This window comes from Pteronotus mesoamericanus, unplaced genomic scaffold (genome assembly GCF_021234165.1).
Source record: "Pteronotus mesoamericanus isolate MK-2021 breed Mesoamerican mustached bat unplaced genomic scaffold, CSHL_Meso_final scaffold_651, whole genome shotgun sequence".
Lineage (NCBI taxonomy): Eukaryota > Metazoa > Chordata > Mammalia > Chiroptera > Mormoopidae > Pteronotus > Pteronotus mesoamericanus.
In genome coordinates this window covers 40,085,406-40,229,584 of record NW_026555325.1, presented here as the reverse complement: position 1 = coordinate 40,229,584, position 144,179 = coordinate 40,085,406, and the positions used below count along the sequence as shown (strand labels likewise).

Genomic DNA, 144,179 nt, shown 5'->3' with positions numbered 1-144,179 from the left:
ACGTAAAATACTTCACACATTTATTCTTAGAATTTACTGAGACAGCAATGCCTAGTATTTAGCAAGGTCTTATGTTCTTGGTGTCCAGCCTACACACAGCCCAGGATGGCTATGAATGTGGCCCAACACAAAATCGTAAATTTACTTAGACATTTTTTTTGCCCATCAGTTTTCATTAGTGTTTGTGTATTTAAGGGGCGGCCCAAGACAACTCTTCTTCCTGTGTGGCCCAGAGACACCGAAAGGCTAGACAGCCCTGGAACTGTTCTATCTATGCTCAGCCTCACAATGCTGAATATGTCTGCTGTGGCTTATCAGGAACGTCTCTCACTTCATAAGGCAATAGAGGCTTTTACCCCTAAATTATTTCCTCCTTTCTCTGCTCCCTGGCAATTTTGACCACATGTCTGTAGTACAAACATATCTAGGAATCTTAAAATGCAAGAAAAATAAAAGATTTCTAAACAACATCAAAATGGGTTAGTAGACTGACTTTGAATTTCAGAATGACTTGTTTTTGACTTTCATGCCTATTCATTAAATCAATGAAAGTCTGTACATTGTTTCTACATTCATATGGTCTGACATTGCATAATCGTAAATACATGCAAAGTTAATGAGAAAAAAGGGTTTGTGAACTCAAATAATTGTAATAGTTTTATTTCAGGAAAAGAAAGGTTCCGTTCTCAAAAAAAAATCATAAAATAAAAAATGTTTTAGTTTAAAAAACACTAAAATAAAAAAAGATATACATTTTTGACTTTGAAAAGACCAAGTGTATAAGAAAGTAAATAGATGTATTGCAAAGGCGTTCTTTCCCTGGTTTGCTACTAGCCCCATTTAGCAGGGAATGATAATGCGAGCATATATCCCTAGGTATTTCTACTCAGAACTGCCCTGTGTGCACTGGATTAGGAGCATTTCTGCTCCTCTATTCCTGTTGGCCTGGGAGGGCACAATTAGCATAGAATATTAGGTAGGGCAGAGAGCAAGTAGGTCGCCAGTCAGATTGACTGTTGAAACAGTGGGTGTTGCCACTTCCAGCCATTTCTGACAGTACAGTTAGAGATTAAATCATGGCATTAGTTGAGCACTATTTGGCTGTGGAAACCTAGTAGGTCATCAGATGCCCCTACCCTCCAGACAAGTGGCAGGTGGAGCCGCACTAGCCCCTGCTAATGCCATGAGCTGGAGGCTCTGGACAGGAGATGAGAGTTTACGGGGGTCTTTTTGTTTGTTTTTTGTTTTTTAATTCATCGGGCCATGTGCTGCCAGGCTCTCATGGAAATAGAAAAAATTACAAATAATAAAAAGAACCAACTGGTTTAGGAGTCAGCTGTTTTCTGTCACCACTGCCATCTATGTGAGAGGCCAGTTAATGGAAGAGGAGTCTTGGACTCCCAGTGACATCAACCTAAAGGGATGGGTATTTCAAAATCCAAGCTTCATTCAAACCATGTCAAACCTCTGCCCTAGGGTAACTCAGCGCCAGTGTCTATTTGGCTAAAAAGCAGGGAGCCTGGCCTTCCAGCTGGCCTAGAGACTGGGCAAGCTTCTCGAATGATTCCTGCAGCTGAGGCCCATTGTCCACGGATGTGAGAACAGAGAAAAGGTTAAGTTTCGTTTAGGCTGGGTTAAATTGGGGCTCATGGGTTTATCAGATTCAGGCACAGAATAAGCAGCTTTAGAAATAGAAGAGATTAGTCCATGTAACTTTGTTTCAAAATTTCAAGAAAATAAGCACTTGTAGGCTGTTTGGAAATCCCTAAGGTTTTAATATCAAAGACTGCAAGAAAATCTCATGAAGCAGATTCTAAACTCTTCTCCTGAAATACTTGCATTTAAATTTTAAATGTTGCTAAACTTTTTGTATAATGCTGGTATTTCTATAGCCAATTATTACCAAGTTTCCAGTCTGTACAAATGGAGAATTTCACACCCCTGATAGCATTCACACATTTATTTCCCATTTTAAGGCAGTCAACTCCTAACTGAAAAATGAAGTAGACTAACTCAGAATTCATATTTATATGTGTATATTTAAAATGATTTCATTTTAGAAATGTTATGCTCACGACCATTTGCACCTCTATCAGATCACTTTACGGCCATAATTTGCACCTTTTTAAAAACAATTCAAGACCAGTTGTGCTCAATTAATATGCAATGTGTTATAGTTCAAGAGTTGTTGAAATAAAAGCATCATGGAAATATGTGTATCTGTATGTGTGATACGAGGAGAAGTTTGTGATGAGTCTCTTGTTCAACTCTTGCCACACAAGAAGGCTATGCTGGAGAGTGCTTTGCCCACAGTGGCCAAGTCACAACAAATGTCTTGCAAACAAGCAAACACAAATTATTTCCCTTCCTGTTTTCCCTACCATGTCACCAAAATCTGTGTTCCTTAGTGTGTCACTGGGTTTGCTTCTACCTCCTGGCCACCTTGGAATCTAAAGTGTGATTATGAGCCCTGGCTGGTGTGGCTCAGTAGACTGAGTGCCGGCCTGCAAACCAAAGGGTCAGTCACCCAGTTCGATTCCCAGTGTAGAGCACGTGCCTGGATTGCAGGCCAGGTCCCCAGTAGGGGGTACATGAGATGCAACCGCACAGTGATGTTTCTCTCTCTTTCTCCCTCCCTTCCTTTCCCTAAAAATAAATAGATAAAATCTTTTTTTAAAAAAAGTGTGATTTGGAAATGCACATGGGTTTAACTCTACTGCCAGGAATGGTTCCCAGATCTGGAGGGTTAGGGGGTGCGGGGGGTGTGGAAGAGCAGGGGCAAATCATAATAGAAGGCTGCAAAGGTTTGTCTCCAGCAAACTGTCATAAATATACTCTACCAAAATTTGACAGCTTTTTAATGATGAAAATTTTTTAGTTCATAGATAAAATTAACATTGTTAGAAAAACTATTTCATATTGTGTATAAAAAAAGACAATGAAAGATAATGCCCTCTGTAATTGTTCAAAAGAGAATGACTGTAGAGTCCTAGAATAGGAATAACAGACTTTGCTATCACTGTTATTCATAATTCTGTATTCCAAATCAAATTAAATTTCTTTCATAATTTGAAAGGGCTTACTTCACAGCGTAATGTCTCACAAAGGTCTATCTTTCCAATAAATGCAAAGCTGGAAAATATAGCAGCCAGATTGATCTCAGTTTGTGTGTGTTGAAGCAAGGAGTAATTCAGCCAGTTCACTCAGGATAAATGACAAGATTTTCCAATGTTTTCAGGCTACTGGAAATTACATTACTGAGGTGTAGAGGAACAGGTGATGTTCTAATATCTTGCTAGGAAATTTCAAGATATACCATTTTGCCATGTATACTACGCTCCTGTGTGTAATGAACACCCACATTTTTGTGCATAATACATGGGATTATTATACACACTATTACACCCAAGGTATGTAATCATTATACCCATGTACAATGTGCATCCTTATTTTTCCCCCCAAAATTTGAGCAAAACAGTATGTATTATACATGGCAAAATATGGTAATACTTTTTACAATAAATTCTGAAACTTATAATTCACATTTAATGGTGCTAGAAATTCTTCTCACATGAAAATGCATACCTCTAAGAGACAAATTTATTTACACAACGCAAAAATGTACCTAGACATCTACATACTCAAGTAGGACAGCTAATGATACATTTTAGGAACTAAATGGCTGAATAAATTTAGTTGTTAAACCAACAACTACATAAACAACTTACTGAGCGAAAAGCTCACTCTTGATTAGCTACATTAATAATACCAAAAATAAATAAAATACAGATGGCTCTCACATATAGGAAGCACAATATTTAGTCATATCTCTAGTGATTCTTCAAATTCAAAGTGAAGTTACTATTTTTTAAAATCCTCACCCAAGGATATATTTATTGATTTCACAGAGAAGAAGAGAGAAAGAGAGAGAAACATTGATGTGAGAAACACCAATTGGTTGCCCCCCTGCACCCGTATGTGCCCTAACCAGGATCGAACCTGCAACCTAGGTATGTGCCCTGACCTGGGATCAAACTCTCAAATCCCTGGTGCATAGAACAATGCTCCAACCAACTTAGCAACCCAGCCAGAGGTAAGTGAAGTTATTTTAAAGAATAAAGAAACTGTATTCTGGAGACAGAAATGAATTCATTCATTCACTCAAAAAATATTTACTGGACTTCCTCATTATATGCCAGGGACTCAGTTTTCTAGGCACTGGGTATCTATCTGTAGTCAAGAGAGTCTCTCGCCTCATGGTGAAGCAAACCCTAAATAGGAAAATCAACAAATGAACAAGATAATTAGAGGCTGTGGCAAGAGCTATAAAGAAAATGAATATGTAATATAATCAAGAATAACTGGCTGAGAAAAACCATTTCAGGTAGCTGAAGATGATTCTTTTCCTGGTGTGAAAAGTATGATATCATTTACTTATGACATACTCAAAGACAGGAGAAATCAGAGAGCCAAACCTCTTAAGAGCTAAAAAGGACCTTAGAGATTAGTCAATGTTACTTCCTCATTTTATACAATAAAATCAAAGTTCAGGTGGGTAAAGTGGCGTATTCAGTGTCCCATAGCATTAGCTGAACAATCAGCTGTCACTGTTAAAAATAAAGGAAAAAGCTTTGTTGGTATATATTATTTTACTATTTATTGCATGTTGGTGAGATAAACATCTAAATATTGAAACTGAATCTGATACAATCAAAGGAAACTATATAAATAGTGATCTTCATTTAATTAGGTTATTTCATATCTCTTATATGGCACATGAATCTGAATATTTGACATCAAGTTTCCACTTTGCTTCCTTCATAATAACGATTTTTCTCTCCAGAATGATCTAAGAAGTCTGTACTCTTTGGGTACTAGGTACACAAACAGAAAACATTAGCAACAAAATTCTCTCCTGTCCTTTGTAAGAAGGATCATCATAATATTAAAATCTATTGGATTAGATCAGATCTAAAGCTTCAATAATAATAGATGAAAGCATCAAACACCTATAAAAGCATTTTATCTTTATTTCTGTAATTTGATCCTTAATCAAATAAGAATGGCATAAGTAGAATAGATATTATTATAATTCTTTTAGAAGTGATAGACTTAGATTCAGATGGGATAAGCGACGTGTCCAAGGTCATACAGCCAGCAATTATCAAAGAGAACGAAACCTGGCCTCTCATCCCAGCCTCCCTATGTTTCCACCGGAACACCTGTCCCTCACAAACATGCGTTACAGACACACTGTGTACTTATCACAGTGCCAAGATCCAGGGCAGAATGAGGCACGAGCTTTGCCCTTTAGCACCCCGTAGTGTAAACTGACACACAAACACACGTACTGTCACAGAGGTACATTAGCTTGCTTGAAGACCTCCATAGCCAGGTCTTTCTACATAGTATCTTACTCACAAACATTGCCCTCTTAAAGCGTCCCATTACTAAGCTCTCCGCTGTGAAGGTATTAATAGTTCCCAGTGCTGGAGCACTATCTGGCAGGCTTGTCTTCTTGCTTTCCAAAGGCCATATTAAAGAATACAGCAAAAGAAGTGCATGTGAGTAATTATAACAGACTAATTTGCTTCCATCATTAACCTAAGTGCAGTATATTTAAACTATAATGGACAGAGGCAGCATGAGCTAGGGAATGCCCCAGGTATCAAAATAGTTTCATTAACTAAGAAATTTGTCCCACCAGGCTAAAGAAATCCACTATAGAAAATGAATTATTCCATCATCTTGTGGCCAATATTGCTATTATGGGAGTCCAGCTCAGCACAACATCCCCAACTGCAGATGAGCTGGCCGTTGGGGTTGCCAATTGCTTGCTCAGAGACTCGCGTGTAAAGCTCTGAAATGGCCCATTACATCAGGTGGTTCGGAGGCATTTCATGATCCTGACTTCTAGAACAAGCATAGATAATTAATAAGGTGACAGAGCCCATTATTTTTACACTCAAGTGCATCACATTAAATTAACAGACAGAGGCCACATGATGTGTGACATTTTTTTCCACTGATGATCACTTCTGTGGTGCCACTTCTGCTACCACATTTTTCTCTTTCATGAGCTGAACTCCAATACCCAGTTGCTGTACAGCTATTCTGTCAGCACCCAGAGCTCTTGTTTTGTTTTGATTTTCCTTAACTGGGAAAGCTATTTTGAGTCATTCTCACTGGTAGGACTCTGACATGGTGGGAAAGAAGTTTGAGATAAAATATTAGCATAAAGAGATACAAATATGGAGCTGACACTAGTTGACCCAAAGGATATCCAATGTAGATAGGAAAAAAAATATGACCTTAGACTGTTAGAAAAATAATCTTTGATTCTACCCTCAAATTTTTAAAGATGGTCTTTGTTGATCCTAATGAATTATCTTGTAAAATGCAGCTATTGTTTGAGGAATTAAAGAAAATATTTTTACCTACTCTGTACTTTCCAATGATATTTTATAAATTCCCATTTTCATACATAAAAATCAAACTTAGAATTTATGTTGTTAGTAATGACAGAAATAGTGCACTTGTGTATTGAGTGTGGCCTTTATTATAGAAATAATTATTGAGAAGTAATTGCTAAAATTAAATAATTCATAAGCATTAGCTCTGACTTCAGAACAATGAAACCTATTTGGGACAAACACTAGAACATATTGTGTATATTCAAATGTTTGCTGCCATCAGTGTCTCGTTGCAAGGAATTATTAAGCCTTTGCTGCTGTTGTCTTTCAGAACTAAAGAGAGAACCTTCAGTAAACATGTGTAAAACTGTGCTTACTTCATAGTCATGCAGTCTTTCTTCCTTTCTTTCCTTTCTCCCGTCCATTCTTTCTTCCATCTTCCTTTTGACCTAAGAGTTTACCAGAAACTGATCACCTGACTAGTCATATATGGCTCCAGATGCCTTCATAAATATCAAATCTAGTCTTAAATATTGCTGTTTTTCACCAGTGAAATATTTATCCACCACATAACTCACACTTGTAGAACAACATCTTTACCTATGGAACTCAAAGTCATAAGAAGTATTACCCTTCAAATACTGTGAATTAATTAGTGCTCAATACAGCTACTAATTCATTTGATGAGGGGACATTTTTATGGCTATGTAGAATAAATTTACCCTAAAACAGATCTGTCTAAATTATATTAATATAATTTCATTTTAAAAATATCATTCCAAATTGTTAGAACAATTAATTTTCTCAGTCTACTACAAATATTTCATCTGTGGACCTGACCTCCAGCTAGAAAACTCTTCTTCCAAAACCCTACATAGCCACACTTCCTTCTCTAGCTTCCTGTACTTATTGGATAAGAAAATAAAATCCTGAATTTATCAATCAAGTTGTTTTGAGACACTCTGTTCAGAGAATATAATACCTTTGCATCCCTTGTTGATGTATATGAAACATCAGCATTGGACACTTTCAGACGGCCTGTCCCAAACTTTGTCCAGGACACTGCTCTAGGCTCTGTGTCTCATGGATGAAGCCTGTCATTAATTGGAGAGCTGCAAGCTTCTCCCTGTCAGCTCAGGTTTGTACATAGATAAGTCACGTGTGTAAAGCATGCTGAATGCCACACTAACAGATGACCACAAAACCTGAGTTATTGATGCCATTTTTAAAGCATCTCAGAAACAAAATCATTTGCTGAGGCATCCCTAGGGGCCTAATAACAAATGTAAATATTTACGATTGTAATAAGGTTGATTGGGTTACATAAAATTGACTTCCAGATTCTTTCAAAGCTGAGAATGGAAATGCCCCTGTGTTGGAGACGAACTTCACAAGCGAAGAGAAGCCACTTGACATAGTGTGATTCAAAGAGGTGTATTTGAAAAGGTCACCAGTCCCTCAATATTGCCGTGATTGGCCTCTGCTATAATGATACCTGCATTTCCTTGTGTGTTAAAGGCTGCAAAAGCTGAGAGGAGTGGTCACAGGAAGGATGATGGAAATAGATAAAGGCACCACAGATAAGATTTATTTTCTCACAATCCTGTGTAGGATCTCACTTGATTTTCAAGATATAACTCTATGTAGCTAAAAATGTAAATAGCCTTTTTCTCCTAAATTACGTTCTCCTTTAATTTTGTAGCACGACTACTGATCCTGATTACCCCTTTTCTCCCATATCTGAGGTCTAATACTTTAAATGTTTTAGAAAAATCGGTGTATATATAAAATGATATATGTTGATTTGTAGCTACTTGTTGACTTTCCCTATACTTTTGTGATTCAAAAATATCAGTCTTAAAATTTCATTTAAAAATCACCATTGAGAATACGAATGGTCACCTCCGCCTGGTCTGTATAAAAAGCTCCATTCCCAGCCTCTGCGTCACCATTGGCAACCCATCCCTACTTCTGGAGTCTAGAATCTAAGCCATTCTCCTTCCTTTCAGCTTTGAATCTCATATTATCCTACTTTTTCAATCAATATTCCTCCCTTTGGATCATCAACCAGTTCCCAGGTCATGTCCCACTATTTCTTGAACAGTCATTCCCAGCCAGCTTCCAAAAGTTCACATCTTAAATCATATTTCAGATTATATCTAATCCTCTCTGCTATAAACTAGATATTTGTGTCTCCCTCCCCTGCAGATCATATATTAAAACCTATGTGATGATATTAGAAAGTGGGGCCTTTGGGATGTGATCATGAGAGTTGAGCCCTCATTAATAAGATTAGTTTGCTTATAAAAGAGACCCCAGAGAGTTCCATTTCCCCTTCTACCATGTGATGTTATAGCAACAAGGCAGAGGGTCTATGAACCAGGAAGCAAGCCCACCACAGAAACCAAATCTGCTGGCACCTGATTCTTGGACTTTCCAGCCTCCAGAACTACGTGAAATAAACAGTTGTTTATAAGCCAAGCAGGCTACGAAGTTCTGTTGTAGCAGCCCAGACTAAGACAAGTGCTCTACCCCGCCTAAATTTGCCCTTTTCTTTTTTTAATATGTTTCAAAATTTTTTTAATTTATTGATCCTAGAGAAAGAGGAAGGGAGAGAGAAAAACATCAATTTGTTGCTCCTAGAGAAAGGAAGGGAGAGAGAAAAACATCAATTTGTTGTCCCACTCACCCACAAACTCATCGGCTGACTCTTCTATATGCCCTGGCCAGAAATTGAACCCACAACCCTGGCGTATTGGGATGACACCCCAACCAACCGAGCTACTCGGCCAGAGCACCTTACTCCTTCTTTAATAAAACTTGGTGACTTCTGATTATTTCAGCTCCTCTACAAAGCTTTTCATAATCCTTCCAGGTTGGTGCTTTTCAAACTTTTATTTCAAGCCCCTTGGGCATCTAGTTAAAATGCAGATTCAAATTCAATAGATCTGGATGGGGCTTGAGGTGCTGCATTTCTACCAAGCTCCTAGGTGCTGATGTTGCTGGCCTTTGGGTATACTCTGAGTAACAAGATTCTAGCCTCTAAATTCATATTGGGCAGGGCAAGCACCATGCATGATTTATTCATTTTTATCCCCAGTGAATCACACAGTACTTGACACACCAAAAGACTCAATAAATATGTGTTGAGTAAATGACTGACTGAATAAATGTATAGTTATTCTGGCACTTAGAGTAGTGTTAAATGCACTTTTTCTTTGACTGAAATTTAGTAGAAGACAGGTATCACATTGTACTTCTATTCTTTAAAGGGCTGTATATGTCCTTGTGTCCACAGAAAATAGGCCCTCAATATAAATATTGATTAAGTAATCAATGATAAAAGGATTGAATAAATAACTGGCAAAGGAGGGGCATCAATTGCAGCCTGCACATGAGTTACCTAGAGTGCAAAGGGCATCCGACAAGCTGGCCAGAGCAATAAATAGAAAGCTTCCTGTCCAGCAAAAGGCAGAGCAAAGGGGCACAAATATTAAAAATGAGCCACCAGGAGAAAAAAAAAAAGGCCTTTGTAGACACAGACACACTCTAATGAAAAAAGTGCTTCAGTTAGTTAAAATGCCAAGCCAGTGGTTGATATGCTTGGGAATAAAACCAAGCATTATTACAGTGGTAGGCAGATGGTGCATTTTTTTTTCTTAATTCAAAGCTTCATTTTTGTAAATAACAAAAGAAAATTGAACAACTGGCACATACCAAGCTATGCAGCCTGCATGAAAGGTTTTCAGAAGTGAATTTTCTCAACAATTTTTGCCTTTGGAGTATTTAAATGCATATTGATTTGTAGTATTATTCAATATTTCATACTGTGTTATCGTCTCAATCAGGTGGTGCAGCCACCCGGGGGGAAGGGCCTGATCTTTGCATATAGGAGACACACAGTGATACTTGTTGAATAAACACAGTATTTAGGAGAGCTTGTATGGCACGCCACTCTAGTTTCAGATATATATTTGTTATAAAGGAGAGAAGAGCAAGGAAGGGTCAGGGAGTGGAATTTGAGGCATGAACTTCAGTAGATTCCCAGGCTAAAGAGGGACTTCATATATATTGGGTATGGATTTCTTTCTTTTTCTTTAATTACATCTCCAGAAGATGAACTAGCTTAGAATTCTGCCAATGACTAATTCTTAAATAATATCATGTCATATAAATAGATGAGAACTAAGGTGCCCTAAAGCCCTCAGAATCGCTTCACCAAACATTGACTCTAACACCAGATTACAAGTAAGCCCGATGCAAATACTTTATCAGTGAGGGGCATGCATTATTATTTTCTGATTATATTATATTTGCCAGAAAAGTAGTTAAGATGTTGATTCTTAAAAACATAGGGCATTTCTATGTGTGTATACATATATGTTATGTATATAACATATATAAAGGTGTAGATAACTATATGGTTCAAAATATACCTATTAGGTATATTTTGCTTAGGATTCATGTTTTACTCTGTTAACTATCTATTCTATAATTACTTAAACATTTATGCTTTGATTCAGCTTAAATGGATTCTGCAAATACATAGAAGCTTCTCACACAGAGTATTTAAAATGGAATTGAATTAGCAATCTGTAACTTAAAATTATACATAACATTTAGCTTCATTTAAAATTAGAGAGCCAGAAGAAGCAGATTTCCATGGCATTTTCATTATGCAGAGAGGTAAACAACAAATAAATAAGCCGTACATGAATATGAAATTAACAGCATGATAATTGCTTCACTCCTAGAGTGTGTACGATATTAAATCCTCAAATAAACACTTACTTAACCTCATTCTCACATATGCATATTGCTTTTATCAAAAGCAGTGTACCTGGAACACTCAGACAGCTTCCACAATGAGATACAAAGTCCACAGAATCCACTGTCATCCCCTGGAAACTCCAGAGTGATTTCTTTGCAATCTCTAGTATTGGAGATGTGTTTGGGAGCCAGTGGACATTTAGAAGTCAATAAAAAATGCATTTCACATATCACCATTCTTGTGCCTATGATGGCATACCTCGCTCTGCTAGTTCTTTACAAAGCCTCATCCAGTTCATAAGCAAGGCCATTCCAGGGAAGTGCTACCACCTGCTGAGCCCAAGGCGGGCTCTCCCTCTCTAGACAGACACCTGCTGGCTCGCTGTACGACATTCACGCAGGAAACTGTTAAATCTTATTTCTGCTAAATTTTTCCTTCTCTGTAGTAAGCAGAAAGTCTTTTCTGTAGTTTTCTCGTGGCTCTCTGTAACGGCTGATGTCTATCTTGTGCTCTGGGCCCAGGTTGCCCTACATTTAACCCCAAGTAATGGTTTCTCCATCTTACTCAGACCCTGAAACTGACTCATTTATAACAAGGCTTCCGGCACTACAGAGTTTTCCAGTAAGCTAGGGTTAAAGGGTCAGTGATAATGTTCTCTCTACTCTTGCGAGTATGAAACTGGTAGAGTTCAAAGTTATTTGTTGTAACCTAATAAAAACGTCTTATTGTTTTCCACAAGTGTACTCAAAGGTGAGGTTCAGATGTATGACTTGTGTATACCTGACACTCTCTTTCCACCACTTCCGTGGAAGCCAGTGATTAAAAAATAAAATAAAATAAAATAATAAAATAAAATAAGACTATTATTACTGAGGTCCAAAGGAAAGAAAATCGTATCATCCCAAATAAGCATCTTCTAAAATTATTAAATTCTATTGTTCCAGTGATGAAATTAGTATGTGTTTGTTGATCTAAACTTAAATTTGACACAATGGGTAAATTCAAGCCTGAGGCTTTTATCAGAGCCTCTGTCAGTGAGGGCTTTAAGCTAATTGCATTTGATGCAGCAAATCAACAAAACCACTGCTGGTTATGACCTCTGCCAAGAGCACTAGTGAGCTAGACAAATGGAGCTTAAGATGCTATTAGTTGTTCTGTTGCAAAGTTCCAGATACAGCCCGACAGGAGGCTGTCGCATGGCCTGGGCAGGCATCCTCCAGATGGCATTCTGCACTGGCTTGTGGCAAAGCTCACAGGGATACTGGCACATTTTCTCTGTCAAAATGAAAGTTTTCCAATTACAAGGAGATAATGTGAGGAGATGCAAACTTAATCTCTTGAACAAAAGGTTGCAAGCTGTGTAATAGCCATTTCAGGGGAGAGATTTCACTATCATTCAATTGATTTAAACATTGCAGATCACAAAATGGGCTATCTTTCCTAATAAAACCAAGGGATCGGCTGGAGTTGATTCTATTTCCTGGAACAGTGTTACAAAAATTTCATCATCTAAGGGAGGCTTCTTTTAAGCGAGTGTTTCTTCCATTCAATTGAACTCCATCATTTTGTTTTTCCTAATGTGTAAATAGGTACAAAGAAGCCTTTTTTCCTTTTAGTTAAATGCCCAGCGAATTCCATGAAGGCTTCAGGTGTGATGTTATAACAAACCACTATGGGATACCAGATCATAGAGTTTCGTTACCAAGACTATACATGTTGAATGATAAAAAGGCAATATTAGCATCAAAATTTGTTAGCTAAAACATTTGTTTCTTCATTTTCTGACCTGGTGAGCACTGGTCAAAAATGATATGCAGAACTATCAATAGCTATGAAAATGAGGTGATACACCTCAATGCTTGTCCAAAAATAAATGACCCATCAAAGCAAGTCAGTGGTATTTTGTTGTAAGGTTAGTTCTCTGGCTGTGACAAAGCAGGAGAAGCACTACGTACCCACTTTGCTGAACCCAACAGGGACACTTGCAGGATGAGAGTGTGTGTGTGTGTGGGCTTCGAGCAGAACGTGCCATGGGGTAGCCGTGACCACACTCCTGTACTGCGTATGCTATACAGGATTCCAGCAGAGTAAATGCAAGTGATCATACAATTCTAATGCAAGCAAAGATCTTTCAATAGTTATGCTGGATTCCCCGCGCGTGTGCGCGAGTGTGTGTGTGCGAGTGTGTGTGTACGTGTACGTGTGTGTGTGTGTGAGAGAGAGAGAGAGAGAGAGAGAGAGAGAGAGAGAGATTTAAGGAGAATTAACCAATCCAAAATTTCTAAGCACAGACTTGGAATATTAAAAGGGGCAAGGTAGATTTCCAAAAATTCATTAAGCTAACCCACACAAAAAATGCTTTTACGTCACATTCCAAAATCATTTAAAATACATATTTTACTCACTCAGATGAAGACCAGTAATGCAAGGTGATATAAAACAACAAATTGCAGTCAGTTGTGCAAAACTGTACTCAGCAGATGCCTTTTGTCATTGCCATAGAACGTAGCTAGGAAACTGACATTTCCTTGCTGAAAATTCAGTCAGCTAAATAAAGCAGAATTATGAATTCTAAGTAGTCTCAACTGTAACATTGTAAGATCTGTAAATCAGTCAGAAATATAAGCAAACCCTTCAAATCACTTAGGAAACAGATTCCTATTGAAGAGTTAACATTTTCAAGCAATGAGCATTTTTAAAAAGTCTCAACATCAACATAAAGTGTCTATAACAGCTGTTGTAAAGCTCAACATCAATTTTATGTCGGCTCAACTGCTAAACAGCGATCACAATGACATCTCTTAGGAGGTATTTAAGGGCCCAAGTGTATAGCAATTTAAAAACTGAGCAGGAAATCAAAACTAATTCCTAGTCTGTTTACAAAAATATTTCTCCCTATGTTCTTGTACCACCACCTAGTGGTTACATAGCTCTCAATCGGCCCATTAACAGAAAACAAACAGTAGCTGCTGAAATGAGAAAGGAAGAAAAAAAGGGAAGGAAAGAGGAAGGGAGGAAAAAGGGAAGTAGTAAAGGGACAGAAAACAGAGATGAGAAAATACAAAAACAAAAAAAGAAGTAAAACAAACAAAAACAAGTACACGTGTAATTTCCAGGTCTTAAGGTCTACTTCCTCATAAAAGCTATAGGATATTATCATTTAAAATTAAAACATTATTTAAAACCATTTTTGCTTTGTGCATTTACCAAATACATGAAAATTCTATAGTTGACATAACTGTCTTAAAAAAATAAAAGTTGCTGAGTTTCTAGGGATTTATCCTGTAGAACCTACAGATATACTTACTTATGCATATGAACTGACATACGTACAAGACTATACAATTAATTGTAATAGCTTCACTGTTGATCAGTAGATCTATTTACATAAATTATGACACGTGTAAAAAACAAACTACATATTGGTTTTGCTGTGAAATAGTCTCTATTTGGTTAAGTGGAGGGGAAAGCAAAATGTAGAACAATGTGTTTTGGATACTACTGCTACTTATATAAAACTTTTTCTTTCTCTGGTCTAGACAGAGGCATAGGTAGACTTGCTTTGCCCCATTGCACAACTGCAAGAAGGAACATAACTAACTTGAAAATGAAAAAACACCCAGAACTGTGTGGAAGTCTGACAACCAAGGATTTAAAGAAGCTATATTCATCCAGGTGGGGAGGAGGGGTGGAGATGGGGAGTCCAGGTGGAGAGGCCATGGTGTGGCAGTGGAGAGCAGGGGGTGGCGAGGTGGCAGAAATGGCGGTCCCACATTCACGTGTGGTGAATAAAAAACAGGGGGACTCCTTGTGAGTGACCAATCCCAGCTGTAGGCCAGACCATGCAGTCCAGGGTTCCCACACCATGAAAAAATAAAGCCTCATAACTTCCGGCTGTAAACCCAGTGGGGGCTAGGGCAGTGGAAGAACCTGTCGGTTTCACAGGAGAACCCAGAACGTAGGCACACCCATCCACTCTGGGAACCACGACCAGGGTAGCAGCTGGAGGGGTGCCAGTTGCATACAGGAACTGGGTGAAGTGACTGGAAAACGGGAGAACGCCAGGCAAGCCCCAGAAGTCAGCCAGCAGCGGCATTGTCCCCTCTTTGACTACCCTACACACATGGAGACACAAAGTGTGAAAACAGGCTGCCCTGCCCTGACAAATAACCAAGGCTCTACCCCATACAATCTACCAGGTGCACTAAGCCAGGGAGTCAAAGTGGATCTACTTAATACACCTACACAGGGAGGCTGCCAAAAAGAGGAAACAAAGAAATATGGACCAAATGAAGGAACAGAACAGAACCCCAGAAAAAGAACTAAATGAAACAAAGACAACCAACCTATCAGATGCAGAGTTCAAAACACTGGTGGTGAGAATGCTCAAAGATCTCATTGAATACGGCAAAAGCATAAGGGAAGAAATAAAAGCTATACTAAGAGAAATAAAGAAAATCCACAGGAAAACACCAAGTTTTTGATGTGTGAAGAGTGAAGGAAAGGAAGCTGGGATTCAAATCAACAATTTGGAAATTAAGGAAGAAATAAACATGCATCAAGAATGAAATGAAGAAACAAGAATTCAAAAAAATGAGAGTTTAAGAAGACTCTGGGACATCTCCAAAGGGCCAACATCTGAATCATAGGGATGCCAGAAGGAGAAGAGGAAGTGCAAGAAACTGAAAACTTATTTGAAGAGATAATGAAAGAGAACTTTCCTAATTTGGTGAAGGAAATAGACATACAAGTCCAGGAAGCACAGAGAGTCCCAAGCAAGTTGGACCTAAAGAGGACCACACCAAGACACATCATAATTAAAATGTCAAAGGTTAAAGATAAGGAGAGCATCTTAAAAGCAGCAAGAGAAAGACGGAGAGTTACATACAAATGAGTTCCCATAAGACTGTCAGCTGATTTCTCAAAAGAAACTTTGTAGGCTAGAAGGGACTGGCAAGAATTATACAAAGCAATGAAAAGCAAGGACCTACAGACTAGATTACTCTAGCGAGCTAAGCTATCATTTAGAATCAAAGGACAGTAAAGTGCCTCCCAGATAAGGCAAAGCTAAAGGATTTCATCATCATCAAGCCATTATTATATGAAATGTCAAAGGCTCATATTTAAGAAAAAGGAGATCAAAACTATGAACAAAAAAAATGATGAGAAACTCACAGCTATCATCTACTGAGTCTAAAAAACAAAAACAAACTAAGCAAACAACTAGAACAGGAACAGACTCATAGATTTGGAGATCATTTGGAGGGTTATCAGCTGGGAGGGGGAAGGGTGAGGATGGGAGAAGAAGTATTGAGATTTACAAGCATAATGGGGAAGTACAAAATAGACAGGAGAATGTTAGGAATGGTGTAGGCAGTAGAGAAGCCAAAGAACTTACATGCACAACCCATGGACGTGAATGAAGGAGGGGAATCACGGGAGGGAAGGGGGGTGCCAGGCAGAGGAGGGCAAAGGGGAAAAATTCGCACAACTGTAATAGCATAATCAATAAAATATACATAAAAAATGTTTTCTTTTATATGTACAGAGTCTCTCTGGAAAGATAGATAAGACGCTGGGAAAATTACCTCTGGAGGGGAACTGGGTGAGTTGGAAGCCAAGGTGGGAAGAACACTTTGTAGTTTAAAACACGTACATGTGCTCCCGATTCAAAATTAAATAAACAAAATTTAAATCTAAAAACGAATACATGATTAATAGAAACTTATTAAATGATTATTTTAAATCAATATAATTGGTTAAGATGTAAGATTATTTTTAATCAATAAAACTACATCTGAAATTTTTCACTTGAAGAAATATTTGTCACATTGAAAGTGAATGTAAGCTTAAGGTAACAGACAAAAATCTAAAGTTTAGCTTTTATTCTATAAAAAGAAATATAATAGTCCAAAATGGATGATAACTTATTTATAAAAGGCATAAAATTAAAGTAATAAAATATTAGCACCATTTTCCTCTGATGGTTGGACAAGTTCTGTGGATCGGGGTGGAGGAAAGTCCCTGTTAGAAGGGTCGGTGTGTTTTGGGCCCTTCGTGCTTGGGGCTGAACTCCTTGGACGGTGAGGCGAGTACACTGGAAGCAGCATTAGTTAGTTGCTCACCAGATGCCTAAAGGTAGAAAAGTCAAGAACTATTAGGAGGTGAAAAGAAGCAGAGAAGGTGTATAAATTATTTAATAGAGGAGAAAACAGATCAGGACCATGTGGACTCAGCTGAACCTTCACAAAGAACTGTGCTTTCAGATGTTAGTGATTATCTTCCAGATGAGACTGCACCCATAGCCACAAGGAGAGAAAAAATAAATACAACAGGCAGAAGAATAAGGCCCATTGTGAATTTTTGCATTAAAATACTCATTTGTCAAACACAAAAATTTAACATACACCATCGTTTCTTTATTCCTGACTTAGCCACTCTTTATTTATTATTATTCTGGGAGCCTCACAAAATTAAAATCTCTGAGAAGTCCTAGAGAAGGTCCTGAGTAGTCCAGGGAATCTGCAAAATAGGGCTAGAACAGAGGAGGGGACCTAAAAACCTCAGCATGTCATGGGCCTGCAGAAGGGCATCTGAGAACACCGGGGGAAGGAGGCTGTGCAAGGACGAGGCACAGACGAGGAAGGGATTCTACCACCTGCCACCTTCGTGAAACAGAATGCGCTGGGATGCTTGGCTTTTGTTTTATGACCTGAAAAAAAACTTTCTAACATTGATACATCTCTTTTCTTTTGTTGAGATTCAAGTTATTCACTATAATTCAAAGGTCACCATAATCTCTTCCACTGCGACGGTTAATTTATGTGTCAATTTGACTGGGTCATGGGGCTCCCAGATATTCGGTTCAACAATATTCTGGGTGTTTCTGGATGGGAATCATATGTGAATCTGTAGTCTGGATAAAGTTGGTTGCCCTCCCCAATTCGGTGGGCCTCATTCAATCACTTGAAGGCCTAATAGAATCAAAGGCTGAATTTTGTTCTGTGCTTTTTCTGCATCAATTGATACAATTATGTGATTCCTTCTTTATTTTATCAATATACTGAACTACATTGACTGATTTTCAGATATGAAAGCAGCCTTGCATACCTGGAATGAAACCTACATGGTCATGATAAACTCTCTATAACATTGCTGAATTCTATGTGTTAAGTATTTTTGTGTCTATATTCATGAGCAATACTGGTCTGTAGTTTCCTTTTTTTGTTCTGTCTTTGGTTTGGGTATCAGGTTATTACTAGCTTTATACAAATAAATTGAAAGTGTCCCTTCATCTTCTCTTTTTTGAAAGATTGTGTAGAACCAGTGTGAATTCTTTAAACATTTGGTAGAATTTTCTTGTGAAAATAATTGAGCCTGGAGATGTCTTTCTGGGGAAGTATTTTAATTATGGATTAAATTTTCCTAATAGTCATAGAGGTATTTAAGTTATATATTTTTCACTGGGTGAGATGTGATAGTTTGTGGTTTTTGAAAAATTTGTCCATTTCATCTAATTTGTCAGATTTATGTCTGTGGTATTGTTGACAGTATTTTCTTATTCTTTTGATGTCTGTAAGATGAGCAGTGATATATTATTTTCCATTCCTGATATAGGTAATGTGGATTTTTTTTGTCAGTATTACTAGAGATTTGTAAATGTTGCACTTTTCAGGAAACTAGCTATTTTTATTGTTTTTTTCCTACCGTTTTCTGTTTTCAATGCTATTGATTCTGCTTCTATCTTCATTATTTCTTTTCTTCTGCTTGCTTTAGGTTTATTTTGTTCTTTGCTTTGGGTTTATATTGTTCTTTTTCTACTATCTTGATGTAGAAGCTAAGATTATGGATTTGGTACCATTCCTCTTTTCCAATACATTCTAATGTAAGTATTTAGTGCTATAAAATGTTCAGCATTGTTTTAGCTGTATCCCCGTTCTAGTATTTTGCATTATTTATTTTCACTCAGTTTTATGTATTTTTTCAATTTCTTCTATGACTCCCTCTTTGACCTATTGCTTATTTACAACTGTATAGTTTAGTTTCTGATTATTTGGAAATGTCCCTTTTTCTGTTATTGATTTCTAATTTGACACTATTGTGGTTAGAGAACACATGCTGTGTGATTTTAAGTCTTTAAAATTTGTTCAAGTTTGTTTTATGATACCGGGTTTGGTTTATCTTGGTATATGGTCTGTGGACATTTGAAAAAAATATGCATTATGTTATTGTTGGATATAATGTTGGACAAACATCAATGATGGGGTGGTTGATGGAATTTTTGAGTTACTTTACAAACTTGCCGACCCTCTTTCTAGCTCTAACAATTGGCCAGATAAAAGGGTTGAAGTCTTAAACTGCAATTGTGGCTTTGCCTATTTTTCCTTTCAATCCTATTGGCTTTTGCTTCGCATGTTTCTATCTCTATCATTTGGGGCATACATACTTAGAATTCCTCTATCTTTGGGGTGGAATAACATTGTTATCCTTATACAGGGTCTGACACAAATAATGCCCCTTTTTATTACAAAATCTTTTATTACAAAATCATAAGCATGCAATTCTATAACCTAACAATATCAAATTCAAGCACACCATATGACATTTTAGGTGAAATGTTCAAATTAAAACTATACATTATTACACCCATATTATTACCCTACTAACCACACTCAAGTAGGTGTTACTTCTGCTGGACCCTTTATAATGTCCCTGTATGTATCTAGTAATAGTCTTTGTACTGAATCTATTTATCCAATATTTATATAGCCACTCCTGCTTTCCTTTGATTAATGTTAGCACAATATATGGGACCCCTCCCCAAAAACCAGAATTATATCCTAGAGGGAAAGCCCTTGCAGTAGAGGCTTTCGCTGTTAGGAGAGTGTTCTAGGAACACATCTGTATCAGTGTACCATCTGGTGCTGTTGTGAGAGGCTGCATTTGGCTTCAGTGAACTTTTTCGGAAGACTCAACATGTTTGCCCATTTCACAATAGGTGATTTATGAGCACACCTGCCTACTCGGCACTGAGTGTTCAGCAGTTTTTGATCAAAAACCGGCATGACCCCCCACTGTGGCCCACCCTCCCTATTCACCCAATCTCACCCCAAGCAATTTTTGTTTTCTTGGATGAAAAAAAGTCTTTAAAGGAAAAGGGTTTGCTGATGTGGAAGAGGTGAAACAAAAAAACAGCAGAAGCAGTAAAGGGCATCAAAATCGATGAGTTCAAAAACTGTTTTGAGCAGTGGGAAAAGTCTCAATAGCTGTACTGCATCAAATGGAGAGCACTTTGAGGGTGACTGAAGTTTAACCATGTAAGAATAAACACACAATTTTTTAAAAATAAATTCCAGGTTATTTTGGGTCTCCCCTTGTATATATTTTTCCATTCTTTTACTTTCAACCTGCCTATATCATTACATTTTGACTTTCTTATGGGCATTAAGTAGTGGGTCATGTTTTTTAATCTACTTTGCCAACTTCTGTCTTTTGAATGGTATATTTAGAACTTTATATTTAGTATAATTATTGCTATGTTGATGTATAAATCTTCCTTTTATTTCTTGTTTTGTTTGTTCAGTTTTTCATTTGTTTCTTTTCCTGCCTTCCTATGAGTTACTTCAAAATTTTTTAGGATTGTATTTTGATTCATCTCTCATATTTCTGAGTGTATCTCTTTGTGTACCATCTTAGTGGTTGCTTTAGGTATTATATTACGTATACATAACCTATCAGTGTCTACTACTGGTGCCAACCTTTTACCAGTTTGAGTGAAGTATAGAAACCTTACTTACCTCCCTTCACATTGCTTTATCTTCCTCTGTTTATATTCATCTTAAATATTTCCTCTGCATACATTTAGAACCACAGTGTTGTTATTTTTGCATCAACCATCAAACATGATATAGAAAAGTTAAGAGGGGAAGTACATTCTATTTCATTTACCTATTTTTTGTCTATGGAAAGGCCCCGGAACTGGAGACGTTTGCTACCTCCAAAGGAAGGGCAGGGCGTGGAGCACTGACTGGAAGGTAAGTTTGCCTAATGGACTTGAAGGCTGAGAGGAATGAGTCTGAAATAAGTCATGAGAGATATGCTCTAAAGAATCTTTGGACAAAAAAATAGAACAGCAAAGATAAACTGATTAGGGTTTTACGTAACTGCAGTACAGAGAAATGCATAAAAAGGATCATTAATATGAGGTATGCTTGTTCAAGGATTTAAATTTTAATAGTAATCTAAGAGATGTCATGATGGTGGTTATGTTCACATTAGCACTAACACGCTGCAATTCTTCCTTCAGTCAAGCTGAAGATTAAAGAAACATTTGAGAGAGAAGCTGAAATAGGACAAAGTAGTAAGGCATCAAACTAACTTACTTTCAAATCCCTGAAGACAGAGTTGTTTTCAAATTCTTATTCTGTCTTGAATTTGTCGTATTGTCTTGGACAGGTTATTTTGTTCTCTAATCTTGTGTTCCCATATCTATAAAAAGGAGGATAATGATCCCTCTCTCACATAGTTACAGAAATAAGAGGACATATGTAAATATACAAACTCACATTATATAGGACAAGAAGTCATGAATATCAGCTGCTTCAAAGGACAACTAAGTGACTCTTCCTGGCAGGGAGAGTCTCATCTTTCTCCTCATCACAGTGAGGAGAGGGGAAGGGGGGAGAGGGGTAAAGGAGAAGAGGGGGACGGGGGACAGAGGGAGGGAGGGAGGGAGGGAGAGGGAGAACAAACCCTAATTACCCAGAAATAAAATGACCAACATCTAGAAGAAGAAATGTAGGTGGAGTGTCCAAGTTAGTAAGACAGAGAGTTGAGCTACAGGAACAAGTGAGGAGCAGGAACTACAGAAAATATTTTTTTCTGATATTCCTTGTTTGTCATTGTACGTGTAATGAGGTTAATTTTTAATAAGGACTTTAACAGCTGGCACCAGAATTTCTCTTAGGGAGAGAATTGTCTTTGTTGTGGAAAATGTCCTGCTTTCTGCTCCTTCCCACCTGGTGCCCGGCAGGGTGTTAGCAAGTCAGAGGGAGGGGAAGCTGCTCTGCATGAGATTAAAGGGAGGGATTTCTCAGTTTGTTTTTTCGCCTCTGGATAAAAAAGGACAAAAATGAGTAAAGGTCAGAGAGAAGGTGGGGAAGAAGCCAACAAGACAGAAACAAACCTAGGGGGAAGTGAGGGAAGGCATAAACCCCTGATGCTATTTTAAGGTGCTTGCTTGGACGTAGTGGAAGCTCCTGTCTCCAACTGCTTCCCGTTAAACTTCAGTGAGAGGTGACTGATCTCAGGGATGCTCAGAAGGGCTTTCACCTGTACCTCGGCACCCTTGTTCTCAGTGTAACTGTGCAGACTTCATTTCTTCAAGACGGCCTTTTCTCCTTTCTTCCCTTGTGATTCAAACTGGCCTCATCCTGCACCCTGACTCACCTGCCTTTTCTCCCTGCACATCCACTCCCTTCATCATTAAGCCCTCAGGACAGCGACATTCTGGTCAGCACCAAATAACATTAGAAACAAAGTCTCGGGTCTATTGACCACAGAGACTGAGTTTCAGTCAAACGAAAACTAACATCTAGGCCTCAGTTGTATTTCAGCTCCAGACCCAGAGAAGCCTTGAAACCAGACAAAGCCATCTCACGGCGGACATCAGAAGCAGACGCAGTGATCACAATCCCCTACCCTAGCCCCGGTCAATCATTAGGGACCACGACCCCAACTCCCTTAGTCACCATGATTAATGATTTTCCCCCTATATAACCCATCCCCTGGAAGTCATCAGGAAACCAGATCTTTTAGTAATAGTCCCCCTGAGACTCCAGATAGGAGCTACTTCCTAAAAAAAAATGCTTAATTTTTGTCAGCGAGCTCCTGTTCATGTCTTACTGGGCTTGGATGTGCTCAGGCATAAGGACCCCTATATTTTGGTGACATTGGGAGCAATATTTTGAAGATTCCAGGGCAGAAGGTGCATATGGGCTCTGTAGTCTCAAGGAACCAAGTGGTTTTCAGTGAATTCCCTTTTCCAACATGTTTCTCACTCCTTCTCAATGCCAGTATTCTCCTAAAACTGTTTCTCAACACATCATCTACCAAATGCTCTTTTTCATTGTTATCATAGGTATTACGACTGTCTTCTCCTACCTTCCCCCCTTCTGTTCCCTGTTTAATTTGTACACAAGCTTCAGCCGCTAGCCTCTCCCTCCACCACGCCTTCCAGATCACTCCAGCCAAGAGTCACCCTCCCCCTTTAGGATTTATGTGTGCCGTTAATTTAATGATTCATCATTATCATTTCATATGCACATACCTAGTCCCTAGACCACTTCAGAGAAGGGGCCAATAAATTCAGTAAAAGTGACCTAAAACATCAGAGTGTGTCACTTTTCAATGTTGTAGAGGCAAATGATAAGAGGCTGTCTGAATTTTTCAACTTTTCAATTATGTTTTAAGCAGAATCATTCACAACAATATAAAATCTGGTTCATTCTCATTTCTTTGAGATTTTATACTAATTTATTGTCACACTGTTTTGGCTAATACTCCTAAATTAATTTTCAGTATAATTTTAAGCTACAAGGGATTATTTCGGGAAGGACTCAGACTCCGCCAGTAAGAAGAGCAGATCTACTGCACTTATTTATCCAATGCTCAGTGAAGTATCTCTTGAAAAGGACTCCCTATTAGTACTGAGTATAGTTTTCTGGACACAATGTATTTTTGGCTAAGGGTCTTCAATCAACCTCTCACACCTTTAACGTGGATAGGTGCATAAAACTGTTTTATTGAGTGTTCTATAAATGTAAAAACAATGGAATTTTGAAGCCACAAAGCTGTCCACAGAAACACTTTGCTTTGCTTTTCTTGGTCACTTTTGGCTTCATATGATACTGTCCAAGATATCAGAGTGATTAAGACATGCTGTGATCCTTATGGACATATTTTTGCTTCCAGATTACTGATTGAGCACTGTGTTCAAGTAGCACTGCACAACACTAGAATAGTGTATTACTTGGGAGAAAAACATTCTTGGCTAAATCCAACAAAAATCACTGCAAATTACAACTACAGGAATTAAAAAAATAAATAATGTAATGAAAATTGAACACCAGTGTTGTGTAGAATATGAAGTAACACTTTCACCAAAGCACATAAACTTTTAACCAGCACAAGCCATCTTTTAGGAAAGCTGTTGATGTATCTTGACTCTACAGACTCTACTTCGCAATAATCAAAGTAAGTAAAAATGACTTTTTTTTCTTTTTGTGCCCCTCTATCTCAGAATGTCTAATAGAAAAATGAACAATCAATGTTTGTAGAAAAAATATTTCCAAGGGCCTGTTCTTGCCTGTCATGCTGGAATGCCTCTACTCTCAAGGATACCATATGGTAAGTGGCCTGTGTACATACATCTTGACCAGTTTCAAATGTTTATGAAAATCATATTAGACATCTATTGAACCCTATATTAATTTTTTTTTATCCTCACCCAAGGACATGTTTTTTCATTGCTTTTAGAGAGAGAAGAAGGGAGAGGGAAGCATCAATTGATTGCCTCCTGTATGGGCCTGGATGGGGGATCCGTGGCACCCAGATCAGATCACACGTGTCCAGACCGGAAGTGGCATGTGCCTGAGCCCAGACAGGGATCGAGCCCACAGCCTAGGTATGCGCCCTGACTGGGACTGCACCTGCAAGCTTTTGGTTACAGGACATGGCTCCCACCAACTGAGCTACACTGGCCAGGGCCAAGCATCCATATATTAACTATCAACTCAGATGATGAGTTGTGGGACCACATTTTAAGAAACACTGCTTTGAATCTTGGACAATATAGGGCTTTGCTTCCTATAATGAGAATGGAACTGTTGATGAGTCTCTCTTCAGTATTGTTCAGGACCTGAGCCAATCTGGGCTTTGAGGCTATTAATGGTGTCTGTAACAGCATGTTGCACTGGGTAAGGAAGGACTTCTACTACGCAAATTTCCACTATGGAAAATTCAATTTAACAAGGTCATATGACTAACAATTGGTTCAGTACAAGAACGTTTGATATTCAATTTCGAGTCCTGTGCAAATTGATATAATCATCAAAAGCAGCAAAACATTTCAGTGTTATATTTTTGGTGATTCAATTGTGTGAATAGATTCTCTTTAATTAAATAGTCAGCATTTGATGTAAATGAGAAAGTGAGTGGGCAGGCTGTTGCAGACACTGGGTCCTTGCAATACTTATTAATTTTTTTGGCATTTCAGCACATGGATCATTTTTAGAATTGTGGCACAGTACTAGCAGCAAAAAGCATCCTTACTAGGACAGTATGGCTTCTGTTCTTACTGTGGTGTAACAGACGGCCACTGGCCTTTCAGTTACAGGGTTCTGAGCTTGAATCCTGGTTCGGTCACTTGAACTTTGCAATCTTGGGCAAATTAATATGTAGTCTCCTGTATTGAGGTTTTTAAAAAATGAACCAAAGAAACCGCATATGGAGATGACAGGAAACAGTAGTAGTGAGTTCTCACTCTCTCTTATTCTTGTATTCCTTTCCTTAGTAATATTCTCCCCCGCCCCGTCCCCCGCTTTTATTGAATTTATTGGGATGACTCTGGTTAACAGAACTATACAGGTTTCAGGTGTACAATTCTACAACACATCCTCTGTATCATGTGCTCATCACCCCAAGTCAAGTCTCCTTCTATCACCATTTATCCCCCCTTTACTGCAATCACCACAGTTATCCACATCCCTGAGTTTTTTCTTTTTTGCTCAATCCCTCCTCCACCCTCCCCAAACTCACCCTTCCCCCACCAAGTGTCAGCCTGCTATCTATGACTCTATCTTTATTTTGCTGGTTAGTTCATTTTGTTCATTAGATTCCACATATGAGTGAGATTATATGGTATTTGTCTTCCTCTGACTGGCTTATTTCACTTAGCATAATGCTCCAGGTCCATCCATACTGTCACCAAAGGTAAGATTTCCTTCTTTTTATGACCAAGTAGTATTCCATTATATAAGTATAACCACAGCTTTTTTTATCCACTCATTTCCTGATGGATACTTGGGCTGCTCCCAAGTCTTGGCTATTGTAAATAATGTCACAATGAACATAGTGGGGCATTTATCTAAAGAAATTAGTGTTTCAGGTTTCTTTAGATAAATTCCCAGAAGTGGAATATTTGCGTCATAAGACAGTTTCATTTTAAGTTTTTGAGGTATCTCCGTACTGTTTTCCACAGTGGTTGCACAAATCTGCATTCCCACCAACTGCGCACAACGGTTTTCCTTTTATCCACATCATCAGCAACAGTTGTTTGTTGATGAATGTTTCCTTTCTTGCTTGACAGTATGACTGTGTAGCAAGTCGTCCAAACTAAAAGGTGTAGGGTTATTTTTTTAAATCCACCCCCTTCTTTATGTTTCTTACCTAATTAGTTATCAAGTCTATCAGTTCTGCTCCTAAAAACCCAACCAACAGCCATCGGCTTTATCAGGCCTGTATACTGTACAGCTTGATTACTGCCCGTTGTTGAGTTCCTTCCTCGTCTGGATCCCTGATGCAGAAATTGAGGAGGGACCTTACATACAAGTTCCAAGTGGGGTCCTGAAAATGGCTGCCGCACAATGTACATAGTCAATGCGCCCCAGCCCTCTCTCGAGGCTGGAAAAGCCGCCTATGCAAAAGAATGCCCACCCAGCTCACCCCTGAGGGATTACCCCTTGGGAAAGAGAAATGAACCGCCCCTTTCACAGGTTATCTTAGGCCAGATAAAATGAAGCCATTGTTTCAGTTTGATTAAAAGATGTTTCCCATGAGTGTGTTTTAACAAAAGGAATGATTCAAAGAACATCTATGCTAATTAGAAATGTAGAGGCCTAGGGAAAAAAAAAAAAAAAAACCAAGAAACAATTTCCATAGAAGAAAATTTCTCTAACAGTAGGAAAACCTGAATTATGTATTTAAGAATGAAGAACACTTCGCGTGATTTATCTTGATGCATAGCTTACCCTACTTTCTTACCTGGGGTCCTCCAAATAGTTTCTGAAAGTCTCTACATGTTGGGAAACCAATATATATTTGTTAAATAAGTAATTTTCAATCATCAATATATCCACTATAAACAACAGACCTAGATATTAAAAAGAACAATTATGCAAAATATAAAGCAGCAACCAAGAAAACAGGAAGAATTTTGTCGCCTTATTCTTGCTGTTGCCAGTCCATGCAACCAAGTTTTGAAGGCCTGATTGTCTGTCATTGAGCACACGATTATCAGCCCAGCAGCGGTGAACTTAGAAGTGGGAGGAAGTGAAAAGCTGCATACGGGAGCCCCAAGGACTGAGCTGTCATAAATGGTCCCGGAGATCAGCCCGCCACAGGGTTAAACACACTTAGGGCTTAATGATGAGGAGATTTATTCAAACATTTGCAGAATACAAGACAGCTCCATGAGGTTACTACGACAATGTATTCTGGGGTTCGGGTGGAGGCATCGGTTCTTCTGCAACGTCACGACAAGGAGGCTTCTCCATTACCCAAGTTACCTACTGCTGTACTAGTCCATCTTCAGAACCGTTTTTAAACAGTTCACCTATGGCTGGAAACGCTTATGCCAAACAGAGAAATGAAGTCCCCTCTGAGTAATGGAATAGGTACTGTTAATCATGAGATTAGAGCTAGAAAAAGAACTAGGCTAGTCAGACTGTTTAGGAAATAGGGTTCCCTCTCTGAAAAAAGTCGAAGGAGGTGTTTGATATTGTGTATACCCCAAAACACAACACCTGACAGTGACGGAGCACCTAACATGGGCCCTGCTACTGCAGTTAGGCTACGCTCCTTACAGCCCTGTTTTACCTGATCCTTCCAGCAACCCTCTGAGGTAAGTTCAACTGCTACATCCATTTTACAGATAAAAAATTTAAACCACAGGGAGGTTAAGTAATTCACCCAAGGTTAAACAGCTAGCATGCAGCGGAAAGCCCAGGCAGTTCACTGCCAGGCTACGTGCCTAGTCTTACTATGTAATGTCAATAGTTTTAACTAATCATTTTTTCCTTCCAATCATAAATTGAAAAAACAAAACCTTATTAAAACCTTCAAGTATCCATCAAACCATTCTTCCTGTGCATAAAATTAAAGATTTAAATAATCCAGATAAGTGGATTATACTGTAAAAAATAAGGATAGAGAAATTAGAGGAAGGGGAGGTGCTGTCTCAATGAAAATTAGGTTACAGAATAGCCAATAATGTTCTTAAGGTCTAAAACAAAGTTGTCCTATTTAAACAAAAAGAAATTAAAATTGTACAAATGGTCCAAGATAATACGAATGCAAGATCTAGATAACATCTTTTCAAACTCATAAAAATCTTAAAACATTTTATATCTACAACTCCAAGTAATACTCAACATAGATATAAATTTGGTGCAAACATTTGCTTCTATATATTTCCTTAATGTCACATTTTCACAGCCAAAAATGCCCTTCCCCTCCTCCCAAAAGAAACTGTACCAGGGAGTAGGAGAGAGTGGCAGGCTGGGCAAAGATGATGAGGATGCCAGGTCGGCAGGACAGAGCCTGGAGCATGGGCACACACCTCCCTGGAGGTGGAAGGAGAGAATGCTCCGGCTGGACTAAGAAAGGTAGGAAACAACTTGTAAAACCATTCAGAAGCATTAGAAACAGTGTGCCTCGCTGGCTAGCCCCTGTGAGGATGGGCTCTGCATGGTTCAATTTCAGCAAAAGAAACAAAACCAAAGCCTCCAGTAGTAAAGAAGCAGAAAAATAACCCCTCCAATACGCTTCTCCCCCAAAATTTATTAAGGGCACAAAAATGTGTCAGCCAGCATGTTAGATACTGAATACAGAAAAATGACAAGTGTTTCCAAGGAGCCTACTTGTAGTCTAGGATGGGACAAATGAGATTTACAACTGTCTCCAGCTGCAGGAGGGCTGCTGAGTTCACTGGGAGTGGAAGCCAAATGCATGGTTTCCTGAAAGGAGGGGAAGGAAGGTTGGCTCTGCCAGCTCTGACAGCTCCAGCTGGGGGTGCGGGGCAGCCGGGCAGCAGCCCGCAGCAGGTGGGTTCTCAGGCCTGCACTGGGGAGTCAGTCAGAGGAAGTCAAAAGAGCCACATTTTAACGGAAAGAAGGAGGCAGCTGCAAGACTTTTGAGCAATCCCCTCTCCTTTATTTGAACTAGAGAGAAATTTGAGGGAGGAAAGCACAAAGTAACTTTTTAAAAAGTCTCTTTTCTTCTTTGTAAGATTTTATTTACTTTTAGAGGAGAAAGGAGGGAGAAAGAGAGGGAAACATCAGTGTGGTTACCTCTTGCACGCCCCCAACTGGGGAGCTGGCCCACAACCCAGGCATGTGCCCTGACTGGGAATCGATTTGGTGACCTTTCAGTTCACAGGCCAGCACTCAACCCACTGAGCCACACCAGCCATAGCCAACATTAACTATTAATACACACTCTGAATGGCCCCCAAGGCTGGTAAGCTAGGGAAAGAATATCTGCTACCTATGAGTATAATCTTTAATAGCAATAAGAAGTATTTCTCGAGCTACTACCACTCCACTGGGTACTGGGCATGAAGAGTAAGGCAGTGCGGCCCTGTGTTCACGTGCTTCAGGAGCCCAGGTGGGGAAGATACACTGACAGACACACCTGAGGAAAATACCCTGACTACAGACTGACTTCTAAGGAAGGAGCCAGCATATGAGAGAATGTAACGAAGTGGGGTGGAGAAGCTTTCCCATCTGTAAATCTTTTATAGTGCTACAGTAGCATGTAACTGAATTATTCATCTTCAAAGGTACCTAAGAAATCCATTCACTATGGTAGATGACCTAGAGGCAAGAAGAGCAGGGTGCTTTGGATCGATTTGTTCAGCTTAGCCCTGCTAAGGAGACCACCTTCTCACATGCGATACTTATTATTGTAGTTTCCTATTGTACAGGTTGCTATGTCGCTATAAAACAAGGTTTCTTAGCTATTTACAGTCATGCTACCCAGCTGTGGCATGGGGACTTCATTACTTGTCAGTTCTCTCACAAATCTCCAGTGAGGGAAGCCCATGTTCTTAAATGCATGCCCACTGAAAGTTTACAGATCACGGCACACTACAGCTCAAACAGGAAGGCTGTGCCTGTGCAGAGTGGTACAGGGTGGGGCAAAAGTAGGTTTACAGTCGTTCCTATGGACGATAATACAATAATAATACAAGAATAAACTCTTTCACATACAACTGTAAACCTACTTTTGCCATATTAATGAGCAAAACTGATTAAAAGATGAAAAAAATATAATCTCCATACCCAATATATTTAAGATATAGGTTTAAGCATAATATTTAGCATATTTAACCTTTGAGGCAAACTATATTTTGATAACACTTAAACTGAAGTAATTACCAAATACTGCTATGTGAGGGTTAAGGAGTTATAACCTTATTTTTTCATAACAATAATAATGAAAACACATTAGAAAGCTACCGAAGAAGAGAACTGATTAAAAGGGAAAGGGAACAGCTAGTTGAAAACAAACATTTGAGTAGCAGTTATGTATTTTAAGTTGTTGCAGTAATATCTAAGGCTGAATTTTCTTCCAAGTTAATTTAAAATATTTTTATATTTAGCCCCATCTTTATTATCCTTTAACAACAATAGAATGAGTATTTTTCTAAAGAGATAAGAACTTTAATTTCTTCCAGTTGTCTATGAATGATTTTCAACCCATTTTCAATATGCTGAATTCTTAAATTTTAAAAAAGAATTTCCATGCTCTTACAATATTTCTACTGAAGTTTTAAAGAGATTTGAAAAGCCTGCACCATTAAAAAACAGTATCATTCTTAACACCTGAAAAATAACCAGACGTTTTGGATTTCTAGGAGTTCAGCCCACCATGACCAGAAAACTAAGCTCTAAATGATTCTGAGGTCCTGGGCTTACTGAGTTTGACTCTTTATCCTCCTCATAACTGAGTTGTGCAAACTACCACTAAAAGTCTTCATCTACCTGTGTGTGGCTAAGTTTACAAAGACAAGATCAAGAGAGCTTGAATGGGGAAACCTGCTGATATTTTTTTTGGCAAAACGTGAGGACGCAGGGCTCACCATTGCAGTATGTCAGGAAGCGCCCACAACCTGGGACTTTGGCACATGTTGGATCATGAGGTCCAGAGTTGCAAAGTATGGCTGGGAGATGCTGTCTGCGCTGGTGGCCCTCACTCACTAATCAGTCTCTGAGGTAGGGTCCAGAAACCTATTTTAACATGCTCTCCAGGTGATTCTTAGTCTCACTCAAGTGCAAGAACTGGTCTCCTAGACTCCCACGTGCAGGTTATAGGGCCTGCTACAGACGCACAGTGAAGGAGATTAAGCTCCTCTGTACCAGCACCACGGACATCACCTGGGAGACTGGGAGATGTGCACCCTCCTCCCCAGCCCTACTGACTCAGAATCTGAATTTTAGTTGGAAGCTGATCTCCTCTGTCCTCCCGGAGGGCACCCCCTTGGACATTCAAGCCCTGCCCATGCTGCCTGTCCGCTCAAGCAGCAGCTGGAGCCCTCAGGGCTTCTGCTCCCTCTCCCCTGTCTAAAGCCCACTGACCCAGCAGCTTGCTTCAGCCAGGTGTGGGAGTGTGGAGTGATTTTTCTAAGCTAATGAACTTCAGTGTATAATTGTTGACTAAACTCAGTGCGTTACCGATTCCTATATCATCAGTATTAAAAGAGATTTCAGGAGATGCACATATTTTAAGCCAAAGAATGAATCCCTAATCGTGGGATTCTAGGCACAGTGAGAAAACTGGTAGAGAAAATAAAGGTTTTGTGGGAGCCATAGTTTTGTATATATGCTACAATCTAGACACGAGGTAGGCTGAGCTGGCCTTGGATTCCTTTCCTTTATATTTAACAAGATTTGACTGAACCAAGAGCACCTCCAGGTGGGAGTCTAATCACCCCTACTAATCTATCACCTGGGTTTGTTTCCACTCCAATGACTCTAGACTGCTGTGGGCCAGTATTCAAGGTGGTTTGGGCAGCAGCTTTGTGGCTCCGGGAGCCCAAGCTTGCACCTTTCCCCGAGGATACACCTGATGGCAGGGCGACTTTGAAGGTCTCATTGCACCGGACCTTGCGGTGCCCTGAAAAGTCCCGAAAGTGCACTCTCTTCCCTCCTCTGTCCACCTGTCCCACAGCTGCTGCTAAATCTGGAAATTCCGGTTCTAAATGTCACAATTATAGGATGGGGATGGTGGCAAGAAAATATGCAGCTGTAAAAAGTTTTCTAGGCAATTCTGATACACATGCCCAATTCTCCAACTGACAATCATCAATTAGCTGTGTTTTATTATTGTCCATAAAGGTTCATACGTAATTCATTGATGGATGCACTGTTATTTCTTGAAGTGAGACACATCATAAAAGTACAAGCTTCCTTCTCTCATGTAAGTGATTTTATACCTCGATTTGATCTACGTCTGTTTTGCTAGAACAGTTTTGATTCAAAACATAGGTCCAAGCATGCAAAGTCAATAGCTATAAAAATTTTAATTTTAAAAATCTCTAGAACTTTACTGATAACTTTTACTCTTGCCACCATTTAAAAATAAAAACAATTAAAGAGAGCTACACTTATTAAACACTTCATCAGTATTTACTTAATATTGACAATGTACTGAATACTGCACTGAACAGCCTGCTGGGGTTTGGGCAATCATTCATTTTCAGTAAACATTCACAGTAAAATTTGAAAATATAACCCTGTACTTCTGCCACTTCAACCTTGATTCCTATGATTTAACTAAAACATTTGGAGTAAATAAACCAAACCAAATCTTCTTGAATTTCAATAGCTTACAAAGTACCTTATTAATGTGAAGCAAGACTTTCTGAAGTTGAGATTGTGTGTAGTTTTTACAAGATGGACTATAAAGGAGAAACTATTTTTTTATTATTAAAAATAATATTACCACATAAAGGATAAAATTAAACTTACCCTTCATCTCACCATCCTAACATCTTTTGAGTGTTCTTTTCACCTTTATTCAGTCATAATTTTCGTAATTGTAACCTGTGTATTCACTCAATTTTGGGAAAATCACCATTTAAATCCTAATATACAGGATTATATGCAGTCTCCTCTTTAATAAAATTATAGTGTAAACCCTACAGTATGCAATATATCCCACAATCCCCAAATACCCAATAACTTCAACCTTCCAGACAAAATTACAACTGCCTTTCTTTCTTTTCCACTGGAGTACAGGGACTGAGGACATTAGTCTGAGCTCACCATCTCTAAGATAGTATGTGTAAAATATAGTTGTTTTCATTCGTTTTGGTTTAAGTTTAGCACATTGTCTTTGTGCAATGTTTATAAAATCTTAAAGTTACACATTAAACGTCACCATACTCATTAAACTGATAATATCAATCATTCTTATTATTCCCTTCTTCTTGAGCTTGTTTTTTTAGGTAAGGTAGTATCAATGAAAGATGAAATCTTCATCTAAATACACTGATTCAAGAGGACAACAGGACCAGTTAGGCAGGGTAGGGTCTGCGACTGTGTGACCTTGGGCCACGTGCTTTGTCCCCTTACTCTTCAGGCTACTCTACTGTAAAATGTAAAATGAATATTTACATTCTATCTCTTTGGAGATATTACAATGAGAACCAGAATGCAAGTCAAGCATTTTGAAATCCTCAGATGAAAGTTACTGTTTTTAAAATAAAAATTTTTTTATTAATATTCATTAGGACTAATATAACTTATTACTAACCTACTGAAACTTCTGGTTAAAATTATTAATTCCCCTTTCCAATGTTTCAAGGACAGGTCTGGAGAGCGTGGGGAACTGGTTTCGCTTAGTGACACACTGACATCTAGTGGAGATTTATGGTGCACTATGGGATATACCCCAAATAACTCCACAATCCTGATGGGACAGAGAGAAGCAAAAGCACTTTTTGGTCTTTGTGCAAAACATCAAAAAAAATATAAACAATTTTTTTTAAATGTGTGCTTCCTGTGTATTTGTTTTTGCTTGTTCTATTAAAAACACTGGCCAATTCCCAAGACATTTATTCAAAAGTTATGAGATGATGCAGGTGGTAGCAAAGAGCTGTTCAGTGTTGCAATTGTGGGAGACCCTGTAAAACCTCCCTGATTCACTTTAAAAGAGCAAGTAAGTATGTGCTCACCTGCTGTTCTTTCTACAGCAAATGCTGGCAAGGGTGGAGAAAAAGGAGGGAAGGGAAATGTGGAGGAAGTAAGTTTTCTAGAGTTTTCATTACAGCCCTTGAATTTCTATGCCTTTGTGGTTAGAATTTTATTGAATCCAGAGGGAATTTCCTTTAAGCAAATGTATGTTTATGCTTTTTTGGCATATCACTAAGCATTTCTTGAACCTTGTTCATTTAATACACTGCATTTACTATGGGATAGAAATATAAAATAAAATGTTTCAATTACCCTGAGCTTTCACAAATGCCTACCATCATCAGTAAAGTGTGACTCTGTCCCTTCTCTGTCCCTTTTAAAGACTACAAAAAAATAAATGTTGAGTGGCTTGGGAGGAAGCCAGTTTGACACCTGCATACTTTAACATGTGATTACTTAAATTAACAAATATTCATTGGAAGATTGTCACAATCACATTATATCTGCTAGAATACAAATTAAATTAGTGTCCTCCTCCTCCCCCTTTAGTGAAGTGGGAAGGACCGAGTGCAGATGATCTGTGTGATCTACACCAGCCCTCTCCCTTGTTTTCTCCCAAGCTACAACCACGGGATGGGACTTCTTTACACCACCGTTTAATGGCTGTATTATTCCAATGAATAGGAAAGGCTGAAGAGGAGGGATTCTGGGAGCTGGAATAAAGAATTTTTTTATACTGCTGTGTATTTAGCCTCAGATTCTGGCAGTCCCTTCCACCACACCTTTTCTGGAAAAAAGAAAAAAGAAGAAAAAAAATGAAAAAAAAGAAAATTGAAAACATTTTACTGGAGGTCAGAAGGAAACAGGAAACTAAAGGAAATCTCAAGGATTAGGAAATATGTAGTTTTTCTCTTGAGAAGAATGTGCATGAGTTTGTTCCCACTACACTCAAATGCTTCTAAATTCTTTAAGTCCTTTATTCCTTATTTCTGGGAATCAGAAGCAGCATCTAGAAATGATTAGACCAGATCACCTCTCAAGTATAAAATGCTAGAAAAATCTATGGCAGCTACATTGCTTATGACCAAACATCCTTAAATAAATATGTATTCATTATTGGTAATGTAATTTAAAAAAAGAAATATACTCACTTATTTCCTTTTTGGCAATTAATAGTAAACTTCAATTTTCAGAGCCCAGAGACAAAAACAAAAACAACAACAACAAAAAGATGCGACATAGCCTATTAGCACAAGCAAAAACAAAATTCTAATAGTGAAGCTTCGTGCGGCATGCAAACATATAATTATCCATACAATTTGCAACTGTATTGTTTCACTGCTTCAGAAAGCCTTTCCAGACACTTCACACTGCCCAGTTTTACAACTGTTTTTTTCCTGTCACTACATTTCTGCAGTTGTTCATTTTTTGTTCACTTACATAATTGAGAAAATTAGGCCCAGAGCAGTAAAAATATATAATTTTTATACTTCAATGTTAAAATAATATATATATATATATAATTTACATTATATATATATTCCTACTTACAGAGCAAGACCATAAATGAGAAAGTTGAAACCTCAGTTACTCTATTACAGGCTGGTGATTAATTAAACTATGTTGGCTCTATGGAGTTCAGAATTCTAAAGACCCGGGTGTCAAAATCAAGTAATTATTAGAGTTTTTTATTCACAAACAATTGTGATAAATCAATGACCTCTAATTATCCTAAGTGATAATACAAATAAAATCTAAATGTTGTAATCTCCATATTCAAGATAAAGTATCAGAATGTCAGGATACAACTCTTAGTAATTAGTTTTCACATATGTATTATATATTTTAGTTGATGATGTTTTACTTTGGAAATGGTAATTTTAATGATTCCTAGGGTGGACCCCGACTTTGGAGCTAAATCTAGGCTACTGTGTTAAAATAAGCAGATTCCAGTAATTCTTCAGAAAAGCCTTCATTTTGGTGTGTGCATGTGTCCTCCTAAATCGCTGTTCTAAGGCCATTCTCCAGGGTATTCCACTATGTAGTAGACAGGAATACAGCCTTCCACATGTGCTCCAAGTTGTAGATGCTAAGGAGGCAACTCTTATGAGATCAGTCCGTGGGTATGTTACAGGAAATGTATCTAGAGATGTGGTCAGAGTATCTGCGCAGTATTTATGTCAGAGAAAGAATTTAGTCATGTTATGGAACCAACACGAATAGCCCCCCCACCAGGAGCCATCAGCCTTTGCAACCTTGGCTTCCCTGAAATCATAGAGAAAAGAGACAAGTCTGGCTTACAGAATCTGAAGATACTTTTTATTAGTCTCTTTATCCATCCAGCATTATGAGAACAGGCAATAACAGTATTTTTAACCCAAACTCAAAGGTGTAAACCTTTTCCCAAAGCTTAAATGGGCTGGGTGTTTTCTCCACATTACAGCACCCACTCCTGAATCAACAATCACCCTCTATGACATAATAACCCACAACCCAGTACAAAACGGGGGTGCTTTTGCTGTTTCTCTTCAGACACACCCCTGGAATGTTCTTATCTTGTGGGATTTGGCATCCTATGCTCTTCAACAGCCAGTGTTCCCCAAATGATAATCATGGAGTTACATAAATCCTACTTTGAAAATACACAAAGAGGAAAAATGCATTTCTAGCTAATCACTAAGAAGGCTCTTAGAAGCTACAAGTCAAAAACAATACAAAACAATCTCCAAATTTATGTAACAAAACATAGGGCATTAGAGACCGTCTTCCTTGCAATCTTCCAGCCAGGGCTTAAATAAGGAAACGCTGCCTTAGGAAGGTGCCTGAGATGTTAACCAGGGAAATAAAATGAAACTGAGGAGATAAGCAACATTAGACTTAAAACCTTCTGCCCCTTTGAACTCATTTCTGTAACATTTGAAAAGCCTTCTTTTTGATCTTAACTTGCATTAGCCCACATAACAGGTAACTGGAAAGTTTTGTGTCCATGTTTAAATAAGGCCAAATATTTGTTAATCTTACTAGAAACACATCATTATAATGAAAATAAAAACAAGTGGTGCCATATGCCAAACTGATATAGTGCTTATCCACTGATTCTATGCTTGCCTGTAATGTCATTTTATGAAGTTGTGTGTGTATATAAAATATGTGAGCTAAAACACTTCCAAATATTCAAATCCAGCCCCCCTCCCCCCCAAAAAAACACATACAAAGTTGCCCGCTCATCACTGAATTATTCTGGACTGAACAGAAGGCCTGATTTCAGCACTGCCAAATGCTCTTAGGCACAGAAGCAATATACCATCTGTCTTGAAGCACCAAGTATATCAATTCAGATGTAAAATACTGGTTTGCCCAGCAAATGATCTTAAGCAATCCATTTTCTGATGCTTGACTCTTAACAGGGCCAGACACAAGGTTACATGCATCAATACTTTGAACTGCTAGTAGTAAAAAAAAAAAATTTTATAAAAATGTCAGACCATCAAAGAGTTGTAGTCCTGAGCAGAAAGCCTTGAAGAGCCAGAGGATTAAAGAAGTGTTCTCAGTAAGTCACTACTGCTGTTTCTGAGAAAATATTTTTTACATGAAAGATGGGAATGTGGCCACTGGCAGGAATGACTCTGGTATTTCACTACAAAACAAGTGAATCTGATGCTGCTACTGGAATAGCTGCTTCGTCACGGGAACACACTGATGTCATGACAGAAAGCTGGGCTTCTGGGGAGCTTGGACTTCATGCTGTAAACAGTGGGCAACCACGCCGTCTTGTGAGCAAGCAGTGTTCTGATGAGCAGCTCACCCTGGGAGAGTTAATGTGATCGCGAAGTGAAGAACAGATGGGAGTCCTCCGTTAAAGCAAAGGGCTCCTGCAGATTAGGGGTAACCAAGGGGCTGAAGACGACTAGGACTGGGAAGGAGAAAACAAAATCAAAATATGACATGCTTCTGAAGTAGGGAAGAAAAAAAAAAACAAACCCAGGAACTATCAGCCTGTGTATATGTGACATATTCTAATATTGTTATGATTAACATTCGAAAGAGCCATACCCTATTTCTTTATGTTCAGATAATAAAGATACTTAATTGAACTTAAATGTGTAATAATCACAGCAAAGGTATTGTTCAGCAAGACTCAATCAAGGGGAAAAAAGCTAACTTCTAAGTATTTGTTAATTCTTGACTCTCTAAGCAAAATTAAGTATTTGAGCCAACTGTAATTCTGCATCTGTTTCTGACTTGATTTTCAGAGAAAGTGAGCTAAGATATGCCCCATTTCTTATGTATGAACCTTGGAAAGCAGGAAGTCAAGGCAGTAGCAGGGAAATATAATAGAATGTACTAGCCCCTGGTCATCTTCTCATTGCCCCAAGGGTTCCCTGGGAATAAAACCTGCTCTTCAAGTTCCCTACTTCTCGAGAAAAGTGTGGCCCAGGGGAACAGAAGACCTGAACTGGGAGAGCCTTACCATGGGGCTGGGAGAAATCAGCAGGTAACAGGAGCAGGTGTCACTGTCCTCTGACCATCATATCCACACAGAGACCTGGGGTACAGAATGTTCAATTTTCTAGAATCATCTGAATGGGCAAGAAAAAATTTTAAGAAGCCGTTTTCCTCTATCCAACTGAGAGAAGTCATCTGCCACATCATCCACTGAGGTGTTTCCAAAGCACTCAGTTTACCTTACACATCTCTTTTCCTGACTAGACTATGATGAGCTCTTTGGGAAACATCAGTTTCTTCTGTTTCCTCCATTTAAAGAAGAAATAGCTTTCAATAAATACTTTAATCCCTCTAGTTAAATTTGGTGTCAAGGTAGATTCTTCAATGACAGAGGAAAATCACTCACCTGAAGGGAAAATATTAAGGTATTTAAGATTCAAACCAACACCACTTGCTAACTATACTTGATAAAAAGAGACATTCCAGATGCTATGGGAATTTTAACTACTTGTTCCCTATTAACATGTTCCCTATCCCCATTGAGATAGAAAATTCACTGACTCATTTATTCTCTCAACAAAAAACGACCGCTCTACTGGGCACAGAGGAATCACATGCACGTGAGCTCTGGTGCCCCATCCTTAACTTTCAGGCAACAACCACTTTCTTTTCACGGAGAAGAATAACCAAGAGAGCATCCTATGACAACATCTACCCTCCAGCATGGAACTATCTCCTTGTCCTCTGCCTGTTCTGTTACCTATGAATGAGATGAGATGTCTTAGTTCCTGGCAAAGGTCAACCACTTTATGCATTAGATCCTATCTCCTCCCGCCTACCTAGTAGAATTCAAGAATCTGGTGAAGGCCGACACTGCCGTGAATGCTGGTGCTGGCTACTGCGCTTCCCAGAGTTCCTAGTCTAGTCAGAAGACCACAAATGTCCAAAGAAAGTGCAGATAACTTTGGGAACACCCTCAACAAATGGTGTAGATGATTTTCTCCAGGGCATTGCCTCTGCCGTACATCATTCATTTCCCTTTTTTCACATCAACATACAAACACACTGTAATAGTTTCCACCTTAAAAAAAATTCTGACTACTACCCATTTTTCTACTTGACTGCAAAGTTGTCAGGAGTCTCCAATCTCCTTCATTTCTTCTATCGCTCCGACCTACTCCACTGAAGACTTTAAACTCACTGCTCCAAGAAAACTGTGCTTGTGAAAGTTGCCAATGACCCCCACCCAACAGCTGCTAAATAAAATGGACATTTCAGTCCTTTTCTTATTTGACTCATCAGTAGCATATGAGGCAGATCATTCCTGCCTCCCTGAAGCGTTCCTTCCTTTCCCAGTCCCCACACTCTCCTGGGGTTTTCCTTTTACTTCTCTGCTCCTTCCTGGGTTCCTTCGCTTTAACCAGAATCTAATGTTTTTACTACCTACACTAATGCCACCCAGCTTCAAGTCATCAGTATCTCTTACCCTGCTCCCTCCCTCCCTCTGCCCCACCAAAGCTTTTTCCTAAGAGCAATCAGAGATCACTTTGGGTAAAAACAGAAAAACAAAAAAACCCTCCAATGGCTCCCCATCTTATTTAGGATACTACCCAACTCCTTACAATGGAATACAATGGACTAGAGACACTATGTGATCTGGCCTGCTGTCATTTCCTGCCCCTGCCTCTTCCTCCTCTCCTTCTTGCTCATTCTGTTCCACCTCTCCTGGGGCATTTCCTGTTTTTTACATGCATCAGGCATGCTCTTGCTGCACGGTCTTTTCCATGTGCTATTCCCTCTGCCTGGAAGACTCTTGCCCAATGTGGCTAATCCCTCACCATCTTCAGTTCTTGACTCATGTTTTTGGTGGTCTTCTATCATAACCTCCCTTTCTCCCTCTAAGCACACTTTCTAGTTCTCTCTGCTGCTTTGGTTTTCTCTGTAGCATTTACCATCATATATATATATATATTTACTGTTTTTTTCTTTTTTTCAACTTGGTCTCCCTGAACTGAAAAGTAAATGCCATGGTGACAAGGATTTTTGTGTGCTTTGTACAGTTAATCCTAAACACATAAAATAATGTTTGCCAGAATATACAACTAATAGCTTGATTGAGTGGATTAAATCCCCGATTTCTAGGGGCTTGTGATCAAGTTGAGAGAGATAGCATAAAGCACAAATATAATACGGTGTCATTTTTTAAAAATACGATAGGAGAAAATGCACTGTCTCACATGTACATGTGAAATGACTTTTACTATTTGGGAGCTGTGAGGCCAGGGAAAGATTAGAAAAGGGCTGAAGTGCTCCTAAAAAATGGTAAGGAATCAGGTCAGGGGAGCCAGTGACACCCTTACATGTATACAAGGTCCGGTAGAAGGCCTGCTTGAGTGTGGTTGGTAAGGTAATAATACGGGTGTAGTAATTTATTGTTCTAATTTGAACATTTCACCTAGAATGTCATATGGTGTCCCTGAGTGTGATATTGTCGTGTTACAGAATTACATGCTTATAAATTTGTAATAAAAGATTTTGTAATTAAAAAATCGGGTGTTATAATTTGTGCCAGACCCTGTATATAAATCCCCTCACTCCCCTGTGATCCTAATTACTTTTCTTCATCACTTCGGAGATAAAACTGTGAAATGCTCACATAGACTGTCATAATCACCCCTTACACACTTGGCTCCACAATTGTCAGTTTTTCTCTTGATATACTCAACACCTTTCAGTTTTTCTCCACTGGTTTAACTCCCCCCCCTCCCGCCTTGGTCTGAAGTGGGCCTGGAGCAATAAGCAGCCAGCATACTTGAGTTGCTCAGCTGAGTTATGAAATACTCAGGTTACAATGAGAGAGAGGTTGCTGGAATTACACTTCTGAAATGAGGGAGCCTTGACCCAGTCAACTTTCAGATTTATGTAATGATGCAGGAAAATATGGGGCAATAAAGAAAAATAGTGACCCATTTGATTATTATTATATTCTATTTCCCTTTCTCATAAAGGCTAAAAATGAGGGCGGGGGGGGTGGGGAGTGAAGAGGCTTGGATATTATCTCAACAACCAACTTCCAAAATTCAAGGACTGCCCCTTCCATATTACCATATATATAGTATACCAGTTCCATTAGTTCCTTTTCCTTAAAATACTTCTCTTAAATTTTTTCCTGGGCCAAGAGAAGAAAATACTCTTTAATTTTTTTTTAAGAAAAAAATTAAAACTCCCCTAAAAGAATATGGTAAACAGATACAAGTATTCCTTTGTGTCCTTTTCTCTTTTTAACAGAAAAGAGAGTAAGAAAAATACATCAATTAGGAAGACAGTAACGATAATGAAAATTATGTAAATTTTGTAGGATGGAAAGCATTTTGGTATAGAATCTCCAAATTAAATCAGTCTCCATTTTAAACAAGTAGACTTTAAAGATGAGAATAACCCACTGCTATTTCTCACATATCTAGTTAACAGGAATATATCCAGCACCTACCAGGTACAAAGCACTGAATGAGTATGATGGGAAATTAAAGAAGGCACAACTGATATGTTTCACATGGTCTCTGAATAACCTTATGCAGAAGACATACCCATGTTATAACATTCATACATTCAGCAAACATGTATCATATGTAGATACTGGGCTGAAAGAGAGACAAAGGAGTATAGATTACCTTCCAAGAGCTCACTGTCCAGAAATATGCATAAGGTATAAAACTAAACATAATAAAATGCCAAAATGCATGCTAGAGATGGTGGGTACTAAGAGTTGTCTGAAAAACAGAGTAGTTATTTTAAAAGCATCACATAGTATAAAGTATGTTTAGTATCATATAAATTGGGTAAAACTTTGCAGCAAATCATTATACTAATATTTTCAGCATCCTGGCATCGGTTCAATTTCTCATGCAACAGGAAATGGGTACACATTAGCAAAGATGTGTTCTCTGCTAAGCAGAGGGAAAAATCTTTCTGAACAAGAAATTATAAATTAAAAATGTGACAATGTAGTCTCTGTATACATGGTATTGCCTGAAAGGACCTGCAATTAGCAAACACTTAAAATTTGTAGAATAAATTCACCATGGAGGTCAGTTAAGGAGTCAAATAGCATAGCCAACTCTCCACACACACCCCTCCAATACAAAAAAAAAAGAAAAAAGAATTCCTGCGAAGAAAGTAACCTGGCTTGTTTGTACTTGGAAATATGCACATGCTTGAATTTCTTATTATTTCTGAGTGTGTGCAGACGGTGTCTCAGAGAAACAGACTGACAGACTAAAGGCACGTGACAGTAAAATGGAAAGGTTTCATTAAAGTAGAACTTGAGATAAACTCTAGGGATTGAAGGATTTGTGGGAAACGCTTTCAATGTTCTGTGTTGGGGACACCTGCATAAACGGAACTTTAGCCTCATGGGATTTCAACAAGGTAACCTAGAGACAGGGAAGATTTACACACACCCAGAGCTCTGCTGCCTAATTATAGCTGAATCTCTCTTATGTAATCAAAGTAATGACAAATACTACTAAAAAAGGTTTACACTGTCCCTGTGCCTGAGTCTGGGTAATCTATCACCTAGGTTGTTCTTTTTTTAATTTTTAAACTTAGCTTATTATGTTTGGTCTTACTTATAGAACATTATCATTTAAACATCATTTTGGGCTTCTGTCACGTGAGCTACTAGAACCCCAAGAATTTGAAAGCACAGGAGGTAGCAGACTAAAACAAGAGAGATACTGCTACAAATCCAGGATACTCCCTTCAGAGAAGTGCTTAGGAGTTTAACAGGGAGAAAAAGAGGAAAATGAGACTAGGTGTGATAATATGCACCCACCATAGAAGATCATTCCTCATTTTTAATTAACAAAGTTGATGCTGTCTAAGAAAGCTTGAACACTACTTAGCACTACTGGTAATGCAGTTTATAAACCAGGCCCGGAAATTCACCTTTATAACCATTTTGAAAGGACTATCAGTCCCCCTGTAGAAACACTGTATTAAACATTCTAGTAAACATTTAAATCATTGAAGAACTTTACCCTTCCAAAAGTTGACAAACTAGTTATAAAAAATTGATGTTTCAAATAATGTCTGGTTATGAAAATGTAATTATAAATTATTTTTTCTGGGTATCACTTGAAAAGCTTTATTTAGACATGAAACAAATGGATTTATTTATATGTTCTATTTTGCTAAAATTAGGAATAGTAAATGAAAATATTTTAAATAGACAACGTAATTATTGTAGAATCATTTCAGCTTTTTAAGATAGTTTGCAATGGTTTTCTAAAAATAGTTTCATATCATGCCAAATCTTTCCAGACCACAATATAAATGTCAAGTGAAAATGCTTTTTTGCTTTAATGTGATTATAATGCAGGTTAACATCTAAAGTCGTATGACTGAAATTGATTTAAATTTTACAATACAGTCATTGTTATATTGTTAGAAGAATACCCTTGGATACGTTAGTGGACTGACTCCAAGTATACAACACCTCAAAGTTCTTATTAGCAAAAGTAGCATATACATGGGTCAATTCACACTGCGTACGTCTATAGAGTTTTATCCCTGTGATTATTTAAGATTTCCTGGCTTTAAGGGGGGTGGGGGGAGGCAATGTTTAGATAACTAATACATGTTGTTATTTTGAAAAAAGTAATCAACAAATGTTTATAAATTTTTGATGTTATATGATGTATGGTTAAATAAATTTAAAATAACATCATTTCTCTTTTTCCAAATTAAAAAGTCAGTGAAGTTGAAAGTATTTCTATGACAAATGTCTAAGGCAGAAGCTAAACAAACATACTTTATATTCACTGGGAACTATCAGTAAAGGCTTATTTTGTCAGATTCCATTTGAGACTTTTAAAACACACTATTAAAATAAGGATTTACTAAAATACAAAACTGTGCCTTATCTTACTGAATAATTTTCAGAAGTTATCAATTAAGCTATGTAAATCTGCTTTTACATATATATTCAATATTAACTATGATGTTTTAACAAGAATTCTTAGCCTAGTTGTAAATCATAGGGGCTGTATCTGCACAGCATATTGGCTGTGTAACCTGGGATAAGCTAGTTAATCCATCCGTGCATCACTTCCACTGCCAACTGAGGATTGCCCGTCTCCTCTCCTAGTGCTCTTCAGGGGATCATCAACGAGATGAGACTCTTCAGTACCATACCTGGCATGTAGTGGCGCACTGCCCAACTCCTCTAAGGGCACGTGATCATCATCAGAACACTCCACGCTCAATGGAATGCATGGTGCCATGACCATTCCTGAAACTTACAAAGTTACATGTGGACTTCAACTTGTAAAATTTGCTCTTAATAGACGAGAAGAAGTCTAGGTTTTGAAATATTACAATTTATATCTAGAGCAAAGTTTCAAGGGAAAAAAGCCCGTACAGTATACATAGACGAATACCTATGTAACTGGGAAGCAGATCTATATACTTTTTCAGTAGAAAAAATTTTTAAAAATTCAGAATTTTATGGGAAGCTAGTAGTAGCAAAAAAACAAATGATAACTGGTTTTTATTTCAGTCCATTTAAACTGTAGCCTGTTCCCTGAAAAGAAAAAGCAGACAAGCATAACACATTTTATACAGTAAGAATTACCTGAGTTTGATGGCTAAGAGAGAATATGGAAATAATCATATTCAACTCTTTTGTTTCATATATGAATAAACTGAAACTAAAAAAAGTTACAAGTGTCTTACTCTAGGCTACAACGGTAGTTCATGCAAGAATCACAAATACTTTCAAGTACCCAATTCCCTCCATTCTGTCCCAGGTGAGCACAGGACAGAGCCCACAAGTAAGCAAAATAGATTGGTGGTAATCTGGCTGATAGCAAATGAAGGCAGTCCAATGATGGCACCCCCAAACATCCTAACATTCAGTAGGATGAAACTTTTCTAACACAAAGAGAGAAATTTATTACTCTAGGGCAGCGATTTTCAGCCTTTTTCATGTCATGGTGCACATAAGCTACTAAAATTCTGTGGCACACAAAAAAATTGTATTTTTTGCCAATATGACAAAAAAAAGGTTTAATTTTGATTCATTCACACTGGACAGCTATTGTTGTGTTGGCTGTTGTCGTTTTTGACTTGGCAATCTAAGGGAAAAGAGATCAGTGCCCCTAACTAGTCAGGTATTGCATGTTTTAAAAATTCTTGTGGAGCACCTGTTGAAAATCACTGCTCTAGGGTGTAAAATGTACAATACCTTCTACAGCTTACCTACACAGAAAGCCTTGTAGTTTATATAAAAGGTCGCCACTCTCATATCACATTGACTTGAACTCCATTAGGCACCTCTTACAATAGTCAAAGCTTAGAGGTTTTCATAGGCCTAGGCCTGAGTTCTTCAAAATACTACCTTTTTATTTGCTGTTCCTCTGTAATATGAGGAGATTTCTTAAGGGGAGAGTTTAAGTGAAAAGTAGATATATTAGTAATTTTATTTTTACCCTGATTTAAGACTTCTATTGACACTCAAGTCAAAGGAAGACCACTATTTTTAGCAAGGATATATGCAACTACAAAGGTTTTACTTTATTTTTTAGGCATCATATTTTTATGCTTATAATTCCACTCTATAAATTTTAAGATGGCATTCTGTTTCCAAATTTAGGACTGGAGAAGACAGTTGCCTCATATTCCACAACCTTGGTTATATGACCCAAGAATTACCTCAAATAATTATACCAGTCACAGAGAAAAAAACCAACACATTTACACTGTTTACCATATCTGAATATTGCAGTAATTGTAACTCCTTTAAGAAATCTAATATTTAATAATTATAACTAGGAAGAAGGAATTTATATAACCTGCGGAACGCTTAAAATTTGGTAGTTTTTCAATTGAGAAATAATGTCACATCTGCACACTGATCCAGAGTTCTATTCTACCTTCAGGGCAGAAAATAATTTTGTGTTCAGCTCTGTCTCTGGCTACACCTGCTGGCCAAGTGTGACAACAGGAATCGTAATGCACACAATACACCATAAAAATTCAAGACCAAGGTCAGAAGTAAAAAAAAAAAAGAAAAAAAAAAAGGGAGCAGGGGGCACAGAACAGCTACCAGATTTAGAATTTTTTGACAATATTGCCCAGTAGTGGACAGAAACCACCAATTTGGAAACAAAATGTTCCATAACATGAGATTCCAGAGTGAATCAGGATTTCTTATTATTTTTATCTCATACATTATCAAAGTAGAGCTTTGTACGTTTTTGAGACCAATGGTTTAAAATCCAGTTTTGCATTTTTAATCTCATTATATTCTCTCAGTTGTACTTAAAAGAAAAAACACTACACATTTATTAACATTTCAAATGTTTTCTATTTAATAATTCATTTATTTGTACTAGTCTTTAGTAGTCAATATCTTCATATCCACATTTTTATTTCATCAACAATCATCTCAGACACACCTTCTAACCAGGTAAGACTTAAAATATTACGACAGGAAACTATGCCTTCAGGAGCATGTTTATTGTGTTTGAGATGATACATCAGGTGCTCTCTGAGCTACAAAGGGTAAAAGGAAATCCTCTCATTACAAACTGACAAAGGTAAAAGGTAAAACATTTTTCACAACAGCATTAACCACATACTCAGAAATAGATCTGGGTTTAATACAAATGACATAATTCCTAGTCATCTACGGCTACTTTTATAACTTCATACAGATAATGAATTAGGCTAAAATGCACTATAATATTTGGTAGACTTCAGGACCAGTATCCTTAGTACATCACAAAATACATTTTGATATCCCAAAGAAGCAAGACTTGCAAGTAGGCATTTTAAACATAACTAATCTACAGCTACAAAGTTCTACTCTTGATAGCATTTACCTTTTTGGGGAGTCTCCCAGTCTCCAAAGGATAAAAGCAGAGAGTAGAATCAGTATAACATATACACAGAAGTCCGTATTGTAAAGGCTATAAAGATTTGCAGCACAGTGAGAAGATGCCTCTGCTCCTTCACACTGCATACAAATTATGTGAATTATGTTGCGTATCTCTTGGTCCACTGTCTGGCTATCCTGTCATGTTCTGCTCTGTTGGTCAAATACTGAGTGGCTATGCTTCCAACCAAAGGATCCGCTGGAAAAGTGAAAAGAATAATAAAAAACATTATACATCTTAAAGATAGTTTTAACAGTTTACTCAACTGAAACACTGATTTTTTTTAGCAGCATCTTAATGTTCAATTTGTTAAAGGCCCTTTTAACTAAAAAATAAACATTAAGTTAACAAATATGATTTTTATAAAAGGTATCTGCCTTTAATATACAAAAATTGTTTTTTAATCTTGACATTTTACTCAGTAATGAAAGTGTACAAGGTGATATTTGTCTTTTTATGAACATTAAAAATGTAATTTTAAAATAAAAACTCAGGTCTAACAATGCAATGCTATTCAGAATAAAATGTATCCTTCATTCTATGCAAAAATATGACTCAAATAACTATCCTTATCTCCATTTGAAAACTTACCATTATTTTAAAATAGAATTCTGAGCTGGAAATCCAATCTGAGATATAAACCTCTATTACTCCTGAGTTTTTTCCCCTGGCAAAAGACTGTCAGCTGTTCACAGCATTTCTAACCAGAGAGATACGCATGTGCAAGCATTTAGAACATATTATTATGCATATTTATTTTTTCAGTGCCTTGCTTTTTTAATTTAATATATCTTAGCTTTTCCTGTCAGTTCACAGGACACTGTCTCGTTCTTGTTAATAGGTAAATCCTCTTTTAATGGATATTCAAATTGTTTCCAACCTTTGCTGTAATATTGGGTTGGCCAAAAAGTCTGCTTAGTTTTTTCCTAAAATAAAAGAGATACTTTTCATTTTCACCAGTAACTTCATTGATTTGGATATTTTGAGTATGTTGGCTATCTCCCACATGGTGTAACACTGATTATTCTCAATTAATGTCGTTTTAATTTCTATCAACATGAACTTGTTTATCAAACCTTGGAGTATATCATCCAGCAAGAAATCTCCAGCACGAAACTTCACAAACCGCTTTGACACATCTGATCAGTCACAGAACCTTTTCCGTACACTGCACAAATCTTCTCTTGTGTGTCAGTTGCATTTCTACCTTTCTTAAAATAATAAGGCATAACATGCCAAAAATGTTGCATATTTTCTTAGATCTTCAATATTAAAATGGCTACATACAAACTCACCACTTTTGGTTAAGTTTCTTTTTTTTTTAAAATGCACAGTACAGCTGTCACAATGCAACCTAACAAAATTGTTTCAAATGAAAGTAAAAGACAACTAAGCACTAGTAGAGCCATCTTACAGGGGGGAAAAATGAACTTTTTTTGCCAACCCAATACATGATTTTACAATATCTATCTATCTATCTATCTATCTATCTATCGATCTATCTTCTATCTATCCAGGCATCCATCCATCCATCTTTGGTATATCTATAACTGCTGGGCTGAAGATAATAGTAATAGCCTCTGGTGATTAATCAAATGTTTAGAAAAAATAAGTCAATTTCTTTTAAAAAGTGACCTCTTAGTAAGATAACGTATGCAAAATTCCTGACTTAAACATCACTTTTTCAGTTCAGCTACCCATGTCAAAGTTCATGTGTGGAAGTTACACATTTATTTAAAATGTTATGAAATTTGCACTATTAACTTTAACCTCTAAGTATATAGAATCATAATGTAGTCCAACTATCTCATCAGTTACATTTTTTTAATATCCTCCACCATTAACTACATCCAATACAACTAACTATAATCCAAAAGAGAAAGAAAGAACAAGAAGTTCTTCATTACTAAGTGGCTGCATTAAAGCACAAGGCAGCATGAAAGAAGAAACGGAGGCACTGGTGTCAGAGACACTGCCGTTACCATCGAAGTGGCTTGTCCAGTGCAGAATTTAGAAAACAGAGCCCATCAGTGATAGGGGGAAAAGAAGGACAGGGTAGCATTCCATTAACACACTAAAAAACTACTGTGAAACTTTTGGTCTATTCTAATTGAAATGGCATTGATAATTTCCTCGCAAATACTGTATGTTGGTATTTCCAACACTAGCATTTACTTCTCAAATCCACATTTAAGCTGACCAGGAAGATCCACTGCTTTCTACAGCCTCACTGTATGTTAATAAATATTTTCTTACCAGGATTGCAGTCTGTCAAGAGAGAACAAATCGACAGCAAAACCTTTGAAATAGTCAAAGCAGGACTCCAGTTGTCTTTTAGGATGTCCAGACAGATGACTCCCTGACTGTTGATGTTGCAGTGATAGATTCTGGTGCGGAAAGTAACCTAAGGGCAGTCACATTAAAAACAGGAAGAAAATGTAATGCTTTCTTCACAACTAAAACTCTCACCAGCAAAAACGAAGGGTAACACATTGCAGATGACACTAAATAGCAAATAATTTAACCAAGAGCTAATCAAACACTAGGTTTAAGTAATAACAAAATCAAATGGTTTTATTTCACTTTGTTAAAGGAAATTTTCTGGTTTTTACCCAGTATAGCAAGAACTAGAATGATTTCTAAATCAAAGTGAGTAGCTGATTTGATTAATCAAAATGAATGATGCAGTAATTCTATGTTATGTACACAGCATAAACACATGCATGCCGTGCACACAACACCTGTTCTAAAGATGGAAAGTGAGGAAGAACAAAAATGTTCTGATGTCAAAGGTAAGAAAAATGGGTAAAGAATTTTTTAAAGGTAAAACAAAAGTTACAATAGTTTGTTGTAGAAAATATCAGTATCAACTCAGCTCATTTCTTGCCATGTGTCAGAAAATACTGGGAGAACAATTTAGAGGAAGGTTGGTAAAATCACCAGCCTACTTTCTAGCCTTTAGTTTCCACAATTGCCTCACTGTCTTGTTAGACAAGAAAGTAAAATAAAACAAACAAGGTCTTAAGCTACTGAATAAAGGAAAAGAAACTAATATATCCGAGATGTGTGAAAAAAAGAGGATAAATCATAGGAACAAATACTGTCAAGTTCAAAACAATCACAGATACTGCGTGGTTACTTCTTGATTTGGAGTTGCAGAGAGAAAAAAAGTTTCTGAGCTCTTGGAAATAGCAGTGTACTATGATATCTCAAGTGGAGTGTGGGAAGAAAATATTAAAAGTCCTCAAAAGCGTATTTCTGATAAGGATGCAAAATTAAAAACAAAAAAGGAACCACTGGCCTAACAGGAAAGAAACCTCTGGTCTTGGAGGGCTGAGGGGAGAGCCAACCATGTTCCTCTAGAACTGCTCTAATACAATACATACTACATAGTTACACAGAGCTATTAAAATATGGCTAGTTGAATTAATAAGGGCTAAAAATATAAAATACACATCAGATTTCAAAGACTCAATACCAAAAAGGGAATGTAAAATATAGCATTAATAATACTCTCATATCGGTTACATGCTGAAATGGCAGTATTTTAAATATACTGGTTTAAAAAAATATTATTAAAATTAATTCACTGTTTCTACTTTAATGTAGCTATTAGGAAACTTAAAATTACATGTGTAACTTGCATTCTAATTCTATTAGATAGTCTTACTATGGAATATGGGAACAATACATGCTAAAATTCTGACAGCTGACTATATGTATGGTTTACAAACACAACATTATTAATATTTTGAATCCTTTTAGCTATTAACAATGAGTGAAGAGAAGGGAATTAAATTTTTATTATTTTTCAAGAAGTTCAACACCTTATCTGAACTTCAAAACTAAGCAGTGCTGTAGAGAAATAACTGTACCTAACACTAGGGTAAAAAAGAAGCCTGATTTCTTTTTCACTTGGCCAGTTATAGCGCTAAATAATGCTTCACAATTCTGTATAAGATACCTTAGCCAAAAGGAATTAACATTAAAGGGTTAAAAAACTAAAATACTGAGACCAGCAAAAATATTAACATGCTAAATTAATTTTAAAAGCCATTACATTGATCAAAACAATTATGACACATCACATAAAGAACTATAATTTAAAACCCTATGTTAGTCAATTTGTTTTCAATGAAAAGATCCTAGAAGTCTTTTTCTTTAAGAAATTTCCCTTCATGTACAAAGATAAGTTTGTAAAAAATAAATCTTGCAAAAATTTTTTCTGCTAATTTTGTTATCATGATAAAATCACCTTTCCAATATGAATAACAAGGTATGTAAAAGTATCACTATATATATGTATATATATACGCATATATATGTATATATATGTGTATGTTCACGGACTATTTTGCTTAAGTTTTGTTTTCTATCATATAGAAAAACACTGAATGCAAATTGAGCGGTGAGTGATATATGGCCATTTAGCATGTAATTTTGAATGTGAATTCAATTTGTATTATTATTAACATGAGGGTTTTATCCTTTTATTTGATTGATCTATCAAGACAATCTATATACCTGGGAGCATTAAGACAATCATTTAAAGATCTTACATTCTGATGAGATCACAGAGTAAAGCACTCAAAAAACTAATAGCAGTATTCGAGAACAAATACATCTAGGTGCTAGGGAACCTTTGTATCTGCAATTTGAGGTAAATACCACTAGGTGGAAATGTTGTTATCTTATTAGATAATACACTGTCTGGGTTTTTTCTTTTTTTGCAGGAATTAAATTGCTGCATATATTTTTACATAGTATTAGGAACAGACAGAACTACACTGAGAAAGAAAACATTTCATCATAGTTAAGGGCTCAGTAACAAACTCTTCCCTAACTTGTCAGAAATCTTTGTATCTAAAGAATAATTATACTCATTGCCTCTGGGCCTTCTGGCTAAGATCAAGTGAAGAGTAATTATGTTCAGGCTTAATACGTGGTTTTTACCAGCTGGCCTGACCATTTTATAATGAGAATTCGGAGGAGGAGTCTATTTAAATAACTTATGTGTGAGACTTGAAAAAGAATTACCGGTCATTACAAGGCACAACTCAACCCTTCTCTGTTATCACCTAATCCATATTCAGAGACAACAAGGAGGCATTAAGTCACTTCTCTTCCTTGCCATGTTTTTCTACTTTTTGCTCATCTATAAAGATAAGGTACGGTATTTAGCACAAAATTCAAGTTATTTAATCCTTATTTCTAGAAGCTGTCACACAAGTTTACTTTTTATGTTTCTAAGGAAGGTTCATAGGGTATTTTCCTTCATATTTAAAACCAAAAATTCATCTACTTTAACGATGTGCAAAGTGGTACACAAGAGGGGACCCTAAAATACTCCAGAATTATCTTCTAGAGGGCAGGCCCCTTGCAGTACAGGCTTCTCCCACTAGGTGAATGTTCTAGGAACCCATCTGTATCATTAGTGTACCAGCCAGCATTGTTGTGAGAGGCCGAGGTCAGCTTCAGTGAATTTTTTTTTTTTAAAGGCTCTTTCAACGTGTTTGCCCATTTCATGATGGGTGATTTACGAGCGCACCTGCCTACACCTTGCTGAGTGTTCAGCAGTTTTTGACCAAAAACGAAATGACCCCCATGTCCCGCCCTCCCTGTTCACCTGATCTTGCCCAGAGTGACTTTCTTTTGCTTACCCAGAAGAAATAAGTCCTCAGAAGGAAACATTTTTGCCCATGTGAAAGAGATGTAACAAAAAACAGCAGAAGCACTAAAAATCATCAAAATCAACGAATTCAAAACTGTTTTGAGCAGTGGAAAAAAAGGTCTTGATAGGTGTATTGCATCAAATGGAGAGTACTTTTAAGGTGACTAAAGTTTAAACATGTAAGAATAAATAATTTTTTATAAATTTCAGTTTTGGGTACCTCCTCCTAGTTTTATTTACAATCAATGAACCCTCTTGTTGATTACAGAGTTATTTGTAAAAGGCAGAAATCAATTACTTCCATAGTTTCAAAGTTCCTGGTGCATGAGAGTTTCCATATCAATTCATGAAAAACAACGAAATTAAATTGATCACATCAATACACATTTAACTGCTAAAATAAACTAATTTTAGAGGACAAAGATAAATATTACAGAATGTATTTCCAGGTTCTTACCTTTGGTGGCTTAAATGGATAATCGGATGAAAATGTGATATCCAGAAAAAACACACCACCTTCATATACAGAACCTGGTGGACCAAGTATAGTTGATCTCCATTCATAAATGTTATCTCCTTTAGGCCCAGCACTATTTAAAAGAAATTAAAAATCAATGTGTATATCTATAAGCAATGAATTTTAACATCTTAAACCAATTAAATATTAAAGGTAAATTAGCAACCTAGAGCAATAAGAGATTAGCTACAATGAGTGCATGCATGTGTATAAACTTATTTGGAAATATGTCAAACTTACAGAAAAATCACAACGAAGATCATCCATGTAACTTTACCCAGATCTCTTTCTGTTAGCATTCTACCCCATTTGCTTCATTACCCCTCCCCCTCTTTTCTTTTTATGTATATGTAATTGTATATGAATACCCACCCACCCACATACACACAAAGTGCTTTTTCTGAGCCATCTGAGAGTTAAGGTGAATACATCACAGCACTTCCCCCATGAATACTTCAGTATGCATTTCCTAAACAACCTCCAGTACAATCACAATTCAGCTAAAATTCAGTAAATACAGTATCAATACAATGCTTACACCTAAGATCTGCAAAAAAAGGCCAACTGATCCAATAATGCCTTAAAAAAAAAAAAACAAACTTATATTCTCCAGATACAGTATTCAGTCTTGGGATCATCTATGTCCTACACCTTTATAGGCTTAATATAAAGCCTTTCAGCCTTTCTTTGACCTTTATAACATTAACATTTTTTAATACAGTTCCTTTTTAAAAAAAATTGAACTTGTCTGATGTTTCCTCAGGTTTAGATATGGGTGGTGCCTCAGTGGCCAAACAGTACATAAGTGATGTGTTCTTCTCAGGATATCACATCCAGAAGACATGGTATTCACCTTTCCCTAAACGATGAGGTTAATTTTCATTACTCAGATTATAAGTGCTATACTATTTTCCTACTGCTTACTTAATACTTTTCCCCTACAACCAAGAGGCAACCTCTGGACAAACACTTTAAGACCATACAAATATCCTGCTCTTCATCAACATTTGGCCCCTAGATTTAAGGTCCACTTGTGAGTCTTGGCTGAACTGAACTACTAAAGATCACATTCACCAGCTGGCTCTTTAGCCTCATTTGTATGAATGTGTTTATTACCAGTTGTATATTACAATCTCATGGATTCCTGTTGTTTTCCTAATGCTTTATAGTTCATTACAGACTAATTATTTTGATGCTCAAATTTCCCTGCTTTGGCCAGTGGGAGCCTCTTCAAAAGGGCCCCTATTGTCTGGTGATAACCCACCATCAGTTTCTTTGAACAATTCCTTACTTTCTGGCATAACAAGATGTTCTAGGCTCCCAACCTTCGAATCAACCATTTCTTCAAGGATTCGCAGTTCCTTTCAATAGGAAGGTTTTAGAAACCAAGGTCTCAGTGGCAGGTGCTACTAAATCCCAGCGCTGCATTGTGCGCAGCTCATTTCATTGATGAAAGACAAGAGATAATTAAAGTAAAATCTAAATTCACAATTATTTGTCAGTTAAGGCCCACCTAATGCTCCTTAAAACGCTCTTCAAATTCACCTTACAGACATCCATCTTTCTCTAACCTTTACATCATTAATTACCTTGACTTTCTAAACTAGCGTATTATATAAAGCTTTCCTTCTTTTAAAGTGACCAGTTTAGACATGATCTGAATGTTTGATTTAAAATTAATGCAAACCAGCACTGATAAATCAACCATGATAATTACAATACAACATTCAGTATAACTGAAAATGACTTAACTAGTATATCTTATTAATACTGTAAAACAAACTATGAACTGCAAACATCAGGCAAGTGATGCTATCAATAATTAAATATGTGCTCTGAAAAATAGTTCATGCAGAAAGGGTATAGAAAATTTGATGGTATAATCAAAATACAGGATGCTTCAAATATCTATCTTTATGGCAGATATATATGACAAACAAAATGTTATTCCTTTGGCCTAGTTAGGGAAAATATACTTGAACACAATACTACTTCATAAGTTTTAAGTATCACAGCAACTGGAACTTGTTATAGTAATGGCTCGTTCTGTCATCTTTTGAGAATCAGTATATTCCCTAACTGAATTTCCATTGTAACTAAAGATATAAAAAACAGGGTACCGATTGTGTGGAGGGAAAAAAAAGTTAAAGCTGATTCACTGGCATTTTCTCTCCTCAGTCAATTTTTCCCTTAGTGACTAAAGATAATCATTATAAAATTATAGTCAGAGATTTTCTTAGAATAGCTACTTTACTAAAATATTTCTAAACTCTACATATAGAATAGTAGTAGTAATAATAATGTTAGCTAAGGTTTATTTTATCCTTATTATATGTCATGCATTGTTCATTGCTTCATAGAGTATAACTCATTTAATCTTCCTTACAAATCTATGAAATAGGTACTGTTATTATATTCCTACTATTAGATGAGGAAACTAAGATTTAGAGAGTTAAATAACTTATTATATGCCCCACAGTTACAAAATAAGTCAGGCAGAATTGGGACAAAGCCTATGAACTAGCCTGTATTTTGGTTTTCCTTTATGTCCTCGTAATTTCAGTGCTGCTACATCAAAGTTAATCTCCAGTCAAATTTTGCAAATAATTATTTGTGTAAGAACTCAAGAAACCAAATTTCCTGAGTGATATTTTTTTGGTTCTTAGCAGAACTATGCTATGCTTTATATGGTTGGAGAGAAGTTGTAGATTACTGTATTTTAATGAATCACAGAATTTCAGACTGTAAAGGATTTGGTTAAGGCCAAACCCCACCGTTTATGCCTGAAGAAACCAAGGCACAGAAACTAAATGATTCATTTTAAATACCCTTTGCCAGCTGGTAGAAAAGCTGGGATTCCCACACTAAACTTCTGGTTTCTAAATTTCCTTTCTTTTCACTTATCATGCTATTTTGCCACAGGATAAAAGAGGTATTTATTATAGAAGACTGTTAAATGTGACTTTCCCTTTGTCATGGAGTGGATGGAGAGGGCTGCGGCTTACAGCAGTGCGAGCCCTTCACTGTTCAAAGGGCACCTAGCCCAAGGTAAGCGAGGGCGAAAATCCAGCCCTTGTGTTAGCTGCCTTACCTGGAATAAGGGGCTCTTTTTTCTTCTCACAAAGGTGTCATCTGCTAGTCAGACTGGTTTTGTTTTTGTTTTTTTTCTTTAAAGGAGGGGTAGGGAAAGGATGGAGAGAGAAGGTGTTAGATGCAGGAGTGACTCCATCCTAACTCAAAGAATTTTATAGGCTAGCAGATGACCTGCTACTGAGGCTTCACAGCTAAGTAGAAAATGGGCGATAAATGCACAGAATCTCAACATAGGTGTTACTTACACCAGTTTTCAATCTTTTCTTTCTTTTTCTTAACAAAGGCAAAACTCCAGCCATTCTAAACTCCATCCCAACTCATCTATTTTTACCTCTCTTATGAACCACACCTATAAGAACACCAAAATGCTATTTCCTCAATCTTTATTAAAAACAAACCACTATTCCTCTGCCCATTCCAGCTCCCATCTCAATATCTAAACCAGCATTTACTCCTCCCATCACTCCATTGAAACAGCTGTCATCTAAAGTCACAAATGACATCATCACTAGACCCAATGCTCATTTCTCAAATCCTCATCTTATATGCCTGGTCCAGCAACATTTAACAGTTGATCACTTCTTCCTCCTTGACATACTTTTTCTCTATTTTGTTGCTAGAGTAACATAAGGGTTTTCCACCTAACTTTCCTTCTCAATCACTATTGCTCTTCCTTTTCTCCTTAATCTCTAAATATTGCCAGTCCTCAAGAGCTCAGTTCTCTTGGACCTCTTCTCTTTTCTACCTACATCTCTTTCGGTGAGCTCATGCAGTTTTACAGCCTCTGACAGAGCCAATAAGCTCTTAATTCTCTAATCTGTAGCTCCAGCCTAGATTTCCTATCCTGAATCCCAGAGCTATACATCTAAAGTCTTACTCGAGTCTTTATATTTAACAATTTTGAAAAGTGTCTCAAGTTTAACATGTCCCACAGAGAGTTCCTGATATTCCAATCCCTCCTACAATCTTATTTCATCTAATGGCTACACCATTATTCCTTCCAGTGTGTTGGGATAAAAGCCTTAGAGACCTGTTCCTTGACAAAATTCTTTCTACCCCATATGCAGTTCATTAGCAAATTTTATTGGGTTTATCTTCAAAACATACCCAAAACTCTAATACTCCCTACTCCTACCAGTCCAACCTTGATTCAAAAACACCACCATCCTCTGCATGGTTAATTACAATAGCCTACCTATTTCTACTTTTGACCCTAGGACCACCATGGCAGTCTTTTCTCAATATGACAACCAGACAGAATGACAGTTAAAAAGTAAGTCAGATGAAATAACTCTGGTCAAAACTCTCCGAAGGCTTACCTTCTTATTTTGTGTTAAGTCAAAGTCTTATGACCATACACACACTACACAATTTGCCATTACAACCCTCACCATCCTTCTTATCTGTTCCTCTCTTCATTGTTCAGCTGGCTGGGTAACCTGTTTCTCCAACACAAAATATATACTTCCACCTCAAGGCCTCTGTACTAGTTGTGTCTCTGCCTGAATGATGTTCCTCCTTGAGATTCTATGTAGTTTCCTCCATCACACATAATCTCCACATTTCATATCCTCCTTTCTATTTTTTCGCCACAGCATCTGTCAATAACATATTATATATCTTATCTATTTATTCAGTATTTTACTTATTGTCTGCCTGCACTAAAATATAAACTCTGTGAGGTTACAAGAAATGAGCCAGGCTTTTTATGTCCTGAAAGCTGTAAGTACTTTAGTAACTCGAAGAAACTAAAGAATTGTGGGATCTGACCAAGAGAAGAAGGGAGATCCTATAATGCAAGTCTAATGGGGAAGGGGAGAGAGGAAGGAAGGAGAAGGGGAAGGGGAAGGAGACAAGAGAAGGGGATGGAGGAGAAGAGGGGAGAGGATATGGAAATTTTTCTTGCATTATCTTCATAAGCAAGGGTTCATTTACTTAGCAGTTTACTTCATGGATAGAGCAAAAGTAAAATTCATTGCAGTTGTGAAACCTCAATATGTAGTAATGCCAAAAAAAAAAAAAAAAAAAAAAAGGATGAGTTGTTAAATTCTGTAATTGAGGACTCAATTTTTTGTCTAAATAATATTAAGAAAGTGAGAAGTACTCTTACTCTACTGTTTTTCCCCCTGCAAACATTCATTTCCTCATTTTCAATGCTGTATTTCCCATAAGCTATTTTATCTTCTCCACAAAACACCATCACAGGAAGTTTAGACAGTGACAAACTTGCATCTGGAAATTTTCTGTTACTAGCTACTCTTAATGCTAACAAGTGACACTATTACAGACATTAGCAGCATAAGGATTGATAAAAAAAAAAATTTCGCATCACTTTAATATTTTATCAGCTATTACTGTTATTGCAAAAATCATAAACACTTTACTTTTCCAGCACTGGAGTGATTCACTATAAGAACTTACAAATGCTTAATTTAATAATGGATTCAATTCACAAACATAGCTTTTAACATATAAAACTTTTAACCAGGCACTAAGTTAAATATGCAAAGATTTATACTAAATTCTGCATGCTTTTTAACCCTACAGCAGAAAGTCTTATCTTAAAATGAGCTGAACTAAATTCAAAAAGACTAAAACAATGACTTAAGTTGGACTTGACATAACTATGAAAAGTGCTATGTGCTGAGAGTCTGACTTTAAATTGTTAAAATAAAAATTCCTTTGTGTATAGTAAGTATTTAAAATTTTAAAAATCTTACTATACAAAGTTCTTATTTAAGAATGGGTTTAATTTTATGGCTACAAAAATAAAAGCCATATTTAACTAAGATGCCATATTGGTATAACTTCAATGGACTTCATCTACCGTGACTAAATTTTAAAGCACTATATAGTAATACAAAAATCTATTAAAAATACAAATAAAATCAAGGAACTAAATAAAAGATACTTATGTTCATGGGTAAGAAGACTCAATATTGTCAACTTGACCAATAAATTTAATGCAATCCCAATCAAATTCCCAGCAAGTTACTTTGTATCAACACACTGATTCTAAAGTTATATGGAGAGGAAAAAGAACCAGAATAGCCAACACAATATTGATGGAGAATAAAGTCACAGGACTGACACTACCCAACTTCAAGACTTACTATAAGGCAACAGTAATCAAGAGAGTGTGGTCTTGATAAAAGAATATGCAAAAAGATGAACTAAACAGAACAGAATAGAAAGAACAGAGATAGACCCACATGAATAAAGTCAAAAGTGATGTTTGACAAGGAACAAAGGCAATACAATGGAGTAAAGACAGTCTTTTCAAAAAGCTGTGCTGAAACAACTGGACATCCACATGTAAAAAATAAAATTAGACAAAGAACTTACACACTTCACAACATTAACTCAAAATGGTTCAAAAACTTAAAATAAAATGCAAAACTCTAAAACTCCTACCAGATAACACAGAAGAAAACCTAGATGACCTTGGGTATGGCAACCACATTTTAGATACAACACCAGAGGCATGATCCATGAAGGAAATAATTGATAAGCTGAGCTTCTTTAAAGTTAAAATCAGCTCTGCAAAAGACAGAGTCAGAAAATGAGAAGACAAGTCATAGTCTGGGAGAAAATATTTGCAAAAGACACATCTGATAAGGGACTGTTATCCAAGATATATAAAGAGCTCTATTAAAAGAAATTAAATTTCTTTTAAATTTAACTGTTTAATAGGATCATACAGGTTTCAAGTATACATTTCTAAGATACAAGATCTGTATATTGCTCTATGTGCCCATCACCCGAAGTCAAACCATATCCCGTCACCATATATAAGATGACCCACCGCCAAATCACTCCCACCCTTTGCCCTCTGGTAACAACCACATGGTTCTGTGTCAGCAAGTGTCAGTTTTATATCCCACCTATGAATGAAATCATATGACTCTCAGCTTTTTCTCACTTATTTCACTTAGTACAATACTTTCAAGGTCCGTTCATGTTGCACATGGCAGTATTTCATCTTTTCTTATGGCTCAGTAGTATTGCATTGTATGTGTGTACCACATCTTCTTTCTCCAATCCTATTGAAGGACACTTTGTCTCCATGTCCTGGCCACCATGAATAATGCGGTAATGAACATAGGGGTGTATATATCTTTGTAAATACATGTTTTCAAGTTTTTCAAGTAGATACCCAGGAGAGAGATTGCTGGGCCATATAATAACTCTATTCTTCATTTTGTCAGGAACCACCAGACTGTTTTCCATAGACTGTTCACCAGTGTACTTTCCCACCCGCAATGAATGAGGGTTCCCGTTCCTCCACAACTTCTCCAACATTTGTTATTACTTGTCTGGTTGGTAAGGAGCCATTCTAACAGGTGTAAGCTGGTATCTCATTGTAGTTTTGCTTTGCATTTCCCTAATAGCTAGTGAAGCTGAACATCTTTTCACGTGTCTGTTGGCCATTTGTACATCATCTTGGGAGAGGTGCCTGATCAGGTCCTCTGCCCATTTTTTAACTGGATTGTTTGTTTGGTAGTAAGTTTTATGAGTTCTTTATACATTCTGGATATTAGCCCTTTATTGGAGCTGTTGTTTGCAAATATCTCCCATTTGGTCTGTTGCCTTTCTGTCTGGTTGTCAGTTTCTTTTGCTGTGCAGCTTTTTAGCTTGATACAGTCCTATTCATTTACTTTTGCCTTTATTTCCCTTGCCTTTCATAAAATGTTCTCTACAACCAAGGTCTATAAGTTTAGTACCTATGTTTTCTTCTATGTAATTCATTGTTTCAGATCTTGTATTTAGTTTTTTGATCCATTCTGAGTTAGTTTTTATATATGGGGACAAACTAATCTAGTTTCACTCTTATGCATGTGGTTTTCCATTTTTCCCAGCACCATTTCTGGAAGAGGCTATCTTTTCTCCATTGTGTGTTTGTGGCTCCTTTGTCAAAAATTATTTGCCTATATACATGTGTTTTTATTTCTAGGCTCTCAGTTCTGTTCCAAGGATCTGTGTGTGTGTTTTTCTGCTGTTTTGATTATCATAGCTCAATAGTATATGTAATTTGAAGTCAGGTAATGTGATACCTCTGGCTTCATGCTTTTTTTCTCTGGGTTGCTTTGACTACTCATGATCTTTTATGGTTACGTACAAATTTGATGACTTTTTGTTCCATTTCTTAAAAAAAAAGACATTGTGATTTTGATGGGGATTTCATTAGAACTATATATTTCTTTGAGTAATACGGCCATTTTAACTATGTTCACTCTTCCAATCCATGAATATGGAATATCTTTCCATTTCATTGTAACTTTTTCAATCTCTTTCAATAATGCTCTATAGTTTTCAGTATATAGGTCTTTCACATCCTTTGTTAAATTTATTCCTAGGTATTTGATTCTTTTGGTTGCAACTACAAAAAATTATTTTTTAAATTCCTTTTTCTGAAGTTTCTTTGTTAGTATATAGGAAAGCTGTGATGTTTGTACTTTTTGTATTATGCAACTTTACTGTAATTGTTTATTGTTTCTAATAGTTTTTTGGTGGAGTCTTTAGGGTGTTCTAGGTACAGAATCATGTCATCTGCAAAAAATGACACATACTTCTTCCTTCCCAATTTGCATGCCTTTTATTTTTCTCTTTTGCCTGATTGCTCTGGCTAGGACTTCCAGAACTATGTTGAGTAAGAGTAGTGAGACTGGGCTTCCTTGTCTTGTTCCTGAATTTAGGAGAAAAGCTTTCAGTTTTTCACCTTTGAGTATGATACTGGCTGAGGGTTCGTCATATATGACCTTTATTATATTGAGGTACTTTTCTTCTATTCCTATTTTGCTGAGTGTTTTAATCATAAATGGATGTTGTATCTTATCAAATGTTTTTCTGCATCTATTTTTAAACATTTTATTTATTTATTCTTAGAGAGAGGGGAGGAAGGGAGAAAGAGGAGGAGAGAAACATTAATCAATTGCCCCTAGTACATGCCCCTACCTGGGACCAGGCACGCAACCCAGCCATGGGCCCTCACTAGGAATTTAATCAGGATCCTTTCACTTTGCAGGATGACACCCAACCAACCTAGCTACACCAGTTAGGGAGATTTTTTCTGAATCTACTGATAAAATCATATGATTTTCTATTCCTTCTTTTGTTAATGTGGTGTATTACATTCATCCATTTGCATATGTTGAACTAGGCTTGTATCCCTGGAATGTACCTGACCTGATCATGATGTATTACTTTATAATTTATTGTTATACTTGGTTTTCTAAACAAAATAGTTTAGAATTTCTGCATCTGTATTCATCAGATATATTGGTCTGTAGTTTTCTTTTGGGGGGTTATCTCTGCTAGGTTTTACTATCAGGGTTTTGTTAGCTTCATAAAATGTGTTAGGAAGTATTGCCTCTTTATTTTTTAGAAGTTTGAGAAAGATACGTTTCAAATCTTGGAATGTTTGGTGGAATTCACTAGTGAAGCCATCTGGTCCTGTATTTTTATTTTTTAAGTGGTTTTTGATGGTTGTTTCAATTTTCTTACTGTTGATTCATTTATTTAGATTTTTCAATTCTTCATGATTTAATCTAGGCAGGTTATATATTTCTAGGAATTTATCCATTTCTCCTATATTACTGAATTGCTGGCATATAGTATTCTAACATGGTCCTTTATACATCTGATAAAGGACTATTATCCAAGATATACAAAAAGCTCTTAAAACTCAATAAGCAAATGAACAACCCAATTTAAAAATGTGCCAAAGACCCGAACAAACAATCCACTAAAGAAGATATAAGATGGCAAATAAGCACATAAAAAGATGTTTAACATCCCAGATTATGGACTTAATTTTTGTGTGCCCCCCAAATTCATGTTGAAATCCTAGCCCCCAATGTGATGGGATTAGGAGGAGAACCCTTGGGTAGTGATTAGGTCAGGAGGATGTAGCCGTCATGAATAAATCAGTGCCCTTATAAAAGAAAACCCCAGAGCTCTTTTGCCCTTTCTGTTACAGAAGGACACAGCAAAAAGACTGCCATCTATGAAAGCAGGTTTTAACCAGACTCCAAATCCTAGCTGAAGTTTCCAGCCTCTAGAACTGTGAGAAATAAATTTTAAGTGACCCAGTCTATTAGGGTACTCTGTTAGAGCCATCCAAACAAACTGAGACATGTCATTAAACTGCAAATTAAAACAAGAATGAGCTACCAATACATACCTATTAGAATGGCCAAAATCCAAAACAATGACAACGCACACTAGTGAATGCGGGAACAACAGGAACTCTCACTAATTGCTACTGGAAATGCAAAATGAAGAACTCCCATTTTGGAAGACAGTTTGACAATTTCTTACAAAACTAAACATAATCTTACCATACTATCCAGCAATTGTGCTCCTTGATATTTAATAAACTGAAAACATGTCCACACAAAAACCTGCACACATTTACTGCAGCATCAATCATAATGACCAAAACTGGGAAGCAACCAAGTTGTCTTTTAGTAGGGGAATGGATAAACATACTGTGGTACATAGAGATGACAAAACATTATTCAGCACTCAAAGCAAATGAGCTATCAAGTAATGAAAAAACGTAGGAATCTTAATTCATGTTTCTAAGTGAAGAAGCCAATCTAAAAAGGGTACATTTTGTCCAACCATATGATATGGTAAAAAAGTACAAAACTATAGTCAGTAAAAAATAAAAATAAAAGCTAAAAATCAGTGGTTGGTAGGGGTTAGTGGGGAAAAAAAGGAGTAAACAGGCAGCACACAGAGGATCTTTAGGACAGTGTAAAGTCTGTGTAACACTGTAAGAGTAAATGCATGTCATTATACATTTGTCAAAACCTAAAGAATATAGAACACCAAGAGCCAACCCTAATGTAAGCTACAGACTTTGAGTGACAATAATCTGTCAAATGTAGGTTCATCCACTGACACAAATGTAGCAGTGGTGTGGGATATCGGTAAGGGGAGATTGTGCGTGCAGGGACAGCAGGTATATGGGAACTCTTTACACTTTCTGCTCAATTATGGTGTGAACCTAAAAATTCTCTAAGAAATAAAGTGTGTTAATTAGAAAAAAAAAGTTCAGAACAAGTAAATGTTTCTATGTTAAAGCAAGAAGTAGTAAATGTTTCTTTAAGCATTGGTTTATAAAAATAGTTCCCAATTTAACAAAGGGATATGTTCAAAAATTTGTTTTAAAGTCAGGTAATTTGGAACTTGGTATATACTTTAACCACTAATATAAACTGTGGTTTCAGTGCTGGGTCACAAGAAGTCATTTTAAACCTTTTGTACGGTAACTTTCAATGAGGTACTGTGTATTTTGCAGATCCCTGACTTGTCCCTTACTAACCAAGACATCAAGAATACCTATTCTCCACTCCAAATTGCTATTCAAACACCCATCGCCCCTTTCTCCTCCTAGTCCCCTCTCTGCTCTTTCAACTGAACCCTGAACCTATTGAGTTATATCTTTCATGGAAAACAGAAATGGGGGGTAGGTAATCTTAGTTATCATTAGTTGTTCATTTTAACAGGGCTGTCAATGATGGTAGTGGCTTTGGAGTATTCCTGGCATACAGGAACAAATTTAAGTACATTAAGTATACCAAAGGCTAAATGAACATGTGTGAACTAGACTGAACAACTGAACAACCTTTGTATTGAGAAGATTGTATTGTATGCATTCAAACAAGAACAGCAGCTGCAGGAACAACAGCAACGATTTGCACTGATTAAGCACTTGTATTGTCAGGAGTTGCCATGTTAAATGCCATATATCTATCTCATTTAATCTTCACAGTAATACTGTAAGACAGGTGGCTATCTCAGCTTCACAGATGAGAAAACCAAGGCTCACAGAAGTTAAGTATCTTCCCCTAAATTCTCATGGTTAGTGCACAGGCAGACAGTGAGCTTCTATCCAGAGAGAACACAATCTGAAGCGTATCTCTGTATTTCTTTCCAAACTTCAAACACTGTTTTATAAGTGAACAGGTAGTATTCCTGAGTGCTTTGGAAAATGTCATTATTTCTCTAGGTTGAAAGCATAATGAACAGCTCACAACTTGTTAGAGAGAAATAAAAGACAATGGGGGAGAGAAGAAGGCTTAGGAAACAATACAGGAAAATAATTCTACTAACTAAATAGACAAGCGTAGCTATCTGCTAACAGCTCACAGTTATACTCCTACTTGCCTCCCCCCAGACTGATCTCTTTCTGGTAAATTTAGTACCTCTGAAGTCTGGTGGAAATTGGTAATGCTTATTAATCCATAGCATGTATATGCCTTTTTGAGCATATAAATTCATATTGAATCTGAAAAATGTATTTGAGCTTTTACAATATGCAAAGTATACTTTACATACGTTCTATAGTAGATTCAATGGCAAAAATAGACACAAATTCATTCACTGATTTGAGTGTCCACCTTTTGTGCTGGGCACCTGTGCTAGAAACTAAAGTGGTCACTGCCCTCACTGAGGGCATAACTCTATGTGAAACCATGGGGTTACACCCTTGGATGCCCAGCAGGGCATCCTGTGGAGCTTCAAAAATTATTGATTTCTGGATACTAGACACCTTGCCCTCCAACAAAAAGACTGTGGTTTAATCTGTGTGGGGTGTGGTTCTGAGCCTAAGAGATGTTTATACGGGTGATATAGGTGATATAATGTGCAGCCACAATTCAAAATGACTGCAGCCAGGTGATATAATATGCAGCCACAATTCAAAGTGACTGCAGAGGGACAGATCTGATATGCAGGAAGAATGGGAAATGACAGAACGAAAACAAAAAAAAAAAAATCCAAGCCTCAGAAATGACAAATCACCTGGGATTTGTATTGTTACTCTCATTGTACAGACAGATGTTATAGGTTGTAAGTTTTTGCTAAAACTCATTATCACCTTTAGGTTATAGTGATTTTACCAAGGTAATAATGCTTGCTCTCTTGGGCTTAACCAGGGGCATACCAGCCTCCCTGGACAATTTCCCTATCACCATCTCCCAAAACAGCAATGATAACCAGTGGAGTATAACAACTTAAAAAAAAAAAAAAAAAAAGTTGGTCAAACGAGAAAATGTCTCAATAATATACTCATTCATACAATTCACAAGGAGTTTTGCCTATACATTTGTCTTTAAAAAGTAAAATGTTGTTATGACAGTTTCAGATCCTTGCTCTTCCTGATTGTTTTCTTGCCATTTCCCTCCTTTCTACTTATAAAGCAGAAGCAGACTTAAAAGCCTAGACCCAAGGTAGAGCTATTAAACATCGGTAAAATCTTATTTTAATATACTAAACATTAAGTAAGTTCTTTCACTTTACACTCCAACATTTAGAAAATTCTACATAATGGGAAATACATTATTATGTATAATATATAATAACTAAGTCTAAAACATCAACCAGTAACATCACTAGAGATTATATGACAACGACTGTACTATAAAATACTTCTAAAAGAGAACGAACAGATTGAGACCTGTAACTACCATTCTGGGACTTCAGGATTAATTTATATCATCTAAAAGACTATAAAACAGCAAAAGGTTATCTAAGAAGACCAAGAATGCATTAATCTATGAGACACAGAAGAGTTCTATTGGCATTATTGGAATATTGATATCAGGTCAAAAACTTGAAGTTACAAAAGCAGCTGCTACACAATAATCTAAAACTCAATACTCCTTAGAATAAGGTCTTACAGAAAACGCATCCTATCAATGTAAACCCACATCCTCTATCACCTCTAAAGAGTCTATCTCCACTTCATCCCTTAGTATCTGTGTTTGCCCCGAAGTTCAGTCTTTAGCACTCTACTTTTTCCTATATATAATGCCACAAATATATATGTACTGGTATATATACTATAGGGCTTCCTGTTTCATGTACATTTTGTGTACAGTTTCTAAATCTTTAGTTGTAGGATTACATTTTTGCATTTATTACACTGCTTCATCAAGTACTTACTGAACATTATACCTGTCTATCATCCAACTGTCACCTCAAACTCAACAAAATTAAAATAATCTTCAAATAAAATCTAGCCCTTCTGAAGACCAAAAATTATAGTATTTGATTGTAAAGGTATAAGGGTAGTCATGCTCACATACTACTAGTGGGAAGGAAAAATAAGTAAAACTCTTTAAAGGTTCCTTAACCACATGGATCAAAAGCCATTTGATCAAGTGATCCCACTTCCAAAAAGAGGTCATAACAGAATATAAAGAGATGTGGACAAATACTTTTGTACTAGGAGGCTCAAAGCAAAGTAACAATAATGAGACCCGAAATCAGTTAAAAGTCCAACAAAATGGAAAGTTACATCACGTTTAGTTTTCAGTGAACTCGGAGGTAGCCATTAAAAAATCAAGATTTTGAAGATTATTTAATGACATAAGGAAATGCTGATAACAGAATATGGTAAAGAGGTCATAAAACTGTATACAGTATTCAAAGGTATACAAATATCTATATGTATCATATTTTAAAGATGAATGGTTATGTATACAATAAGATCATAGTTGATTTTTGTATGCATTTGTTTGCTTTTGTGTCTTACCAAATATTCTACAATTACACATTTATAATCAGAAAATAAATGTTATTTTTAAAAATGACACTTTCATTTACTGTTCCAATATCGCAGGCACAACACTTGTTTTAAGCCTCTTTTCTCGCCTGGCACCATATCCGATCATTCAGCAAGCTTTTTAAAATAATCTTTCTAATACAAGTAGTAGCAAACTGTATTGGAAAGCCATGGAAATCCTTCAAAATCCTTGGAAAATTCTTCAGGTTTTGCGCCTGCCATTGTTCCTACCTCTTTGATCACTCCTGCCTTTTTTAGTGTTCTTTATCTGAATTCATTAATAAACAGAAGGCCCTCGCTACTGCTAAAAGTAACTTCCTCCTCTTTTTTCAACATATCTAGTACACAGTGCTGTCTGGCTTTCTGGTTAGCTCGCACTAATGGAGGGCCAACTAGAAGAAGACAACAGCAGCTTGAGGTCAAGGCAGAAAACATAAAATCGGTAAACAATCCCCCCCAAAGGCACAGAATGTTAACATGTTTCAGGGCAACCGCCAGGAGTTAAAGAGAAAAGACAGTGATTTCAGTACATAGTCTGTTTCTTAAGCCAGGCAAACATTACTTTTCAAATACCTGGAAAACTTTAAAATATGCTTGGAAAAAAGAGTATTAGTGAAAGAAATGATAAATCTGAATAAAGCCTAGGGCTTAATAGTAACTGACCAATATTAAATTCTTAGTTTTGGCAAATGCAGCAGGAGGCTTCACAGTCTCTCATTTACAGATGCCTTCAATTGCCTAAAGGGTAGGCACCTCTAAATTACTAAATCAATGGTACTAAGATCTGCCCAGATGGACCCTCGACTTTGTAATGGTGGAGATGAGGTCTTGTGCCTCACACGCCAATGCTCTTCCAGACCACAGTGCCTCATGGCCAAGGCTTGGTTATAGTTTAAATTATCAAGTAAAAGCATCAGCTATGAATATAATTCTATTTGACAAAGGCCTATCACAATATATAGTATTAAAAATCATTATGTTTCCTAGCACTCAGAGAAAACCCTGACATCCATTTTAAAAATGTTTTGAATTATACTGATCATCTATATAAAAGATACTTCACACTAAGTTTCTTTTTACTACTCAATGCCCCTATATGGAGAGGTTAAGGGCTCTGTCTCAAGCGCTATTTGATACTCCATGAGGACTAAAGTCTACTTTGAGAAGAAAAGAAATGCCAGTGAATCTTCAAAGCATAACTGTTCACTGTGCATCTTTAAAGAAAAGATGATGTGCTGAAGCCTTAGAAGGAACCTATAAGAGACAGACTACTAATGGAAATTCGCACCTTCCAGTCTTTTAAGATAATTTCACATACTGCACAGTACAACTCTTTTGATCAACCTACAATATAACAATAAGAATAAGCTTATAAAAAAAAAAATCCCAGAAACTGTTTTGTTAAATGACATTTAGATATGATTATTCTGAATATTATAGATGCTAAAAACTGATTTCCTTTGTCATCAGACTAAACAGTTTTTCCAGTACTTTTAACCTATGATCCAACTGAAAGCTCCTTTATATTACACCTTAAACTACATAGAGATTATATTTTATTCTAAGCTTGTTTAGATGTTACAGCACATTTTTAATGTCCCAAAGCAGCTAGTATAATGCTTTCCACATAATACTTAATAAATGCTTGTTGAATAAATGTTAAGCATGATAAAAGACATCACGGCACATGACTGATTCTTTATTAAAAAATGCTTTGACCTATCCATTAATTTCTTATTTTATGTACATCAGAAGTCTGGCACAATGAACTGTGGTAAGGATAAAGGGATAAATAAGATGCCATCTAACTGAATTTACAGTTATGAAAATGGTTAAATGCAATACAGTGCAACATGTGCAGAACTAGAGATAGTTCTGCTTAACTGGGTAGGACAGAAAGCTCTATGTACGCCTGAATGTAAGGCAATCCCTCCATTTTCCCAAAAAGAGAAAAACAGTTTTTCCCAAGCCAAATTAAGTATATTGAATTTTAGGAATGTCAAACAGATGAAGGTTAGTCTATATTTTATGAGGACAGTAAAAGCCTTTGACTGTGTGGATCATGATTCACTCTGGGTTGCTCTGAAAGAAATGGGTGTGCCTCAGACTTGACTGTCCTAATATACAACCTGTAATGTGGACAAGAAACCACTGCCAGGACATAATATGAAAGGACAGAATGGTTTCCCACAGGTGAAAGAGTCAGACAAGTGTGCATTTTATTTCCCTATTTGGTTAATCTGTACACAGAACATACATGAAAAACTGTGTTAGACTCAGAGGAAAGAGGAATAAAAACTGGTGGAAAAAAAATCAACTAACACAGATGACACCATCTTACTAGCAGAAAGTAGCAATGATTTGAAATGTCTTCTGATAAAAATCAAAAGAAATAAAAGTGCCAAAGCAGGACTACATCTGAATATCAAGAAGACAAAAATCATGAATATAGGAGAAATAGTCGACTTTAACACAGACAATGAAGATACTCAAATTGTTCAAGATTTTGCTTACCTCGGTTAACTCATTAATTCAAATAGACACTTCAGCCAAGAAATCAAGGGAAGACCAAAACTCAGAAAGGCAGCAATGGAAGAATCAGTAAGGTCATCAAGAAGAGCAAAGATGTGTCATTAAAGACCAAGGTTAAGATCATTCACACCCTCATATACCCAATTACTGTGTACCAATAGGAAAGTTGGACAATAAAAGTTGATAGAAAAAAAATGAAATGTGGTGTTGGAGGAGAGCTATATAGATATTCTGGACCACCACAAAGACCAACAAGTAGGTCTAGAGCAAATTAAGCCTGATACATCAATAGAAGAAAAAATGACAAAACTAAACCTGTCCTACTTTGAGCATATCATGAGAAGGCAGGGTTCTTTGGAAAAGACAATAGTACTTGGAAAAATGGAAGGCAACAGGAAAGAGAAAGACCAAACATGGAGTGATTCCATAAAAGAAGTGACTCCATAAAAGAAGCCACAGGCTTGAGTCTGCAGGGCAGAGCAGGGCTGTCGATGACAGGACATCGTGGACATCACTCCTTCATAGAGTCACCAAGAGTCAGAGCTGACACAACAGTACGTGCACACACACACACACACACACACACACACACACACACACTCTCTCTCTCTCTCTCTAACGACCATTTAAAATATTATTTTAGCTACAGATATTTAAAATCACACAATAAATCAGCTTTCAAATGATGCTTTTATCCATTCTCATTTTTCATTAAAATTTTATTCAACTCCTTGATAGCAATCTTTATCATCACTAGAATTCTCTTCTAGAGTATATTACCTTCACTTTAAGTTACTGAGAGGAAGCACTTTTTGATTATGCAATCGACAGTTATCAGAAATGTTATCATAGCCCAAAGTACCATCTGTACAATCTTAAAGCAAATGTTTTCATTCAACCTGAAAGTGTATTCATTATCTGGTCAATGTAACCATCTATTATATTCCTTTTTAAATGCTTTAATCAGCTTTGTTGAGGTATAATTTACTTAAAATAAAATTCACCATTTTGAAGTGAACGTGATAAATTTTGACTCATAACATACCACTACAATCATGATATAGAGCATTTCTACTACCCCAAAAGGGTTTTCCTGTGTTTCTTTGCAGTTAATCTCCCCACCCCTAATTATGTACTTTCTGTCACTATAGTTTTGCCTTTCCTAGAATGTCACATTAATAGAAGCATACAATATACAGCATGTAGAATCTTGTAACCAGGTTTGTTCATGTAGCATAATCCCTTAGACCCATCCATGTTCTGGTATGTATCAGTAGTTCATTCTTCTTCTTTCCTAGTTCATTATTTTTTACAAATATATCAAAATTTGTTTATCTATTCACCCAGTTGGTAGACATTGGTCTTCAGCTTTTGGCTCTTAGGACTACAACTGCTAGAAATATTCAAGTATATCTTTGTAAACATATGTTTTCATTTCTCTTAAATAAATGACTGTAAGAGATATTGCTGGGTGTATTAGTTTTCTAAGGCTACCATGACAAAGTATCACAAACTGGGTGGCTTAAAATAACAAAAATTTATTCTTTTATAGGCCAGAAAGCCAGAAGTGTGAAATCAAGGTGTCACCAAGACCATGCTCTCTTGAAGGCTCTAGGAAAAAAATGTGTTCCATATCTTTTTATTAGCTTCCTGAACTGTCAGCAATCCTCAGCAGTATTTGGTTCATAGCTGCATAACTCTAATCTCTGCTTCTATTATTGTATGATGTCCTCCATTTATATCTGTCTTCACATGGTCATCTCTCCACCCATGGCCTCTGCGTCTCCTTCCTCTTCTTGTTAAGAACACAAGACACACTGGATTAAGAACCCCCTAAACCAGTATAACCTTATCTTAAGCTGTAATAACCCTATTTCCAAATAAGGTCCCATTCTGAGGTAGTGAGGGTTTGGATTTAAACATACCTTTTGGAAGGACACGATTCAACCCCATAACACTGAGTCATGTGGCAAGTGTATTTTTATACTAACAAATTGCCAAATTATTAATTCTAATTGGCTTTGCCATTTTTCCTTCTCAACAGCAAGGTATGACAGCTCCAACTATTCCACATCCTCCCTAACACTTGGTATAATCTATTTTATTGTTTTTAAATTTTAACTACTCTAGTCTATGCATAGTTGTATTTCCTGGTTTTAATTTGCATTCCCTTCATGACTAATTACATTAAGCTTCATTAGAATTTATATAGCTTTGTAGGTGACAGACATGTCTGTTAAATATTATGCCCATTTTGAACTGGTTTGTTTTCTCACAATTAAGATAAAAGGAGTTTTGTATGTTCTGGATACAAGTCTCTTATCAGATAAAGGTTCTGCAAATATCTTTTCCTGTCTATAGCTTGACTTCATTTTTTCAATAGTCTTTTATTTTGATGAAGTCCAATTTACTTATTTTTTCTCTTTTATTTCATGCTGTTTGCATCCTAAAAAAAAAAAATCTTTGCTTAATCCAAAGTCATAAAATCTTTCTCCTATATCTTATTCTTGGAGTTTTATTGCTTTAGCTTCTACATTTATTTCTATGACCCATTTTGAGTTCCTTCTCATATATGACATGAAGCAAAGGTCGAGGCTCGTTGCTTTGCATATGGATATTCAATTATTCTAGCACTATCTGTTGAAATTATTTCCCTGCTGAATTACCTTGACACATCTGCCAAAGATCAATTGACCATTTATGTGTGGATCTATTTAGGGCTCTCTATTCTGTTCCACAGATCTGTATGTCTATTCTTATGCCAATACGACGTTACCTTGATTACTGGGGCTTTCTTTATACGGTATGTCTTAAAATCAGGTAGTGCGAGTTCTCCAACTTGTTCTTCATTTTCAAAAACTATAAAGTCCAAGATGGTGTCAGCTATAATACTGTCCCTCCATTCTGTCCATTTCAATTAAAAAACTGGTACTTCAAAGATACCATCTCAGAAAATGAGGATCATGTCTCTGCTGTTTAAAGAATGTATTTTATCACCTATTACACTGGAAGCTTTTTTAATTTTTTTGGTAATCCTCACATGAGGATATTTTCTTATTGATTTTAGAGACAGGAAGGGGGGGAGACAGAGAGAGAGGAAGGGGGGGGGAGAGAGAGAGAGAGGAAGAGAAAAACATCAATGTGAGAGAGAAACATCGACTGGTTGCCTCCTGTACACACTCCGAATGAAGATCAAACTTGCAACCCTGGTGTGTTCCCCAACCAGGAATAGAACCCACAACCTTTTTTATGTACTGGACAATGCTCCAGCCAACTGAGCCACCTGGCCAGGGCTGGAAGCTTATTTTAAATAGATCTACAGAGTTCACTATCACATAGGATAAATACTGAACCTTAAGATAGCTAAATACTAAGACCAAAAGAATTCATTATAGTTTATATTGCCTACTATTACATGGCCTTCTTCCTGCTCCCATGCCCCATTGTAAGAACCCTGAGAACAGAATTAAAACTTATTTTAACAATAATAATTATTTAAAAATTAACTCATACTCATTAGGAACACATTTTTAAAAATCAGTAAAATAATGATAATTCTTACATAGAAAAATAGTTGTAAGAACTACTGCAACAACCAAAAGAATACCTCAGGAAAAGGAATAATATATACATATAAATATATATTATATAAGAATTTTATATATATCTCCCTCCTTAGGTACTCATATATCTATATCTATCTCCACATATATAGCTCAATATATATCCTAGTATCATACAAATCACAAGAAAACAGGTACCTAAAAATTTTACTTGTAGGTTTCATTTTTAAAACTGGTATTATCCCTTTAAGAGAATGAATACAATTCACTGAACAATCAGTTGTTTTGCTATAATATATACAAGTAAAAAATTATGAATATTAACCCTAAAATACTTACATTATTTGAATAGTTTATTTGTATATTGTATATAGTATAGATTTTCCAAAGGGGATTTTGCTATTTATCTAACTTGAATTTATCTACCTAGAATAATCTAAAATACTAGTGTCTTACCTTTCCCTGTTATCTACCTTTCACAAACTGCAAGTCCCAAACCAATTCTTCCCTGAAGATGTTATTTTATATCCTTTAAATATATTAACTTCAGAAAATTTCTATGACAATGACAGTGTTAAGTTCAAATTCTCACTTTTTCTATTATTCAAACCTTTTCACTTGTTAAAAGCTGTATTTTGTCCTTCTCAATATCTCTTTTGAGACTTCAATGAAAATAGAAATAAAATATAATTCAGTGTACATACTAAACTTTGAGTAGGGCATAAAATAATATTACAATACAACATCCTAGCTCCACATTTTGTCAGTGTTTGAGAATTCTAAAATTACATCAAACATTTGCCCATAAATTTCAGTAATTCTGAACCAAAATTGGAAATGAGAAAGCACATTTAAAATGATATTTTTTCAATCTCATTTTCTTTGCATGTCATGTTATAGTGATATACTTAAAAGCTGCTTTTATTTTTTCAGAGACTACAGATTTTTCTTATTTATAAGGAAAAAATACTAGGTTAATAATATTTAGAGCATTAACAATAAAGAAATGTGGAAAGTGGCCAAGATACAAAGGACGCATTAGAAAACACTGAATCATTTTGGAAACTTCATTATCTTCTTCATACTATCTACAATTTGGAAGCTCCCTTTGATAGGGGCTATTTGAATAAGCTAGCCAAATGATTTTCTGAAGTCTCTACATAGGAAAGAATAATACACATTTTTATCAGATAGCAGAAGCTGGCTCACCAGAGAAATAAATGTCACCAATTAAAAATTAATATTGAAAATGTGTTATTTCATACAATTGCTACCAGATGAATAAGACCATGTTCTATTTCTCTTCTCCTTGGAAATAATGATGTTCATTTTAACTTTCATAAGATATTACTTCAACATAAAAGTTCATTTTGTCAGAGACGTTCCCTGGACATAGAATCTGCTCCAAGTAGCACTAGAAGCTTCTGTTTCTTCAGAAAGTAAAACCCTCAGAAAGATGAATATGAAGTTTTTAGTTGTCAGGTTTTGTTAAGGGAATCTCTCTGATACAGGTTCTCACTGCAGTAAATACTTTTTGGATAATAAAAGCAGGTTATATGGTATTTCGACAACAGCATCGTGAGATTGGTAACCTTTGAACTAGAACAATTGCATTTAAAATCATTAGTCTGGAAACATCTGAATTGGAAAAGGAGTTGACTGGCATTAAATTGTTCTATAGTCCGTGTGTTATATAAGAAGGTGTTAAGCTATTAACTTAGGATTTTTTTAGGTAGGCACAGTAAAATGTCAAGAGAACCATAAGAATAGACATAGCGTACTATGACAAGCCCAGAGCTAACATCATACTCAGTGGAGAAGACTGCAAAGCATTTCCTCCAAGATCAGAAACAAGATGCCGATACTAGTCAATGTAGTACTGGAAGTCCTATAAAGAGCAAATAGGCAAGATAAAGAAATAAAAGGCATCCAAATAAAAAAAGAGGTAAAACTGTCTTGTCACTATTTGCAGATGACATATGCAAATATATTTATATTATTTTTATATATATTTATTATAAAATACATTTATTTTTATAATATTTTTTATATTATGTATGGACAACCCTGACTACTCCACCCCCCAAAATTGTTAGAATACATAAATTCAGTTGCAGGATACAAAATCAAAATACAAAAACCAGTTGAGTTTCTAAAACTATCAGAAAAATAAATTAAGAAAATAATTCCATTTACAATTGCATCAAAAGAATAAAACACTTAGGAATAAATATAACCAAGAAGGTGAAGAATCTGTACAGTGAAGACCATTAGATATTGATGAAACAAACTGAAGACACAAATAAATGGAAAGATATTCTATGCTCACAGACTGGAAGGATTAATATTGTAAAATGTCCATACCACCCAAAATAAAATACAGATTCAATAAAATCCCTATCAAAATTCCAATGACCTTTTTTCACAGAGAAAAAATATACAATCCTAAAATTCATACAAAACCACAGCAGACCCCCTAATAATCCAAAGAAATCCTTAGAAGGAAAAAGCCAGATATCACACTTCCTGATTTCAAACTTTATTACAAAGCCACAGTAATCAAAACAGTATGGTATGGTGATAAAAACTGATGTACAATCAATGGAACAGAACAGAAAGCCCAGAAATAAACCCACACATATATGGTCAATTAATTTTGGCAAAGGAGTCAAGAATTATGCAGAAAGAACAGTCTATTCAAAAAATGGTACAGGAAAAACTGGACAGCCATTTGCAAGGAATGAAACTGAACCACTACCTTCAACCACACAAAAAAAACCCAACTCAAAATGGATTAAAGATTGGAATGTAAGACCTGAAACAATAAAACTCCTCGAAAAAAACATAGGTGGTATGCTTGGTGATATCAATCACCAAAAGCAAAAGCAAAAAAGCAAATATGAACAAGTGAAACTACATCAAAGTAAATAGCGTCAGCACAGAAAGAAAACCATTAACAAAATGAAAAGACAAAAATATAGAGAAAATAGTTGCAAATCATGTATCTGATAAGAAGTTAAAATCCAAAATATATAAAGAACTCATATAACTCAATAGCCAAAAAAACCCCCCCAAAACAACAACAAACAACAACTGATTAAAAAACAGGCAAAAGATGAATAGATATTTTTTCCAAAGACAGACAGGTGGCCAAAAAGGTACACAAAAAGATGCTCAACATCAGTAATCATCAGACAAATGCTGATCTAAACCGCAATGAAGTATCACCTTATACTGGTTAGAGTTATTATCAAACGGAGGTGTTGGTGAGGATGTGGAGAAGAGAGTACCCTAGTGCACCACCGGTGGAAATGTAAATTGGTAGAGCCACTATGGAAAACAGTATGTAGGTTCCTCAAAAATTTAAAAATAGAACTACCATATGGATCCAGCATTCTACTTCTGGGTATTTATCCAAAGGAAAACAAAAACACTAACTTGAAAAGATATATAAACCCTATGTTCACTGCAGCATTATTTACAATAACCAAGACATGAAAGCAAACTGAGTGTCCACGGATGGATGAATAAACAGATGGATACACATATACACACATGAAATTATTCAGCAATAAAAAGAAAATTGTGCCATCTGTGACAAAATGAATGGGTCTTGAGGGCATTATGAAGTCAGACACACAAAAACTAATACTGTATGCTCTCACATTTATGTGATCTTCAAACAAACAAAAGAACCTCAGATCAGAGAACAACCAAAGGGGGGGAGGGGATGGGCTAAATGAGTGAAGGTGGTTAATAGGTACAGACTTTCAGTTATAAGAAATAATTTTGGGGGATGTAATATACAGCACGGTGACTACAGTTAACAATATTGTATTTTATATTTGAAATTTGCTAGGACAGTAAATCTTTTTTTTTTTAGATCCTCACCTGAGATATGTTTTTGATCTTGAGAGAGTGGAAGGAAGAGAGAGAGAGAGAAACACTGACTGGCTGCCTCCTGCATGTGCCCTCAGAGGGGATCAAGCCTGCAACCCTTTGTTGCATGGGACAACACAACACTCCAATCAAGTGAGCCACCTGGCCAGAGGTAGGAGAGTAAATTTTAATTTTAACTATGTGTGGTTAGGATGTTAACTAAATTCACTGTAGTGATTATTTCACACATACATAGAATTGCTGTAATACACCTGCAACTAACTAAATGTTGTATCTCGTTAACATTAAAAGGAAAAAAAAGAAAAAGAAAAAGAAGACTGCAGAAGTCTAATTAGGTTATGATACCAATTATGTAATGCTCAAAAATAAGCAAAAGATGCCCTGGATGGGCAGCTCAATTGGTTGGAGCATCATCATGATATGTAAAGGTTGCAGATTCAATCCCTGGTAGGGGCACACGTAAGAATCAACCAACAAATGCTTAAATAACTGAAACAAACCAATGTTTCAGAGCTCTCCCCATTCTTCTAAAACTTAATAAAAAAAAGTTAAAATAAACAAAAGATACACTGTTTAGGGATATTCACAGAACCTGTATTTGTAAAGTAGTAGTAGAGTAATTTTTTAAAATCTCATCTGGGTGAGGGGAAGTAGTAGACTGGACAGAAATAGTCTCCATAATGCCCAAATGACAAAACATTTTATAAATTTACTCATAAATGAATCCTTATATTTTTCTAAAGTGAAATCTCAGAATTAAATGGCTTTCCATGCAGGAATTCCTGTAAGATCTTTTCATTTAATGGGCCAAATAGTTCTACTTTCAAATTTATTTGACATTTTTAATTATGGTTAACCATGTCCCTCAATTTAAACAAGTGGTTTGGCTAGCCATGATGCAGTACTAATATCTTATCCAGAAAAGCAAAAAGCTGGATACTATGACTATAAAACTTGCCTACACTTTCTATAGCCTTTTTTTTTATTGTAAGATTTAATTTATACACATATGCACAAGCAAAAATATCATGTAAGTTATAAATTCACGTAAGTTCACTTAAGTTTTAAAATACATGACCTTTAATTTTAAAAGTTGCTGTAACATTTTAAAAGGAGCATAGATTACCTTAAAAATTCTGAATAAATTTTTAATGATTATACTAGGATCATTCCTAAATGTAGTATAAATTAGGAAAGATAAATAAAATTAAAAGTTCGAATATTCTGCGCGATTCTCATTCAAAATCTTTTTACTAACAAACAAATATCTTCATGGGGAGAGATATTTCAGGCTAATTAGTAAAATCTCAATCAAATCCTGAAAATAGAAATTGCCTGGGTAACTCACTAGCAGCTTTATCAATAACCACAGAAACTATACAAAATGTTACATGGTCAACAGACTCGAGTTGGACAAGAATTTCAATCAATATCAAACTAATATAAGTTTCCTGTCAACATATGTGCAATAGACTCAATGTGGCCATTGCCACAGGTTTAATTAAACATAACCACATTGACTGACACAAAAGCTATATACAGGCAGCCAGCCAGCCAAGGTAATGTAATCCACTTGAAATGATGGTAGAACAAATCTCATATACAAATGGACCAGAGTCAAACATTTAAATTAATGGCATTATTGCAACTTGGACAGTAATTAATCCCATCTAATCCCCATTATATGCAGCACTCTCCCTTCCCTTTTCTCAAACTTTGGAGGGCATTTCCCCAAGATTGTCAAAAAATGGCTCTAATAATGTTCTTCAACAGAAAATACACAAAGAGATACAATCTCTTCCCTATCTTCACACCAAGTTAAAGGAACCAGTAGTTATCAAAATACTCTATGTAAGACCACAGTTGTCTTTTCAAGGACTTTATTTTCTTCTTTTCATGGAATTACATGGACATAAATTACTTACGGTTTATTCAATGTCTTCTTAAATTAAAAAAAATTTTCAGATTAGGAAAAAAATGCCAAAACAATCTATAGAACATGCAATCTTTATCTGCTGTGTTCAAAAACCTGTTTCTCTGTTTTTATGAACACCTCTTAAGTATTATCCTGAAATCTTTTTTTTCAAACTTTTTGACCAAATCTTCCAAAGGGTTTGAGTTTGCTTTTTTGGTTCTTCCTACTGTTTTAACTAAAACTATTTAAGTATTCATTATGCCAACACACTTGATACTATAGGCAAAAGTCTCTTTGGTTCTAGTGTTTTTTTTTAACTGCTCTGTTGACCCTACAAGTGAAATAAAATTGTTTCTCAGCATTATTTTAATTTTAACATATTTTTGAACATTAAAAATAATTTTTACACATTTTAGAGAAAATGTGAGCACAAGTTTCAGTATAAATTTCTGTAAATCCATTTCCTGCTCTTTTGAAAACTGTTCCCACATAAAGCTGAACTACCTTAGAGTTTTAAAAACAAAAAAGGACTACATACTGACACTACACTTGTTCTTACAGAAGAGGAGCTGTGAACTCAAATTTTTCTCTTTTATAAGTCTAACATATTGTCACTAAAATGATTCCTTACTGCAAATATATGTAGATATGACTGGTGAAGATTATTAATAGTCAATAATATGATTCAAATCCAGAATTAATTTAATATAATGATCCCATATTTCCATAATTTCTAATACAAGCTCAATAACAGTACTGTAGTTACTTAAGTCCAGAAAAATGACATGGTATTTACAACTATAAGTAATGGTGCCTCTTCAGTAACTATTCTAAAAGAATGCCCTTAAATACACATTCCAGGCAATTATATCTGTTTTCATATTAAATGCTAAAGGAAAATATCAAAGTTATAACAAGAACAGGTACATTTTCACATCAACTATCAGGGGAAAAAACAGGTAACAACTTCAATGACAAAATTAACATGACACTGTGAAAATTTTATTTATTTGTAAATAAAATACTGGTAATAAAAACATTTACAGAAAGCAAACTCACTTCACTGTCTTACATGTTATTAATAGCAGGGCTTCCAGGCTATTTAGGAGAGTGTCTAGACTAGTGAATATGTTTAGAAATTCAAGTATACAGCACAAAGTGGTCTGGTTTCTGGACAAATGCCCAGACCCACCCTTAAAGCCTAAACTGTACCTCAAAACACAGTTGTCCCTAAAAATTATCTGATATTTTTAACTGATAATACTTGGAGCTTTAGTCTCAGAACCCACCAACATGTGACTACCTAAAGCTATAAGAAATGGTTATGTTGGAATCTAAAATTCTAGTAATTTTTAATTAGCTGTCCTGTCGATGGGATCCTGAGATTTTGCTATCCTATTTTTATTAATGACTTTAATAATGAAGAAACAGTATGATGCTAAACATGAGGAAAAACCTACTTTTGAAATTACATTTTAAATACTACAATTCAAGCAAATGACATAAGTAAAAAAACAAACAAAAAAAACCAGACACTCCTATTTCATTTCTATTAAAGAGTCTGGGGATCACTTAATTGTTTTTTAGTAGCATGCACAGTTTTTCATTTATAAAACTGCTTTATCATACTGCCTTTACAAACATAAATTATTCAATAATAGAATCCGGTTCGTGGGAATTGACGGAGTCACTATAAAATTAATTATGCTGTATGTTTAAACATTTTCATAATAAAACGTGGAAAGAAAAATAGATTACCATAACAGACTCATATTTATATAGCAGCACATCACAATTACATTTATACAGTATCAGTTTATATATACTGTAAACTTTGAAAAGAAATTGAGGAAAATTCAAAGTATAATTTACAGTTCTATAATTCTATTTTATTGGAACTTTGCCTAATCTGGTTATCGCTTACTCACTGCACAGTAATTGAAACTCAGTTTCCAAAGTGCTTTATTAAATGTTCCTTCCTTTTTGGAAACTTCTTGTAATTATTTTTTGTATAAGGTAAGTGAATGAAAGGATGATAAGATGGAAGAACTTCTTCTTAATCAAGTCTTAACATAATCCATAATTAACTTTAAGAGTCAACTGTACATATATCAATGATTTTCTGAAAACAGGTCAAAAGACTAACCTTAGAAGAAGACAAATGAATATTTTTTAAATAATATTTTTTAAATGAGTATTTTTTAAATAATCCTTTGGCCTGGGCTAGGTGGCTCAGTTGGTTGGAGCATCATCCCCTATGCCGAAAGGTTGCAGATTCCAGTTAGGATAATAATGAGGTTCAGGTGTGATGGGTTTTCCTTCCAACCCTCCGAACTTCCTTCTTTCCTCCCTCCCTCCCTGCCTCTCTAAAATCAATAAACATATCCACCTGTGAGAAGAATGAATGAATGAATGAATGAATCATCTGATGACCTGTTGCTAAAGTCCCCACATCATCTTCTGGCTTATAATGGAGGACTGAACAAATACGTTTATCTCCTTCCCTTTGTGACCTCTTACAATGCTGGGGGTGGGGGTGAGCGCTAAGGTGACAGGAAGTGACTACTCCAATCTATGATAACCATGAGTACGCAGAGAGGTTACAAATACAAGAAATATCATTAAACACAGTTTTTCAAATGCTCTATCACTGAAAGAAGTTATTAAGGGGTAGGAAGGAATGAAAAGAGTCTCCTTAAGGATGATAATAACAATAGTACTAATGATGGTTAACATTTACTGACCACTACCTTAAGTAGTGGGTACTATTTTAAGTTCCATGTATCAGTTCATTTAATTCTCACACTAAAATTTTAAAGTAGATACTATTCTTATCCTCACTGTATAGAAGAAACTGAGGCACAAGGAACTTAATAAACCTGATGTCACACATCTAAAGTGATGATACCAAGATAAATTAGATGTCTCAGGTTTTTATGCCCAGAAACACCCATGGTTTGTCACAAGAGTATAACTATTGCTGAGTCAGGTAGGAAAAGGGATACTGCACATTGACTACACTAGCCAAAGTCCTCTGTCTTCTTTTTTATGGTTATATTGTTTGAGCAAGCAGAAAACAAAAATAGAGGATATACTATTTATTGTAAACATTAAGGTAAAAAGTATCTGAATCCAACTTTAACAACTTAGGAAGTTAACACAATTTATTCTTTCACTGTTTAGTATATAGGTGATTCTCATTTATTCATTTTGTATTTGTGTATTTGTGAATTCACCTACTCCCCAAAATATATTTGTAAACTTCAAACCAATAGTAGCAATGACCATTTTGCAGTCATTCAAGACATGTGCAAAGTGGCAAAAAATGAGTACCCACTGAGGTAGAACAAGGCAATTCTGCCTTCCAGTTTCAGCTCTCATACTGTAAAAAGAGTGCTTTTTCCAAGATCTATTTAGTACTATGTCTTTTGCATTTTTGTGCTTTTTGTTGACTTACTGTTTGAAATGCCCCCAGTGCTAAAGCAATGTCTAGTGTCCCTAAGTGCAAAAAGGTTCTAATGTGTCTTATAAGAAAATACATGCATTAGATAATCCTTGTCGAGGCATGATTCGTGCTGTTGGCCACGAGTTCAATGTTAATGAATTAACAATGTATATTAAAGGTGTCTTTTAAACAGAAATATAAACAAGATTATGTACTTATCAGTTCAGGAAACTATAACCAAAGGCTCACAGGAACCTAACCCTGAATTTCCCTTAGGAGTAATGTTTCAGTAGTCACTAATGCAGTGTCTGTGGCAACATTACAGAACATAAGCACTGCAAATAACAAGAAGTGATGGAACTTCTTTTTCCAACCACCTTGATAAATCTTCCTGAAATGGACAGAGGTAGTAAAATTAATCTTATTTTCAGGGCAGTCTTACTGAAAAGGTTAGATTTCATATTACTGAACATTCATTTAAATTAAAAAAAAAAAAAGGTGGTCCATGATTCCTAGACTTATTATAATACACTGACCATAACAAGCATTAATCACATGACATCAATATGCATTCCCACTTAAGTTCAAATATTATTGTTATATATATCTCACTATGGCTGATCTGCACTTTACAATTCCAAAATAATACACAATTTATTATTTTATCTTCACAAAAGTTGTGAGTGAGTCAGGTCAGCTGTTACTCTTCATGAAACAACTGGCAGAGAAAAATTAGTGGTTTCACATAAAAAAAAACAAGGTCATGGATTCTCAGGAATGTTCCTCCAAACTTGCGGGTGCACTTAGAAATTATTTAAGACAACAAAGTCCAAAAACATTTCCAAACCTACTTATGGTATTTGAAAAGATGAAGTATAAACTAATAGAAATAGATAATTAAGTTTACAAGAATATTAAGAAATCCATCGGTTTAAACACTACTAGATCACGTGGTTCCATGACCACAGGTATTGATTCATCTCATCTAAAAGAAGAATCGTAACTTTGAGGGAGGAGACATTTACAATTATTTGAGTAATTGATTTTTTAAAAACTTGTGTAAAGACAGAAAATACAACTTTAAAAAAATTTTTTGTTTTTACAGTTTTCACTCAATATTATGTTGTATTAGTTCAGCTATACAGAAAAACATAATTTAAATGAATGCATAATTTCAAGAAGGAAAACACTCCATTGGGATTAATATCTTGTTTGCCTGTAAAAATACTACAATCTTAACTAATTTTATGTTTTTTAGTTGCAACTATGGTATTATATATGCAAGTTCACAAAAACAAGTATTTTGCTTAGCAATTATCTACTCTACATTTCAGTACCTGTTAAAAACTTTTCCAAAAATAATTGCTTTTCATGCACAGTAGTCTATAAAAATTGTTGACAAAGTATGCAATAACCATTTCATTAGTTTCAAATCCATATACATTACGAAACTAAAACAGTTCCAAGTAAAATATTATGAAACAAGAAGCATAAAATTCCCTTTCTTTTCCATCTTCCATCATAACCTAAATCTAAAAATGTAATAAAAATTTTAATCTACCCAGTCAGCTACAACCATATTTTGGGACATTAAAAAAATCTAGATTTTACACTCATATCAAGGAATTCCTAGATATGTTAAGATTAACCTAAAGTTTTCTACTTCTTATATCCACCTAATTCTTTTTCTTATGCATCATACATGACCACTTTTAATTGTTCAACCTTTCTCTTAGCTTAATATGAAAACTAGTTTGGACATTCCCTCTCATCTATACTAAGGCCTTTTATTTGATCTTAGATACCAGAAAAAGAAGGGCTTAGTAACATTTGCTCAGCATAGAGAAATGTGGTAGAGGAGACAGTGTTGAAAGAATTAAAGATAAGGATTAACAGGACAATAGTCTGGTTTTAGTACATTATTATATATGATCAAAATCTTCTATCAACTGTTACAGGTTGAATTTTGTCCCAACTCGAAATGTATATTGAAGCCCTAACCTATAATACCTCAAAACGTGACCATATTTGGAAACAGAGTCAGTGCAGAAGTAACTTAGATGAGCCATATAGGAGTCAGCTGGGCCCTTAATTCAACATGCCTTCTATGTTTATAAGAAGAGACACATAGACACTCAGGGAGAAGATGGCCAAGTGACAACAGAGGCAAAGACCGGAATGGTGCATCTACAACACAAGGAGTACCACAGACTGCCTGCAAAAACAAGAAGCTAGAAGAGGAAAGGAAAGATTCTTCCCTACAGATTCAGAAGGAGCATGACCCTGCCCACACCTTGCTTTTAAGAACTTCTAGCCTCAGGGCTGTAAGACAAATTTATAATCAAAGCCACACAGTTTGTGATAGTTTGTTACAGCAATCCAAAGAAACTAACTCATGAACCTTTCAAAGAAAAAAGAAAACTTAACAGTAAATAGACCTAAAAAAAAAAAAAAAATTACTGGTACAGTACACCCTCCAATGAAAATAAATTTTAATATAATTACAAGTGAAACTCCCAGTTCTTGAGAATTCTGTAGTTGCTATTACTCCTTCAAAATGAAAAATGAAAATAAAATCCATGCTGTGCGTTCCAAACAACCTAAAGTAAGTTAAAAATGACCCCATACACTGTATTTTGAAAGCTTGAAAGTTTATACTGTAAGAGCAAAAAAGGAGATTAATGCAAAATTAATATGCTTCTGAGTGATATTTATGGGCAGCAAATTTTGAGTACTGGCTGAACATGCTCCAATGATTTAATGTCTACCAACTAAGAGTTCCACAGACCCACATTCTCATAAATTTTAGAGCTGCAGGGGAACTTCAGTTTTGTTCCAACTTCCTCATTTTATAATGAAAATCTGGGACCAGAAAATCTAGATCTCTCCTGCTCCTAGCCCACATAATGGTATATTGGGAAAATAATTCTCCCCTATACAAAAGGCATGAATTTTTCTAGGTCCCCCAGATACCGAAAAAATAAATTATGTATGTCTTCTACAGCACTATGGCCATTCATTGAGATATTACCATTGTATTAAACAAAAAACAAAGAATCTGGGCAGAAAGGAAAACCAGAATGAAAAAGTCCAATTCCTGCAATTAAAATGATTTCCTTCTTCAAGCTCTTCAGAACATGCTCATTAAAAAAAGGTCTAGTAAAAGAACAGAATTAGAAATTGAAACAAAATGCACATTTCAGCAAATGAGTGTCCTTTGGCACAAAAACTAATAAAAAATGGGTCATCTGCACTGTAGTGTGTGTGTATGAGTGTGGTTATGTGCTTATATGTATATAAATACAAGTATACACACATATACACATATACAGACACATGCACACCACACCTACAGATGTAGCACACACACTAAGTTTTGTGATAGGTCAAGTGTATACAGGGTCTGTTCAAAGTAATGCCATTGAGTGTGGCTGGTAAGGTACGTGAATGTCTCACACAAGATGGACAGCAATTTGAACATTTCACCTAAAATGTCATATGGTGTACTTGAGTGTAATATTGTTATGTTATAGAACTGGATGCTTACGATATTGTAATAAAAGATTTGGTATAGATTAAAAAGGAACATTATTTGTGCCAGATCCTGTATATGCATTAACCACATGTGTAAACATGGGTACTTATGTGTGTGTGTAGATTTGTGTATTTATGCATGTGTGTACATCACTAGAATACATTCTCCCAAGAGGGTCAAAATCTCTAAATACAGTGTTCTTTAGATTTTATTGGCATTGAGTACTAATATAATCTCTTTCAAGAATACTCATTTTAGAGAGATGGCTAATAAAGTACCAAAAGTAACGCAAATTAAAGTACAAAAGGCATGAATGAAAACAGAGCAGAGTCACCAAGGCAGTCTCATTATGTGGAGCTTGGAAAAATTAAAACAACAAAATTAACTAGGGGGATCTTCTAGGGAGAAACAGAAAAGCAGGAAGTAAAGATGCTATTGAAAGAAAATGGAAAAAAAAGTAAACCAAGCTCAGAAGGACTTGACAGATGATAGCTGACAGCATGAGCAATGGGATTCTGTAACCAAAAAAACCGGTAGGAGCAGGGCCTCGATCCCTCATGTTAATCGCTCTATCTCTTGCCTATCAAAGCCCAGTTGGTAACTGAAAGACAAAGGGCACTAACAGAGTATTCTAAGCATTATTTAAAAAAATAAAGATTTAAAACCTTTTAACAATTTAAAAATAGGCAACACATAACACAAAAGGGTAAGTACTTGTACACAAATAGATCCAAGGAGAGCCCAGATCTAGGAGGGACAGAGGAATCAAAGGTGACCTCTTACAATGCTGGGTGGGGTGGCAATGCTTACATGCAGCCACATTTATTGAAAAGGGTTGTGTGCATACTACTGATGTGTACAAGAGATGATTTTAGACTATAAACATAAAAACTGTCTTTCCTTGGAGATAATTGCCCAGAACTGCTGCACTTATGGTTCAGCCTGAGGAGAAAAACTGTTGGTTTAAAACAGGAGAGGTTCATATTGGCTCCTCTTCCTATGCCTCGAACTCAGCCTCTAGAATCACACTCTCAGATGCACCCACCTCTAAGCTTTTGTTTCTGAGCCCTTCTCACTGGCCCTGCCCTTTCCTGTGCCAGTGGCCCCTCTTGGGCCTCAGCCTTCACCTGCACACTGCTTTAATCTCTGGAGAGCTTGGCCACTGCGCTGCTTTAATCTGAGCTCCCAGTCCTTTTCTTTCAGATGTCCCAATCTCTATGCCCATCCTTCAGGTTCTACCCTTATCCCTTCTTTAAAGGAGAATTCCACCCTCTGATTCACACCCTCCTATATTCCCGGTTCCATTCCTTGGGAAGAACACATGTAAGCTATATCAGAAAGTAAAACTAAGTAAAAATCTGCATTTTTAAAATTCATACAGGAATGGCTGGAAATATTAGGCCATTAACACCTTATTTTAATTTTTAAATATCCTTTTGCATGCCCCGACTTTTAAATTCTCTCTCTCACTCTCACACACACACTCACACACATATACATATATTTCTGCCCTTGTTTCTCTCTGTCTTGATCCATAAATGAACACATACGGTTTACGTAAAGCCCCTTCCATTTTAAAAAAGGGGGAATTTTTAATTTAAAAAAAACAATATCTTTATTGCATTTTCCTCTGCAGCTACAGGCCTCAGTCCCTTTCCTCTCCAACTTGACCAAACTTCTTAAAAGAGCTGCTTCATGGGACATCTCCATTCCTTTCCTCCCCACTCACTTTTCACAGCATTACTTGTTTTCACCTCCACTCCTCTTCAAAAACAATTTTGTTAAAGTCACCTCTAAGAAATCAAATCCACTTACCATTATTCAATCCTCAACTTGCATGGCTTTGTTACACTGATGAAACACCACCTTTCTTAGGTTTCTTGACGTATATCCTCCCTGTTTTCTTCCTACCTCTCAGGCCAGTTCTTGAACTCAGTCTTATTTACTGATATAACCTACTCCATTCTAATCAACCATTAAAAGGTAATATTCAGAGCTTTTATTTCTCTTTTTACATTCTCAGTCTATATACACCTACACAAACTTTAACCATAATTATTGCCACCTACATACATCTAAAATTCTCAAATTATTTCCAGCCCAGACTGCTTCTCTGAGCTAGACTAGCAACATTCATTTATAGTGAAATGTCCCTCGTGTAACTCAAACTCAATTAATTCAGAAATGAATTCAGTCTTTCCCCTGACTCACCCCACCACAACCACAACCACTGAACACAAAAATAAAAATAAAGCCTCCATCTACACTTCGGTCTTTATCAGGTATCTCCTATCCCAGAATATGAGATACCACTTGATTGCTCATGTCATAAACACAGGGGTCATCCCTAACATCCTATATCCTTCACATCTACGTCTTTCCAATCACTAGATTTTGTCCATCTTCTGGCATCTCTCTCACATGTATCTACTTCTTTCCATCCCTACTGGCACATCATCTCCTTCCTGGACTACTAGAAGCATGCTAACCAAGCTGTCAGTATACCTTCTTGTTTACCCTGCTGCAACATATTTTCCAAAAATGACCACATCAATACTTGTGGTCCAAATGCTTTTCCAGAACCTTGCCATTCCCTATTAAGAGGCAGTCTCTTTCCCCTGTCTTGAATTTGGGTGGGACTCCCAAACTACCCTGATGAACAGAATTTAACAGAAGTGACTGTGTATAACAACTTCCATGGCCAGGTCAGAAAAAGCAACTGCAGCTTCCATCTAGCGTGCACGCATTCTCACACACTCTTGCTCTGGCTCTGGCTCTGTCAGGATGTTTGCCCTTGAAAGCTAGCTACCATGTTTTAAGGAAGCCCAGGCCAGATGGAGAAGCCATGTTCCCCCTCCTTCTTCTCTCTTTCTCACTGCTTACTCTGTAGGCAATTAGCTGCTATGTTACGAAGACATTTAAGTAGCCTATTGAGAGGTCAATGTGGTAAGGACTGAAGCCTCCTGCCAACAGCCAGTGAGGAACTGAGACCTCTTGCCAACAGCTACATGAGTGAGCCATTTTGAAAATGGATCCTCCAATCTAACCAAGTCTGCAGATAACTACAGTCTGCCGATACCTTGGCTACAACTTTGTGAACGACCCTGAACCAGAAACACTCAGCTGATGCTCTCCCAAATTCTTGACTCATAAAAATTATGAGATAATGTTTGCTACTTTAGCCAATAACTTGTGGGGAAGTTTATTACATATACCAATAGTTAATTAACACAACCCCTATGGTACACTGTCATAGCATTTAGCATCTTTCCTCTTTTACACTGAGCATATTTGCAATTTAAAGAATTAATGTGTATGTTTTTCTGACTGAAAAAGAAGGAGTATATGGGCGGAGACAAAGCCTGATTTAGTCACTGTTACGGTCTCAACACCAAGTAACGTCAAAACCATAAAAGGGACTCCAGAAATATTTAATATGAAAAATGTCGATATTTATTAGTATCTCTAAATCCATGACTATACGTGTTATAATAAAACTTCAATGTGTGAAAAGTAGATGTTAATTACAAATACACAAATAAATATATATATTAAAATGAGAGATATAAGGGTGTGTGTATAGTCTGTATATCACACCATTAGTATATAAAAAAATATTACACTCATTTTAAAAGTCAGATCTTTCAAACTGGTTTCAGGTATAACAAAGAGATTATTTCATGCCATTAAATGTTAAACCTCTGTATATGTATCTGACAACATGTCGTTTTCAGATGACTTAAAATTAGAAACACAAAAACATGAATCCATGAGAGTGTACGGGTACATGTGTCAGTACCCACGTGTACACACACACACACACACACACACACCCGCCCCCCGGATTGCATTTGTTTCTGTAGAGCTAGTAAAGTACCTAAAATATATAGCAAACTACCTAGAAAATAATGTAAATCCTAAGACAATTCTGATTCAAATGACAATTTCAACTGAAAAACACCTTGACCCTCTATCATTAAATAAGGCAAAATATTTGCCTGAATTATGTTTGAAAATTTACAATATACACTATTATATGCAACAGATCTGTTAAGATTCCTCCAATCAGTGTTGCTTATCCAATCAACACTGCTGAACTAGACAGGAATATATATATACTATTAAAAATTGTCATTGTTGTCAGGGAGCAAAGTAAATCTGTAGCTAGTGACCAATCACATTTCTTTCTATCAAAAGAAGACAATAATTAAATTCCCTCTCCCACCTAGTAACCTAGACCTCAACCTTGCAGTGGAGAAAACAGCATTACCATTCCACCAAAAAAAAAAAAAAAAAACCAAACAAACAAAACTTAGTTCAGAAAACACTAAAGTAGGAGGGAAAAATGATGCACTCTACAGAGTCTACTTTGCCTAGTAAACCTCACTCAGAGAATTTTAAAGCAAATAAATAAAATCATTGTTTTTCCATTTAAGTAACTGGAAAAAAGTTATAGTCGATCTTTATCATTTGTTCTTCTTAAATGCAGTTAAAAGAGAACATATGGTTCATTCATTTCAAAAGCTAAAATGAAATAAATATTGGTATGATCCAATTTTTATAACACCAGTTGTCAGAGGATCTCAGTGATTAAACTGTTATAGCTCACACAATGCTGTCATCAAGATGAAAGCTGAAGAATGGAAGAACATTACCTGGCAGCTAATATAGTTAGAAATGATGCTTCTGTATCATGGTTTCTTTGCAGCCATCAGGTTATCTTTTAAAGAGAAAATTTTGTTTGAGGAACACTAAAAAGAACACTGGACTTCAGCCTAGAGATAGGCTTTTGTCTCGGCTTTGATCAAAATTGTGTCAAGACCCTGTGGCAGTCACTAAATCCGTCCTTGATTTTACTGACAAAGTGAGAGGCTTATAACAGGTAAGTCCATAAGGAACCTGCCTGTTGTACGATGTGTGGCTGAAGCTGGTAAGTCTTCAGAAGGAAGTGGTAACTCAGGGCACTCACTAAGAAAGAAATCAGTAGGTTCATTTTTGCAGATGTAATCAAAGCATGAATAAAAGTCTGAAACAAATTTAAATACTGTCAAAAAGCACACTATAGAAGAGTAAAACACATAAAAAAGAAGAGGATATAACAAAAGATACAGCAGGAAGTATGTATCTTCAATATTCTATAACATCATTCTTTTTATCAGAAAGGATTTTTTTCCCTAAATTGGTTTTATCAGTCAAAGGCTATTTTAAAGTCCCACTTTACCCAAACACAGGGAAAAAGAAGTTATGATACTGAGAAAAATTCTACTAGCTACTGTTTTCCCTTTATATCTAACTGTGAAATAAAGTTCACATGTAACTACTCAATCTATTTTTGGCAGCCATAAAACAATTACTAACTAAAACAGTGCCAATCCTGCTAGAATTTTTACTCTTACTAAGGAGAATTTTCAATCTGACAATATGAAAAACCTGCATAGTTTCCTGCAAGTAATCTTCCTTACAGCACACAACTATTAGGGCAGAGAGGCAAACCTAGAAACACAAACACTCCTTCAGCTTCCTCTACAGTTAAAAATACCAACCTACTTTTATTTTGAAAAGAAATCAAATAAAGGCAACCACCTCAAAAATAACTTCAAATTATAAAGGACAGGAAAACCAAGAAATAGTAGTACAATAACATGTTAATAACCACCTCTAACACACCTGAAACTGAGCCTTCTATTGATTTCATTGAATAAAAAATGAGACCTACATAGAGAAGCACTATTAAAGCACAAAAGAATACAGCTTACCACAAATATATCTTTTCTAATTATTATACCAGTACTAAACCAGAAGTAATACCTTGTTGGACTTTCACCTTACTGTTTCTAATTGGTGAAACAGTACCATGATCCAGAAAGGCTTAAAAAAAAAAATGAATGTGACTGGATTCTTATTATAACCATGTATCTGGCTAGAATAGAATAGAAAATAGAAATAATATTCACAATATCAAGGTACAAATACATTAGAGGACAATTAATAAAAAGTAAAAATATATTAAAAAACTGAAAAAGGCCCTGGTCAGTGTGGCTCGGTGGGTTGGGCACTGTACCACAAAGCAAAAGGCTGACAGTTCGATTCCTGGTTGATCTTGATTGGGCGACATGCCTGGGATGCAGGTTTGGTAGCAGTTGAGGCACCTGTGAGATGCAACTGACTGACGTTTCCTTCTCATATCAATATGTTTCTCTCCCTCTCTTTCTGCCTCCCTTCCCTTCTAAAAAAATAAAATCTTAAAAAGAAAACTGGAGAAGTCTATCAAGAAAAATAATAAGTAAAATAATAATAGATTGTACTTTTATGATAAAAAAGTATTTATAAAGTAGCTAAGCATCAATATGCTTTAATACCACCTTATAATTCTTGATATCAGTAAATTCTTAAAATGGTGTTGCTTACTATTTCCTAGTAGAATTAGTGTTAGCATACGCAGGAGTTAGAAGAAAATTTCATAATCAACACTTTAATAAAAGAAAAATAAATACTGAAAGTAAGTAATTGTTCACTAACTGCAGGCAGGTGTATATACTACAATAAACAAAAGCAATATGACAATTTACTAATGCATAGAGGGCTTTATAGATAGTGAAAAAGATCATTTACTTTTCAGTTACTTGTTTTGTAATATGCCCAATCATCAAAAATATTATATGCCTAGGAAAAACATCACACTAGCATTAAATTAACCACTGGGGAAAATCAGGGAATAGATAGGATATTCTTTGTTGAAGATTCTCAACAATTTGAAAAAACCTCACATATGAACTGGGTAGCCTAGGACTTCTGGAAAAATTAAGAAAAAATAAATTAGGTGTATCATGAATGTATAAACTAAACATTGGTACTAGTCTAGTTTATCATTCATTACTGAAAGATATACAACTCTATTATAAAAGGTTAAAATTTATCAAAACTTACACACACAACACTTACAAACCATGCATGTTGCCATTTGCAGTTGGGAGAAATGTAAACAAACATAAAGATGCAGTGTTAAATCGTAACTGCATAAAATTAACTGTAGTGCCTATTGTATTACTATAATAATTCTGATTCTACCTCCTGTTGCTATTGTGGTGAGCTCAAGTGTTCTAGTTTCCGCTTAAAATACCATGTGATGCTAATCATTTCTAAGTGAGTGGTTCATCTCCCTAGTGAACTACAGATCTCAGTAAAAATAAAAAGTCATCTCTTATGGCTCTTGCATATTTTTCATCATGTTTTGTGCAGTACTATAAACCTTGAGTAACACCATGGGATCCATACAAAGTGCCACTAGTGATGCTGAAAGTACTCCCAAGAAGCAGAGGAAAGTCATGACACTACAAGAAAAAAGTGGATTGCTTGATATGTACAGTAGATTGAGGTCTGCTGCTGTGGGTGCCCGCTATATCATGATAAATGGATCCAGCCTAAGAACCGTTGTTTAAAAAAAAAAAGGAAAGGAAAGGAAATTTCTGAAGGCATTGCTGCAGCTACTGCAGGAATAAAAATCTTGCACTTTCTGCAAAATACCTTTTTATCTCATACTGAAAATGCAGCTTTTATGTGGGTGCAGGATAGCTATAAGAAAGGCAAAGCTACAGACTATAATGATTTGAAAAAAGCAAAGTGATTGTATTACAAATTAAAGGAAAAGGAAGGTGAAAGATCTAAAGCTGGAGAATTTAAAGCCAGCAAAGGATGGTTTGATAATTTTAGAAGTATGGCTTAAAAAAAAAATAATCGAGATAACAGGAGCAGCAGCTTCTGCCAACCAAGAGGCAGCAGATGAGTTCCCAGGTGCCATTAAGAATATCACTGAGGAGAAAGGATATCTGCCTGAACAAGTTTTTAATACAAACAGAAATGCCCTATTCTGAGGAAAAAAAAAATGCTGCAAAGGACATTTATTAGTAAGGAAGGAAGAGAAGTGAGACCCAGGATTTAAAGCAGGAAGAAGAGGGTAACTATTGTTTTGTGCAAATGCAGGCAGGTTTATGATCATGACTGCCCTTACCCACAAAGCTGCTAATTCCACAACCTTGAAGGGAAAAGGAAAACACCAGCTGCCAGTCTTCTGGTTGTATTACAAGAAGGCCTGGGCAGTGAGAACCTTTTCTTGGATTGGTTCCATCCAAGCTTTGTCTCTGAAGTCAGAAAGTACCTTGACAGTAAAAGACTGACTTTCAAATTCTTTTGATACTGGACCATGCCCCTGCCACCCAGAACTCCATGAATTCAACACCAAAAGTGTAGAAGTGGTCTACCTGCCCCTAAATATGATGTTTCTAATTCAGCCTCTATATCAAGAGCGTCATTAGGCCCTTTAAAGCTTATTTCACGTGGCACCCTATGAAAAGGACTGCCAACGCTATGGAAGAGAACCTGGATAGAGAGTACATCATGGAAATCTGGAAGGATTACACCACTGAAGGTGCCATTGTTGTTATTTAAAAAGCCATGAAAGCTATCAGGCCCAAAACAATAAACTCCTCCTAGAGAAAACTGTGTCCGCATGTAGTGAAGGACCTCACAGGATTTACAACAGAGGCAATCTAGGAAATCATGAAATTGTGCATTTTGCAAAAAAGATGGGGATGGTGGGTAAGAGTTTCAAAATATGTATCTTGGAGAAATTCAAGAGCAATAGATGCCACAGAAGAGGAATTAAAAGAAGACATAGATGAGTGCTTCCAAATCAGTGCCAGCTGATGAGAAAGAAGATTTAGAAGAAGCAGTGCCAGGAAAGAAGCTGACATTATATAGTCTGGAAGAAAGATTCCAATTATTTAAGAATGCTTTTGAATTCTTTTATGACATGGACCTTTCTATGACACAGGCACTGAAACTAAAGCTAATGACAGAAGAATTTGCACAGCACAGAAATATTTTTGTAGAAATAAAAAAGCAAAAAAGTCAGGCAGAAATTATGTATTTCCATAAAGTAACACCAAGTGTGCCTATCTCTCCTGCTTCCCCTTCCACCTCTTCAACCTCTACCTCCTCTGAGATAGGAAGACCAAACCCTCCTCTTCCTTGGCCTACTCAACACGAAGACATCAAGGATGAAGAACTTTGTGATGATCCACTTCCACTTAAAGAGTAGTAGATAATCATCATGCTGTACAGTTAATAAGCTTACCTGCTGTGTATGTGTCTTCATGGGCAAATCAAATAACTACACAGCATGAAATGTTGATGTGTTTGTGTCATCAGCACCATCATTACTGCCTAAGAATTCATGTGTGAGATTTGTATGAAAAGTGGACAGTCTATCCTTACATAGGCATAAGGTGAGTGATATTCAATATAAAATTAATGTGTTAGGTTTCTTACTGTTTTATAAGTTTTTCTTTCAAAGAATCACACTACCATAGTGCATGTGCCTCTCTGATTCTCCTCCTTCCCCTCCCATCTCTCTTATTTGGTGAAAATGTGTATCAGCCTATTATCACAGGTGTTTTTTAAAAATATAACAGTGTTTCTAATACTGTATTATGAATATGACTGTAATACTATATGCCATAAACATGTGATAACAATTCATTCATTAGTGTACAGTCTAGGCTACCATGAAGCAATCATATTGCTGTTTTCTTTATTATTGATGCATGAATCGTTATACCTGTAAATAAATATGAATTTACTTTTTACATATTTTCATTATTGATATCTAGTGTAATACAAATAACATTTACAGTGTTTTGTGTTATGTAAGACATTAATGCAGATTAACAGACTATTCATCTTGTTGAACAGATAATATATGTTTATGGTATTGTATATAGTACTGTAAATGTTATTTTCTCTTCCTTATAATTTTCTTATTAACATTATCTTTTCTCCAGCTCACTTTACTGTATAATATAGTATATAATACATGTAATATACAAAGTGTGTTAAATGATTGTGTACATTATTGGAAAGCCTTCAGATCAACAGTAGGTTGTTAAGTTTTAGGGGAGTCAAAAGTTACATGTGGATTTTCAACTGTGTGTGAGGGAGGGGAGGACAGGTAGTAGCATCTCTAACTTCCACTTGTTCAAAGGTGTGATGTGAGACTGAATGACTTCTTCAAAGACTACAAAGCAAAAGAAGCATGGTCATAATCTATCAAATCATTACTTCAAACTTAGCTCTCAAGAAATTAAACCACTATCTCTCAGTAACTATTTAATGTTTGCTTGTTAAGAAGCTGACCCACCTTAAGCATACCCAGGATTCTTTGACTCTCTTTACTTATGCGCTTTTCCCACCCAAAGCCATCAAGGAATCCCTTCCCCCTCCACTATCCTCCTCACCATGAAAGTCATAGCCAGGCCCAATCTCTTGCTGTGCTAAAAACCCTGAGCTGTCCCCAGCATTGCCCCAAATGGTTTGGAACTGAGAAACCTTTCCACCAGTAGTCAGATTCTATGCATGCAAACAAAATGTGATGGCCACTTTAACAACTTACAAGACCAGAGCAGTGCTGCAGTTAAGAGCATAAACTCTGGAGCCAGTCTGCCTGAGTTCAAATTTTGGTTCCACTTTTACCAGCTGTGTGATTCTAGGCAATTACTTTCTCTGTGCCTCACTTTTCTCATCTCAAAGTGAGAACATATTCATGAGACTGCTATGAGACTTGGAATAATGCCTGCCACATAAGAGTTGTTCTATAAATTAGCAGAATTTTTTGCAAAGTGCCTAGCCAAACCTCATGTGTGGGTGGGGGGAACAAAACCCTTATGCAAAATAGCTGCTGAACTGGCAAAGCAGTCATACTCATCTATACTGTAGAGACCTCATGATGTAACAAGCAGTAATTATCATTAAGGCCAGAGTTTAAACTGACTAAATCTTGACACTTCTCTAGTCCTACTGTAAAAAGTCAGACTATTTAGAATATAAAACACTACATTTGTTTGGTTTTATTTTCAATGTATGCTTGGGAAACATGCAAACTGATTTTTCCATTCCTATAGAAACTTAAAGTTCATGAATCCGTTCAATATGGTATCCACTAGCTACATGTAATTATTAAAATATTAAATAGTAAAATTAAATTACAAATTCAATTCCTCATTCGTACTAGCCACATCTGAAGTGCTCAGTTCCCACATACGAGTGGCAGATATCAGACCTTTCTAGCACTGCAGAAAGTTCTTTTGGATGTGCTGGAGCAGATAGTGCCCTTCAGCAGCACCACCTGCTCTCCTGGCCTCCACTCACCGTCTCGCCTCTTGGTGAGTAGTGGCCGAAGAGCACTACTGTGGATGCTGTGCTCCTCCAGAGGAGGTGAAGCTGGAGACCAAAGCTGATCCAATGGAAGGGCCAATGGACTAATGAATTTCAGATTCAATTTCCATCTCCTCATTAGAAGAGAACAGTGTTCTAGAGCTATTTGCCCAGGTATTTCTAGGCATAAAGGAAAAGAGAGACGATCAGTTTTTACTTAGTTCCTTTCCTCTCCTTTTCCCCAGATCTAACTTGTTCATAAAACAAGTGCTAATAAGGCCTGTTAGCAAGGGAGAGTAACAACTGGGATTAACTACGTAGTTATGTGGGAAACACGGTGACCATGTTTCTCCCTGTGCCATACCTCCTACAGTACAGATGAGGAACAGAGTAAGCAAGCAAGCTGTTCCAATTTGACTGAAGAACTCTGAAAGCCTAAAGGGTCACTTCTCTTTTTCTCATTTTATTCAAAGGAGTGGTGGGCATAGGAGGCCAGATTAATTCAAATTATAACTCCACAGTTATGATATCACCACAAACTGCTAGAAAAGATAGCATTATATAGCCCTCTTGCCAAATCTGGGTCAAGGGAGTTGGGACAATTTTGAAGGACAGGGCCAGGAGGGATAGAAAAGACCTGAGACTATCTACCTCAAGCTAAATTAGTTCATTGTTTCATAACATTTCCAGTGCAGTGCCTTGTTAGAAAGGAGATCAAGTTATTACATATTCTAAATTCTGCATGGCTTTTAAAGTAATTTTATTCTAAAATTTTGGAAGTATTGACATACTAACAGTACCTTACCTCATTATTTTTTTCAAAAACCACTCTTATCTGAAGTTATAGAGGCCTCCCAGAGGGTTTCTACCTAATATTTATTATTTGCCGAAAACAATGTTTTGAGGTTGGGTTGATTTATGATGAAAAGACTGAGACATGATTGCCAGATTTAGCAAATAAAAATACAAGATGATCTTTCAGAATTATGTCTTGCAACTGTATGTAAATCTATAATTATATCAAAAAAATTAAGTATAGAAAAACACAGGAGACACAGTTAAATGTGAATTTTAGATAAATTCAAATTTATCTAAATTATCAAATTTAGATAAGGAATATTTAGTATAAATATATGCCATGTACATTTGGGACATATAAACAAGTTCAAATTTAACTGGGTGCCCTGTATTTTATCTGGCCATTCTACATCCCAAAATCTGAGCCTTCATGGAATCTGAAAAGGCAGAGAGTGGACAAAATCTGAAATCACAATCAATACGGAGAGTGTAAAACAGACACTGGAGAGGTGATCCTTTAAAACAAGCTAAGACATGTCTATGAGACAAACCCTAAGCCTTCTAATCCAGTGCCAGTTTTGCTGGAGCAATTTTTTGTATTATTCGTACTAAATTCCATCTACACACTGTTAATTTTATTCTGTCAACACAGATCTCAAATAGTGCCACAAACTTGTGCTTTTCCACTCTGTCCCACTGTGGCTTGCTTTCAGAGTAGGAGACATTAGAAAAGCTTCCTGATTCTGTTCCTACAGAATGACTAGGGTTGGACCTTCTCCCTTCCGGCTATTGCACAGCAACCTAACAACCCTCAGCCCAACCACTGATAGGTCAGTATCTTTAGTTACAGCCATACACACAGGCCAAAATCCTGGCTATAGGCTCTTCAGAAAAATTAACAGAAGTAATTCAAGACATCTAGCAGAGGTTTCCAAAAAAGTACAGGCATACCTTGGAAATATTGTGGGTTCTATTCCAGATCACCACAAATAAAGGCAATATTCCAATAAAGCGAGACACACCAAGTTTTCGGTTTCCCAATGCGTGTAAAAGTTAAGTTTATACTACACTGTGATCTATTAAGTATGCTATAATAGCATATGTCTAAAAAATGTACACACCTTAATTTAAAAATACTTTATTGCTAAAAGTTACTAATTATCATCTGAGGCTCAGTGAGTTGTAATCTTTCTGCTGGTTGAGGGTCTTGCCTTGATGGTGATGAAAACACATTGGCAAAGCACAATAAAACAAGGTATGCCTGCAAACCTGTTTTGGTAAATAAAGTCATGCAAAAATCGAATTAACCCAATCCTTTGTAAACGTCTTTGCCATTCCACAACTCAAATAAATGTAATTTCATATTCATAAAAATACTTAAGATACAGATATTTAAAAGACTGAAGCTATAAAAATAGATCTGTTAAAAATGGAGTAAAGAAAAAAATACATTTATATAACCACAACAAATTCTTCAATAGTTCTGTAACAGAAAGCTATAAACTAGGGGAGTCGAACCCAAATGCTCTCAAGTGCCAAGCAGGTACTGTAAATAGTTAAGTAAGCCAGAATACTGGGAACAATGAGGACTATGGAGAATGCCTGCCACCCAAAAGAGGTGCATACTGATTTTGTTGCTGAGTTCCTTGACTTGTAACCCATTTCACATTTGCCATCCTTCTCATGGCCTACATGCTTCCAGTGGAGGTAATCCTATGGAAGTCTCAGAAACAGAACATTCACATAGGCCTGAACCCTATGTACACATTTCACTCTGCTTTCCTGCTGTGACAGAGTCAAGGATGAACTTAATAGAGTGAATGGGATGCTGTCAGAATTCTGATGAAAATACTGGGCCAGAACTCTCATATTACTTCACAGTGTATCTGAACCTCAAGGATGTAGCTGGGAAGATACTAGCAATTATCTGAAAACCACAAGGAAAACGCCTGTCTAATAATGGAGTTGACCAAGAGGAAGCAGGATTAGAAGAAGGAGAAGTTGGTCAGATGTAGATGACATGTTTAAGGCCAACTCCACTTGGAACTCTTCAGTTATGTGAAACAACGTATTTAGTTGTACCAGTATTTAGTTATGCCAGCACATTCATGTTTCTCTTAAGCTAGTTTGGTTTGAGTTTTTTATTACTGCATTCAAAGGCAATTTTTTAAAAATAACTCACAAATACACAGTGTTGAGTTTGGCTGACAGGCTGTGTTAGTATGCAAGTATATGCAAATATAAACTCTTGGGCTTTATTTAAAATTCTTTCAAAATATTTTCCTTGTAAGATATAGTCTACTCTAAGATTTTTAAAAAATACTAGCTTTCAGAACTACATTTGGCAAAAGGTTAAGAAGCAACAGTGATCTTGGTTGTCACGTATAATATACATTATTTTTTTCCACAGTACAGAAGATTATAATGCCTTGACCTCTTTAAAAAGAAGTAAGTCCTAAAGCATATACATACAACACCAATTAAAATATATTCTCTGTCACAGATCAACCTTATCTCTTCACCCTCATGGCACATACACGTTCTCACACATGCATGCACACTCTCTGCCACCAGAACATTTACGGTAGTAATGATGAACGGCATGATCTTTGGGATCAGTAGACCTGAGTTTGAATCTTGTTTCCATCACTAATAAGTATGTTTTTAGACTAGGTGCAATCTCTCAAAGATTTATTCTTCTCTTTTCTAAAAAGATAATAATTATCTGCCTGAGAAAACTGAAAAATACATAGCACATGTAAATTTCCTAGCAAAGAACCTTGTATAGTTAATAAGTAATACCTGTTGTTTCAAATGGGCATGCATAGCTGAAATTAAGCGACACACAATTAAACTCCCAAAAAGGTATATGGCAACCAAAAAGTACAAGCCTAGAAGTGTTAGAAAACACAGTTCTACCATGCACAATGTGTGAACAAATAAGTTTTGTTGCATAAAGCACTTTAATAATCAAATTTAGTGTTTAAAAATAGTAAACCTGACTTACGGAATTATAGTAGTGAATAAAAATCACAACTCAAAAGACAGGAAATTAACCATAGCTTACTGAAAGTTTATATCAAATAAAGTCCAACTATAATTAAATTAATTTTACATCTTGAGACATATTATCCCTCTTGGAAATAAGTTCTTAAAGATGTAACTACTTTGAATCAAAGTTTTTTACAAAGTACTTCTATACAAGTCCAGAGAAAGAACACTACATTTGCTCATTAGAGGTTGTCTGAAACACAACTACTGCTAATGGAAAAATTACCTAACACGATAAAAGTTCCAAATACATTAGCTTGCATTTGCTTAAAAGGTGTTACTATAAAAAAGTTAAATTTACAATAAATGATATTTCAGTTTAGAAAACCAATGAAAATATACTTAAGTCCCATATCAGTTCCTCACTAAATAAACTCCTCCATTTAAGAATCCCATTTAAGTTGAGTATACGTCCTGTCGCAAAAGTGATTTTCAAGATATACTGTCCACTCCCCCTACTCCATCACCCCCCAAAAATAGAGAGACTCCCTCTCAAACAAAAAGTATGCACACCACCATAAAATACCAATAATGAAGAATCATGGGCAGAGAGAGAGGTGTTTCAAAACAAAATCCTTTGGAAAACAGCGTGCATTTCTGTACTGGGCACTGAAGCTCTCCTTCAGATCTTTTACATCTAATCACCACTAGCCAAGAAGGGTTATTAATCTTCCTTTTACAATCTGGGGTGTGCCCCAGTTCTTGTATGCACAATAAAAAGAGGTAAGAGGAAATAAAAGACAAGTTATTCCATGATAGGTAAAAGGGCAACTATTCAAAATCCATGCTTGTCCCATATAGTATGATAGTGACCTGTGGCTATTAAATACAAAGTGGCTAGTGCTTAATATGTTGAAATGTTTAGTGTATAATATACACCAGATTTCAAAGATACTTACCAAAAAAAAGGTAAAATAGCTCATTACAATTTTCCGTTTTAACATGTTAAAATAATAAATTTAGATGACTGAGTTAAAATATATTAAAATTAATTTCTCATTTCTTTGAAACTTTCAATGTAACTACTAAACATTAATATAAAACAAATATTATAATTAAAAATAGATTAGAAGACATCGTTGCTTCTAATGTACTAGTGCTATTATCATGCAGCCAACATCTGTTACACATTTTTATTAAAACAGCAGCCATTAAAACAAATCCATTCCAAGAGGTAGTTAGTAGGCCAACCATAAAGTCAACCTAATTCCTAGAATTTTACTGGCCAGCTCGGTATAAAAGGCCCCATGTACTTCCAGCTAAAACCAGCTCGGCTTCTAGGATATGGTGCTGTCTAGTATTTGTTATAATCAAGCCCTTGAACGCCCATGTGCAAGAACTAGAAAAGTACAACCATCTTGTAAACTTCCATTATTAAAACACAAAGACATGGACAAACATCACATTTTTATTACCAAATATTTAATAGTGAAGAAAGCATTATTAAAGGACTGAAAAATAAAATTGTAAAATCTCCTCATCCATATTTGAAAATAACATATTACCAGACTTGAAAGGTGAATTACACCCTGACCATTTTCCCCAGAACCATCCATTTGTCAATTACTCTTCAAGTCTCTAACCACCATAACTCAAGTTTTAGGCTAATATGTTACTTCTAAATCCCAAGCCCTCCTTTCAATATCCTACAGAGATGTCCTATTGCCCCTACATGTCAGGGTCCTGACCTTGAGTTTTGAGAGGTCTGATGCCACTTCAGGCCTAATCTCTAGTTTTTTTCCCTCCCCATTCCTTCCATTGTGCTTGAGCAAACTTATTTATCTGGTGCTCCATTAACCCACCCCTTCTCCAAGTCATCTTTTGTTGTATTTCCACTTCCTGTTTCCCTACACATTCTTAGTAGAGAGGAGGACTTCAGGACTCAAGGCAAAACAATTTCGTTTTCCCCAGCTACTTAAGAAGTTCTCTAAATTCTACTTTCAACAGAGAAGCTCTCAACTTTCTGGACAGAGACTATAGTTGCTCTCCACTCACCTATCCTTGTTAGATAAGTGATATATTTTATCTTGTTTCTTCACACTAACTTACATGAAATGTAGTAATTCATTCATAAAACTCTAGAGCGTGGAAGGAAACTTCCAGTCCCCTAAACCTCCTGAAATAGGCTTAAGTATTTTTCTAAAGAGTTGGTTCAAACTTTCTGTATGTTTTTAAAACAGTCCAAGTAATGCAACCCCTCTAGTGTCACTTCTAATTTCTGCCTCTAAGAGCTTGTGTGAATTCATATCCTTCATCTAGTCATTATGAGTCTTGATAAAGCACTGTTATGAGTTAACTCTTTATGAATAATACATATACCCTTTGTAATGCCGATACAAACACTTTTTGTGTTTAAAAGTTGTGTTCCTTTTCATAGCACTTCCTGTGCATATTCAATGATCTCCTTTATGATTTTGCTTATGGATTTAAAATTAATCTTCAGGGTCTAATCCTGGCCACAACATGTCCAGCTCCAGGGGGTGCCATTCACAGGGTGTTCTGCGTCCAGTGCAGCTCCGCATGCAGCATGACACCCCCTGGAGCTGTACGACGTGGATGTTCTGGATCTACCAACAACACATATGCCCACTTTTCAGAGTTTTTCAACAGTCTGACTTTTTACAATATCGATATGATTTTCATTCATCTGAAGCTATAAAAAATGCGATCAACAATTTTTTAAATCACTATTTATTGATCCCAATTTCACTTAATAAATAATCTTAATTCCAGTTTTGGAAAGTTACTTTTAACAGATTATTTTTTAAAGGTGTTTGTTAAACATATCAAGTTTCATGCTGAGCTTCTATTTAATAAAACCTCTTTTTAAAAAACTGGGCTAAATTACTGATAGTGAAAAAGGCAAAAGATGGTTTCTGAACACAAAAGTCTTAGTCTTTACCAGAAAAATAATCAATTACCATATTGTATTATTTAAGTTCTGTCCCACTAATCGTTGCTATTGAGTTGGCCAAAATGTCCGTTTTTTTTCTTTAAAATAGAAGGCACTTTTTTTTTGTTTTCACGAATAACTTTATTGATTTGGATATTTTGAGTATGTCAGCTATCTCCTGCTATTAGCTTCCAGTGGGTAGAGGCCAGAGGTGCTGCTAAACATCTTCCAAAACATGAGACAGCCCCACAGCAAAGAATTATTTGGCCAAAATGTCAACAGTACCAAGAAACTTCACAAACCACTTTTGACATGTTCAATCAGTTACAACACCTTCTCCGTACACTGTACAATCTTTTTTTTTTTTTGCATTTTTACCTTTCTTGAAATAATAAAGCATAATAGCATAATATGACAAAAATGTTGCATATTTTCTTCCATCTTTAATATTAAAATGACCACACAAAAATTTACCAATTCTGTTTTTTTTTTTTTTTACTGCACACTGACATGAAGGCTGTCACAATACAATCTAAGAAAATTGTTTTGGCCCGAGCTAATGTGGCTCAGTGGACTGAGTACTGGCCTGTGAACCAAATGATAACCGGACTGATTCCCAGTCAGGTCACATGCCCGGGTGGCAGACCAAGTCCCCAGTTTGGTGGCATGCGAGAGGCAACCAAAAGACATATCTCTCGCATACCTCTCCCTCTCTTCCCCTCGAAAAATAAATAAATAAAATCTTTTTTTAGAAAAGGAAAACTGTTTCAAATGACTTTAAAGACAACTAAACACTACTAGGGCCATTTACGAAAAAAAAAAGTTAATGGGCTTTTTGGCCAATTCAATATTTGTGGACTAGAACTATTTTTTAAATCTTTGTATAAGAATTAGTTCTAATACCTTGTTTTTCAAAATGTCCTTTCATAAGCCTGCCTATTTATTTTTCCATATAACTGCTATTTACCATTATGTGCAACATACACCATGTCTGTAGTATCTAATCCACTAAAGGTAGATGAAACAGGATTATTTTCTGCATTTCCGAGAGAGAAAATAACTTGCTCAAAATCTCAGTCACTTTGTGGAGCCTGGACTTGAAATGGTATTTATCTGAGTCAGTTGGCCTTCTTGGATGTACAGGAAAAAAATAAATTTTTTTTGGTGGGGGAAAGAATTACTCTGTCTCTGCCTTCACCATAGTGATACCTTTTCTTTTGCAAAATTTATATTATAGTCATAGTTATTAAATAACTACAAGGTGGGAATCCCTGATTTTTCTTTCATCCCTCTGTTCACAAGTGTTTTCAATAAATAATACTGACTTTTTGTTAAAGGAAAACCAACTTTATTATTTTAGGGAAGAAATCTCCTCTACTTCAATGTTTAAAATGGGAGTCAGTTTAAATATACCAAATAATGCTCAACATCAAGAGTGATTAGGGAAATGCAAATCCAAACCACAGTGAAAGTCCACTTCACACCTACTACGATGGCTATAATTTATTTTAAAAAAGAAGAAACTACGTGTGGCAAGCGTGCGGAGAAACTGGAAACTTCATACACACTGTTGTGGCAAAGTAAAATAGACAGTTCGGGGTTTTTTCAAAAACTTAAACAGAGAATTATCATATGACACAGCAATTCCACTCCTAGAGATACAAGTACATCTTGAAAATCTAAAAAGAGGTATGCAAACACAAATACTTGTACACAAAGTGTTCTTAGTGGCACTATTCATGGTAGCCAAAAGGTAAAAACCACCCAAAACTCAGTAACTAATGAATGGATAAAAATATACTAAGTGCTTTTATTTCACATTGTGTATTTCTTGAAAGGCTCAATACTTTTCTGCTTTAGCCTATTATTGTAGTCAGACGACTAGGACTGCCATTCTTCACAGTCCTGTGACGAACTTCCTTTGTTGAGGGGTATTATTCTCTTCTAGTAAATTAATTCTACTTGTTTTTACAAACTTAATACTCCGGTTCATCAATAAGATTAGACAATTGTGATTTTGGTAGTAATATTTATCATGCATGGAGAGTTTGATGGTATTTGCCTCATAACATGTTTATGGTGGAAAAAATATGAGAAATATCTGCCACTTAAAAACATTTTATCAGTAAATCCATAAATAAAATTTTTAGCAGAAGTATAACTTTTTAAAGGTAGTTTATAAATCTATACATTCAAATGTATAATCCTCTGTTGATTATCTGGAGAGCTGTTAGTTTTGTTTTTTTTTTAATTTTCTTGTTTTTATAAACAAAAACAGTGAGATTTAGGAATATTTCTGGTGCTTTTAGCTCATGCCATCACACTCCAAAGTTGTAACTTAAGTTCAAATTTACTTCTATTTTCATCTGTTTGCACTAAAATTTCATGCCCTCATTAACTCAGCTATGCATACGTTTGTGCAAATGGCTTTAACATTTTGTAGACTCCTCCCACACAGTTTCACCGATACTTTTCCATTATGACAAGCAATGAAAATAGGGAATGCTTAAGAAATAGTGAACCATTATGTCAAGGAGGAAACATGACCTTAACTGTTCTTCTCTAGCTTCACATAGAATAAATGGTATTTCATTATCTTCCCTGCCCCTTCCCCATAGCCCAAAGCCTCAGAGTACTATTTCTCAAAAAGTGATTGAAAGGCTACTAGTACCTGGATCCTAAGAGATGTGCTTCATAAAATGCACACTCTCAGGCCATCATTGGACTAACTAATCAGAATCTCTGCTTTGGATAACTGTTGATTACAAGAATTTCTTGATTCACCAAGCCCAATCAATCTGCTCATGTTTACCATCAGATAAAGTGACCCCATAATTTATCACAGAAACCAGGGCATTTCTGAAAGTGAAAGGAAATGCTACTTATAATTAGACCAAGACAAAAGATAAAGACCAGGATGTATGGTCAAAGGAGGGTTCCTGTGGTGCTCCATACTTTGAGAATTTGGCTAATTTTAGAATTACTTTCAACTAGTAAGTTCATTAAAATAACTCTAAGATGTAGTGCATAAGCACTATACTAAGAGCTGAAAATATAAAGAAATGTAAGATCTTTATCTAGTCCAATTGGAAAGAGCACATGACAAGAAGTGATAAGTATCAGAAATAAGTAATAGGTAAGTCTCTCAAAAGAGAGATGCAAGTTTTGAAATGAGCCTTAAAGGACCACTACTATTTGGAGGATGACCGCCATTCTAGGCAATGAGAGAAGGAAAACAAACTCAGAGCCTAGAAAACTTATGTTATGCCCAGGGAGTGGGAAACAAATCACTTTTACTAGAGCATAGGACTTTTATACATAATGGAAGATAAAAATAAAGATAAGTTAGAAGCCAGATGAGGAAAATTTTGATGGACAACCACTGAGATTTCTAAGGGAATGCCATAATCAAAAACCAGGCCTCAAAAATACAGCGTAAGTGCCCAGGGGAGACAAAAAGGAATGAAAAATAAAAGAGTGAAAAAAGGATAGATATCACACAGAGGAGGAAACAATAAATACTAAAGAACAGTAAATATGAGACAGAATAAATTTCAGGAATGGCAAAAAGGAGGTTGGAAGTACATAAGACATAAGACATAAGACATAAGAAGGTGGGCTCCTAAAACGAAAAAGAAATTAAAGTCATGAAGAAAATATTATCAAATGGCATAGTTAAAATAAAAGAGAAAAAGCCAAGTTTAAAAAGGGAGAATAAAAAAATACAAGACAGAAAAGTAGGGAAGTGGCTACATAGGGGGCTGGCCATAAAGTTCATTTGGTTTCTTCCCTAAGATGGTTCTAATAGCACTTAGCTGTGTTTAACTTCATTAGAAACAATTTTGTTAAGACTGTATTGTGACAGCTGTCATATCAACATGCATTATTAAAAAAAACTTATCAAAACTGGTTAATTTTTGTATTGCCATTTTAATATTGAAGATGTGAGAAATAAGCAACATTTTTGGCATATTATGCTTTGTTACCTCAAGAAAGGTAAACATGCAACTGAAATGCAAAAAAAGATTTGTGCAGTGTATGGAGAAGGTGCTGTGACTGATTGAATATGTCAAAGTGGTTTGCGAAGTTTCGTGCTGGAGATTTCTCACAGGACGATGCTCCATTAGCATCTAATTAGCATTTCTAACTGGCCAATTAGATCAGTTGAAGGTGACAGCAATCAAATCCAGACATTGAGAACAATTAACATTATACCAAGTACAGGAGATAGCTGACATACTCAAAATATCCAAATCAATAAAGTTATTGGTGAAAATAAAAAAATGTTTATTTTATATAAAAAACTAAACGGACTTTTGCCAACCCACTATATGGCTAAATAAACTAAAGATAAATGGGAAACCAAATAGGGGATAGGCAGAGAAAAGAGAACAGAATTAAATGGACTTTAATAATAAATCTCTCAGAAACAGGAAGAGGTTAACAATTAGAGACTAGAGGCAAAAGAAAAGAAAAAGTTCAGTTTGAGGCAATGGGCTAGCAGAAAATTCCTGTTAGGAACATAGGTTTTCCTGTAAATAAAATTAAATTCACTACTAATGAAATGATCAAAGGAATATACAAAGATATAAAGTCCATATTTAGTATAAGATTTCAGAGGTCAGAGGAGATGTAAAGAGCAGATGGAGAGAGAAAGAAAATACCATATTTTGCCTAGAAAACAATTGTAAATACAGTGAAATCACTTATATTTGGTCATGATAGACTTTACCTAAGAAATTGACGACAAATTATTATAATTACTCGAAGCAACAATACACAAAACATTTTTATTACAGCTTTATGACTTGCTCTCACAACAGATGGAATCTAGACCAATAATTTGAAAATTAAGGTAATAACCCTTCCTCTCCCAAGACATTTGGAAATGAGAGGAGAGGGAGGGTGATTTCTGGCAGCCACTATACTATAAGGGGCCCTACTAGCATTTAGTCGGCAGAGTCCAAGGGTGCTCAATGCTTTCCAAGGCAAAGCACACCCCATCCCAAAATGCCAAGAAACACCCTGATGAGAAACAGTGTAAGTAGACAAAGAAGGTTACTTTGTCTTGTATATTTAGATAAGGTTAATTTTTAAACCCAATTCTTGTGATAAGTTAATTTGACTCTAATAAAGTTCTTTGCATTCCACGTTGCACTATTTTAATTCAGAAATTAAAAACAGAACTATAGTTCTAATAAAGATATTTCAGTTATTCTAAAGCTAAGACATTAATTAGCCCTAAAAAAATGATGAAGAGGTGGCCAGAAGAACGTCATTTTTTTAAAAAAGTAGCTTCAATAAATATTCGATTTTCAAATTAATACCTAGGGCAAATGTTAAGTTGAATGCATGCATTTGCATTATTTTACAACCAAGTATGTCCATGCACTTTTTTTATACATCTAAACATTCCTAAGGCAAAAGCAATTTAAATTGAAGTTTACTTAAAATTAACAAGCTCTGTAAGGATTATAACGACAATATACTAAAATATTGCAGTGGATTGAAACACAGCAAATATGAGTGCACCATGATTCTGAAAAGGATACTAGGAAACCAACTTATAATTGTAAAGGAGAATTAAAAATAAAATTGGTAAACACGGGAAAAAATTAAGCACTTATTCTGAGTTCACTATGTAACTTGTCCAACTGAGTAACCAAATAAAAAATGTGGGTTTCTCTTTAGAGCTCTATTCCAATGGCTGCCAAAATCACAAAGGCAACCAGATCATATGTGTCTCCTGATAGAAAAACATACTAACATCTTTGAAACAGTTTTGTCAAAAATAATAGCACTGACCAGTGTGGCTCAGTTGGTTGGGCGTCATCCCACAAAGTGAAGGGCTGCTGGTTCAATATCCAGTCAAGCACACGCTTGGGGTGCGCGTTCAGTCCCAGGTTGTGGCGCACACAAGAGGAAACCAATTGACGTTTCCCTCTCACATCCATGTTTCTCTCCCTCTCCTTCTCCTTCCCCTCCCCTCTCTAAAAATAAATTGTCTTTAAAAATAATAATAATAATAACAATAACATACCTAAATTTGACCAAGCCTGTTGATCTAACTCCCAAATTTACAGGAAACACAGAACACAAAGAAACATATTAAACAATGCTATAGGAATGCAATAAGCAAAATACAGACCCTGAGAAACGCAGCCCTGTTTCATCATTAAATGCTGCAAGATTGAAAGAAAAACAAAAAGAGGGAATTAACAGATTAGAAGAGATATAAAAGAAATATCAACAAATCACAATGTATCTACTTTATCTGGAAACTGATTCAGCTAAGTTGAGTAGAGGAGGAACTGTCTAGGACATTCATGAAACACTTGTAAATATGAACAATGACCAAGTAATTTCAATAAAATTTTTAGAGGTGTTAATGACATTGTGGTTAAGTTAAAATGAACACTCATCTTTTGAAAACACACACTGAAAGGAATGTTTTTAAAAATGCAGATGGAATGATGTCTGAGATTTGCTTCCTTATAATAAGGAGGGTGAAATGGAGGGGCTTATAGGTGAAACAGGATGATTGGTCAAGAGTTGTTAAACTAGTTCAACTGGGTGAAGGCTACATGGGGATTCACAATACAAGTCTGTTTACGTTTGTATACATTTCAAGTTCTCCGTAATAATGAGTTAATTTCAAAAATTAAGAAACCTCAGGAGAAGGGAAAAGTGATCATTTGCAACATATTTATTTTAGGGTTTAAAAAAAGAACAAATGAGTACTTAGCACAGTCCTCTAATGGGTATGGGGATATTAAGCATCTGAGAGTCTGTAACAGAAATATCTTTTATATTTTTAAACAGACCCTGGTGTAAATAAATAAAAAAAATCTACAGGTACACTAGTTAAAACTGCCTTTGAATTCCACATAGATCACATGCATCTAAGTTTGTGTTTGAACCCTTCAAAATGCCAGATTTTGCTCATTAATACAGCAGGTAAAATTTACTCCAAGCATAGTATCACAAATCCAACAAATACTCTGAGAAACAAGTGCAAAACAAAAATAAAACCATAAAGCCAAGGCCTTATGGTGCCCTCTATATTTTGTTGTTGCTTCTGTTTAAATTGAGAAGACTACAGAAAGCAATAGGAAGCTATAAAAAACATGTAGTCACAATCTTCTATGATCGATTCTCTAAGCGAACTAGGAATAAATGGATTCTTGACCTACTAAAATTTAATGTGAAAAAATGATCCATTTGTAAAGGACCTATAAGATTGTAAATGGCAAAACGAACTACAAACAACCACCCTCAGAAAGGGAATGAATGTTGTTTATAAAAAGTGAGACGCATGGATGTAACGGGAGGATCATCATGATGATTTATAAGCAAAGGAAAATAAAAAGGTAACAAAATTCATGTTTCCCTAGGCCTTTCATTCACACCAAAACATGTGGAGCTGTACTCCCAAAAGTAATTTCAGAGTAGAGATGTCTTTATTTTTCCCCAGACAAGCAAGAAGTTAAACTGAATGACAAAGTATATTTGCTCTGGGACAGTGTAGCAGCAAAGAAACTTTGGAATGGCATAAATGATTCAAATCCTTCCAAAACAGGCAAACAAAACCTTGGACAATGAATGAACATAGCACTACTGCATTCCTTTCAAACTCTTGCTTATTGCAAATAACCAAAAAATTAAAACAATTATTATATACACCAAGGACCAAACAGAGGGAATTTGAATTTTTTTTTTTTTAATCCTCACCAGAGGATATGTTTATTGATTTTAAGGACAGGGACAGGGGGCTCAGCATGAGGAGAGGGAGAGACAGAGAGGGAGAAAAAGAAATATTGATCAATTGCCTCCCATATGAGCTTGACCAGGGATAGAACCCACAGACTAGGTAGGTGCCCTGACCAGAGATGAAAAAGGCAACTTTCAGTGTACTGGACAACGCTCCAACCAACTAGCCACCCAGCCAGTGCAGGACTGGTATTTCTTAATTGATTGATTGATTGATTGATTGATTGATTAAGGGAGGGAGAGAAAGAGATGGACAGAAACATGGATGGGTTGCCTCTGCATGCCCCAAACCGGGGACCTGGCCCACAACCCAGCCACGTGCCCTGATCAGGAATCGAACTGGCAACCTTTCAGTTTGCAGAACCACACTCAACCCACTGAGCCACACCGGTCTGGGCAAGACTGGCATTTTTAAAAATTTAAATGATCCTATAAATTTGAACCTATGGCCATTATCCTTAAGGTTAATCACTTTCTACAAACCACTGAAAACAGGCACTAAAAACAAGCTTATGCTATTAACCTATACATCCTAATAAAACCAATGAAGAAATGTTAATGGGGAGAAAAATCTCAAAGTTTTAGAATTCAACTTTATATTGCATTTAGACAAGATACAAGGCACAGAGTGATTTGTAAAACTCATTTCATCAATCTAAAATAAACCATATAAACCTGGCAGGTCACCCAGGAAAACATTCTGATAAGTGAACCAGCTCCTCTTCCAAAGACTCTTAAGAAAACAAGCAAATCCCTATATTAATATCTATGAATAATTTTTGTACAAATTCACAAGTGTAGGAAAAACAGTACTTAAATAAACTATGAACCTATACAAAAGAAAAAATTAAGAGGAATCTAATATAAGGCCAAATTTCTGTAAAAAAATCAGATGTTACTAGTATTAAAAAATAGTTAAGTGTACATGTTGCTAAGATCGGCATTAAAATTCTCGCAAAATCCTATGTGAGTGGGGGGCGCTTTTCTCCCTAATAGTTAAAAATTTTTATTTGCACAGATTTTTTCCACTTCAGAGCAATTCACAAACACGGACTACTTCACAATACCCCACAGAAAAAAGTAGAGATAGATTTGAAGTTATTCCTTAGCCCACAGGAAAGCCATATGCAAAGAACTACAGGCAGAGAACAAAGATTTGCCTTCTCCTTTATGATCATATTTAGTCCATTACCCTCTTCCTTACAAGGAAAGAGAATAAGGCAATAAAGCTGGCAAGTTGGAGAATACACCCTGAAAAGCAAATGCTTTTAAATAATTTTTTTTTAAAAGAAGAAGAGCTTGGTACCCACCCACCCCTCCCCAAGCCAAAGAAGGAAACTAACTTTTCTCCAAGTCACCATACTTACCATGTTCTAAAAATCCTACAGAAACAGTATGTTGGGTCCTTTAAGAGACTAAAGCAAACAAATGAAATATTTATTTACACTAAGCATGGACCTCCTGACTCATAATCAACTCTGAATCCTTGTACCAAATTTCTCAAGGAGCACTGAACAAAAGCAAAAGTGCTTACTTTCATCTCAAAGGCAAGCCTAGATTTTTGCCTGGATCTGTTGCGTATATGAACTATATATGTGACAAATGGCAATTTTCTCAACAACTCTCAGATTGTTTCAAATCTTAACAGAATAATACTTATTTCATAGGGTTGTTTTGGAAATTAAACAAGATAGCTTATTAATAGGTACTATATACCATGGAATCCCGTACAGTGTCAGGCTGGGTGCTCAATTATGTCCTCCTCCCACTTTTGCACTGACAGTGAAAGTCATCTGTTCATGGAAGTATACATTTTTTTGTGGCAGAGAAATTGATTTCTCACTGACTCCCTATATGCTTCCCCACACTTTCCAGCCACCTTGCAGTTAGCTGAGGCCATGTGATTACTCACATCTTACTTCCAGACCAGAGCACTTAAAAGCTGGCACAGGACCCTCCAGCTCTCTTGTCTGTTCCAAATGACAAGCAGCATAGATCTGAGTTGATACATGCAAGAGCTACCCACAAGAGTTTCTGGACTTACAGTGGAATTCATGAGCAAGAGAAATGAAGCTTTATGTTTCTATGTTGTAAGTCTTCTAAGTTTGTTAATGCAGCACAGCTAGCAAAACTTAGTGTACCATTTACAGCCAAACTGCCTCAAATACTGCAAGACAAAATGCATACATAAAAATAGCAGGTCCTGTATTTAAGCATTAAAGGATATCTTCTTTTCTATATATCTAAAAAAAAAAATGGAATTATTAAAAGACAGTATTTGATAGCAAAGTGGAGAAGTAATTCAATATACACAGAATAATTTCAAAAGAAAATGATATAGTTTCACCTTACAGGGGGAAAAAACCCTAAAATTAAGAGTCAATTTTTTTCTAGTTAAGCATACAAATTATACAACAACAGAAAGCAATGATCCAAAAGTAACAACTGAGAAATTGAAAACCGCCATTAGAAAACAGGTAAAAGAAAAGCAGAGCAAGACCTTAAGGCACCCTTTCACCATGAGTAAAACAGCTGTAGTCATTTATCACTGTAACATAGCAGTATAGGGCCACAGCTGCTTATGCATAATTCTGGAATCTTAGAATCTCTAAAAAAAAAAAAAAAAAAAAAATTCAAAGGTTTTTTAAAAAGTAAGTTTGGAGCAAAATAATTTGGCAGTAACACCAAACATGAACTAACTTAAAATTACTTGTAGTCTCTATTTATCCCACTTAGCATGAATGCTCATACATTTTTAGTTTAGAAATATGAATATGTTTGATTATGGACTGCTGCCCCAGATCCTGCAGAGGGTGCCACCAAAAATACAAAAGGCGCAGTATATTCCCTTTCTAAAATATGAAAATTTCTGCATTCTGAAACACATCTGGCCTCAAGGGTTTGAAATAAAGAACTGTAAACTTATGACTATAATAAAAACAAGTAATTTCTGTATTGTATTAATGATTAAAATAAAAACCAAGTGAAATGTAAAACTGAATGTTGATGATTTTCCAGTGGTATTTCTCCTTGATGATACTTCAATATTCCTAGTAGAACACAGACTCTACCAGCCTAAAGTTAGATCATGTGTAACTGGTAGAAGACATAAGAAATAATAATGCTGCTCTAAGTATTTCTGGCCTCAATAGACTATAATTTAGCAGGTACTCAAGGTAGCCATTTCTGTGAGTTCATATCAATAATACCATACACATATATCAGATAATGTAATATAAACTATTGCACAACAGTAGTGGGAGGCAGGGACACCAGCTCTGAGGAAGGTGTAGGAGAATATATTAAGCAGGTATCACTAATAAGGATAATGTTAAAAAAAAACCTATACAAAAATTCAAGAAGTAAGGTAATAGAATAAATACCTACAGCAGGATTTCTCAGCCTCAGCACTACCAGTATTTTAATCCAGATAATCCTTTGTGGGGTCTTTTTGTTTTTCTGTTGTGGGGGCCGGGGGGGGGGGGGGGGGGGGTTAGGGGGGAGGTCATCCTAAGCACTGTAAGGCATTTAGCAGCATCCCTGACCTCTACTTACTAAAAGTCAGTAGCAGCCCATTTTCTCTCCCAGTGGTAAAAAGGAAAAAAAAAAAAAAAAAAAAAAAAAAATTTTTCTCCAAGGCACTGCCAATTGTGGAAGAGTTAGTGGTAAGGAAAACAAGGAAGCAAAAATGACCCCCAGTTGAGAATCAATCATGCAGAGGTAAAACAAAAAGTTTAAAGATGTTTCTTTTTTCTACTTCTCTAGATCTACAAGTGGTTTTATTATTTTTTAAATCTCATTTTTGTAGGGAAAACCAGAATGGATCGTATTCTGGAAAACCAGATCAAGTTCTCCATTCTCATTTTTGCATTATAAGCAAAAATGATTTGCTGATTTTTTCATGAGTAAACATACCCATCTGTTGTTACATCAACTCATTCAAGGAAGGAATGAGGTACCAACTGGTTACCTGCTGAAAGGAACAAAACAATTTGGGAGTCTTGCATGTAGCTGTAAAGAATACACACACAGTTTCCACCCACTTTCTAATTACATTATTTTCATCAACCTTAAGAGATCCCTAATAAAAATAAGGCCTTTGGGGGCAGAATAGTTTTAATCATATCATTCTTTTGGAAAAAGTTTTTAGTCAGAACAGTACTGAGTGCTTCTGCCACACTGACACACATAAGCATGAGGGAAATAGGCTTACTGTGATTATCAATTTTTATTTAAAAAAGTAGCTAAATACATTCGAATAATATTAAAAATTATAATTATGAAAAAAGTAATGGGAAAAATAATATGAATAAAAATACATGGGAAATTTAATAGATTTTCTCCATTCCAAAGTCATTATTTTGCCTGAAATTTCTAGTCCTGTCAATCTGACAGATTTCAATTTATTTAACAAATCTTCACATGCAGAAGGCACTGTGTGAAGTCAAGAAATACAAAAATATATGAGAATCCTCTTTCAAAGGAACACTAACTCTTGCAGAAGGTAGACGAACAAGTAATTATAGTATATAGCATTAATATAGTACATTCTGTATTTACAACTGTGTTGAAGCAACTATTAGCTACATATACTATATATTATTGATAATTTTAAATATTTTACTTCTAATAATATTTTATCAGAAAATAAAATATTTAAAATTATCAATAATGTCCAAGTACCTGAGGAAAATCCTCATGATTTTTGAGATCTGTGCTGTGCTGATGCTGAAATTTAATTAATTAATAATAAAATAATAGTAACTATCCATTGGTAGATGACAACAATAGGGTGGACAGAAAATACCTTCACTGACAGTAATTCTGTATTTATCTGTTTTACAAATCAAGATACCGATTACAATTTAATTTTCTGGAGTTGAAAATGAAAAGACTGAATGACTCATGAGATACAATTTGTTTTATAAAATACAGTGCATTCATAGCACACACAATCTAATATGAATAATACCAACAATTAAATGTATAAGTAAAAAAGAAAACAATCTACATCTGTGGGAGGGCTTACAATCCAGTAGTACTGTAAAAGCAAGTAACAAAGCTATGTATATATCATGTTATTTTGATCATGACCTGCCTTCATACACCAATTAGGAAAAGCTTCCAAATATCTCTTCAGATCACAGACAAGGAAAGGATACTATGTTTAGGATATTGGTAAACTAGACCAATTCAGACTCTAAATTTTACTAATACTGACATAATCTCATTCTCAGTAAAATTTAAATTGTTATAATAAAATATTTAAAAAGATAAACCACCATCATCCTTACTGAAAATTTTTCCATTTTAATTTCCTGGACAGTCAAAGCATTCTCTACTGGGCTAAGTATTATTAACCTTATACACATTGCTTTAAAAGGGATATACTATTTGTTCATCTTTGTCCAATATTCTTACATTTTCTTTTTTACTCAAGTTCTAAGCAACTGCTTTTACTAACATCAAATAAACAACTGTTTGATATGTTCTCAATAAATAAGTTCTGAACTGATTAAAATGAAATTATTCTTAAGGTAGGAGATGCTGATGTACCAGAGAAAATGCAAGCAAGAAAGAACAAGCTGCAAAACTGTCTCCTACCCTAATCATGCTGTGGCCCCTTTTTTGACCTGATTTACACTGTTACAAAAGTAAAAAATATTAACTCATCTGATCCTCACAACAAATCTATAAAAGGGATATCATTTTAATCTCCATTTTACAGCTAAGGGAACTGATAGAACTATTCCGTAACTTATCTAAGGTAACATAGCTAGTAAGTGCCAGAGCAAGGATATGAACCCAGACAGTCCAGCTCCAGTACCAGTGCTTTTCCTTAATGTACATATAATCACCAGGGAATCTTGTTGAAAGTCAATTTCGGATTCAGTACATCTGCAGTGGGGGAAGCGAAATTCTGCATTTCTAACAATCTCACGTATGATGCTGATGCTCTGGTCTAAAAAATCTCTTTTGAGTACCAGAGTTCTAATCCATCCTAGAAAATGCTGAAAAGTCGTAATAATCCTCAAAAGCAGGTAGAGTTCATCTACAGACAGAGGCTTATGACTAAATCAAGGGTTGCCAACTTTTGGTTTAGAACTTAATTGCTTCTTCTATTAATTATTTTTAAAAAGAAAGAAGTTAGCAAAATTTCCAAGTATTATAGAACCTGTTTTCAGGTTTTGCACTGTAAACACATTAATACTGTAAACTTGATAGTGTAACACCTCCTGCAATAAAACCTTCCCACATCTAAAAACAATTTACAAATGACCCTGAATATCTACTTTAACACATATTCAATCTGAATACATTAAAAAAATACCTTAAGAATGTATATTTGTACTTTCTCTCATATGGAAAGAATTAGAGGTTGAGTTAAAAATCCAGCATCTTTTTATAGTTTTGTCACTTATACAAGTGGTAACTGAGAAGACAAGAACACACTTCAGGAAACAGAACATAAATGAATAGCACTTGACTCAACAATTCTAGTCATTCACTTTCCCTAAAACAAGTAAAAAAATGCCCATAACACAGTTTCTCTTCATTCTCATCAACTATTTATGCCCTAATCTAGATTATAGTATGTAAAAGAGTATAAAATGAAGCCACAAGCATCATGCCTATATTGAGGATGCTTTGGCCTAAGGCACTCTAATACCTAAAAACTGAAAATGCCATTAAATCACTGGAAATATTTTATCAAACTTTTACTATCAGCAAAAGAAATATTAATACAATCAAAATATATTCAGACAAGCTTAAAGCCACACATATAATTCAACAAATGTGTATCCTAAGATCACCCTGGGTGAATACAGTATTAGACATGGCTATATAATAACTAAAGAATATTTTATTAATTAGAAATAGAAATATAAGAGAAATCTTAATCTAGTCTGAATAATTTTGGTTCTGCAGAGTTTCTTTGTATTTCATTCAACTTTTTCCTAAATGCACACAGATATACTTTCATTTTTTCCCTAAGGAACTATTAAACCTGTCATATACTTTGACAAGCTTGTAAAAATCGTATTTAAAACGATAATGGAATTCTGATTAATTAACTACACATGAAAGTCAAAAGAATTAGGTTTTCTCAGTTTCAAGCAGTATGAATTTATATATTCTAAAATTTATTAATATAGAATCCCATTTTAATAACATAAATTAAGAAATCTGAACTATATAATCACCATAAAGCTGAAATTCTCACTGATGCACCTGTGAATTACGAGAACACCAGAATCTGTCACATACCTGACATGAGTACAGATACACTACAAATTCAGACTTAGCTGTCAAAAATCCTAAAATGCCTCCACTAAATAGTCAATTTCCAAATTCCTGCTCAAGGACAAGGACGAGATATTCCACCCTAAAGAATCTGAAGACATTTATAATAAAACACACAAAAGCATCTGGATATTTTACACGTCAGGTATATGGAAGAAGAATGTACACAAACAAATTAAGAAAAAATTTTCTCCCAGTCCCCTACTAAGACTCTTATTTTCTGTCTATTTTTTCTTTAATTACTCACAGTTACAAATAAATGATAAATTAAAAGAATTTAAGAACCGAAAGACGTCAATTGCAACAGTTGATGGTAAACATGTATGTTGTGACAAGGGAAAGAGAACATGATATATTCCATGTTATTGCTCACAAGCACACAAGAGGTTTGCTATTTCACTAGTCTAATCATTAAATTTGAAGCGTTATTTCATGGACTGAAATTAAATCCAATGCACAAGAAGAAAAATAAAAACGAGCTAATTTTCTGTCTCCTAGAAAGATTCTACTTCCTCTATCTTCAGTGACCTTGTGGATCTATTCCCATGTTGAATTATACAGCGTGTTTCTTCAGCAACTGCAAAGCTATGCTATTATTCTAAAAGCATTCAATATATGTCTACTGGACTCTCTAGATTTATGCATGTACATTAGTTTGGGTCATTTGCAGGAAATCAACACAAACCTTTAAAAATGTTTGACCTTACATTTAAGAGTTCTGAATTGATAGATCTTTACACCTCTTTTAATAGGAAACAGCAAAATACACTGTGCAAGTGAAAAGTGATTCCTCCGAGAGCAAATTTAACTTGATCACCTCCTAAATGGCTACAGATTTGACATACCATTTAGAAGCCTGAAAACACTTTGATTTATTTATTCTCTAGAGCAGTGCTGTTCAATACAAACATAATCACAAGCCATATATGTAATTTTAAATTTTCTAATAAGCATATTAAAATGGTAAAAAAGTGAAATTAATTTTAAATCATATTTTATATAACCCAATATATCCAAAATAGTTTCATTTCAACAATAAAAAAAATTTACATCGGTAAGATTATTCTACCTTCTTTTCTTCATACTAAATTTTCAAAACCTGATGTATATTTCACATTTAGAACATATCTCATTTTGGACTAAACTGAAGTTAGTCAATAGCCCCAAGTGGTAGTGGCAACATCACTGAACAGCACACCTCATTAATTAATACTTTCATATCTGACATACCACTATCTGTATAAGATTGGTTTACATTCATGTTTCCTTCTGGAACTGAAATGGCTGATTATAAATATGAGCAAAACTGTTAATTCACTAGATAAATCAGGATCAGATCACCTTATCTGAGGATCCGGTTAACACACATGGTAGGAAGCAATTGGATTATACCCTGTCATATCTCAAATAGACTTCAGAGATGGGTCTCATCCCAAGTGTACACAACTTTGTAGCAAAAACACAGCAAAGAAAACATTTTCATATCAAAGCATAGCACTGCCCTACTTCCTAGCAGCCACTCTCATTCTTGAGCACTTATCTTTATGCAAGTAATCTACAAGACTGTTTTCCTAAGTTTGATGAATTTTGGAAACCATAACATCACTGTTGAAAGACAAAGCACTAAGTAAGATGAATTGAAAAAATGTTTCAAAGAAAAAATTACCAACCAGTTATTGTAATTGCACCTTATACTAACCAACAATCTTAAATTATTCTATATGAGTTTTACTGAAACGAATTCTTCTCACAAATTCCAATTCATTTACTGCTTCGCATACACATATTTCAAGTACCTAAATTACTAATAATGTTCCCAAGTAATTAGGACATTTGATTAAAATGTAAATAATTCCAACAATGCATTCTCCAGAAAATAACTAAAACCATTAGCTTAGCACATAAAATTTGTCCTTAAGGCAAGTTACTGAATAAATCAAAAAGAAACAACTATATTCTTGTTTACTGCATTTACATTTGTAACACATTCAGTGATTTCTAAATTTGGAAGGTCAGTTCAGATTGCACGTAAACTGTAACTTTAAAACTTAGCAAAATGTTAGAAGTTTCTGCATTATACTTCTGAATAAACACACTCTACAGAAATATTACAACAGAACAAAAATCAGCACCGTTCATACTAACCTTAGTAAAAAGCACAAAATCAGAACCTAAGTCCAAAATATATAATACATGCAAAAAATATATATTTTTTTCCTCCCAAATTTACTTAATTCACCACAGACATCATTTGTTTAATCCACTTGCAAAGCTGAAAAGCAGCAAATGTAGGCTCTTCAGCAGCACACACATCCATGGACAATACATTAATCTTGATATTTTTTCCACAATTTGAAACTAGATTAACAAAATTTGTTTCTTACCTGCAGTTAGGAGGAGGATCAAGGGTTATTTCAGCTAGCTCCTTCTGAATTCTGATAGTGAAATGAGAACAGACAAAAAGGATTTGAGAGAGTCTCCAGAATAACCGGGGAATTACACTGCCCTCTACCACCATGCAGTTAAATGCAAGGCTGGCTTTGCCTTCAGTAATGCTAACATGGCTGCTTCCTCTTTGTTCTCAGAGGCATAACCCAAATCCCTTAACAGAAACTTTGCAGCTTTTTTTCTCACTTGCTACTGTAAATAAGTAAGACATTTACACCTGTTTTGAGAAATAGTCCTCCACTAGCACTCAGTAAAGGATGTAAAATCTATTTCAAAACACTTTTTACCAAAGAAATTCTCTTTTCAAGCTTATATGCAAATGAGACAAAAAGGGAGGAGGGAAAGCACTAGAATATTTGACAATGACTTCAAGTCACTTTTACCAAGGTAAGAATTCACAAGCTACTGCTCTTACACATTAGTTGTTTTGATAATATTTTTTTCTGTAAAAAAGAAGTTTAATATTTACAAATGTCTTTACCAGTGAAAAACTTCCAAAGGACTCTCTGGTATTATTTAAACATATCTGTTTTCCCTAATCTTAAGTACAACACTTAAATTTAATAAATTCAGGGAGAAAGGAGATAAGGAGACACATTATATAGCTTTGAGTAAAGGAGGTGGGCAGTTACTGATTTTATTCAAATTTAAAATGCTTTCAAAACTTAAGATTTTTAAAACGTGCCTCAATAAGATTACAACAAATTCACAAAGACTGTACATTATTGCAAATACTGTTACTTCATAAAATATTCTCAAGTTATTAACATTTAATTATTGCTACAAGAGATAAAAATCCATAGAGAAGTAAGAGTACTTCTGAATCACTACAAAATGACAGTATTTTATTAGTTTTCTATGTTCTTTTTCCAATGGTTGTGATCAACAAAAATCAACAATATGTCAACACTAATACTATAGGTACATTTGATATATAATTACTACAATTCATGGATATTCCACTATTACCACTCATGGAGTCTCACTTGACAGCACATTACTTTCACCATCACAGATAATACAAATCAACAGAAAACAAATGATCGTTCACATATACCAAACAAAATACGTTTTTTCCTGCTGTTGAGTATTAAAAAGTGTCAAGCAAATTCACAAGTTTAAGAGGGAAAAGGCACAAGGACGATTGAAAGTTTTCAATCACCGAAAGCCACCTAAAATTGTAAATGGCTACTTACTTATTGGCTTTATTTGACCTCACAGGAATTGGGAGGCGTAACCATAGTTTAACTACAAGAAGAAATACCTGGGATGCATGACTTAAAGCCATGTTTAAAAAACTGAAAACATATCTGAATCACAGTTTTTAAATCTGCTTTCAAATATAGCCAAGGCCATGAATTTACAACTATTCTAGCAAACATGACGGTTTCTGATCATTAAGTTTCATGAAGAGAGGCAGTCCTGATCTGTAGAAGTGTCAATTTCAATGAACAGGAGTATGACTCATTAAAAGGAACATCCTCAATATACCAACTAATTTGAGTTCACCAAATTTTCCTTGCACAACTCCTTAAACAATCTGTGAGAATGTTACCCCCATCTTATTCAAGGACACTCACTGAACTTACCAAAGTGCAGACTAAGTTTGCTTAAAAGTATAATTCTAGGGATATGGCTTATATACATACCACCTGAAGAATGACAACTCATTCAAGTACAAACAAAATTGACCACGAAGTAAATTTTTTTGAACTACTGCTACAATAGTGTCCAACCATTTGGAAGACATCCTGACAATGTGCTTAATCCTTCTTTTTTCACGTTACCTTTTAGCACTAGTGGATAACTTAGCAGTGGTTTTGCTAGAGAGTTTGGTGTTTTTCTTCTGCTGGGTGGCAGAAGGTTTTCTTTCTTCTTGTTCTTCAGGCTCTGGAGCGGCTGGGTCTCGCTGGTCTGCATCTGAACTACCACTGCTGGTGCTGGGGCTCTCATCATCGGACCTTTGCCTATCACTGGACATCTTGATGAAGTTATTACTTGGAAAACTTTTAGAAAGAAAGGGGGGAAAGAAAGGAAATGTTAAGTCTAAGAAATAAGCCAAGAGCATATTCTTCTCCTAAGATTCACCTGAAACAGTATTTTAATGAAAACGCTTCAAAAGTGTTCACACTTATCACATGGTACAGCAAGGTTACAGGAGAGGTGGTGTGTCTCACAACGCCAGCGTTCAGGGATTTACCGAACTCAAGTTAGAAAACCCACTCACATTTTTTTTCCATCCCTAGGACAATCTATCAATTGTCTACTTTCTCAGAAGGCATGAAACAGATTTGCCAGGGAACTTAGGCAACGAGCATTAATAACATATGACACACTGTAAATAACAAATCTCGCTGAAAAATGTTCAAAAGTCACTAATAACGTCTAAATATTTACACACTGACATTGGTCAAAGCTACCAAATTCCCTTTCCGAGAGGAAAACATACCCTGCTAATCGCCCATATGCTTATTTAAGGTGGCGATTCCTCCTCTGTGCACGTAAGCCTTTAAATACAACACTTAGGAATTTAAAAATCAACTAACAAGCTGCTCTAGCCGTTTTCACGGCCAGCAGCAAAGATTCATCCGGCCAAGACCGAGCTGCCACCCTGGGAAAAGCAGAATCCAAACTGCACCTTCTGCAAAGCTCCCAATGCCATCAAGGTTCCTTGCTCAATTTTTACATCACGGACCGACATTTTGTCAAAATAACGAAAAAAAATATCAGAGGAAAAACAAACAAACAAACAAAGCCCCAAGAAGTGCAACAAATTTCCGCACCCGCGGAGGCGAGCCACGGCCGGCGGCGGCGGCCACGCAGCTCCGCGGCCCTTTGTGGGGAGGGCCGCGCGGGGGCCGCGGGCAGCGCTCGCCGCGCCGGGCGCCAAGTGATGCGAGCAGCCCAGCCGGCCCCGCCGCGGCTCGCGGACACCGGCGGCGCGGGCACCCGGCGCGAACAAAGCTGCCCGCCCCCACCCCCTCCCCCACCGCCGCCGCCCCGGCCGCCCCCCACGCGGCCCCCCGGCCCCTCCGCCTTACCTCGGCCGCCCGCCCGGCCCGCTCGCGCGCCGCTACGGTGTGGGGGAGGGAGAGAGAAAAAAACCCTTCCTTAAGGAAATGGAGGCAGCTGGGGGGGGGAAAGGGGGGGGAGGGAAAAAAAGAAGCCGAGGAGGCTCTGGCCGGGGAGTGTGGAACATTGAAAGTCGGAGGGGGTTGTGCAGTGCCGGGCTCCGGCCGGAGGGTGGCGCCGCCCAGCGCCTTCAGAAAAAAATGGGGGGGTGGGAGCTCGGCTGGGCGAGGGCGCGAGCTCCCGGCGAGGCGGAAGGGACGCGGGAGACCCCCGCGCACTGTGGCCTCCCGCCGCCGCCGCCGCCGCCCGGCTCGGCTCCTCCCGGCCGCGCAGTCAGCAAGTTCCGAGGCGAGCGCGGGGGGGAGGGGCGGGCGCGGCGGCGGCGCGCGTGCTCGCTGCTTGCCTGGCGGAGGGGCGCGCGCCGCCGGCGCTCGGCGGGCGCGAGCTGTTCCCGCGCGCTCCCGCGCGCTCTCTCCGCGCCTCCCTTCACCCGGGGGGCGCACGCGTCCGCCCGCGCGCGGCCAGGACAAAGAGCGCGGCGGGGACCCGGCGGGCTGGCCCCTGCCGCCCTTGGCCGCGGAGCCAGTGCCTGAGAGGACGGGGGCGCGGGCGCCGTCTCGCGGGGCTGCTGTGCCGCGGGGTGGCTTCCGGCCTGAGCCCGCCTCCAGAGCGAGGCTGCCCATTGGACTACCCGCCCCGCAGGCTGGGCCCCGCGTGCCTTCGGGGCGGGCAGACCGAGGTCATCCTCAGGACTGGCCACATCCCCTCTGCCTGCGCAGGGCCGGCGTGGACCCCAGAGCCCCACGCCTGGGCAAGGGCCCGGGGCGCGTGGTCGGGAGTCCCCAGCTGCCCTGCAAGACTGGAGACCAGTGCCTTTGAGGAGGCCAGGCACACAGGTGGAGGAAACCTGCCTTTTGCCCCTCCTATGAGCTAAAGGGGCAAGATAGGGTCTTGAGCGCTAAGGGAGGAATAAAGGGATTCTAGATTATGGGACCTACCTCTGTTTCCCTTTGGCCCTCAGCCTGCCAAATGGGACAATCCTTCCGATCCTTTGAAAACTTAAAATTCCAAACCAATTTTTAAAATGTCCCGTTCAAGATTGTTTAAAGTGAAGGGAAGGAGTTAGGAGCTTCAAACCTGACAATTTACTGCGGGACTATTCTGATGTGCATGCCAGACGACAGTTGTGGAGGGAGAATCCCCGACTGGCGCGGTCAGAATGTGCACACGGATGAGGATAGTGGAGATTAGCATCGTTCTATCATCATTCTCCCTTGCAGTCTCCAGGTGGACTCTGCAGTTTCTGCCCCAGGCACGTACTAGACAAAAGTGCAAAAACTTCCTGTTTGCAGTCCAGGCTTCTCCAACTACTGAGAACTTGTTCCAGTGATGGAGCCCCAAAGGAATTTGTGGATTCCTCTCCCACAAGAGTCCAGGGCCAGAGGTGCTGGGAGAATGTGGAGTTCACAGAGGGAGTGAGAATGGCAGTCATAACAGATGAGTTAGAGTTAAAGAAAAAAAGACAGTGAGCCAACATATTTACTTATTTTTCCTCCAAACAAAATTTTTGGTGGAGGGTTTCTCACAACTGAAGAGTAAGTTACATTTCTGTAATTTTCCAAAGATGCAGTCATTCAGTGAACTTTTTTGAGGGCTATGCTGCCAGGTGTTAGACACACAAAATCACTCAATTACTGTGACTAAAGCCAGGTCTCCATTCTGTGCTAGAATTTTACAGTCCAGAAGGAGAACAATTCATTAAAGTTCACCAGTTTGATGTGGACGAAGGATACTGCAGTGAGAATGAACCTCATATCTCAAGAAATGGTGAAGAGTATGGTGTGCTGACAAGCATTTGATTTGGTTTAATCAAAGGGAGCTTGTAGAAGGAGCTTGTTAGTGAAAACATAGACAGAATGCTCCCCACCCCCAGCTTTTACACTATGGTGCTACAGCAAAAGCCAGCCGATTTTGAGTCTGGGCTTTGGAATGGGGAACTGTGAGAGAAAACCTATATATAAAAGTGGATTCTTTTAGGAACTTTAATATCACAGAAATGGTCTGCAGACCTAAAGGCTAAGGACTGATAGGATTTGGGTGGGGCCAGCAGATTGGGAAATAAAGATACTTAGCTGTGTTTTGGTAGCATCTTCTGTAGAAGAAACGGTATGGAGCTGGAAAGCTATGGAACTGGATTCTTATCTCATTCTACTAAGTTTATGCAACCTCAAGGAATTACCTGTTCCAACTTAATTTTTCACATATGTAAAAGAAGATTGGAGCAAAGGTTCTAAGTCCTCCCACGCTCAAAAGTTCCATGATTCTTCAGTGAGTTTGAAGTTACGAAGTTCCATTCAACATTCAATTTACAGAATACTTAGGAACTACCAAATGCTTGGAACTTGGAGTGAGATACGGGAGCTGCTCTTACGGAGCTCAGTGGAGAGTGGGACAGCCAGAAATGCAGGCTACACAGAATAAGAAGTGCTGTATTTAAAAAATGAACAGAATGAGTGGAGTACTTTTAATTATCAATTAATAATTAGTAATAGAATTAATAATTCATTTTGGGGTCATGGGGTGTGGGTCAAAAGAACAATGAACTGGACCAGAGGGATCAATAGGTGATAATATAGATAATTCTCTTGGCAAAGTACCTGGGACATAATAGGTGTTCAACAGTACTTACCATGTTGTTAAAGTCACCATAAAGAGAATAAATGGCTCGGTAAGTTTAGGGAGAGTCGTGGCCTACCCCCACAATATTAGGTGCACAGCTACCTTTATTCATCTGACTAAAGGGGTCATTCAAGGGATTTTTTCCAGCTCACAGCTTGCTTCAATGTAACATGACAGTACCATCTTCACCAGAAGCAACTCATAAGTTATGAATTGTTGCTAACATAAAGTTCTTCCTCACAGCACACCCTGTTTTGTTTTGTAATGATTTTCTCTATCTCTTATTTTTGTCATGTCTACCCTTGAATTAGGAATCATGTTTTATAATCACTCCTGGGGGTGTACAAATTTTACCTAATGCAAATTATTCCATAAAGTATGTAACAAAAAATTTCCATACGATCCCTCAAAACAGTACCACAGTACCACACAGCAGTACTTATATCTGCTACCATAAAAATATTGTTCCCTCTCTGTGTCCTGTTTTCTTAGTGGTATGGTCCTGCCAGCTTCTCACTCACAACTCTGAAAGAGTCACAGGTGAGGGGAATACTAAATCCAATTGCAACAAAGAGTGCCTCAATTACCTTCTCTCCCCTTTTCCCCAAAATGGGACCGAAAGGGACCTGTCATAAGGGGAGATAAGGAAGGCCCCGGAATCCTTTAGACTTCCCTGGTTTGGGAGGTGCTTTCTCCTGAGCCTTCAGTGGGTCTCACTGGTACATAAGTACATAAGTATATGTGTGTATAACCAAGAATTCCACAGGAATATATCATTTGAGTTACCTAAAAAGTTTCTGAATTGAATAATTATGTAAGTTATAGTGAGGCTACACATCTTTTTAATCATCCACCATGGCCAGCAACATTACTCACACATAAGGGATGTAGAGTAAACACTCAATTTGTTTTGTTGATTTCAGAGCACTTTTGTTTGTTTCCTTCACTAAATAACTTTTCTCCGTGTCTCTTCATTTTACCCCTTACTGTTTTTCAGGTTGTTTCAGATGCTACCCAGCTATTTGTATCCTTTTGTACTCTGGCTATAAAATTTTCTCTCTCTATTCATGAAAACAGGATTGGTTTACTAGGAAGTCATTTCTTGGCCCAGGCTTAATTTAAGAAGCCATGTTTGCCATTGTTAGTCTTGGTGTCGCTGGACTCCCAAGTTCAGTGCACTGCTTGACATGACTGCGTTCCTCCATTGTGTCATGTGTGGTCAACCTGCAACATGCCAGACCCTGGGCTAGGCCCTGGAAATGGAGAGGTACGGAAGCCTTTGTTTGACTTCAAGGACTTCAGAGCACAAACTTCTGATCATTTCCTGCTTTTCTCCTTTGAAAAAGTAAACCCTCCCTGAGATAGCTCTAAGGGAGGGTTAATATCAAACAGGGTTTAGATCGTTATTCCAAAAAGAGCTCATACACGTTGAATGAAAACATAAGCATTGTAATAAGGCAAAAGGGATATACAAAATATTAAAACAGATACATTTAAACTTATTAAAAAAAACTCAACCTTGCTCATTATAAAATAGTAAACTTATCAGCACAACAAAAACAAGTTTAGTGAGTTTAATTATTGCTGACAAATAGATAAAGAAAAAATTCCCTTTGTCCTTTTCCAGTGGTAGTGAAAATTGGCACGAGCCTTGTGAAAAGCAATTTGGAAGCTTGTGTCAAGAGCCTTAAATGTGTTCATACCCTTTCACCAAGTTTCTCCATTTCGAAAAAAATGTATCTTAAGGAAACATTCTAAATGTAGGAAAACCTTGAAAATTGAAAACGTCCAACTATAAGAAAATGATTACATCAATTGATTAACCCATATAATTAAATTTGCAGTTATTAAAAATACATATGAAGAATGTGCAAAAGTAAACAAATAAATTCTGATAAAATGTTAAGGGGGGCAGCATTTTTCTATTTTGTGAAGTCAAAGCCTGACTCAATGCATTGCAAAGTATCTTTTACAATGTAAGTGTTCAACAAATATTTGACAAATGTATATGCATCATATCTTTACAGCTAGCAAGACAAAAATATATGAACGGAACATACTCTAAAAGGTTAACTGTACCTATATTTTAGAGTAACTATGAATAAGCTTTTTAATTCTTTCTATTTATATTCAGTTCTTTTCTAATTTATTTAATAAGCAGGCGCTACTTTTATAATAAGAAAAAATGTGGAGGAATAATTGCAAATGTGTACATTTGATGAAAATAAATACTGTTTAACAGTTTTTAAATTATTTAACATCTGGCTGGGTAGTTTAGTTGGTTAGAGCATTGTCTTGATATGCCAAGGTTCCAGGTTCAATCACCAGGCGGAACACATACAAGAATCATCCAATGAATGCATAGTAAATGGAACAACAAAAATCGGTGTCTCTCTCCCTTTCTAAAAAAGAAAAAAAAATAGTTATTTAAAAATTGAAAGTAATGATGAAAATTCAAGCAGACTGTTTTAGAATTTGTAAAAATTTTAAGGTTACTATAAGAAAAAATAGGCAAAGCCATTTTTAGAAAGCCATGTGAGGGGACACTACATTAAATATAAAACAATAAACTCAAGCTTAAGGACAGGTAGATCACTGAAACAGAAGTAATCAAGAATTAGATGATTTCATATACAACAAATGAGACTTTTTTTTTTACCTAAACACAGAAAAACAAAGGATTATTCTATTAATGATACTGAAGTAACTAGTTACCAACATGGAAAAAGTTCACATAGAACCATGCCTTATATCATACATCAACATAAATTACAGATGAATTCAAAAGTTAAGTTTTCAAAAAATCACACTTTAGAAAAATTAGAATAATTTGAGTATCTAATATAGACACAGAGGAGTTGTGATATGCTATGCTAAAAAACAAGAGAAAAAAAAAATCATGTAATTTGACCAGGTAAAAAATTGAGTCCTCAGTATGCTTCCTGACATACATACATCTACATACACCAAGTTGAAACAACAAAATAGACAAAACAGTTTGTACTATGAAAAAGGATTACTATATTTCATATAATTCTGTATAGACTTACAAAAATATCAAATCATGACAGCTAAAGGACATGTTAGAAATTTAAGATTTTTAAACTATCACCTTTAAAAATATAAAAAATCAATATTAAAATGAGGTACTACATTCTTTTTTTTTTTTTTTTTGGTCAGCATAGGATTTTATTTTTATTGTTCAGTTTCGGTTGTCCCCATTTTTCCCCTATTACCCTCTGCTGCCCTCCCCCCACCTCCCACATTCAACCCTCCCCCTGCCCCGTTGTCCTTGTCTGTGGGTCCTTTATACTTGTTCCTTGACTTGACCCTTCCGCTTCTTTCCCCTACTATCCCCTACTATCCCCCACCCACCTGCCCTCTGGTCACTGTCAGTTTATTCTTTATTTCAATGTCTCTGATTCTATTTTGCTCACTTGTTTGTTTTGTTGATTAGGTTCCACTTATAGGTGAGATCATATGGTATTGAGGCACTACATTCTTGTACATAAAATTTGCAGATCTAAAAACTATATGTTGCCAAATACCTGTGAGGATATTATGAGTAGGGCACTTGTGTATATTGCTGGTGGCATTGTAAATTGCTATAAGCTTTTTTCTGGAAAGCAATTTGGCAATGTGTTTCAAGAGTCATAAAAATGTTCATACCCTTTAACCTAGTAATTCTACTTCTGGGAATCTTTCCTAAGGAAATAATCCAAAATATTAAAAAATGCCATATGCCTGACAATGTTTATCCCAGTGTAATTTATACTGTATAAAAATGGAAACCACTCAAACTGTCCAATATAAAGGCTATGCTTTAGTAAATTATAGTCCATTCATTCAAAGGAATCTACATGAATATAAAATGGTAAGTATTATAACCATCATTTTTACATCAGTTTCACCTCAGGGTTGAAATCCTTTTCTATGAGATCAGCTGATGTTTTCTTTAGTTAATAAAACTAACAAAAGATGTTGTGCATCACCTTGGTTACTGACATTTTTACTTAATATTATGTCACTTAAATTTTCATGAGATACTTTAGATTATCTCATGTGTGAAAGTGTATTCTTTCTGCTTCAGAAAACAAAATTGTATACACAACATGAATAGAAAATATATAAAAGAAATTTAGAAGAGATATGCAAGCATTTTGGGTTAAGGGTCTGCTTACTTGTGCATCTGGCCACCTTTTCTATATGGCACAAATGGTTACTTAATTGGAAAAGGTTCAATAAGAAACAATATGCTTTAATTTGGGGCAACAAAGAAAGTTTAATTTTACATGATGAAGTTTACATTTTAGTTGAATGTCTTTATAACTAAAGAAGTAAAACAATATTTTTTATCCTCATCTGATTTTAGGTTTTAGGGAAAGGGAAAAGAGGGGAGAGAGAGAGGGGAGAAACATAGAAGTGAGAGAGAAACGTCAACCAGTTGCCTCTTGTACGCATTCAACCAGGGATTTAATTTGCATCCTAGGTGTGTCCTGAGCAGGAATCAAACCTGTAACTGTTCAGTTTACAGAATGATACTCCAACAAATTAAGCCACAAAAATAGGGATAAAATAGTATATTTTTAAATGGGAATATTAATTAAGTTTTTGAGAGTTATACTTTAGTTTTTTTCAGGGCCAAATTCTAGAGGCTTATCATAATTTATAAAACATCTCAAAGGTATGCCTGGTAAAATGTCAAATTGCATATGATTTTAACTTTTCTGTATTATAATATCCCAAAATAACTCAAACTGTAAACATCACAGAGATTCAAGTGGGATAAAAAATGACAAATTATGTTCAATAAGAATATACACTCAGTGTGTGGTGGGGATAAGTAGCATATCCAACTCCAGCTCATAAAATAGTGACCACTTAATATCAGTACTTGTGTTCCAAGAAAAGGATATTGAAATACAAGACTTTTTCACCAAGGAAATTGAGTCTCAGACACTAAATGACTTCCCTTTAAGTCTTAAAGATAGCCCTTGAGTGAACTGGAGACAGAATTTTGAAATTTTGTCCCCATTCTACTGTGTTGTCATATCCACCAGGGCATATAGTCCAGTTTCCCAAGTCACCAGCTTCTGTAAAGATGTCATTAGAAAGTTCTCTTGTCATAAGTGTAACAATCTTTTCTTACCCTTGTTAATCAGCATGAGAAAGATCTTTTCTGATACACTGATATAAATTGGGCAATCCTGTTTTAATCACTCATAATACACTACACATTGTACAATACTTAACATAGTTTTAAGTAAATATCTGTGTAATTACTAAAATGAGAGCAGGAACCATATCTGTTTATGCAATGCCTAGCATAAAATATTTATTAAATATTTAGAAAATAATTTGTGAATGAATAAATGGATGGCCAAGTTACTTTCCCACTCAAAGTCAATCGAAGGGAATGTTACAGACTAACGACTACAAGAAACATTGCCTAATTATTTATGGATCTGATTTTCATGAAAAGTAGCACAGGCCAAGCATACAGTAGTTCTATAAGTATTTAGAGAAATTAAAGAACAGTAGGTTAATTAAAGGGTAATAGGGTAAAGGACAAATACATTCATAGTGTTTGGTATTTGACCCTAAACTCTAAAATACATGTCAGGAGAACCATTACAGATTGCATTTTCTCACCAAACTCTTATAAAACCCTGGCCAGAGAATGAATATTGGCATATGTTTTTTCTGAAATAACAGTATGGCAGCAAAATTTATGCAACCCTGCTTTATAAAATGTCTACATAGAAGAGACCAAGTTATGTCTTCTATAAAGCCAAATACTAGCAATTAAGATTAAAATCAATGAACCTCAATGTCAGATTCATTGATAAATATATTTAAAAAGACTGATGGAAAAATACCAGTTACATATTTGGTCCAACTCTCCCTAGCTCTTAATCATGGCCATTGACCCAGAACCTGGCATCTTGGGTTCTAGTTTGGATTACATTGCTTTAGCCTTGTAGATACCAGTTTCCTCATCAGAAAAATGAAAGAATTTGGAGATTCTCTCCAATTCTGGAATCTCTATGATTTATGCTATTGTATAAGCAAGTGCTGTTCAACAAACTGAATTAACTAACATGAATGATAGTGCTTTTTAAATATCAACATGGCTCAATGGAAGGACTTATGAGAGCAATGATTTAAGGTCATTTTTTTATCCACAGGAGCTGATTTTTATAATTCAATTTGGCTTTGAAATGTTTGAATGTCTTTCATAAATAAAGGCTACCATAACCAGCCACTCCACTAAACCCCCACCCTCTCTCACCCTCCTCTCAGTTATTTTGGTTATTTGAACATATATGCATCCAAACCAGCTGTCAATTTAAGTGGAAAAAATATACCAAGTAGTTGAAGTTGTCTGAATTTTGTAAAGAAAAAAAAGGGTATAATTTTTATTTTTTAAATTTTTTTAAATTTTTAATTAAGTTGTTTAAATAAGTTAGACTTCCACTTCCTGGTCAGATTAATTTTAAACTTAATTTTTTCCTTATTCCTGGGGAGTGGGGGGAGTTGTTATAAGTCTACAACTTACCTATGGCCATTTTTGCTATACACAACACCCCCACTCCATCCCATCCCCCACCACACACACACACACACACACACCACGAACTTAGGAAATTCAACTGTTTGCATATCTGAAACTTATTTAATCATGTAACAAATACCTTTTAAAAGACAAAGCACAGTGCTAGAAACTATGTGCCAAACCAGATAGGGCTCCATCTCTGTTCTAAAGCATTTATAATCTAGCAGGATGGTTTAAGAGGGAGGGCTTCATGGTCTAAGAACAGGACTTTCCTGTCTAAAAAACAATGGCAGATTTTCATTCTATTCTTCATGGGGTAAGCAGCCCCTTAGATTTCTGCTTTTACTGCCTTCAACTACATTACAGGAGAAGCCAGAAGCTGTAAAAGAGGTATTTATATGCTTATTCAACAAACAAGCATTGAGTACCTATTCGACAAAAGAGAAAACTGTAGTTTTGAATGTAGATAGTATGTCTTTCAAAATACACACGCGCGCTCGCACACACGGAGCAGGCTCTATTCAAAGTTCGAGCTTTCAGCTAGAATACTTCAGATATTCGTTTCTTTCATTCACTCTCTGCCTTCACAGTTGTGTCCCCAGTGCCTAGTACTCTGTAGGAGCTCAATAACTGTTTGTTCAATAACAGCAAATACTTCCATAACCCTTACTGTCTTTTATATATGCTGACTCATTAAATACTCTCAATAGCCTCTAATGAGGCAGGTACAGTATATTAATTAACATACAATCTGCAACAATATATTGTTACAGATAAGAAAGCGGAGGCACAGAAAGATTAAGCAACTGGCCCAAGGTCACATGACTATTAAATGATGGACTCCGGCCAGAACACCCATGCTCTGGACTGCTGTGCTGTGCCACTTCTAAATCAATAAGTGGCATTCCAAGTGATGGGATGGAAAGGAGAAGGAACTAATAGCATATTTGGCCCCATAGTCAGAAAGGAAAGAATTGGAATCTCTGAGACAGGTCGGAGAGGTTGATCGCCAGTGAGGAAGGAGGGAGTGCTGAGGTGTTAGGCATCCCAAGGGGGTTGCTTTGGGACAATCTTTGGGTGGTGAAATTGACAGAGACTGTCCAATGAGAAAGAGATGTGTAAGAAAGTTTCTGTAAAAATTGGAAATGTTTTCTGATCCTTTGGGGCAATTTTTCTTCTGCCAATCTTCCTTCTTTACGCTATTCTCTTTCTCTGTCCCTTTTCTTTACTATCCCTTTTAGCCCATTATAATGTTGACCTACATTTTAAATGATTGTATTTATTAAATCAAATGTATACATCTCTCTCTGCGCTGCCATGAAAAGAAAAAAACTGAAGTTATTACAAACGTATTCCTTATTAACGTGGTACATGCAGGTCAATGACTCTCAATAGAAGAAAAGTCTCCAAAAGTGGACTAACCCTTAAAAAGTAAGAGATTATGAAAATAAATCTTGGTGCTCCATCACTTCAATATTAGAAGAGATGGCCAAATCTTAAACACAAAGCATTTCCTGTTAAAATTCAACATTTTCTTTTAAGTTGTAAAAATTTATCCAGATTTAGATTTAAGAATACTTTAACATTGATTGGACTTTTCACTTTATAATAAGAGCAAGAGTTTATTTTTGCCTACTGTCAGCTAAGGAATAGTTTATATAATGCTGAAATTTCTGGGTTTCTAAAAAGAACAGTAAAATACTGATTAAGTTATATTAATGCACTTAACTATATGAGTATATAAAAATAATAGTGAGTCATTTACAGGAGTTGTCTAGAGTAAATTCTGGGCATCATGAGGCAATTTGTGCCTCGTCTGGTACAGTGTATGGATTAATAAATTAATCTGAGTATATGCAGTCTAATTAGTAAAACAATGCAGTCTGCTACAAGAACAAGCACTTGTTTGTTAAAGACTGAAAATAAGGATCAACATTGCAGCAATGTTTACACATTTTACACATAAGCACAGTTTACAATGTGCATTGTAAACAACCACATAAGTTCACAGACCACACTTTAGATGCTGTATGTATGGAATATGTAAAACCAGTATCAGGGACTGACATCAGGACCGTATCTGTGGGCTCTATATTGCCTAAGCTAAGCCACTACAGTGTGTTTTAGTATGTGTGATGGACAGCCCAGACAAGAGAGATCCCATTTTAAAGAGATTGATTTGGGGTGAGGAAGGTGATGTGATATTCATCTCTGTATAGCTTCTTAAAACTGATTTACTGCAGTGGCTTGTGGAAGTAACAGATGTTTATTTGAATGAATATTCATTGGCTGACATCAAGTCTCAGTAGATGACACTTTCCTCTTAAGAGGTCATATTTTCCTCTTAAGGAGTGTTTGTTATTACAGTTGCCAATTGTCTAGTTAGAAGACATAACACTAAGGAGCTATGTAAAGTGGAATATTGATGTATAATGATGTAGAGTCTGAACCAGAGGTAATATGCTAATTAGAAACAGCAATAATGACAAATATAAGTATCATTGTGACTTACCTTATCCTTCCCGACAGCGTCATGATATCTTCTCATCAACCAATCATGAATTTTATTTTAAATTACCTTATTACTACATTGCTTGAGTTGTAAAAATATTTATTTAAGAAAGAACATTACCAAGAAGTGACATGACTTTAAATAACCATAGAAACCAAATAAAGAACTTTATTATGAAGCTTTTAAAAATTATAGCCCTGCCCTGACTGGTGCGGCTCAGTGGGTTGGATGTCACCCCTCAGACCTAAAGGTTGCTGGTTAGATTCCCGGTCGGGGCACTGCCTGGGTTGATGGCCAGGTCACTGGTTGGGGGGCCTGTGAGAGGCAACTGATTGATGTCTCTCTATTTCTCTTTTTCTCTCTCAAACCAATAAACATATCCTCGAGTGAGGATTAAAAAAATGTAAAGTTTTATATGAATAGAAATTATTACTATTTGGAGCCGAGCTCCCTCTCTCCCACTTGCTACACAAAATCTTACTTCCTTCTATGTGTTTTTACAGACAACAGCAATATCAGAAGTAAAGATAACCTGTTATAATTGTTTGTTTCATGAATTCATCCATTGGGGCCAGCTTATCATACCTAAAGTTACTTTGGCTCTGCAAAAGATTATTTTGGCAGAAGTTTTATTAGTGTGTCAAATTGTCTTTTAAGAAACTTGGCCAGGATTACTGCCCAAGATGGTAAATTATGAATTTTAAGCCATATTACTATACACTCCAACTCCCCTCCCCCAGGAGAGTAGTACTATGAGTTTTCTGGTGCTATGATCCAAACACAAATTTGTTAGAGTTCCAGAAACAAGTAAGATAATTTTAGGAGCAGAGTTACAATGAGATAATGATCTTGTCATATTTCTTGGTTCATGAAATGCCTAGAGTATTTAGTAACATATTAAATAACTATGTCTCCATTATCTATGGTGTTAGGAATAGATATAACATATCCATTGAAATCTGTAGCTAATTCAAAAGTATTACTGTTAAACCATTAGAATTAGCCTTATTTCTCAAACTCACAGATGTGTTTTCTACTATTTAACCCTTTATTTTAATGGCTCTCAACTTGAGCTGCATATTTGAATCATCCGATGATTGGGGAACTGTTAAAAATCCAGATACACAGGTCACATTCCCAATTAACTATATCATAAACTGTGGGGCTGAGACCCAGACATGAGTAGCTTTTTTTTTAAATCTCCCCCTGGTGAATCCAATATACAGTCAAGGTCAAGAGCTTCTTAGTGGTAAGGAGGCTGAGTATCAGAGATGAGGAGAAACAGTAAGAAAAGAATGTGTAAATGCCAGTGATTATTCCAACTGCTATAGACCAATGATATGTAGAAAATTATTTTGGCTATTTTTTTCTGATTCTTTGAAAATCATAACTCCAGTTCCATCTATTATTTGAGAGGGAAAAGTTCCCAATTATAGAAATGTTTACCTACTTCGGTATGAAATACATCAGTGATATGTTGTCCCTATATTTCAATATAATAATTATTTTTTAATTTGTGAAGTTTTTTCAGAGAAGTAGTTTTGAATACTTAGCAAAATATTTATTCTAAACCTATATATTGTGTATATACATTATTGCAGAGTCATGATGCAAAATGAATAATTTTTAAATGGTATTTGTAGGTAGCAGGGATGTCCTTGAGAAGTGGACTTAGCCATTCTCAGTTTAGAGAAAAGTGACAAATCTATACTGTCTGCTGTTTCTCCTGGGAGTTTGTTTTCATAAAGTATATTTTCCTGGGGTATCTTATAAGTGTTATCTAGTAAGAAAGATTTGCTTAGATATAATTAATATATTTAATATAGAAGGTATTATGGTGTATACAGTGATTATATTAAAAAAAACATGGTTCGAAACCTAGCTATGCCTGTCGTAGCCATATTTCCTAGAGCATATTTACATAGCCTAGGACTCACTTTTTCCATCTTTAAGAGGAACATATTTATATCTTCTGTGTAAAGTTGTTAGTTGTGGGACAATAAATGTGGAAATGTTGACTGAGCTTTTGCATAGTGCCTGGCATATAATAACTCCTGAATAAATGGAAGTAATTTATTTATTTATTTGTTTATTTATTGTTGTTCAGTTACAGTTGTCCCAGTATTTCCCTGTTGCCCTCCCCACCCCTTTTCTTTGTCCATGCCCATGGGTCCTTTATGCATGTTCCATGACTTGGCCCTTCCTCTTCTTTCCCCTATTATCCCCTGCTCCCCTCCCCTCTTGTTACTGTCAGTTGGTTCTTTATTTCCTTGTTGCTGATTCTGTTTTTGCCCGTTTGTTTATTTTGTTGATTAGGTTCCACTTACAGGTGAGATCATATGGTATTTGTCTTTTATGGCCTGAATTATTTCACTTAGCATAATGCTCTCCAGTTCCATCCATGCTGTTGCAAAGGGTAGGAGTTATTTATTTCTGTTGCATAGTATTCCACTGTGTAAATGTACCACAGTTTTTTGATCTACTCATTTAGTGATGGGCAGTTAGGCTGTTTCCAGCACTTGGCTGTTGTAAATAATGCTGCTATGAACATTGGGGTACATCGGTTCTTTTGAATTGGTGTTTCAGGATTTTTAGGGTATAATCCCAGCAGTGGAATCACTGGATCAAAAGGCAATTCTATTTTTAGTTTTCTGAGGAAATTTGCCCGTGTAGCTCAGTGGATTGAGCTCTGGCTTGAGAACTGAAATGTCACCAGTTCGATTCCCAGTCAGGGCACATGCCTGGGTTGCCGGCTAGGTCCTCAGTTGGGGGCACGGGAGGGGCAACTGATCAATGTATCTCTTGCAATGTATCTCTGTTTCTCTCCTTCTTTCTCACTCCCTTCGCCTCTCTCTAAAAGTAAGTAAATAACATATTTTTTAAAAAAGGAAATTTTTAAATTATTCAAGATGGTTTTTGAAAGCTTATTTCACCCAATATGCTTTTTAAAAATATATATAACAGTCCACCACAGATTTAATATTCAAGAGGGTTACAGGAAATCTTTATATACTCTTAAATTCAGGCAGAGAGGCAAGGAGAGTGTTAGTAGCTGCACAGGCGCACTCATAGCCGCCTGAGTGCAGTGTGTAAGCTCTCATGCCCATTCACTCACTGAGGTACCCTACTTTGTGAACAGGTGGGAAACATGCAATGTATGCCTCACCAAAGCTGAAATCACCTCCCATCACAGACCATCTCAGTTCCTGAAGAGTGGGAATCAAGAACGTTACATCATCATGTTCTGAGGGTCTCCCATTCCCTATTTATAGTATTTCATTGATTCCGATGTGCACATTTTAACATCTCTGAAATCAAAATGTGCCATCCAATCGATAGTGTTTTAAATCACTCACAGCCAAGCAGTACTTTTGAAGTAGTTGGTATTGCCTGTGACTCCATAAACATGGCCATAGCTCTTCATATTGTTGTGAGGCACAATAAAAACACAAGGCCAAGTAAGATTAAGACAATTATTTAAGCAACTGTAAAATAAAAATTCTAAGAGATGAAAAATAGTGTCGTCGTTTAATTGGCAGTGAATTTTCTTTCTTAATGCACATCAAATTAAATGCATCTTAGACTCTAATCTTTAATTTGATATAATAGTTTTTGGAAATCAACTTAACAGTATGCCTCAGAAACTTTTACAATGTGAATCTATCAAGCAAGTTCAATGCTTCTAATTCCTCCTAAGGAAATAAGCAAAATTAAACCACCTTAATTCTTCTCTCTTGATTGCTGTTTAGTCTAAGTTTATTTATTTATTTATTTAGAGGGGAAAGGAGGGAAAAAGAGAGGGAGAGAAACACTGATGTGAGAGACAAACATTGATAGGTTGCGTCTCAGACGCATCCTGACTAGGGACAAAATCCACAGCCCAGGCATGTTCCCTGACCAGGAATCGAACTGGTGATCTTTTACTTTGCAGGACAACACCCAACCAAGCCACACCAGTCAGGGCTAGTTTGAGTTTACTAACGTGGTAGGCAGAATAATGCTCCCCCACCAAAAAAAAAAAAAAAAAAAAAAAAAAAAGATGTCCCTGTCCCAATTCCTGGTATCTATGAATATGCAAGTTCACATGGCAAAAGGAAATTAAAGTTGCAGATGAATTAAGGTAGTTTTATAAGCTGATTTTAAAATGGTTATCCTGGATTATTTAGGTGGGTGACAAGGATCAAGGAAGAAAAAGGAGTCAGAAATGCAGATAAAAGGAAGGAGGGGTTACAGTAATATGAGATGGTGTGAGAAGCACTCAAGCTGCTGTTGGTGACCTTGAATACGGAGGAAAGAGCTACAAACCAAGGAATGCAAGAGGCCCTTCGAAGCAAGCCTCTCCAGAGAGGCGCAGAGCCCTCCCTATGTCACAGTGAGAGTGAGAGCGAGGTCAGATTTCTAACCCACAGAACAGTAAGATAATACATTCTTGTTGTAAGCTACTAAGTTTGTGGGGATTTGCTATATCAGCAATAAGTAACTAATATAGTTGATAGGGTAGAAAAAATTTTATGATTGATTGTGTGCATTAGGTAAATCATCACTAGACTTGTGAATTTTATAGACCAGTAAAAGCTTCAAAAATGTTAGGGCCAATTGCCAGCTTTTAATGTTGCTACTTTATTTTAAAGTTACTGCTTCAAATTATAACATATCAGCATATTACAACATAGTTTTACAAAAGGATAATAGATAAAGCAAATGTTTAAATACATTTGATTTAGAAAAAAACTCATTGCATTATTTTCCTCACTCTTCTAAAGACCAATAAAAATATCTCACACAGGACTACTTTACGACCAAGCATTTGGAACCTCTGTATTATGAGCATTTTGTTGAATTTAGGATTCCCTAAAAAGACGGGCATTGGGATAACAACAACAACAACAACAATCCTTAGATTGTAAATTCTTAATTCAGAAATATCAGAGGTTTGGAGTTAGACATCTTATCGTTACTTTTGTTGTGATTTCTTTTTGATTTCTTCCCCATCTTCCCTTGCCACGTGTCCAGAACATCTTGTATTAGTTTCCTATGGCTGCTGTAACAAATTACTACAAACCTGGCATCTTACAACCATAGGCATTTATTCTTTTACAGTTCTGGAGGTCAGAAGTCAGAAATCAGTTTTACTGAGCTGAATATGGGGTGTTGACAGGGCCATGCTCCCTCCAGAGGCTCTAGGACAGTAGAGAATTTGTCTCCTTGTCTTTTCCAGCTTCTAGAGCCACCCCTCTTGGCTCATGGCCTCTTTCTTCTTCAAAGCCAACAGTAGTGTTGCATCTTCAAGTCTCTCTCTCTCTCTCACTACTGAGTTGGTCACCTGGACTTCTTTCTTTTGTGTTAAATATCCCTCAACCCACCTCTCATAAGGATATTTGTGAGCATATTTTAGTGCCCAGCCAGGTATCCAGGATAATCCTCCCTTCCTAAGATCATTAATTTAATCACATCTCCAAAGTCTCTTTTACCATATTAATAACATTCACAGATTCCAAGGATTAGAAATAGGGTACATTTGAGGCCCATTATTCAGCCAACAACATACTCTTTATTTATACACATACTGCAAGGCCATTATATCTGTTTTAAGTAGGAAATTTTTTGTAAGAATCTATTGAGTTACCTGTTAAAGTTGAGACATAGTCTAGCATGTCTAAATCCTAGAAAGCCATGACTACTAAAGAAAAGAGGGTCATAACACAATTTAGCTGTTCTGATTAATAGCTTTTTGTACATAGTATCCCTTGCAGAAAGCCCTCTACTACGTAGAAAAGCATGAACTACTTGTGACTATTCCATGTTAATTTTGTAACATTCTCTGAAACTCGTAGTGCAAAAATGACACTCCAACTGCCAGTGCAGAACAGCGCACCGAGCATTTCTCCACAGACGCCCAGGCACCCCCCACGTCAGCAGTGCATTCCTGAGATCGGCTGGTGCTTGGGCTTATAAAAATGTAATTTAAGAGAGCTCCAAGGGCCTCTCCTTCCCTTCTACTGAATTGCTGTCAGACAACTGGAAGATCAGATGTACTGTCAGGAAAAATAACACAGGGAACAAACTGGCAAACCCAATCCTGTTGCAGCCATTGCTGCTGAGGTTCAGTAAACAGTATCTGGGTGACTCTGACCTACTTAATGCCCAACTAAGCACCAAGGAAGAACATGGGTATAGGGAGGATTTGTCTCCATGTCAGTTCCCAATAAATAAAACAAGTGTCTTCTTATATACCTGGAAAAGAAGAGACCCCTCCCCCCACCACCACCAAATCAGTGGTTTCAGATACAGTCCTAAGTTCCACAGGATTTCAGAGGTACTTCGAAGTGAGCGGCCATGGTAGACAAAACAGACAGAACAGGGCCAGCTCTGGG

The 144,179-nt window shown here is 36.3% G+C and overlaps 1 protein-coding gene across 3 annotated transcripts; it reads right to left on the bottom strand.

Moving 5' to 3' along the window:
• Window positions 1-47,169: 47,169 nt before the first annotated feature.
• UBE2E3 (ubiquitin conjugating enzyme E2 E3) lies at window positions 47,170-126,682 on the bottom strand. 3 transcript variants are annotated; one of them, XM_054562580.1, is made up of 6 exons: window positions 126,462-126,682; window positions 124,774-124,992; window positions 122,923-122,973; window positions 53,893-54,025; window positions 50,021-50,168; window positions 47,170-47,962 (listed from the first exon to the last, which is right to left on the bottom strand). In XM_054562580.1, exons 2-6 carry the CDS (start codon window positions 124,965-124,967, stop codon window positions 47,865-47,867), a joined length of 624 nt encoding a protein of 207 aa, XP_054418555.1. In that variant the 5' UTR covers window positions 124,968-124,992; window positions 126,462-126,682; the 3' UTR covers window positions 47,170-47,864. The 3 variants fall into 3 exon arrangements, with proteins under 3 accessions (XP_054418555.1, XP_054418554.1, XP_054418556.1); XM_054562579.1 differs by lacking the exon at window positions 126,462-126,682 and adding an exon at window positions 126,028-126,354; XM_054562581.1 differs by lacking the exon at window positions 126,462-126,682 and adding an exon at window positions 125,625-125,900.
• Between the last annotated feature and the right edge of the window lie 17,497 nt (window positions 126,683-144,179).

What these genes read in the sequence shown, in the direction of transcription:
- UBE2E3 (XM_054562580.1), bottom strand. Translation starts at nt 124,967, where the DNA reads ATGTCCAGTGATAGGCAAAGGTCCGATGATGAGAGCCCCAGCACCAGC. An exon ending in GATCCTCCTCCTAACTGCAG is followed by an intron (nt 54,026 to 122,922) that starts GTAAGAAACAAA and finishes TCTTTTAAATAG; the next exon opens with TGCTGGGCCTAAAGGAGATA. An exon ending in ATCCATTTAAGCCACCAAAG is followed by an intron (nt 50,169 to 53,892) that starts GTAAGAACCTGG and finishes GACTGCCCTTAG; the next exon opens with GTTACTTTCCGCACCAGAAT.